Source organism: Macaca thibetana, chromosome 12 (genome assembly GCF_024542745.1).
Source record: "Macaca thibetana thibetana isolate TM-01 chromosome 12, ASM2454274v1, whole genome shotgun sequence".
Taxonomy (NCBI): Eukaryota; Metazoa; Chordata; class Mammalia; order Primates; family Cercopithecidae; genus Macaca; species Macaca thibetana.
This window is the reverse complement of record NC_065589.1, coordinates 56,378,645-56,522,823: the sequence shown is the minus strand read 5'-3', so window position 1 is coordinate 56,522,823 and position 144,179 is coordinate 56,378,645. Positions and strand designations below refer to the sequence as shown.

Below are 144,179 nucleotides of genomic sequence, written 5' to 3'. Positions count from 1 at the left end.
AGGGGACACAGCCCCATGCAAGTCTGAAACCCAGCAAGGCACTCATTAAATTTTAAAGCTCCAAAATAATCTCCTTTAACGCCATGTCTTACATCCAGGGCATGCTGATGCAAGATGTGGGCTCCCACAGCCTTGGACAGCTCTGTCCCTCTGATTTTACAGGGTATAGTCCCTGCGGCTGCTTTCACAGGCTGGCATTGAGTGCTTGCAGCTTTTCCAAGTGCACGGTGCAAGCCATCAGTGGATCTAAATTTCTGGGGTCTGGAGGATGGTGGCCCTTTTCTCACAACTCCACTAGGCAGTGCCACAGTGGGGACCCTGTGTGGAGGCTCCAACTCAACATTTCTCTTCTGCACTACCCTAGCAGAGGTTCTTCATGAGGGCTTTGCCTCTGCAGCAGACTTATGCATGGACATCCAGGGATTTCTACACATCCTCTGAAATTTAGGCAGATGTTCCCAAAGCTCAACTTTTGTCCTCTGCACACCTGCAGACCTGACACCACAGGGAAGGCACCAAGGCTTGGGGCTTGCACCCTCAGAATTCACGGCGCAAGCTGTACCTTGATGTCTTTTAGTCATGGCTGGAGCTGGAGTGCCTGAGAAGCAGTCTCAAGACTGCACAGAGAACCAAAGCCCTGGACCCAGCCCACAGAAACATTTTTTCCTCCTAGGCCTCTGGGACTGTGATGGGAAGGGCTGCTGTGAAGGTCTCTAACCTGCCCTGGGGACATTTTCCCCAATGTCTTGGATATCAATAGTCAGCTCATTACTTATGCAAATTTGTGTAACTAGCTTGACTTCCTCCCCAGAAAATAGGTTTTCCTTTTCTACCACATGGTCAGGTTGCAAATTTTCTGAACTTTTATGTTCTGCTTCCTTTTTATATATAAGTTCCAATATCAAACCACCTGTTTGTGAGCACATACACCTGAATGCTTTCAGAATTATCCAGGTCACCTCTTGAATGCTTTGCTGCTTAGACATTTCTTCCACCAGATACACTAAATCATCCTTTCAAGTTAAAAGTTGCACAAATCTCTAAGGCAGGAACAGAATCCTGCCAGTGTCTTTGCTAAAGCCTAGCAAGAGTCACCTTTGCTCCAGTTCCCAAAAAATTCCTCATCTCCATATGAGAACACCTCAGCCTGGACTTCATTGGCCACATAACTATCAGCATTTTGGTTAAATGATTCAACAAGTCTCTAGGAAGCTCCAAAGTTTTGCACATCTTTCTGTCTTCTTCTGAGCTCTCGAATTGTTCCAAACTCTGCCTGTTACCCAGTACCGAAGTTGCTTCTATGTTTTCAGTTTATCTTTATTACAGTGTCCCACTACATCAGTATTAATTCTCTTTTCACACTGCTATAAAGAAATACCTGAGACTGTGTAATTTATTTAAAAAGAGATTAACTGATTCACAGTTTCCCATGACTGGGGAGGCTTCAGGAAACTTAAAATCATGGAGGAAGGCAAAGGGGAATCAAGGCACATCTACCATGGCAGCAGGCGAGACAGTGAGCGTGAAGGCAAAACGGCTGCTTATGAAACCATCAGATCTCATGTGAACTCTCTCATTATCACAAGAATAGCATGGGGGAAACCACTCCCATGATCTAATCACCTCCCACCAAATCCCTCCCTCGACACATGGGGATTACAATTTGAGATGAGATTTGGATGGGGACACAGAGACAAACCATATCAAGATGCTTATTCAATATATTTTAATATTTTTTGATGTTTGAACCAAAACACTGTGTTATCAATTCAGATGCATGCTACAATATGGATTATCTTTGAAGATATTATGCTAAGTGAAGAAGCCAGTCACAAAAAGACAAACACTGCATGAATCCACTCGTATGAGATACCTAGAATAGTCAAATTCATAAGAGACTGAAAGTAGAATGATGGTCACCATGGGTTAAGGGGGAGCAACAAATTGGGTGTTGTTTAATGGCTTATAGAGTTTCATTTTCAAAAGATGAAAAAGTTCTAGATATCTGTTGCACACAGTGTAATATAGTTAACACTACTGTTAAATACTATAAAGATTAACAGCACACATATAGAGGAGGGGGTGCCAAGATGGTCGAATAGGAACAGCAGCCTCCAGCTCCCAACATGAGTGACACAGAAGACAGGTGATTTCTGCATTTCCAACTGAGGTACTGGGTTCATCTCACTGGGGCATGTCGCACAGTCGGTGTAGGACAGTGGGTGCAGCCCAACGAGCGAGAGGCAAAGCACAGTGAGGCATCGCCTTGCCCGGGAAGTGCAAGGGGGAAGGGAATTCCTTTTCCTAGCCAAGGGAAACCATGACACACAATACCTGGAAAATTGGGTCATGCCCACCCTAATACTGCGCTTTACCAAGGGTCACTGAAAATGGCACACCAGGAGATTATATCCCATGCCTTGCTCAGAGGGTCCTATGCACACAGAGCCTCCCTCATTGCTAGCACAGCAGTCTGAGATCTAACTGCAAGGAAGCAGCAAGGCTGGGGAAGGGGTGCCCGCCATTGCTGAGGCTTAAGTAGGTAAACAAAGTGGCCTGGAAGCTCCAACTGGGTGGAGCCCACCGCAGCTCAAGGAAGCCTGCTTGCCTCTGTAGATTCTACCTCTGGGGACAGGGCATAGCTAAACAAAAAGCAGCAGAAACCTCTGCAGATGTAAATGTCCCTGTCTGACAGCTTTGAAGAGAGTAAGGATTCTCCCAGCATGGAGGTTGAGATCTGAGAACGGACAGACTGCCTGCTCAAGTGGGTCCCTGACCCCCAAGTAACCTAACTGGGAGAGCCTAACTGGGAGTAGTCTAACTGGAGTGGATCAAGCAAACTCCAACAGACCAGCAACTGAGGGTCCAGACTGTTAGAAGGAAAACTAACAAACAGAAAGGACATCCACACCAAAATCCCATCTGTACGTCACCAGCATCAAAGACCAAAGGTAGATAAATAGACAAAGATGGGGAAAAAGCAGTGCAGAAAAGCTCAAAATTCAAAAAGTCAGAGCGCCTCTCCCCCTCCAAAGGAACACAGCTCCTTGCCAGCAACAGAACAAAGCTGGACAGAGAATGACTTTGACAAGTTGAGAGAAGAAGGCTTCCGTCAATCAAACTTCTCAGAGCTAAAGGAAGAACTATGAATCCAGTGCAAAGAAACTAAAAACCTTGAAAAATGATTTGACACATGGATAACTAGAATAACCAATGCAGAGAAGTCCATAAATGGCCTGAGAGAGATGAAAACCATGACACGAGAACTATGTGACAAATGCACAAGCTTCAGTAACCGACTCAATCAACTGGAAGAAAGACTATCAATGATTGAAGATCAATGGAACGAAATGAAGCAAGAAGAGAAGTTTAGAGAAAAAAGAGTAAAAAGAATGAAAAAAGTCTCCAAGAAATATGGGATTATGTGAAAAGACCAAATCTACATCAGATTGGTGTGACTAAAGGTAACGAGGAGAATGGAACCAAGTTGGAAAACATGCAGGATGTTATACAGGAGAACTTCCACAACCTAGCAAGACAGGCCAACATTCAAATTCAGGAAATACAGAGAAGGCCACAAAGATACTCCTCAAGAAGAGCAACTCCAAGACACATAATTGTTAGATTCACCAAAGTTGAAATGAAGGAAAACATGTTAAGGGCAGCCAGAGAGAAAGGTCGGATTACACACAATGGGAAGCCCATCAGAATAACAGCAGATCTCTTGGCAGAAACTCTACAAGCCAGAACAGAGTGGGGGCCAATATTCAACATTCTTAAAGAAAAGAATTGGCAAACCAGAATTTCACATCCAGCCAAACTAAGTTTCATAAGTGAAGGAGAAATGAAATCCTTTACAGACAAGCAAATGCTGAGAGATTTTGTTAACACCAGGCCTGCCCTACAAGAGCTCCTGAATGAAGCACTAAACATGAACAACCAGTACCAGCCCTTGCAAAAACATGCCAAAATGTAAAGACCATCGAGGCTAGGAAGAAACTGCATCAACCAATGAGCAAAATAACCAGTTAACATCATAATGACAGGATCAAGTCCACACATAACAATATTAACCTTAAATGTAAATGGGCTAAATGATCCACATAAAAGACAGAGACTGGCAAATTGCATAAAGAGTCAAGACCCATCAGTTTGCTATATTTAGAAGACCCATCTAACATGCAGAGACACACACAGGTTCAAAATAAAGGGGTGGAGGAAGATCTACCAAGCAAATAGAAAACAAAAAAAGGCAGGGGTTGCAATCCTAGTCTCTGATAAAACCGACTTTAAACCACCAAAGATCAAAAGAGACAAAGAAGGCCATTACATAGTGGTAAAACGATCAATTCAACAGGAAGAGCTAACTATCCTAAATATATATGCACCCAATAAAGGAGCACCCAGATATATAGTTGGAAGTAAAGCACTCCTCAGCAAATGTAAAAGAACAGAAATCATAACAAATTGTCTCTCAGACCACAGTGCAATCAAACTAGACCCAGGACTAAGAAACTCAATCAAAACCACTCAACTACATGGAAACTGAACAACCTGCTCCTGAATGACTACTGGGTACATAAGGAAACGAAGGCAGAAATAAAGATGTTCTTTGAAACCAATGGGAATAAAGATACAACATACTAGAATCTCTGGGACACATTTAAAGCAGTGTGTAGAGGGAAATTTATAGCACTAAATGCCCACAAGCAAAAGCAGGAAAGATCTAAAACTGACACCCTACCATCACAATTAAAAGAACTAGAGAAGCAAGAACAAACACATTCAAAAGCTAGCAGAAGGCAAGAAATAACTAAGATCATAGCAGAACTGAAGGAGACAGAGACACAAAAAACCCTTCAAAAAATCAGTGAATCCTGGAGCTGGTTTTTTGGAAAGATCAACAAAATTGATAGACCGCTAGCAAGACTAATAAAGAAGAAAAGAGAGAAGAATCAAATAGACGCAATCAAAAATGATAAAGGGGATATCACCACTGACCCCACAGAAGTACAAACTACCATCAGAGAATACTGTAAATGCCTCTATGCAAATAAACTAGAAAACCTAGAAGAAATGCATAAATTCCTGGACACATAACCTCCCCAAAGACTAAATCAGGAAGAAGTTGAATCCCTGAATAGACCAATAGCAGGCTCTGAAATTGAGGCAATAATTAATAGCCTACCAACCAAAAAAGGTACAAGACCAGAGGGATTCACAGCTGAATTCTACCAGAGGTACAAGGAGGAGCTGGTAGCATTCCTTCTGAAACTATTCCAATCAATAGAAAAAGAGGGAATCCTCCCTAACTCATTTTATGAGGCCAACATCATCCTGATACCAAAGCCTGGCAGAGACACAACAAAAAAAAGAGAATTATAGACCAATATCCCTGATGAACATTGATGCAAAAATCCTCAATAAAATACTAGCAAACCGAATCCATAAGCATATCAAAAAGCTTATCCACCATGATCAAGTTGGCTTCATCCTGGGGATGCAAGGCTGGTTCAACATACAGAAATCAATAAACGTAATCCAGCATATATACAGAACCAAAGACAAAAACAACATGATTATCTCAATAGATGCAGAAAAGGCCTTTGACAAAATTCAACAGCCCTTCCTGCTAAAAAAACTCTCAATAAATTCGGTATTGATGGAACGTATCTCTAAATAATAAGAGCTATTTATGACAAACCCACAGCCAATATCATACTGAATGGGCAAAAACTGGAAGCATTCCCTTTGAAAACTGGCACAAGATAGGGATGCCCTCTCTCACCACTCCTATTCAACAGAGTGTTGGAAGTTCTGGCCAGGGTAATTAGGCAAGAGAAAGAAATAAAGGGTATTCAATTAGGAAAAGAAGAAGTCAAAATGTCCCTGTTTGCAGATGACATGATTGTTTGTTTAGAAAACCCCATCATCTCAGCCCCAAATCTCCTCAAGCTGATAAGCAACTTCAGCAAAGTCTCAGGATACAAAATCAATGTGCAAAAATCACAAGCATTCTTATACACCAATAACAGACATACAGAGACTCAAATCATGAATGAACTTCCATTCACAATTGCTTCAAAGAAAATAAAATACCTAGGAACCCAACTTACAAGGGATGTGAAGGACCTCTTCAAGGAGAACTACAAACCACTGCTCAATGAAATAAAAGAGGACACAAACAAATGAAAGAATATTCCATGCTCATGGATAGGAAGAATCAATATCGTGAAAATGGCCATACTGCCCAAGGTAATTTGTAGATTCAAGGCCATCCCCATTAAGCTACCAGTGACTTTCTTCACAGAATTGGAAAAAACTACTTTCAAGTTCATCTGGAACCAAAAAAGAGCCCACATTGCCAAGACAATCCTAAGTCAAAAGAACAAAGCTGGAGGCATCACGCTACCTGACTTCAAACTATACTACAAGGCTACAGTAACCAAAACAGCATGGTACTGGTACCAAAACAGAGATGTAGACCAATGGAACAGAACAGAGCCCTCAGAAATAATACCAGACATCTACAACCATCTGATCTTTGACAAAGCTGAGAAAAACAAAAAATAGGGAAAGAATTCTCTATTTAATAAATGGTTCTGGGAAAACTGGCTAGCCATATGTAGAAAGCTGAAACTGGATCCCTTCCTTATACCGTATACAAAAATTAATTCAAGATGGATTAGAGACTTAAATGTTAGACCTAAAACCATAAAAACCCTAGAAGAAAACCTAGGCAATACCATTCAGGACATAGGCATGAGCAAGAACTTCATGTCTAAAACACCAAAAGCAATGGCAACAGAAGCCAAAATTGACAAATGGGATCTAATTAAACTAAAGAGCTTCTGCACAGCAAAAGAAACTACCATCAGAGTGAACAGGCAACCTACAGAATGGGAGAAAATTTTTGCAAGCTACTCATCTGACAAAGGGCTGATATCCAGAACCTACAAAGAACTCAAACAACTTTACAAGAAAAAAAACAAACAACCCCACCAAAAAGTGGGCAAAGGATATGAACAGACACTTCTCAAAAGAAGATATTTATGCAGCCAACAGACACATGAAAAAAAGCTCAGCATCACTTGCCATCAGAGAAATGCAAATCAAAACCACAATGAGATACCATCTCACACCAGTTAGAATGTCAATCATTAAAAAGTCCGCAAGAACAGAAAACCAAACATTGCATGTTCTCACTCATAGGTGGGAACTGAACAATGAGATCACTTGGACTCGGGAAGGGGAACATCATACACCGGGGCCTATCATGGAGGGGGGAAGTGGGGAGGGATTGCATCGGGAGTTATACCTGATGTAAATGACGAGTTGATGGGTGCTGACGAGTTGATGGGTGCAGCATGCCAACATGGCACAAGTATACATATGTAACAAACCTGCATGTTATCCACATGTACCCTAGAACTTAAAGTATAATAAAAATAAATAATAATAATAAAAAAAAAACAGGTGCTGGAGAGGATGTGGAGAAATAGGAACACTTTTACACTGTTGGTGGGATAGTAAACTAGTTCAACCATTGTGGAAGACAGTGTGGTGATTCCTCAAGGATCTAGAACTAGAAATACCATTTGACTCAGCCATCCCATTACTGGGTGTACACCCAAAGGATTATAAATCATGCTGCTATAAAGACACAGACACACATATGTTTATTGCGGCACTATTCACATTAGCAAAGACTTGGAACCAACCCAAATGTTCATCAATGACAGGCTGGATTAAGAAAATGTGGCACATATACACCATGGAATACTATGCAGCCATAAAAAAGGATGAGTTCGTGTCCTTTGTAGGGACATGGATGCAGCTGGAAACCATCATTCTCAGCAAACAATCGCAAGAACAGAAAACCAAACACGGCATGTTCTCACTTATAGGTGGGAATTGAACAATGAGATCACTTGGACAGAGGAAGGCGAACATCACACACTGGGGCCTTGTGTGTAGTGGGGGAAGGGAGAGGGATAGCATTAGGAGATATACCTAATGTAAATGACGAGTTAATTGGTGCAGCACACCAACATGGCACATGTATGCATATGTAACAAACCTGCACGTTGTGCACATGTACCCTAGAATATAAAGTGTAATAAAAAGATAAATGAAATAAAATTTTAAAAAAGATTAACCATACACTTAAAAACTTACATTTTAAGTGTACTGTTAACTAAAAACTATAAGTGCACACTTAAAAATGGTTAGTTATGACGGGAAATTTTATGTTATGCATATGTTACCACAATCTTTTAAAAAGACGTAATGACTGTATTATCTATTTTTAAAAAATAATTTTAAAAATCAATGCAGAATCACACTTTGCTACAACACTTCCAAATCACTAAATCTCATTCCCTGTATAGCATATTCTATGCATAGTTTTCATTTCCACGATTTCTAGCCAATTCTTTTTAATATTCACACTTTGTTTCACAATTTCTTTTTAATGGAGGATTTTCCTTCATTTATCACTTAAAGATTCCAAATCTACATAAACATAACAAACTTTTAAAATTAGTTTTATCTAAATGATTTCATGATTTCATTGTTAGTTTTGTTGGCTCTCCTAGCATTAGTTTTCTTTCTGTATTATAAAAGTTGTTTAATAGACTCATTTGTGTAGGAGAATTTTGTTTTGTTTTCTTTTATTTTTATATACCTTTTTCTTTCTTGCTCTACCTGTCTCCTCATTCTTCCCTGACTAGTGCTTTTGTAGTTTCCTCCACCTAACTTTAAGCTGTACAAATCAGGTCATATAAAATCTGGTTTAGAATGCTTGTCCCTCAGTGATATTGAGGATACTGAAGATTCTCAATAAACAAAATGAGATGTAATGCAATGATATATCTGAAATGAGTTCCTTCATCTTTCTACCTCCTTCAATCCAGAGCACCATATGAAACCTTTCCAGGACATTTTTTCAGCTTCCTTTTATAACTCTCTGAACTCCACCCCAAATACTGAGTCTTATCTGATCCCAGTAAATTCCAGGAATTATTTTAGACCCTATTACTCTTTAGGAACAAAATTTCCAGTCCGTGTTAATTATTTTATAGCCACAAATCCAATAGCTTCTAGCTCTAGTCCCACTCACTGCTTTATATTTCTGCTCAATTTCTGGTCTACTAAAAAAATTATACTGTTTATGAGGCAACAAGTGATTCTGAGTTTCTACTTTAATATTTTATCTATAAATGATTACATTGGTATATAGAGGTTACATCAAAACCAACTTTTTGAATAATATTTACCAGAATTCAGGTAAAAACATTAAGAAGTTCAGGGAAACCCAAAAAATATATTATATGAAAATAAAGTGAATTTAAAATAAGATACAGAGAACATGTAGATATAATAAAAGGATAAGAGCAAAAAGGAAATAATATGCAACTGTGTAGACAATAGTATTCTCAATAGTCTTCACATTGAGGCTACAATTTTGCTATGCATTTTCTTGCTGTCAAAGCAAAAAGGTAAATAAAATCAGTCAAATTAGCCAGACATGGTGGCTTGCACATGTACTCCCAGCTACTTGGGAGGCTGAGGCAGAAGGATCCCTTGAGCCCAGGATTTCAAGGTTGCAGTAAACTATGATTACGCCACTGTACCCCAATCTGGGTGACAGAGTAAGAGCCTGTCTCAAAAATAAACAAAAAGATAATAAAATCAGTCACAAATTTTACATTAACTATCCTAAATATGTATTCACCCATTATTAGAGCACCCATATTCATTAAACTAGTTCTGGAAATCAAGGAAGAGATGTACATGGCCACATAATATAATAAGAATGGGAGACTTCAACATCCCACTGACAGCATCAGATATCATCAAGGCAGAAAACAGCAAAGATGTCTGGGACCTAAACTCAACACTTGATAATATGGACCTAACATGCATCTACAAAGTACTCTACCCAACAACAGAATATACATTTTCTCATCTCTAAGTGTCCCATACTCTGAGATCAACCATACACTTGGCCATAAAGCAATTATCAACAAATTCAAAAACAACAAACTCATACCAACCACACTCTTGGACAATAGCACAATGAAAAATAGAAATCAATACAAATAAAGCTCTCAAAACTGCACACTTACATAGAAATTAAACAATCTGCTCCTGAATGACTTTTGGATAAGGAATGAAATCAAGGTAGAAATTTAAAAAAAAAAAAAAAAAATGAAACTAATGAAAATGAACACACAACATACCAGAATGTCTGGGACACAGCAAAAGAAGTGTTAAGAGGAAAGTTTATAGTGCTAAATTCCTACATTAAGAAGTTAGAAATATCTCAAATTAATAACCTAACATCACACCTAGAGGTACTAGACAAACAAGGGCAAACCAACCCCAAAGCTAGCAGAAGACAAGAAATAGCTAAAATCAGAGACTAACTGAATGAAATTGAGATGCAAGATTCCATACAAAAGATTGATGAAACAAAAAATTGGCTCTTTAAAAATATAAACAAGATAGACAGACTGCTAGCTAGATTAAGAAAGAAAAAAGAGAAAAGATTCAAACAAACACAATCAGAAATGACAAAGGTGACATTACCACCACCATCACAGAAATACAAAAAAAAAAAAAACAAAAAAATCTCTCAGAAACCATTATAAACACCTGTATGCACACAAACTAGAAAACCTAGAGGAAATGAGTAAATTCCTGGAAACATACAAACTCCTCAGACAGAGCCAAAAAGAAATTGAAATCCAGAAGAGACCAATAATGAGTTCTGAAACTGAATCAGTAATTTTAAAAATCCACCTGACCAGAAAAAGTACTGGTCAGGTGGATTTACAGTTGAATTCCACCAGACTTACAAAGAAGAGCTGGTACCAATCCTACTTTTTGGAAATTATTCCAAAAATCAAGGAGAAGGGACTTCTCCCTAACTCATTCTATGAGGCCAGCATCATCTTGATACCAAAATATATTGGAGACGCAATAAAAAAAGAAAATTTCAGGTTAATATCCCTGATGAAAAGAGACTAAAAATTCCTCAACAAAATACTAGCAAATCAAATCCAGCAGCACATCAAAAAGCTAGTCCACCATAATCAAGTAGGCTTTATTCTTGGGATGCAAGTTTGGTTCAATATACAGAAATCAATAAATGTGATTCATCACAAAAACAGAACTAAAAGCAAAATCCACATGATTATCTCAAAAGACACAGAAAAAGCTTTTGATAAAATTCAACATCTCCTCATGTTAAAACCCTCATGTCATCCTTCAATGTTAACAAACTTGTCATCAAAGAGGCATACCTCAAAATAATAAGAGCCATCTATGACATACCCACAACCAACATCATACCAAACGGGCCAAAGTCGAAAGCGTTCCTCCTTTTGATAACCAGAACAAGACAGGATGCCCACTCTCACCACTCCCATTTGACATAGTACTGAAAGTCCTAGCCACAGCAATCAAGCAAGATAAAGGAAAAAAAAAAAAAATTAAAAGAGAGGAAGTCAAACTATCTCTGTTTGCAGACAATATGATTTTATATCTAGAAAACCCCATAGTCTCTGCCCAAAGGCTCCTAGAACTGACAAACAACTTCAGTAAAGTTTCAGGATAAAAAATCAGTTTACAAACTCATCCTTTTTTATGGCTGCATAGTATTCCATGGTGTATACGTGCCACATTTTCTTAATCCAGTCTGCCACTGATGGACATTTGGGTTGATTCCAAGTCTTTGCTATTGTGAATAGTGCTGCAATAAACATACGTGTGCATGTGTCTTTATAGCAGCAAACCATCATTCTTAGCAAACTATCACAAGAACAGAAAACCAAACACCGCATGTTCTCACTCATAGGTGGGAACTGAACAATGAGATCATTTGGACTCGGGAAGGGGAACATCACACACCGGGGCCTATCATGGGGAGGGGGGAGGGGGAGGGATTGCATTGGGAGTTATACCTGATGTAAATGACGAGTTGAGGGGTGCTGACGAGTTGATGGGTGCAGCACACCAACATGGCACAAGTACACATATGTAACAAACCTGCATGTTATCCACATGTACCCTAGAACTTAAAGTATAATAATAATAATAAATAAATAAATTTTTAAAGAAATAAAAATCTAAAAAAAAAAAAGTGCTTAACATAAAAAAAAAATCAGTTTACAAAAATCAGTAGCATTTCTATACACCAGTAAAGTCCAAGCTACGAGCCAAATCAAGAAGTAATCCTATTCACAATAGCCACAAAAAGAATAAAATATCTAGGAGTATATCTAACCAAGGAGGTGAAATATCTCTGCAATTAGGATTACAAAACACTGCTCAAAGAAATCAGAGATGACACAAACAAATGGAAAACACATTCCATGCTCATAGATAGGAAGAATCAATAATGTTAATGTGGCCATACTGCCCAAATCAATTTAAGAGTAAATGTTATACTTATCAAACTACCAACATCATTTTTCACAGACTTAGAAAAAACTATCCTAAAATTCATATGGAACCAAAAAAGAGTCCAAATAAAGCCATCTTAAGTTAAATGAACAAGGCCAGATATATCATACTACCTGATTTTAAACTATACTACAAGGATACAGTAACCAAAGCAACATGCTACTCATACAAAAACAGACACATAGACTGATGGAACAAGTTAGAGAACACAGAAATAAAGCTGCACACCTAAAACCATCTGATCTTCAATGAAGTTTACAATAACAAGCAATAGGGAAAGAATTTCCTATTTAATAAATGGTGCTGGAATAACTGGCTAGCCATATGCAGAATATTGAAACTGGACTCCTTCCTTTCACTATATACAAAAATTAACTCAAATGAATTAAAGACTTAAATGTAAAACATAAAACTATAAAAACACTAGGAAGAAAACCTAGAAAATATCATTCTGTACAGAGGCTTTGGCAAAGATTCCATGATGAAGTCCCCAAAGGCAATGGCAACCAAAAGAAAAATAGAAGAGTGAGACTTAATTAAACTAGAGATCTTCTGCACAGAAAAACAAAACAAAACAAACAAAAAAAAACATTAACAGAGTAAACAGAGAACCTACAGAATGGTAGAAAATATTTGCAAACTATGCATCCAACAATCGTCAAATATTCAGAATCTACAAGGTACTTAAATCAACATGCAAAAAACAAATAATCCCATTAAAAAAGGTGCAACGTAGTGGAACAGACACTTCTCAAAAGAAGTCATTCATGTGGCCAATAAGCATATGAAAAAAATGCTCATCACTAATTATTAGACAAATGCAAAGCAAAACCAAAATGAGATACCAACTCATATCAGTCAAAACATCTATTACTAAAAAGTCAAAAAGAGACAGATATTGGCAAGATTGTGGAGAAAAGGAATGCTCATACACTGGTGGTGGGAATGTAAATTAGTTCAGCCACTGGGGAAAGCACCTTACAGATTTCTCAAAGAACTTAAAACAACTACCATTTGACTCAGCAATCCCATTACTAGGTATATACCCAAAGAAATATAAATCATTCTACCACAAAGGCACCTGCACTTGTGTGTTCATTACAACACTATTCAAAATAGCAAAGGCAAAAAACCAACCTAGGTGCCAGTCAACAGTGGACTGGACTTAAAAAAAACTTCAGTACATAAACACCATGGAATGCCATGCAGCCATAAAAAATGAAATCATGTTCTTTGCAGCAATATGTATACAGCTGGAGGCCCTTATCCTAAGCAAATTAACCCAGGAATGGAAAACCAAATACTACATGTTCTAACTTATAAGTGGGAGCCAAACATTGAGTATACATGGACACAAAGATGGGAACAATAGACACCAGGGCCTACTTGAGGGGAAAGGATGGAAGGAGGGGAGGGTCAAAAAACTACCTCTCAGGTACTAAACTCACTACCTGAGTGATGAAGTCATTGTACACCAAACCTCAGTAACAAGGGATTTACCCATGTAACAAACCTGCACATGTACCCCCGAGCATAAAATAAAAGTTGAAAAAATAAAACAAAATAACATTGTTTACAATTCTTTACCTTCAACAGTATTAAAGGGGAAATTCAGTAATTGTTGATGATAATTATAAAAAGTTTTTATGATAAATCACTCATTATTTTGGCTTATACCAGAAAAATTCAAAAACTTGATTGTCATTGCTATAATAAAATTCATTTAATTTACAAAAAACAATACAAATTTTAGGTCATGAAGAAAAAAAGAACATACCTATGCTTCCATAGAATAACTTTTCCTGACACTTAAACTGAGATGAAATTTTGTCTTCATATGGAGATCACTGAATATGGGAAAGGTTAATTTCTTCAAGAGCATTTCTAAGGAAAGGCTGTGATATATATACAGGAAGGGATTGTATGGCAGTTTTTAGTACATCTGAGAGTATGGCATCCAAGTATTAACTTGGTAAAGACAATTCTATTGAAGAGTGTTCTCCAAATACATAAATTTCTGATGATCTTGCTCCATAAGAGAGATAAGATCTGGAATATCTGGAAAAATTACTGAATTCAGGATGTTAAGACCATCTTTAGGTTTTGTACTTTTTTTCAACCATCCTTTTGGCATAAAAAACTCACAGGTAAAACGTTTAATGTGGCAGTCTGTATCTGAAATGCATACAACTTGTGTATAAATATGCCAAAAATTTTACACTAGAACAAAATAAGGCTGATATCCTTTTGTGAAAGGTAACTTAAAACAAAGACTATCTGCCATTATCAATACAGTCTAAGACAGCAGTCTTCTGACTTTTAGTCTCAAGATGCTTTAAGGCCTTAAAAATGGAGAACTCCAAAGAGCATTCTATGTCATTTAGATTATGGCATTTAGTATTTGCCACATTAGAAATTAAAACTAAGAGGCCGGGCGCGGTGGCTCAAGCCTGTAATCCCAGCACTTTGGGAGGCCGAGGCAGGCGGATCACAAGGTCAGGAGATCGAGACCACAGTGAAACCCCGTCTCTACTAAAAATACAAAAAATTAGCCGGGCGCGGTGGCGGGCGCCTGTAGTCCCAGCTACTCAGGAGGCTGAGGCAGGAGAATGGCGGGAACCCGGGAGGCGGAGCTTGCAGTGAGCCGAGATCGCGCCACTGCACTCCAGCCTGGGCAACAGCGTGAGACTCCGTCTCAAAAAAAAAAAAAAAAAAAAAAAAGAAATTAAAACTAAGAAATATTCAAAACATGTACTTATTTATTTTAAAGCAACAATAATAAAGCCATTAAATGTTAATGTGAATGACATGTTAAAAAAAAAAAACAAAGAAACAGAAAAGAAAAAACAAAACAACAAAGAAATTTAGTAAGAAGAGCAGCTTTTTTCTATTTTTCCAAACTTCTTTAATGTTTGGTTTAGTACAAAACAACTGCATCCCCACATCTGCTTCTACATTCAATCTTTTGCAATGTTATTTCAATTAAAAAGCACGAAAAAAATCTAGCCTACACAATCTAGTAATTGGAAACGAGAGGAATAATTTAACAGTGTTTTCCGATATTGGGGAAATTGTTTTTTTGATACTAAATCAAAACTCAACAAGTAGGTATCTTAAAAGTTAATTGCAATGTTGAATCTGAAACTCTAATAATTAACCTTTCATACTCTCTTTTATTATAATCCAATGATCCATCTTATATTTTGAATGAATCTTTTACCCATGTATGATTTGACATCACACATTCATCATTTAAAAACATTAGTTAAGTAAGTGTATTATAGAGACGTTCCAAAAGTTGACATATTTCACTATATAATGTCAAAAAAATCACATTTTTCAATGTCATCACCCATCACATCAATAAAGCCTTTAATTATTGAGAAGCTGTTAAGTTCACAATGGCAGATATAAATTTTCCAAATTTCTAATTTTAACTTTCACTTGAAAGTTCAGATTTTATCATTGACAATAAATACTATTGGCTGTGAAATGACAGGTTCACTTTATTAATTTTTGAGAAAATACCTCCAAAATCCTAAATTTGAATAACCAGTTTGTCTGCCAGTCATTCTTTGAAGAAAACTGGTGTTCCAGGTAAATCACAAATGTGCTTTTACTTGAGACAACCATCATGGTTTAGTAAGTAGCAGAAAAGCTTTATGTGTACTTCCTAAATCCTCATACAGAATAAATGAAGTGTACTCATGTGTCAGGTTCTAATAATTTTGCAGCTTTCTCAAAAACATTTTTAAGGAAAGCTGGCAATTTTTTGAATGGTAGTGCATGGCAGTGAATAATACAATGACTATTAGTACACTTTGGTACCACTGCCATTATTTGTGATGAGGTGCCAGTGATTTCATACAGCATAGCTTTGTCAAACTATGAAACAGGAGAAGAACATACGAGTATTATTAGAAAAATAATTTTGACCTCTTGGACCCCATGAAAGGATCTCCAGGGTACTCAGGGGTCCATAATCATGCTTGGAGAATGACAAGTCTAAAATTTTTCTTTATTTCATGCTTCTAGGGAGGATAAAATATAACCGGTATTTTTCTGTCACCCAATCTGGAGTGCAACAGCACAATCTCGGCTCACTGCAACATCTGCCTCCCAGGTTCAAGCGATTCTCCTGCCTCAACCTCCCGATTACAGGCACCCACCACCGTGCCTGGCTAATTTTTTTTTTTTTTTTTTTTTTTTTTTTTTTTTTTAAGTAGAGATGGGGTTTCACCATGTTGGCTAGACTGGTTTTGAACTCCTGACCTCAGATGATCCACCCGCTTTGGCCTCCCAAAGTTCTGGGATTACAGGCATAAGCCACTGTGCCCAGATGGCATTTTCTTTCAAAGCCACTTCAAGACAAAGGTCTTAGATTGAGATGCTTAAATAGATTTATTTGCCTATGAGGACCACTTTGGAACAAGTCCTACTGAAGTACCTTTTGTTACTGAGGCAAAATTCACATAACAGAAAATTTACCACTTTAACCATTTTAAATGAGTACAATTCAGTGACTTTTAGTACATGCACAATGTTTTGCAACTATCTCTGTATCTAATTCTATCACATTTTTGTCATTCCAAAAAGAAACCCCATACTTGTTACACAATCACTCCCTATTCCTCCTCCCGACAGACCCTTGCAACCATGAATATGCTTCTGTGGATTTGCCTATTCTGGATACTATATAAACGGAATCATACAATGTGTGGTCTTTCATGGCTTCTTTCACTACATAATGTTTCTAAGTTTTATCCATGTTGTAGTATAAGTCAGTACTTATTACCTTTTATGAGTAAACAGTATTCCATCATATGGATATACCATATTTCAGTTATCCATTCATTTGTTGATGGGCATTTTGGTTCTTTCCCCCTGTTGGTTGTGATGAATAATGTTGTTATGGACACTAGTGTACACGTTTTTGTTTGAACACCTGTTTTTAATTCTCTTGGGTATGTATCTAGGAGAAAACTTGCCAGATCACACCGTAATTCTATGTATAACTTTTTGAGCACCTGCCAAACAGTTCGCCATGACAGGTTCACCACTTTACATTCTCATCAGCAACACACAAGAGCTTTAATTTTTTCACATCCTTTCCAACATTTTTTTTTTCTTATTCTCTCTCTTTTTTTTTTTTTTTTTTTTTTTTTTTGGATTGTAGTTGTCCTAAAGGTGGGAAGTGGAATCTTATTGAAGTTTGGTTTGCATTTATTTAATGATTAATGATGCTGAGCATGTTTTCACATGCTTATTAGCCATTTGTATATCTTCTCTGGAGAAATGTCAGCTCTGATCTTTGGTCCATTTTTCAATTGGGTTATTTATTTTGTTATTGTTGAGTGGGAAGAATTCTTTATATATTCTGGATACTGGACTCTTATCAGACATATGCTTTGCAAATATTTCTCCCATCCTGTGAGGTATTTTTTTAAACTTTCTTGATAATGTCCTTTTTTGGAAGAAAAAATTAATTTTGGTAAAGTTCAATTTCTCTATTTTGAAATATTATATTTTGTTAAATAAAAGTAATAATAATTTTGTCCAACAGAATATAAAAAAGATATTTAACTGTTCAAAAAGATTGAAATTATCCATAGCAATGCATATTACTGAAAAGTTCCCATATGAGTTACGTCTAAGCATGTTTATTTATATCAAACCTTCTTTCAATGCTGGCTAATTTAAACTTGACACTTGGCTGCTATCATGCTTTAAATTAATTATTTGGATTAATAATAATTTACATAATGAAGACACTTCTATTATATGAGAAGTTTCCATTTCATTAAAAATAGTATTTTTTCTGTAAACACCCAATAAGCTTATTTTTTAAGCTAAATGCTTAGGTTTAAGACAAGATTTCTCTCTGAACCCCATTAACAATTTTTTTTCAAAAATGCATCACAAAGCTATTATTTTATGTTAAAGACAACCTATGCCAGTAAGTAGTTGTTCCTCACTACCTCATCATAAAACTAGTCATAAAATCTGAATTTTAGCTAGGCCCACAAACAGTCAGAAGAAAGAAGATTTTCACAAACTCCCTTGCAGTTAAAGGTAGCTATGTGAATAAGTGGCCAAATAATATAAAATGTTCTTAGCAAATCATTCTTACTAGAAATCAAGAATCATTCTCAACAGAAAGCTACACATGTTCTTTACCCCTTCTTTCTCACTTTACCCCTTCTTGTTGTCTAGAATGCAGATGAGATATCTGGAACTGGGGTAATATTATTCAATCATGAGGGGATATTGGAAATGCAGAAAGGACATGATATAGAAGGGAAATATAGAAAAAACACAATATCAACTCCAACACTATGAGAGGACTACACCAGTCCTATATCATCTACTTCCAGACATTTGTGTGAGACAGAAATACATAATGTCTTGTTTAAGCCACTATTATTTTGGATTTTTCTGCTGACTGCAAATGAATATAAAATACACTTCCATTTCTGGCTACCACTCAGCCCCATCCCACCATTAATAACAATTGGCTTATAAAGTCCTAAGCTAGTACAAATTTAAACTCTGAAACAATTCTACTTGGAAAGTAAACTTTCCAGAGGTACTTGTATTCCTGTGTACAATATTTTATTTCTGGTAATTAAATGTTAATAACTATAAGAATGTAAATAGTGATCATTTTTTATCCTTCGTTAACTAAAGTAATCAACATGCAGTTGTTAATAAGATACAATCTAACCTTAATTTTAGTTCTCCTAAGCTTCAATACCTATGAAACATTTTGTAATCAGAATATGTCTTCAAGAATTTCAGTGGGACAAGATTTTCTCATAATGCTGGCAGATGATTCACTGCAGCAAATATAACCTACTGGTTTGAAGGTTTACCAAGGGAGAAATGGTCTCATGGGAAGCTTTTTCATAAGTGAAATATAGTCTCTACGATGTGACAATTTAGGAGAATACAAAAACCTTTCTAACAAATTCAGTCCTGAAGAAAAATGAAGAAAAGATTAGTAGTTATTATTCATAGCCATAGCTCTAAAATATAACAAATGCAAGCATATTTATCAGTCCTGTAAATAATTTTTTATAGTTCCATCTGTTCGTTCATTTACTTACTTATCAAAAGTAACAAAAATCAGTTATATTCCTGAGTAATAAGGAAAAAGAAATATTCCTTTGAAATAAGGAAGTTCTAATATCAGATATGATGTAGAAAATAGGATAAAAGTTAATCAAGAAAATTTATAGACTTTTCTTTTTTATTATAAGGAAATATTATACTCCTTCATCTTTGAATATAGTATCACTAAGAGCCTTAAATATGAATTTTAGAAGCAATAATGCAACTTATGCTTTGATAATCCAGAACAGAAACGTAAACATTTTGGAAAAAGAATCTTACTTAAGTATGTTTATATAGTAATGCTATGTAGTAAATATTAGCACACTTAGAAGCTTGTGATCAGACTTTATTTAGAAATGCCACTGTTATAGATGTCAAAGCTTAGATTCGCCCAGACTCCAACTATTTTTCTTCAGTGCTGTGGTAACACAGCAGAACAGTTGTCTCAATTGAGTAAGCTCTTTAAAGGTAAAGAATCATTAACATTTCCAGTGTCAAGATGTTAACTTGCCAAATTTTATTTACAACTAATATTTGAATGGCAGTGATATACAGTAGATATGCATGAGAGTTTTACTTTCTAGTTGCAAACTTCCATTAGTAATATGACCTTGAATAAATTATATTCCTTCCACGGTCTTTAGTTTTCTTACTGATAAATGAGGTGATTTGAGTTGAATTCTAGGATCACTTCCAGGTAGAAAATGCTTTGAAATCATAAAGCTATAACCTAGAACATTCTCCAAACTAAAGATAAGACACTAATTGAAACAACATAAATGTGAGACAGTGACACTAATTGCAGAAGAAAAAGACAACAAGATGTGATGTGTTTATTACTTTTATCTGGGGTCAATTTAACATATTATTTTTTGCAGTTTTCAAATAATTTATTTCAAAATGTAGAGATGATAGAGATAGCTTTAATGCTTCATAGTTAATATTTGTATTTGTACTTCACTATTGTCTGTTTTAAAACACTATTGTGGTAAAAACACTTAACATGAGATCTACTCACTAAATTTGTATGTGCATAATAGTTTTGTTAATTGTAAGCATATGTTAACCATAAACACAGATATCTAGAACTTACTGATCTTTCACAAGGAAGAATCTTTGAATCTTTGTGCCTGTCAATTCGCAATTTCCTGTTTCCCTTCCTCTCCGGCCCCTGATAACCACCATTCTAGTCCTGATTCTATGAGTTTGATGATTTCAGAAACCTTACATAAGTGGAATCATACAGTATTTGCCTTCTGTGACTGGCTTATTTTGCTTAGCATAATGTCTTTATTCATGTTCATTCATGTTCTTGCATATGGTAGAATTTCATTAATTTTTAAGGTTAATTGAATAGCATTGACTTATATTTACATACCACATTCTCTTTATTTGTTCATCTGTGATGAATATTTAGGTTCTTTCCACAATTCCACAATTGTGAATAGTACTGCAATAAATGCTGCTATACTAACATCTTTTGAGATATTTGACTTTTATAGAAATAGAAAAAACAATTTTAAAAATCATATGGAAACACACAAGAAAACTTCAAATAGCCAAAATAATCTTGGTAAAGGATAAAGGTATAGGCATCATATTTTATTATTTAAAAACATATTACAAAACAACAGTAATGAAAACAGTACAATATTGGCATAACAACAAACATACATTACAGTTCAGATTACAATGTCTAATTCTAAAAATGAATGTTTATATTTTCATGTGTATGATTCACATAGTTTATAAGAAAAATCAGGTAAATTTGAAATATAACCATTTAGAATGGCAAACAAAAATAGTTTGTTAGAACTTCCCTCTAAAATAAGTATTAGACCTTTTCTACTTTTTTCATGAGAGAATTCTGAAATGTTTTGTGGTTTAAAAGATGATGGTTGATCATAAAGATGTGGGAACCATGAGGGGATGTGCATGCCAAACATTAATATCTACACCTAAGCAATTCGAAGATCTCTGTCATTCTTCAGTAAATGTAGCTTATAAGCAGCCATTTTAGGTTTATTTTTCCAGTGAAAACTATCCTATAAAATAAAGACACTGGTTCTTCTATCCTAATTTCTATGTACTTTGAATGTTCAATTAAAACACGATATGATCTTAGTGTAATTAAGATATAGTCATTATCATTTTCTCTAACACTATTGTTGTCATATTCTTGATGGTTTCAATATCCAAGTTCCTTGATCTCTATGCTTTCAATAATGTTGCTTTCACCCCACTTAAGCCACACATTTATACAGATCTGCTCTAAACTGCACCTCCTTCACAATCTTAATTTTAAACATTACTCTCTTACTACCACCCATCTTCCGCAAGTGTTTCTTCATTCCATCTAGTATAAAATTTTTAGTATTTCGTTTACCCACTAGGACTTACTGACTTTTGGTTTTTTCATAGTTTACTATTCCCATTGTGTTCTAATCTCCTTCATGCAGCTTAGATTCTATGGTCCATCTTTGTAATCACATCCTCAATTATCTTGCTCACCCTGATTAAACCCAGTCCCATACTTCCTCTGCAGCTGAATTCATGCAGATACAAGTGGCTGGGAAAAAGCACACAATCATGCTGGCTAGTCTTACATTAAACTCAAAATGATTAACCTTAAAAGGTTCTTCATGCTGCCAAGAAATGATAGTACATTTTTCTAGAATATTCTTTGGCTTTCCTTGTATTTCGTAGCTTCTCCACTTTCCTCAACCTTTAACACCTCCACCTCCAGACAATGATCTGGCTTCCATTTCACTGAGATAGCTGAAGCAATTAGAAAACAACTATCACAAGCTTCCATCACCATGCCTACACAGCAACATGCATCTGTACCAAAATAGTCACTTTCTCTCTGTTTATCTTTAAATGAGCTCCACTCATACCCTAGATCCCATAATCCTCCACCTTCTCAAGAGCATCATTCCAGGAATTCTCCTCTCTTTAAGGCATTGTCAGTTTTCCCCTTCTCTTCTGGGCCATGCCCCATTGGCACACAGACGTGTAGTAACATACTTCATCTTATAAATAACTTCATGTTACCATTCATCACTTTCACTCTGTTCATCTTTATGGCTAAACTCATCAAAAAGTGTATTGTGCTCTTTGATTCTTTTTTTTTTTTTTTCTGTTGAATGCAATCCAGTTAGACTTTAGTCACAATTACTTCACTTAAACAACCTTGTCAAGGTCCTCCTTCTCAGATCTCCTCTTTCTTAACATATCCATAGTATATAACCCAGTTCATCACCTACTCCTCTTCAAAATCTTTTCTTCAGTTAGCTTCCATACTCTTTTTGTTGATTCTACTTCTATATCACAAACCATAACTTCTAGTCTCCTTCATTGGTTTCTTTTCTATATGCCCTCTTTCTTAATATTGAAATGCTCAGCATTTTGCCCCTTATTAATATTTTCATAAGCTATACTCACCCGGGGTGTTAGCTTTAAATACAATCTATATACTGATTCGTTCCAAATTAACAATCAACCTAGAGTTATCACCTAAACTCGAGATCATATTTTCAACTACCTACTCAATATTCACCTGGATATTTAATAAGCATATGTTCAAAGCATAGCTCTGGATTATCTAACTTTAAAATTTTCTCCTGTGGGAGTATTTTCCAAGTCACCAAATGTCAACGCCACCATTCCAACTGCCAATCTGAAAGACTTGAAATCATTCTTGATTCCTCTCTTTCTCACACACTGTACATCTAATTCATCAATAAATCCTGTTGGCTCTGTCTTCAAAATAAATCCAGAAACTAACAACTTGTCAACATTACACCTATCATTACCTTAGTTCAAGCTATCACACATCTTACCCAGGTTGTCTCATTAACCTTCAAGTTGATCTCCCTTTTCCCATATTTGCCTTCTTAAAAACTATCCTCAACGCAACAGACAGGAAAATCCATTTTATAATGTATTACATTATAACCACCCCCTCAATGATCTCCCACCTCATTTGAAGTAAAATCTAAAACATTTACAATGACCTACAAGTTCTGCATGAGTCGTACCCTCTCTTTATTCTCCCACTGTTAGAGATCTCTGTAGTATTGTCTGCTAACACTCCTCTTTGCCCAGTCTATCTGAGTCACCTTGGCTTCTCTGCTGGTTTATGGACATACCAAGCAGGCCTTTACCACAGGGTCTCTATATTCCCTGTTTCCTCTTAAGTGATGACTTTCCTAGCTACCTTATATAAAATAACAATATATTCCCCAGAAGCCCCATACCCGTAACCATGTTTATTTTTCTTTTTTTTTTCTTTTTTTTTTTTTTTTTTGGAGACAGAGTTTTTGGAGATGGAGTCTCACTCTGTTGCTCAGGCTGGAGTGCAGCGGTGTGATCTTGGTTCACTGCAAGCTCCACCTCCCGGGTTCATGCCATTCTCCTGCCTCAGCCTCTCAAGTAACTGGGACTACAGGCACCCGCCACGAAGACTGGCTAAATTTGTGTATTTTTAGTAGAGACAGGGTTTCACAGTGTTAGCCAGGATGGTCTCGATCTCCTGACCTCATGATCCGCCTGCCTCAGCTTCCCAAAGTACTGGGATTACAGGCATGAGCCACCACGCCTGGCCTATTTTTCTTTGTAGTACTTTTATCATCTTTTAGCCCTTTTTTAATCACTTTTGCAAATGACACATTTATTTATTTTTTTGTCATTTTTAAATGTAAGTTCCATGATTGGAAGAATATTTGTTTGTTCAATTATCTGTCTCTAACACCTAAACAATGCCTGGTACAGAGCAGAAGCTCGATGAATATCAGTTGAGTAAATGAATAATTTTATGTAATTCAAAAAGGAAATCTGATCCAAAGAAAGCTTGTTATTATTTAAAAGCACAGAATCTCAAAGCATTAGATCTGGACAGAACCTTAGAGACTAACAAAAATAAAATATTTTTATCGTGTTTTGTGGTAATCACTTATGGGCCTTGGGAGCTTGAGCAAGGACTAGGGAAGTGTAACTGCCCATTACCATCCTGCCCAACCCCCATCCAAAGCAGGACTAATTTTATTTGCTTTATATTTTAATCTTGGACGTACTATTTTCATAAATATTTTGAAGAAAGTTCCAAAACCTAAAAACTATGGAACTGATGGAAATCTTCATTCACAGATGAGGAGATCGAGTCCCGGAAAATAAAGTAAGCAACCCAGGGCAAACCATCAGAAGATGAGAAAACCAGGGCTGGAACTCATGATTCCTCTTTCCTATGCATGTTCTCTCCACTCCAGACCAAGGTTTCTCCCTAGAAAGCTGTCTATTAATGGAATAATGCTTTAAGATTTGTGTTGCCCTTTCCAAAGATTCAATTATATTTCCGATTGAATAACTATCATATTCTCATTTTTTATAAAATGTTTTCAATTTTAAATTCAACAATATTCTGTCAAATTGCTGAAAATAATACACATAGAGTCAAAGTTTGCATAATTTTGCGTGAAGAAAACTAATCTATATTCACATGACTAGAACACTACAGAAGGCTTGATTACAATGTGCTACATTTAAGTATTTCTCTAAGTAGATTATATAATCTAAATTTTCTACACGCTATTTCTCAATTTCTCTTCACACATCCATGAGCAGACTCTTCAGTACACTGCCCAGAAAGAAGAATTGGTTTGTGATTGGAAGAAATGAGAAAGAAAATGTATGACCCATGTGCATTCTCGTAAGGTAACACAATTCCTGTGTTTCTCTGCCAGGTTGAGATTAACCATTGATTTGATGCACCAACTGGCCCATTTCTTGTAAATGGGTTTTCTTCTATTCAGTGTTTAGTAAGCCCCTTGTCAATAAGATAACTCCCTAGACTGAATAAAAGTCCCCTTAGGCCTTGACAGCCTTAAAGGATTATTTGTTCACCAGTGATTTTTAGAGCCCTCTGACAACACATTTTGATATCTTTTCAAAGACAGTATATTACCACAGACTCCAAACATTTAAGCACTTGCACTTTTAAAGTCTTAATGCTCAGAGAAAAATGAGAATCCTATCAAGATTTTTGATGGCTATTTAGAAGATGGGATACCTAATCCATTCCCTCATTTATTACAAAGAAAACAAATTCAAGGCAGAAGTAATTTGCTTGCTCAAAAGAAGTTTTCAGCCCCAATGGGCTGCCTGTGGTCCTCATAATTGGTCCTAAAAAAAACAAAAAGAGTTGTCCCAGCGTGGACTCCACGCACTAACTACATTTTCAGGATTCTATTTGTTGATAGTTAAATGTCGAAAACTAAAAAAGATTATGTCTACAGTTGACTATCATAGACCACAAAATATGAACAAAAACACAGATATATAATGGGTATTTACTTATAATAGAATTTGTCTTCTTCCTTTAGTCAGTGGTCATTCTGTACTTAAAATTATTTGATATATAAATTCAGTATAGTCAGACCTTGAAATCTATCTTTGTCACTAATTAGCAGTATGACTTTGATCTTGGCCTTATAGGTATACGAAGATTAAGTAGGATAATATATTAACAGTACCTAGTAGACTGCATAGAGCATAATGCTTGTTAACCATGTTAATTTTGTTGCTTCCTCCTTTCTCCCTTTTCAAGTTTATACAACCTTGCTACATACAACATCAAAATTTCATTTATTTTAAAAAATATTTATTGATTACACACTATATACCAGTTTCTCTGCAAGGCCTTTGGCATAGAGCTGTATACAAACCCAATGAAGTCCCTGTTTTCATGGCATTTACACTTTAGTGGGAGACAAGAGTCGTGTTTTACCTTCAGTGTATTGATCAGGAAAGGCTTCTGTAATGAGGTAAAGCTAAGAGTCGTGTGGAATTCTGGAAAGGAGCTTTCCAATGAGAATGGCTAATGCATAGGCCTGAAGAGCACATTGGAGCATCAGAACTTAATACTAAGTACAGTAGTGTATTAGTCAGGGCTCTCTAGAGGAACAAAACTAGTAAGATAGATAGGTTATATAAAGGAGAGTTTATTAAGTAGTATTAACTCACACAATCACAAGGTCCCACAATACACCATCTGCAAGCTGAGGGGCAAGGAAGCCAGCCCAAGTCCCAATGCTGAAGAACTTGGAGTCCAATGTTTGAGGGCAGGAATCATCCAGCATGGTAGAAAGATGTAAGCTAGGAGGCTAAGCCAGTCTAGGCTTTTTACATTTTTCTGCCTGCTTTACATCCTGGCCATGTTGGCATCTGATTAAATGGTGCCCAACCAGATTAAGGGTGGGTCTGCCTTTCCCAGCCTACTTACTCAAATGTTAATCTCCCTTGGCAACACTCTCACAGACACACCCAGGATCAATACTTTGAATCCTTCAATCCAATCAAGTTGACAGTCAGTATTAACTATCACAAGTCCACCCCTTGTCAGCTTGAACCCATACACATCTCCTGAGATCATACATGATCTTCAAATAAAGATAGTATATAATTATGCCTAATATAACTATCCTTTGTACAACCAGAAATGCACCAATCCCCAACCCAAATGCTATTACATAAAGTTCACCATACTTAAATACTGATGTGAAGTCAATAAATCTTACATCGCATGATAAAGGCAAAAGGAAATAAAATGAAGATATTTTCTTAGTACAAGTGTATACATGCACAAACATGTTTTTAACAAAAGAAAGGGGAAATACACATAACAATTACAGTCCTCATTTCTGCAACTGGCCACATGGTCATAGCTGGTATTGATGACTACCTCCTTCTACTACCAATTCTGTACTCCCTTTGCCTTCACCAAGCACCTCAGTAGTTGTGGGATTTTTCTTGGTGGAGTGACCCAAACCTTCATCCTGAAGGGTCTGGGCCATTTGTCATCCTGCCTGGATTGGGCTGTTGCAGTTTCCCGTTGACCTTAATCACAGGGCATGGTAATACTAAGAGATGCCCTAATGGATATTCTGTATTTCACACATACTCTTCCTTAACCTCCACTGTGGCATAGTAGATTGATTTCATCTTGATAGTCTGGGTCAATCTCCCCACCCAGCACTGTAAGTCTCTTCCTAGTCTGTTGACTTAAAGGTAGGAGAAGCCCAGTGTCTGGGTGGCAATCTTAACTTCCAGTTTAATGGAATCGTTGTTGTGTCTCCTGGTGGCAGTGTTCCTTCCTCTGAAACTAAGACCTCTAGGCCAGCAGAACATAATGTCAAGGGAACAACAGGACGCAAAAATTTTGCTGGTGGATCACTAGGGGCGATGGTGAGTGGTGCCACTTCCACTTCCACATTTTGATTCCTGGACCTGTGAATCCTGGTTGTGGGAGAAACAGTACCACATATTGGATGCTGATTCAGAGCATACATGGCCTTCTGGAGAACTCTGCCCCAGCCCTGCAAACTATTGCCTAGTTGGCAATGTAATCATGACTTCAAAAAGCCATTCTACCGTTCTATCAATCCAGCTGCTTCAGGATGATGGGGAACATGGTAAGACCTGAAAATTCCAAGAGCATGAGCCCACTGCTGCCCTTGTTGAGCAATAAAGTGAGTGCCTTGGTCAGAGGCAATGCTGTGTGGAATACCGTGATGGTAGATAAGGCATTCCATGAGTCCACAAACGGTAATCTTGGCAGAAGCACTGCATGCAGGATAAGCAACTCATATCTGGAGTAAGTGTCTATTTCAGTGAGGACAAACCTCTGCACATTCAATGATGGAAGAGGACCAATATAATCAACTTGCCACTAGGTAGTTTGCTGATCACCCCAAGGAACGGTGCCATATCAAAGGCTCACTGTTGATCTCTGCTGTTGACAAATTGGGTACTCAGCAGTGGCTGTAGCTAGGTCAGCCTTGGTGAGTGGAAGTCCATATTGCTGAGCCTATGCGTAACCTCCATCCCTGCCACCATGGCCAATTTGTTCATGCGCCCATTGGGCGATGACAGTGGTGGCTGGGGAAAGAGGCTGAACGGTATCCACAGAATGGGTCATCCTATCCACTTGATTATTAAAATCTTCCTCTGCTGAGGTCACTCATTGGTGAGCACACACATGGGATACAAATATCTTCGCAGTTTTTGACCAGAGAGGTCCACCCACATACCTCTTCCCCAAATTTCTTTGTCACCAATTTTCCAATCATGCTTCTGCCAAGTCCCTGATCACCCAGCCAAACCATTGGCTACAGCTCATGAATCAGTATATAATCACATATCTGGCCATTTCTCCTTCCATGCAAAGTGCACAACCAGGTGCAGTGCTCGAAGTTCTGCCCACTGCGAAGATTTCCCTTCACCACTGTCCTTCAGGGATGTCCAAGAAAGAGAATACAGTGCTGCAGCTATCCAATTTAGGGTGGTGCCTGAATATCGTGCAGAACCATCTGTGAACCAGGCCCTAGTCTCTCTTCCTCTATCAACTGAACATAGGGAACTCCCCATGAGGTCATTGGTGCAGGCTCAGGGAGAGAAGGCAGGGTGGCAGGCATGGAGACAATGGGCATTTGAGCCACTTCCTCATGTAACTCACTTGTGCCTATAGCACCTGCTCAAGCCCAATCACTTATATACCACTTGCAGTTGATGATGGAATGCTCCTATGCATGACCCATTTTATCGCTAGATGGGTCAGAAAGCACGCAGTTCATGATAGGCAATTCAGGTCACACAGTGACTTGATGAACCACAGTCAAACGTTCAGTTTCCACCAAAGCCCAGTAACAGGCCAAGAGCTGTCTCTCAAACCTCTGAGGTAGGACAGTAAAGGTATATTGCTGCCCTTGCCAGCTGAAGACAAATTGCTTCTGGTGGGCCTCATGGACAGGAATGCAGAAAAAGGCACTGGCCAAGTCAATGGCTGCATACCAGGTACCAGGAGATGTGTTAATTTACTTAAGCAATGAAACCACATCTGGTACAGCAGCTGCAATTGTAGTCACCACTTGGTTAAGCTTATGATAATCCACCATCATTCTCCAAGATCCATCTGCCATCTGCACAGGCTAAATAGGAGAGTTTAATGGGGATGTGGTGGGAATCACCACCCCTGTGTCTTTCAAGTCCTTGATGGTGGCACTAATCTCTGCAATCCCTCCAGGGATGCGATACTGATTTTGATTTATGATTTTGCTAGGTAGAAGCATCTCTAATGGTTTCCATTTGGCCTTTCCCACCACAGTAGCCTTCACCCTACCAGTCAAGGAGCCAATGTGGGGGTTCTGCCAGCTGCTAAGTATGTCTATGCCAACTATACATTCTGGCATTGGAGAAATGACCAGAGGATGAGTCTGGGGATCAACTGTAGGTCGGACCTGAGCTAAAACTCCATTAATTGCCTGACCTCCATAAGCCCCAACTTTAACTGGAGGACCACAATGATGTTTTGGGTCCTCTGGAATCAATGTCAGCTCAGAGCCCGTATCCAGTAGTCCCCCAAATATTGGATCATTTCCCTTTCTCCATTGCACGGTTACTCTGGTAAAAGGCCAGAGGTCTCCTTGGGGAAGACTGTAAAAGAGATTAATAGCATAAATTGTCAGTAGTAGAGTGTGATCCTTCCTTGAGGGGACCTGGCCTCCCCTTCTTTCAAGGGGTTCTGAGTCTATAAACTGTCTCAAGTCTGGAAATTGATGGAGGGGCTGTAATTCTCTGTTTTTATAATTCAAATTAGTCTTTTGTCTATTTGACTTGGAAGTTTTCTGCTTATATAAGTAGGAATGCAACATGCCTCCTATCAATTTCACTTCTAGGAACACTGTGATTAGCCAATGCCAGAGCTCTACATGAGTCAGACTATTTTGATTGCTGCTTTGCCTCTGGTGTCCATTACAGTAGTTATGCCCACCTTGCCTTTGACAGTTGAGTGCTGCCACTTGGCCGTTGCCACCTTGGGATCCAATTATTCCCATTGTATTTAAATTTTATAGTTGAGTGACTGTGGTTCCCACTGTTAGATCTGACATACAGTGAAGAACAATTACAGAGCTCTTCAAAAATGCAGGTGCTGCCCTTACAAATCTACTTCACAAAACACTGGTCAGAGTATATCTTCTTCACCCTCCCAGCTGGGATGAGTAGTTCTAAAGTGACTAAGCCACTCCACCATCCCAATCCCCCTAAGCCTTTGGGTTCCTTCCTCTATATTAAACCAAGGGAGAGCAGGTATTTCCAGCTAGCTCACAGTGGGCCATCTTTTAATCCATATTTCAGCTAACCAAACAAATTAGAAACTTTAACTCCTCAAGCTGCAACATTAAATGCAGAGTCCCTACTTCGTGAGCTCAAATCAATAAATTCAGCCTGATTCAACTTCAGGTTCCTTCCATCATTATCCCACACCTTTAATACCCATTTCTACGCCTGTTACCCAGATTTCTGCTTATATGAAATAGAAAAATCAAGCAGTTCTTTTCAAGTGTAGCGCATCTCCTCATGGGTCACACTGTGAACCTCACTTCTAAGGGCCTGCCAGGACTTTAGTCTAGTTATAGTTCTAGAAGCAAACAGCGGTACTGGTGGTGTCTCCTGAGGAGAACCAACATTAATTTGCCTGGCAACTGCCTCAGGGGAGGCCATCACTGTTGCCTCAGGCAGCGCAGGGACAAAGGTGGAAAGGCTGATGGCAACGTGGGTCACGGAGGGGATATTACCACTACTGGGGATGGGGAAACTGTTTCTTCTGGCAAAAAAAAAAAAAAAGTTCATCAGAATTTACAAACTCAGTGTCCCAGCTTCATCAGGGTTCTCCCACACATTCCCATTCCAAGTTGCAGGGTCCCATTCTTTTCCAATCAATACCACCACTTTAACAGTAGACACCTGGCGAGGCTGTGCATGCTTCTTTCGTTGCAGGTCAACCACTCACCTGATGAGAGCTTGTGCCTGTTTTTCCACAATTTCAGCTCTTTCTCTACAGGATATAAGACTCCTGCTTAGGGAAATCTTAGCAGATTCGAGGCTCAGGATCTGCTTCTGATGTCAGGAGTTACAATCCCTGAGTTCATCATTTTCTTTTATCACTTTGTCCAGTGAACTTAGGAACAACCAACCAACTTCATCATGTTTCTGGGTTCTCCAACTTGGCCAACGTTATTATGTATGGAGTCACTAAACTCCTTGCCTCTCATGAGCAGTGAATCCGGAGTGTCAAATGCATTTATTTTGCATAACTCTCTCAACAGTTCATGTCAAGGACTATCAGTGCTCTCCATAATATTAGACGTAGAATCCTTAAGATTTTGGGGTCAGTTATATTAAGCAGCCAACTCCAGAAACCCCAAAGCCAATGAAAGAACTCCATCCTAAATATTCTGTTCCTCTAGAACCACTTCTGGTACCAAAATCTGTATTAGGGTTCTCTAGAGGGACATAACTAATTGGAGGGACATAATACACACACACATATATATGAGTTTATATATGGGATATATATATATTATATATGGGAGTTTATTAAGTAGTATAACTCATGCAATCACAAGGTCTTACAATAGGCCATCTACAAGCTGAGGACAAGGAAGCCAGTCCTAAAGCTGAAAAACTTGGAGTCTGATGTTCAAGGGCAGGAAGCACCCAGCACAGGAGAAAGATGTAGGCTGGGAGGCTAAGCCAGTCTAGCGTTTTCACATTTTTCTGCCTGCTTTATATTCTAACCATGCTGGCAGTTGACTAAATGGTGCCCACCCAAATTAAGGGTGGGTCTGCCTTTCTCAGCTCACTGACTCAAATGTTAATCTCCTTTGGCAACACCTTCACAGACACACACAGGATCAATACTTTGCATCCTTCAATCCAATCAAGTTGACACTCAGTATTAACCATCATTGGTAGTATAACCAAAATCCCCAGTGGAAGACAGAGACTTAGATGAGAATTCCTTATTCATAAAACAAAACTTCAAAAAGTTGCTTTAAATTACTGACTGAACCTATGCCTTACAAGACACTGTTGGCTTAGGATGAGGATTGCCTAGTGACTACTGGTACATCAAGCCCCTCACCCGTTGTGTGACTGATTTGCAATCCCCAATGTTATAATAGAAAAGTAGCTAGAGCTACTGCTATTATCAGCCTGCTAATATCAGTCTCCTTCTTTCGGGCTTTAGGATGCAGGGAGAAGCATTTCCAAACCTCTCTGCAAAAAGTTGGTGAACACATAGGAAAAAATAGAGAAAGTCCAGGCACGGTGGCTCACGCCTGTAATCCCAGCACTTTGGGAGGCTGTTGGGGGTGGATCACAAGATCCAGGAGATCAAGACCATCCTGGCCTACATGGTGAAACCCCGTCTCTACTAAAAATACAAAAATTAGCCAGGCATGGCAGTGCATGCCTGTAGTCCTGGATACTTGGGAGGCTGAGGCAGGAGAATTGCTTGAACCTTGGAGGCAGAGGCTGCAGTGAGCCCAGATCGTGCATTCCAGCCTGGGCAACAGAACAAGACTCTGTTAAAAAAAAAAAAAAAAAAGAGAAAATATCTTTTAAAATTTCCCATCACCTCTTTCTCAGTTGCTTGTGCTACAGCAGTGAAGGCAGGTTGTGGGGAGCCTGCTGCCACGTTGTGAGAAGCCATGTGCAGAGGCTCACATGCTGAGGAGCTAAGATCTCCTGATAACAGGAATGTGAGGGAGCCTTTTTAGAAGCAGACAGGCCAACTTCAGCAAAGCTTTAAAGACTGCAGCCTTGCCACCAGATTCATGACCCTCAGAAACTGTGAACAAAACTCTAAAAGTCTTTCCAGCTGTGGTAGGACTTCTACTTCTGGTAAAAATATTTCCTCAGGGTTGTAAACACTCACAAGTGAAATATTTTGTCACTCAGTGAAAGGACCAGAGGAGGAACTGCCAGGGAACAAGCAGGAAAGTGAGGTCCTGAGAGAGATGGGTGTGAACTCTGGGACAAAAGATGCTACCACAATCTCCCCACTTCCAGAGTCAGATCATTCTCCCGGACACAGAATAATGGCTAAATTATAAACACCCACCTGTACTTAAAACCCTTCATTGGCCCAGATAAATGACCTTCACCTTCAGTATTCTGGGTGACCCACCTCAAGGCCCTCTTTGAGCCTCACCTCAGGTCACACTCTTTCCCTCATGCTTACTCTATCTAAATATTTATAAGTCTAGCAAAAAGGACTCTGGGCCCAAAACAAGGTCAAGAACCATAGTCACCTCAAACACAAATGTTTATGCAACCACCTTTAGAGGAATGGCCATGCACATCAGACATTTCTTCTCCACCACTGACTGAGTTTTTCTTCCTTGTCTGCCTTCCACAGGGGCTTCCACTTCAGAAAAACATACATCTTTCCACTACTCCTCATATCCATGTCTCAGTCGCAACCTCTGTGATACAACACACACACACCAAAAAAAAACTGAGTAAATTACTGAGTTGTAAATTTTCACCTGCAAAATGAGAACTTACTAAATTTAAATAGAATATTATTTTTCTCTCTTCTATCTGCTTGATAGTCACTAACATTTAAATAATGAAACTGTCTTTGCAAGCTGTAATTTATTGACAGCAGTGTGCCACACACCACTCTCCTTTTGTGTCCGGAATTGGTTGGTTTTTGGTCTCACTGTCTTCAGGAATGAAGCCACGGACCCTCACGGTGATTATTACAGTTCTTAAAGATGGTGTGTCTGGAGTCTGTTCCTTCTGATGTTCGGACGTGTTCAGAGTTTCTTCCTTCTGGTGGGTTCGTGGTCTCACTGGCTTCAGGAGTGAAGCTGCAGACTTTCACAGTGATGTTACAGCTCTCAAGAAGGCGCGTCTGGAGTTGTTCATTCCTCCTGGTCGTTTTGTGGTCTGGCTGGCCTCAGGAGTGAAGCTGCAGACCTTCCCAGTGAGTGTTACAGCTCATAAAGGCCACGTGGACCCAAGGAGCGAGCAGCAGAAAGATTTATTGCAAAGAGTCATACAACAACACTTCCACATTGCAGAAGGAGACCCCACACAGTTGCTGCTGGTTGGCTTGGGCAGTCTGCTTTTATTCCCTTATCTGACCCCACCCACATCCTGATGATTGGTCCATTTTACAGAGAGCTGATTGGTCTATTTTACAAAGAGCTGATTGGTCCATTTTACAGAGAGCTGATTGGTCCATTTTGACAGAGTGCTGACTGGTGCATTTACAATCCTTTAGCATAGACACAGTGCTAGACAGAAAAGTTCACCAAGTCACCACTAGGTTAGCTAGATACAGAGTACTGATTGGTGTAATTTACAAACCTTGAGCTAGACACAGGGTGCTGATTGGTGTATTTACAATCCCTTAGCTAGACATAAAGGTTCTCCAAGTCCCTGCTAGACTGAGAAGCCCAGCTGGCTTCACCTAGTGGATCCCACACAGGGGCTGCAGGCTGAGCTGCCCGCCAGTCCTGAGCCGCCACAGGCACTCCTCAGCCGTTGCGCGGTGGATGGGACCTGGCGCCACTGCACAGGGGGCGGGGCTCACCAGGGAGGCTCACCGTGCAGGAGCCCACGGCTGCGGGGAGGCTTGGGCATGGTGGGTTGCAGGTCCTGAGCCCTGCCCCGCGGGGAAGCAGCTGAGGCCTGGCAAGAATTCAAGCACAGTGCTGGCTGGCCGGCACTGCTGGGGGACCTGGCACACTCTGCAGCTGCTGGCCCAGGTGTTAAGCCCCACACTGTCCTGGGCCAGCGGCATTGGCCAGCTGTTCTGAGTAAGGGGCGCGCCAAGGCCGCGCCTCTGCCCATGGGAACTCGCGCTGGCCTGTGAGCACTACGTGCAGCCCCGGTCCCCGCCCATGCGTCTCCCTCCACACCTCCCTGAAAGCAAAAGGAGCCGGCTCTGGCCTTGGCCAGCCCAGAGAGGGACTCCCACAGTGCAGTGGCGAGCTGAAGAGCTCCTCAAGTGCTCCCAGAGTGGACACCAAGGTTGAGGAGGCACTGAGAGTGAGGGCTGCTAGCACATTGTCACCTCTCACTTTCACCTCATGACATCTCTCTGAGGTAGCTTCATTATCACCATTTTAAGGATGGAGAAACTGAACCTAAGAGAGGTTAAGTACTTAGCCCCAAATAATACAGCTACTAAATGATAAAGGTGGTATTTGAATTCACAACTCTCTAACCCCAAGCTTCTAAGCTGAGACTCTTTTCTACAAGTTTAGTAGCCAAGATCATTCCAGCCATGACTTCAGCCCACTTGCTCTCTACTGCACTTCCAATTACAAAACAAAGCACAGAGCAGAAACAAAAAGTTAAACTTTGGATAATGATGTAAATTGGTTCACTATGATGACCATAACAGCTACCATTTTTAAAGCTATGTGCTGGCCCTATGTTGAAAACTTTGCTAACTTTATCTTATTCCATCCCAGCCATAACATGTGGAGGAAGGTACCACTAGACTCTTCCCAGTAAAAAGAAAATTAGACTCTTTGAAATGAACTAGGAATACAGGTTTCTGTTGAATTAGAACTAAAGCTTGAAACAGCACCAAAGCAGGCAGGTAATCCAAGATCACCGTGTTCTACAAAATTCTTCATGGCATTAACAATTGTTACATACTTCACAATGGCCACCTTTTCTGCCAGTGCAGTTAGTTAGACAATCTGTTAAAAGCGCAAAGAAAGACAATGAGCCCAAAGGAGCCAACTGAAAGTGAAATCTCACTCTAGCTACTCTGGCTCTGCCAGTGAGAAACCAGCTTGATGTGAAGCCTGGCCAGGCAGCTGTCCAACACCTGGCACAGCTCTGTACAGCACTTCACGGCAAGGCAATGTCCAGCAGCCCCCCAAAGCAGGGCCCTGGCTTCGGGAGCCCAGATGGAGCATTGGCAGTAGTCAATTCATATGCAGTGAGAGACAGAAGAGACATGGATGATTGTTGGAATAAAAGGAAGATAAATAAAGACAGATAGCTACTTCTGGCCTTCTCTCCAAAAGAATTTAAAGTGGCTTAAATTTATAAAACACAGCAAGATAATATGAAATAGAAGAAAGTGAAAAGAAAAAAGAAGAACAACGCTACCAATAGACCAGAATCAGACATCAGAATAATGTAAAACTGCATCAATTTCTGAGCAGTTTTTGCAAGGCCACAGATGTGGCTCTAAGCTTTCTGGAACAAGGCAAAGAAGAAAATCTGATTCATGCCTTAATTAATCATTTCTCAGATAAAAACAGGTGCAGTGCATATGAATAATTTGAGCAACAGAATTAAGTAATATTGGATTATAGCCCAAACTCTAAAATAAATATCCTACTGACATGAGTGATTTAATATAAATGCTTGAATAAATAAACAAATAAATAAGAACAGAGAAAAGCTCCAAATTATTTATATAGATACTCCACAATCCAGGAGATGGAGCACAACTCTTCACTGTGTGGAATGCAGATAGTTACTTCCTTTAAAATTAAAAAACTATTTTAGAAACCTGGCAAAAACTACCACAGCCAGGTGATAAAGGTCAATACCAATGGTAATAATTATGTTGATAATATGCACCCTTGAGATGAATTGATTAAAATGGTGCTTTACCTCTATGATCTTCCTCCCAAAACAACCCCAGGGTAATTATGAACAAAAATCAAACAACTTCCAATTAAGCCAGATAGGGTGGCTCACACCTGTTATCCCAACACTTTGGGAGGCTGAGTCAGGAGTATCACGTGAGCCCAGGAGTTAAAGACTGGCCTGGACAACATAGCAAGACCCTGTCTCTACAAAACAATAAAAAAATTACCGGGGCACAGTGGCATGCTCTTGTAGTTCCAGCTATTTGAGAGGCTGAGGTGGAGAACTGCTTGAGCTCAGGAGTTTGAGGCTGCAGTGAGCTATGACCACACCACTGTATTCCAGCCTAGGCAAAGAGTGAAACCCTGTCTCGAAACAAAACAAAACAAAAATTCCAATTGAAAATCATTCTACAAAATACCTAAACAGTACTCCTCAAAACTGCAATAGACATCAAAAAAGAATCTGAACAACTGTCATAGCTAAAAAGTTAACAAGTACTTTCAAGGGCGTGGAGAAAAGGGAACCTTGGGCACTGTTGTTGGAAATGTAAAATACAGCCATTATGGAAAATAGTTTGGAATTTTCTCAGAAAACTAAAAATAGAATGATCATGTGATCCATAATCCCATTTCTGGGTACATATCCAAAGGAATTGAAATCAGTATGCTAAGGAGATATTTCCACTCCCATGTTCACTATACCAATATTCAAAATAGCTAAGATATAGAAGCAACTAGGTGTCAATCATCAGATAAATGGATTTTTAAAATGTGATATATATACACAATGGAATACTATTCAACCTTAAAAGGGGGGGAAATCTTGTTATTTGCAACAATGTGGATGAACCTGAAGGACATTATGCTACGTAAAATAAACCAGACACAGAAAGACAAACACCACATGATCTCCCTTATATGTGAAATCTAAAAAAGTTAAACTCACAGGGGTAGAAAGTAGAATGGTGGCTATGAGAGGCTGGGGGAAGAGGTGAATGGGGAAAGGAAAGATGTTGATCAAAGGGTAAAAAGTTTCAGTCGGACAGGAGGAAAAAGCTTTAGTGATCTAATGCACAGAATGGTGACTATAATAAATAATGATATATATTTGAAATTGCTGAAAGAGGAGGTTTTAAATGTTTTCACCACAAAACGTAAGTACATGAGGTGATGGATTTGTAAATTAGCCTGATTTAACTAGTTCACATTGTAAACATATATTAAAACATCTTTGTACTCAGTAAATATATGCAATTATTATTTGTCATTTAAAAATAAAATTAAAATGAGGAAATCAATTAATCTTTAAAAAAAAAACTGTCACAGCCAAGAGGAACCTAAAGGACAGGATGACAAACTATAATGTGGTATATACTGCATGGGATTCTGGAGCAAAGTAAAGGCATTAGGTAAAAACCTAATTAGGACATTTGAAGAAAGTATGGACTTCAGTTTATATGAATATATCAATGTTGTGTCATTAATTGTAACAAATGTACCATACTAATATAAGATGCTAGTAACCCTGGAAACTGAATATGGCATATATGGGATTCTATCAATCTTCATATATTTTATGTAAATCTAGAACTGTTCTTAAATAACAGTTTTATTGCAGGGAAAAACCCTATTATGCCCCACAATTCCACTCCAAGGTTTAAACTAGGTATTTACCCAAGAGAATTGAAAACAGGTACTCAAGTGCATGCACATGTTTATTCACAGAAGCACTATTTGCAGTAGCCAAAAGGTGGAAACAGCTCACATGTCCATCATCAGATGAATGAATAAACAAACTGTGGTCTGTACATACAACGGAATACTACCCAGATATAAATAGAAGTACTAGATACATACTATAGCAATGAACCTCAAAAACATAATGCTAAGTGAAAGAAGCCAGACACAAAAGGTCACATACTATAATGCCTTTGTTTACATGAAATATTCAGAATAGCTATATGTACAGAGACAGAATACAAATTGATGATTGTCGGGGACTCAGAGGAGAGGAAATGGGGATAAAATGCTTAATGGATATGAGATTATCTTTTGGAGAGGTAGAAATGTTATATAACTAGATGGAGGTGGTGATTATACAACACGGTGAATGTACTAAATACCATTGGATTGCTCACATTAAAATGGTTGATTTTGTTAGGTGAACTTCACTTCAATGAATTTTAAAAAGAGAGAGGGGAACAAATATTTTCTACATCAAAAAAAAAACCTCAAAATATTCTAAAACATATGAATAAATATTTAAGGAAAACAGAAAACAAAATCCACAATTGCAAAATAAATTATTGCAAGGAAAACAAATTATTAGAACCTTTATCTGTGAAACAATACATTCACAGGGATTAACACAGCAATAATCTCATACAAAAATAACAAATTATGAAACAAAATAAGATATAGCTGAAACAACCAAATAGATATGAAAAAGAATTAATTAAATGTCTTCAAAGTTCAAATATAGTCATTGAAATAAAAAATGCAATCAAACTTAAAAATAAACTTAGATAAAGAGACAATTAGTAGTGGGGAATTCACCCAGAACTTGGAAAGATAATGAAAATAAAGAGCAAATAAGGAACAAGAAAAATAGCTCAAAGGACCTCAGGTGTGTTTAGTGAGAGGTTCAGGAAAAAAAAAAAAAACAGAAGGAATGGTGAAGAGACAATGATTAAGAATATTCAAGAATGAAAAACTGAAACTCTCAGATCAAAAATTAAATTTGAATATTATGTTAAAAAATAGACGTATTATAGTGAAATTTCAGAACTTCTGATAGAGAAAAACCTAGAATAAGTCAAAGAAGAGACTATCTACAAAGGAATGACAGTTCAGCTAAGAGCTGACTTATCCACAGCAATTATAGCCCACAGAAGTTTGTAAAGTAATATCAGCAAAACATTTTAGAAAAATAACTGAATGCTATACATATCATTCAAAGGTAAAGGTGAAATAAAGACATTTTCATATGAAAAGAGTTTAATGGTGCTTATTATCTACAGACCTTCATATACACACATAATAAACACTGTTAAAAGAGTAGGCACCTCATCCAGATCAGCGATGAGCCCAGAGGGAAAAGTCTTTTAAATAAGGGGCTGGAATAAAACAACACTAAATACAGAAAATAATTTTTAACAATAAGCTAACAAATTGTACCAACTACTGACTATAATATCAAATGACAGCTAATGATGGTTGTTTGTTAAAAATTGGAACTAAAATCTTGATAATAATAAAATCATAGAAATAAGTCTAAGTAAATCTATTAGTAATTTCAAAAATGTAAGTGGATTAAAATACCTAAAAGAAGAGAAAAAAACTATTAGATTTGATTTTTAAAATACACCCAGCTATAGCCTAGTTACAAGTCTTAAATAAAACAAAGGGTTGAAAATAATGGGATGATCAAAAAATTATCAGGTAAAATGTGAGGCAAAGGGTTTAATAAGGATAAATTATTAAAGGAACACAATAACATCAGTATAAAATAACATGAACTTGTATTTTTCTACATCAGACAGAATAATGTAGGCTATGGTACAATAAGTTATACTGGCTTCACAAACAAAAGGTTTATTTTTTCACTCATACGAAGTTCTAGCCAAATTTTATACCTCTGCAGACCAGCAGTTTTCCGTGTGGTGACTCAGAAGTCCCTGTTGCGGGAAGTCAGGGACCTGGAACCGAGGGACCAGCTGAAGCCATGGCAGAAGAACATAAATTGTGACGATTTCATGGATATTTATTAGTTCCCCAAATTAATACTTTTATAATTTCTTGCACCTGTCTTTACTGCAATCTCTGAACAAAAATTGTGAAGATTTCATGGACACTTATCACTTCCCCAATCAATACCCTTATGATTTCCTATGCCTGTCTTTACTTTAATCTCTTAATCCCATCATTTTCATAAACTGAGGAGGATGTATGCTGCCTCAGGACCCTGTGATGATTGCATTAACTGCACAAATTGTTTGTAGAGCATGTGTGCTTGAACAATATGAAATCTGGGCACCCTGAAAAAAGGAACAGGATAACAGCAATGTTCAGGGAACAAGGGAAATGGCCTTGGACTCTGACTGCCAGTGAGCTGGACAGAACAGAGCCATATTTCTCTTCTTTCAAAAGCAAATAGAAGAAATATCGCTGAATTCTTTTCCTCAGAAAGGAACATTCCTGAGAAAGAGAATGTGCCCCTGAGGGTAGGCCTTTGAACGGCCCCTGTAGGGGCAGCCACCTTTTACGGTCGAAGCCAAAGGGATGAAATAAGCCCCGGTCTCCTGTAGCACTCCCAGGTTTATTAGAACAAGGAAATTCCTGCCTAATAAATTTTGGTCAGATAGGTTGTCTGCTCTCAAACTCTGTATCCTGATAAGATGTTATCAATGACAATGCATGCCCGAAACTTCATTAGTAATTTTAATTTTGCCCCGTCCTGTGGTCCTGTGATCTCGCCCTGCCTCCACTTGCTTTCTGATATTTTATTACCTTGTGAAGCATGTGATCTCTGTGACCCACACCCTATTCATGCACTCCCTCCCGTTTTGAAAATCACTAATAAAAACTTGCTCGTTTTACAGCTCAGAGAGCATCACGGAACCTGCTGACATGTGATGTCTCCCACAGATACCTAGCTTTAAAATTTCTCTCTTTTGTACTCTTTCCTTTTATTTCTCAGACCAGCTGAGATGCTTAGGGAAATAGAAAAGAACCCGTGTTAAATATCGGGGGTGGGGTTTCCCCCAATAAGCCCCAGCAGTTTCAAACTTGTGGTTCAAACATCTCAACATACAGCTTCCTTGGTTGCCAATTGCCAACCAGTTGGCCAGAACCTGTCACATGGCATGACTCAACTGTTTAGAGAGCTGGCAGATGTGATGAAGCACATGCTTATTCAGTAATATTAAATGTCTCTGTCACAGCAAGTAACAAAATGTTTTTAAAATTCATAATATAAAACTGGATGATGATACAAAGAAAAATTAACAGGAAGCAATCCTAATGAAAGCATTTTAATCTCTTTCTAGTAGAGGAAAAATCAAACAGAAATAAATGATATGTTGCTTTTAGACGTACACATATATAGCAAAATACTGTTCTAAAAAATGCACATAAATGCTAATCAACACCTTCATTACAGTGGGTTGCATCTCAGGAAGAATTAAGAAAAGCAGAATTAGAAAAGGCTACACAACAAGTTTCAACATTACTTGTAATACTCTATTTCTTCATATTGTATACATGATACTATTTATACTATTCTGTATTACTTTCTATATATTTGAAATAGTTCATATTAATTTTTAAAAGAATAACTACGCAGCTGCAATAGTTGTCTATGATGTAAGAAATTATCCCAAACATAATAGCTTAAAACAACATACATTTATTATCTCACAGTTTCCATGGGTCAGGAGTCAGGGCAAGGCTTAGTTGGATGGTCAGATTCTCACAAGGCTTCAAAGTGCTGGCCAGTCTGAGGCTCAGAAACCTCTTCCACAGTCACCTGATTGTTGACAGAATTCATTTCTTTGCACCTGTTGAATTCATGGTGACTTGCTTTTTCAAGGTCAGCAGGGGAATCTCTGACTTTAGTCAGCTATATTGTGTATAAAGTAACATAATCATTATCTTTGCCATATATTGTAGCCTAATCAAAAGAGTGACTATATCATTATATTCAAAAGTTCTTCTCACACTCAAGGGGAGATTATTTAGAGCATATATACCAGGAAGCAGGAATCCTGGGAGCCATCTAAATTTCTACCTACTACAGTTCCTTAAGAGTCTCATAATACAGTGGAAGACATAGACATAAGGACAAAGGTTTAAAGCAATGTGAGATAAGCTATATTAGATACGTGTCTTCTTTTGGGTCCCCCAAAAGTTGACCTAGATAGAAGACCTTAGGTGCAGTATATTTGACATGATTCCAGGATGTATATGTGAGACAGGGAATGGAGAAAGGCCAATATAAACAGTTCGTTAACGAGCAGGTTACCACTATGGGCACTGGGGCTAAATCCCACTGTGAACCCTCTAAGAACCATATGAAACATGCTTCATATTTATCTCACCGGTAGATGGAAAGCCTCAACCATTTTATCTACTGACTCCGGTCCCCTGTTGGCTGAGGCTCTCACTCACTCTTCTAGGTTGTCACTGTGCATGGTAAGTTTCTATGGTGCCAGATAAATCCTTCATAAAGTGAAGCACAGAGGAACAGATGCTTAAAATGGGAACTGGTCAGCATGTCAGAAACTCTACCCCACATGCAGGGATCTCAAAGCTGGACATGTAACAATATGGGGTGAGACATTAAGAACATCTGTCACAATGTGTATATTAGGTAAATTAAGACTTGCTGCTATAACAAATAAACATACAAATCTCAGTGGCTTAATATGATGACATTTTATTTCTCACATACAATTCAATCAATAGGACCGTGAAGCTTTGGCAGGGTGAAAGAGTGACTGAAGTGCTCCTTGCAAACATTCAGGAACACTGCTACCTGCATCTTCAATACATGGCCCCCAAAGACTCCTTGTCTGTATAAGCAAACAACTAACAGACAGGAGAAGAGAGAGAAGTAGATTGTGTGGAAGAAAAGTTTGAGATGGCATGGCTTCACTAAAGCACAAAGGAGCTTGGGTAACATAGTCTAGTTGTGTGCCCTTTCGAAAAAGAAATAGATCAGTTGAACAGGTAGCATTTGCTATCCTGTTCACGTATGTAAAAGCATATATGACTTTTAGGTTAAATCTTGAAGAAAGATGTGGTAATTAATTTTGTGTATCAACTTGGCTGAGTCATGGAGTGTCCATATATTTGGTTAAACATTATTCTGTATATGTCTGTGAGAGTAATTCTGAATGAGATTAACATTTTAATCGGTAAACTAAATAAAGCAGATTGCCCTTCCCAATATGGGAGGGCCTTATCCAGCCCACTGAAGGCCAGAGTACAACAAAGAGGTAGAGTAAGAAAGAATTTGCTCTTTACCCAACTATCTTTGAGTTGGGACATTAGTCTTCTCCCTTGGCACTTGACTTAGACTGAAACTTACACTCCATCAGCCCTCCTGGATCTCAAACCTTCAAACTCAGAATATAACTATCACCTGCAATTTGTTGACTGCAGATCCTAGAACTTCTCAGCCTCCAAAACCATGTGAGCCAATTCCTTATAGTAAATCTATATATCTATATCTATCGATATACATAAATCCTACTGATTTTGTTTCTCTGGAGAACCCAGATTAATACAGAAGGTTAAAAATGTGTCATAGAATTAACAAGGAATAAAAGCATTTCAGGCAGAGCAAAAAACAACATGGACAGAAGAACAGCTTAGAAGAACCCAAGCAGGTTCAGAGAACTGAAGTAGATTTGTTTTGACAGGACCCATAGCAGGTGTAGTTATATGAAAGAAGAATCTGGAAATGTGGGCAGGAACCTGACAGTAAGACTCCTGATTTTACACTGTGAAGGAAATGAAAGGCTAGAGAATTTAAAACAGAAGTATACAGCATTTTCTGATACTACTTTAGGAACCTCAAGAAAGATGCTGTGTAAGAGCAAGCAAAAGGATTTTCTGCTAAATATTGTTAAACATCACCTGTCTTGAGCTCTAGGACATTTAATAAGGAAAGATGATGCATTCAGTCAAAAGTGCATGAGCCTGAAGTCAAGCAGGTTTGAGTTTAATGGTACCTGGCAAGTTTGTTATGAGAATCAAAGGGTTTGTATGTAGAGCTTTTAGCACAATGTATGACAAAAAGCATGTGCTCAAGGAAAAAAAAAAAAAAAAAGTTCCTTTCTTCTCTGAGCAACAAAATAAATAGCATGAATTTATCTCAGAACCAGAGGGAAAAAAAAAACTGAATTAGTGGAAACTCTGACTTTTGGACACTGCTTGATATTGCTAACACTGTTTGTGAATAATTATGCCCTGTAAAAGGAATAACCAAAAAACTTTTAATGTGTAGCCAAGATATGCAGACTCAGTAACCCCAGCCCAAGTGCTTACTGGTGTATACCAATTGGGTGTCAAAAATGTGCAACAGACTATCTAAAGGAGGGTAATAATACTAAGCCCCAACATTAGTATTGAGAAACACTGACAATTCATAATAGTCATAGTAAAACATAGCAAGGAAATACTTTCACATTGAAATTATTTAACTCTACATTAACCGGCTGCCTAAATATATTTCTTATGTTCTATTCACTCTTTAATGAAATGTGTGTCTTTTAATAAGCTTGCATTTCATAATTAGATACATAATATTCATGCCTTGTGATTTCCCCCACAGAGAATTTCCAATGTATTAATTACAATTTTTTAAAAACCCAATTTATTCTGTGTGTTTAGTTTCTAAACATATTTTTAAAAATTTATTTAAGGCATGAACAAAATTCCATACAGTGAAAATCTGTAGGAGAAGATAAACTTTATTTGATAATTCATGACCCAAATGAATAAAGGGTGTTTAAAAAAAAAAAGAAAGAAATGCTAACTCAAACTTTTAAAATGAATAGCGTCTTTTTGTATAAATCACTTTTGTGTTACTATTATGCCACATTCTTATTTACTTTTACTCTGCTTACAAAATATTAGATAATATAGTTTCTTTAAAAACTTCCAATCCCAGGAGCAGTGGAGCCCTGGTTCTCAACCTTGGCTGCACATTTGGAATCATTAGGGGACCTTTTTAAAAATACTCATTACCTAGGTTTCACCTCAGATCCATTGTTAAAAAAAAAAAAAAAAAAATTGAGAGTGGAACCTAAGCACAAAAATTTAAAAATCTCCAGAGATTATAGGGAAATGTACAGCTTGCATCAATCCCTATTCACACTGCCACTATACCATTCAGGCCTTCAGTATCACATACCTGACTCTTTCAAGAGCCACCTAACAAGTCTTCTCACCATCCTACTTCACCATTGTCAGATTAAAAGTACCCTTAAAATGTACTTATCAAACCTAACATGCTTACTGAGGGTCTTGTTAAGATTTTAAGATGAAGGCTCTAATTAAGCTGATCTTGAGTGGAGGCTGACAGTCTACATTTCTTTCAAGTTCCCAGGTGATGTTTATGCTGCCAAGCCACAAACAACAAACCGTACTGATTTATGTTTTCCAGTCATAAAGAAAACTACTGGTACCACTTCCTAATTCTAGATACTTTTTCAGCTTTTTTTCTTTCTTTTTTTTATTTGACTTGGCATTTTACATTTAAAAAGTAGAATTTTTATCTTGCTTTTTAGTGAATATCCATGTTAGTTAATATGTTTAAGTAAAGACATATCATCCTTGAAGGCTTTAAGCCCTTTGACAGCTCATAGGACAAGTTAGATGTATAGTAAAGAAATCTGTTTCCATATGGACAGACACAGTAAGATTCAGTATTTTGACCCCTAGTAAGTTTATAGTCATATAACTAAATATATGCAAAGTGTTGGCAAATACCACTAAAATATTTATTTAAAACTACCATTTATGGTGGGTATGGAAAAAAAGGAGCTATTATAGAAATAGAATTGCAAGATTAGAAAAACACATTCTAGTTGACTTAATCTGAATTCTATAATTTTCTAAGCCATCTATAATTTAAATTTTTAAAAGAATTTCTCATAATAGTCTAGAAATTAGCCATGCTATCTAATAATACATTACCAGTATTGTGTACTTATTTTAAACATATAGACTATATTTAACATAGACTATGCTAACTATGGTTAACAATACCGTACAGTACCCTTAAAATGTATTAGGGGGATAGGTCTTCTGTTTTGTGATTTTTACTGCAATAACTAAGTAGTAAATAAATAATATGTGCCTGTAATCCCAGCACTTCGGGAGGCCGAGACAGGCGGATCACGAGGTCAGGAGATCGAGACCATCCTAGCTAACACGGTGAAACCCCGTCTCTACTAAAAAAATACAAAAAACTAGCCGGGCGAGGTGGCGGGCGCCTGTAGTCCCAGCTACTCGGGAGGCTGAGGCAGGAGAATGGCGTGAACCCAGGAGGCGGAGCTTGCAGTGAGCTGAGATCCGGCCACTGCACTCCAGCCTGGGCGACAGAGCGAGCTCCGTCTCAAAAAATAATAATAATAAATAAAAAATTAAAAAAAATAAATATGTGTGTGTATATATCTATATATATATACACACACACATGCTTGCATGACTGAAACTTTATACCCATTGAGCAACATATTAGGGTTCTCCAGAGAAACAGAATCAACAGTACACACACACACACACACACACACACACACACAGAGCTCAATGTATTAGTCAGTTTTGGAGAAATATAGATCATGTTGTGTTCCATTTAAAACCTATTTATTGATGTAGAACATGGAATGTGTCAAAAGTGTTTAATTGCTCCCACTCCCTCCTTTGTATTTTATGTATCATTATTGTGAAGAAGGGGTGGTAGAAAAAAGGAGGAGGAGGAGAAGAACTTTGGGTATATTACAAAGTCAATGTGTATGTGTATACGTGTGTACTATTGGTTCTGTTTGGAGAACCCTAATATGTTGCTCAATGGGTATAAAGTTCCAGTCACGCAAGATGAAACAGTTCTAGAGATCTGCTGTAAAAATTGTGCTTATGGTTAAGAATACTGTACAGTACCCTTAAAATGTATTCAGGGGATAGGTCTCGTGTTTTGTGATTTTTACCACAATAATTAAAAGTAGGAGTCTTTACCCATAGGCAAAGCCCATAGATGAGGCCAATATATTTGAACAATGGCAGAGTCACTGAAATAAGCATAAAAACCCCTAAAATAATATCCTTTTAAAAGACAACACTTACTTAAATATAGAAGTTCCAATGTTTCTAGATTATCCTATTACGGTCATGCATTGCTAAATGATAGGGATATGTTCTGAGAAATTAATTATTGGATGATTTCATCTTTGTGTGAACATCGTAGAGTGTACTTACACAAACATAGATGGTATAGCCTACTACACACCACACACCTAGGCTATATGGCATACACAATTTTTCCCAGGCTACAAACCTGTACAGCATGTTATTATGTGGCATATGACTATACTTTGCTGGTATTTAAGTTGTACTTTACTATTTGTAGGTTTCATCACTAGAAACTAAGGCGCCTACATGGACTCTAAAAAGTTTTAAGACTGGATTTTTAAAATGGGTATCAACTACTAAACTGCAGAAAGTGTTGTTGTAAGCAGGCAGCTGCCATTCTCTATTTTAGGTAACAGTGCCAGATCCAGTGTAAATATCATGAGAGTTGCAGTTGTAATATTTAGAATTATCACCAAAGTCACAAATACATCATAAGCTGTTACACCTGGGAAACTCTGAAAGTGTAACCTGAGAGTCTTTCCAGCTTGAAATGAATTACATGAAATGAAATAAATTACCAATATATCCCCAGTCTAAGGTTAGAAAACTCATGAATTACTACACCAGAAGAACCCTCAAGCCCTAGAGGGTTGTAAACATCATCTATTTTGATATTATGCATAGAACTATTTATAATATCAAAATAATATGATATTTGGAATTTCCCCTCGTAATTCCAGTATTCATAGTAGTTATAATTTGCTTCTCAAACTACCCTTGAGTAAAAACACACATTAACATGATCATAATGAAGTCACTGGAGGACTACAGTTGCTTAGGAACATTAAAAAATCTAGCATAGATTGAGAATGTATTATCATATGAGCCATTGAAATTAGCAATTGGGTGCTTTTCCTTTGATTAGATGTTATATATCAGTCTGGCACCTCTAATACTTCCCAGTTACACTGATAAATGAAATCAATTTTATATTACATTATTCAGTATCTGCTGCTTTGCTGCTTATTTTGGAAATACAATTGTGCCCTTATAAACCTGAAAATACAAACTATGGAAATGTAAAGACAACATACCAAGTGATTGGTTTTCTGTTGTAAATATTTTTACCATATTCTAAGCTTTGCTAATTTTTGTATTGTTTTTATTTCTGTATTTCAAATGTTTTCAATTTGAAATAATTACAGAATCACAAAGAGTTGCCAAAGTAGTACAGAGAGGTCTCTTGTACCTATCATCCAGATTTCTCTGATGGCAACATCTTACATTACCCCACTGCATTTTCAGAACCAGGAAATTGATGGTCCAATACAGTGAACTGGACTACAGATCTTACTCAAGTATCACTAGTTTTTGCATGCATTCATTTTTTTGTTTTTATCTACAATTCTAAGACATTTTATTAAATGTGTTTATTTGTCCAAATGGCCATGTGCTTCCAGTTCTCTTTGTCACATTTCCTCCTTATCAGGGAAAACAAGGAATTGATATATTTTTCAAAGGCTATTGATGCAAGAGCCCATACTCAAAGAAAAATAGCTTGGTGATTTCTGATCACTAACATGATATGTCTGAGCAATTTACATTTACAGTTGTAGAAATAAATGGCTTGCATTTCAGATTTTCATGAAAAAGATAAACCTGCTTACTCGGAATTTTATTATGTGTAGCATTAGTTTGAAATGCAACATCTTAATGTGAAAAATAAAAAAAAACTATTTCAACTATTTGTTTTGTCAGCTAACCTTCACAGTTGTGTACCACATCATTTTTCTCAGATTAGCTCAATGTATTAGTCAGTTTTAGAGAAATATAGATCATCTTGTGTTCCATTTAAAACCTATTTATTGATGTAGAACATGGAATGTGTCAAAAGTATCTAATTGTTCCCACTCCCTATTTTGTATTTTATGTATCATTATGATAAAGGGGTGGTAGAAAAAAGAAGGAGGAAAAGAAGAACTGTTGGGTATATTACAAATTCAAATTCAAAAAACAAAGAGAAAATAATGTTTCCTATTTGATTTCAAACACAAGATTAATTATTAGAATAAGATAAAGAATAATGTGACATATTGCTTGGAAATTTAAGAGGGCAAATCAAATATAACTCCAGATGTAAGCCTAAAAATGACTTTCTCATATTATACCTTAAAACTTTTATAATAATCCAGAGAATATATCATATTATTATGACATAAAGTGATTCATTCTTATCTCAGGAGGGTATAATGTCATAAACAATTTATTTGCTCAGTGTATTAGTTCGTTTTCATACTGCTAATAAAGACATATCCGAGACTGGGTAATTTAGAAAGGGAAGAGGCTTAATTGACTCACAGTTCAGCATGGCTGGGGACACCTCAGGAAACTTACAAATCATGGCAGAAGGAGAAGCAAATACCCTTCTTCAAATGGTGGCAGGAAGGAGAAGTGCTGAGCAAAAGGGGGAAAAGCCCCTTATAAAACCATCGTATTTCTTGAGAACTCACTCACTATCACAAGAAAAGCATGAGGGTAACTACCCCCATGATTAACTTACCTCCCACTAGGTCCCTCCCATGATATGTGGGGATTATAGGAACTACCAATTCAAGATGAGATTTGAGTGTGGACACAGCCAAACCAGATCAATGTCCTAAGACTGGATGAAATGACCTGGTGAATAAGTAACTAGAGAAAGAATGAGGGACAATAGAGATGTTAAAACGAAATAGCCAGGTGCGGTGGCTCACGCCTATAATCCCAACACTTTGGGAGGCCAAATCAGGCAGATCACTTGAGGCCAGGAGTTCAGGACCAGCCTGGCCAACATGGCAAAACTCCTTCTCTACTAAAATACAAAAATTAACTGGGTGTGATGTCACATGACTGTAATCCCAGCTACTCAGGAGGCTGAGGCATGAGAATCACTTGAACCTGGGAGGCAGAGTTTAAGGGAAATGGCTGTGCTTTAGTTAGGAGTAGGATGAGGCAGCCTTCTGGTGCAGCATGACTCAGCGGGTTTGGAGCACAGGCACACAACCCTGCACATTACGTAACCACACCACGTGAGGCACATAGACAATCACCTACGTGAGCTCATGCTTGGCTCAGAGCCACTATTGTCTGTAAAAGGTATAACTACCCTGCTGATGCTGTACATACACCTTGCTCACACCCAGAGAAAGAGTAAAGCCATGTTGAAACTATCTACAATTCCTCGAATGTTCTTCCAGCTACCCACCACTTGCCTACCAACTTCACTCAGACTTCAGTTAGAACCTGACAATTGGCATCACAAGCAGGATCCTGAGGTGAGTGAGCCTTCAGTCCCTGCTGCCTCTGGGTGGGTCAAGTGGCTGCAACATGAGCTGTGGTACCCAGTGGCAGCTGTGCTGCTCAGATGGGCTCTGATAGAAACCTGGGCAGTGGTAGATGGGTCCCTCATGAGCATGGAAAAGGCACTGAAGCAGCCAGAAGTGCACAGCACCAAGAAGGAGCGAGCTTTTGCCGGCAGAGTTAGATGGGCATTTTTTACTGTGCTACAAGAAGTATACACCAAGTCCCCGAGGGATGCAGCACAGGTAAGGGCCCTCCAGGTGCAGACATGGAGCCTGGAGGCCTGGCTACACAGCTCAGAAAAAGAGTTAAAAGCTTCCATGAATGGGGACTTCCAGATGCAGGCAGGGCACCTGGAGACCTGGCTACAGAGCTTGGAAAAGGAATTTGAGGCTGCTGTGAATGCAAGCCTGAGTCCCTGGTCTCAGCCAGAGATTCCCACTCCGATACGGAGGAGGAAGAACCCCCATTGCGAGTTCACCCAGTGGTCTGTCAGAAGGTAGATCATGAACAGCCATTAGGGCCCCAAGAGCAGGCTCAGGGACCCAACACTGTAATGAAACATACTTCATACACTGCCTTTACCCCAACTGAGTTGTGGGAATTAGGAAAGCAGTGCCTCCAGGGTCTAGGGGAACCTCTGCCTGCATGGATGCTTTGTTTATGGGCAAAGAGAGCAGATAGTATCTTCTGTTCCACCTCTGAGATGGAAAAGCTAACCTCGATTACGATTCACCCGTCCCTCCATCAGCAGTTGCAGGTGAGCAGGAGGTTGGCGCAAGGGCAAGATGACCACACCCTGATTGAGTGACTATGGGAAGCCATACAAACTGTGGAATGACACTGGTAAAATACCCAAAATCGTGACTGAATGGCAGTCATATGCCGATTTTGTGCAAGTCACTGGGGAGATGGGTATGTAGCAGGCTATGTTTGACCTGAATACCCATGGGCCAGATGATGAACATTTTGCCTCCCACATGAGGGATCTCGTGTTGGGTTCCATTCCCCCGAGTGCCTTTTGCTCCCTAGCTGCTGTCCTCACCCCATATGTAGGGTGTTGAATACATGAAGTGACCACTGCTATGGAAGCTCTCGGGGAAGCAGAAGGCCATCGGTGGGACCGAGGGATCTGTGCAGTAAAGAAGGGGAAGATGTCCCGCTGTGGGCCCCCCCATCCCATGGGAGAAAAGGGAGTCCCAATGAATGGCATGCTCACAGATGTGGATAGATGTGATTCTGGCCAGTCGACCAAGAGAAAATCAATAAGCAGCCCAATGAAGTACTCTTAACTTTGTGGAGACAATTGTCCCTGCAGCACCAATTGCAGAAAATGCCCAAGGGGAAGGACATTTCTGTGTGACCCAGTCCCGCCTGGGAGCTTCAGCTCAAAGACTACTTCCTGCAGCCAACCAGAAATGTAAAGCCTTTCCTGTTTGATTATGGAACTGGCCAAGGTGCCCGGCGTGGGAGGACACCAGATGACTAGAGGCCACATGTGGAATTAGCAATCCACTGGTTCCCCAGCAATGTACAGTGGGTGCTGTTGCTGGTGGATACTGGCGCAGATCGCAGGCTTGTTTATGAGAAACCAGATAAATTTCTGGGCAAACCTGCTTACATTGACGGTTATGGAGACTGGTTAGTAACAGTGAAACCTGTATCTCTGCACCTTGGTATCTGCCATTTGGCTCCCCATTTAAATACTGTGTATGTCTATCTCATACCAGAATACATTCTGGGGATGGACCATTTAGATGGCCTGGTGTTACAAACCATGACTGGGGAATTCAGACTCTGAGTGTGTGTGATGAAGTTGGTACTGTGTGGACATACACATCGCCAGCCTCAGGTCTTGCCACAAACCCAACGAGTTACATCCACCCAACAGTATCATTTGCCAGATGGGCATACAGAGATAACTGAGACAATTAAAAAGCTGGAGAAGGTGCAGATAGTGTGAGGAACCCACGGCCTCTATGATTCTCCAGTGTTGCCAGCTAGAAAGACTGACGGAACTTGGCAGATGACGGCAGACTATTGGGAACTGAATAAAATAACACCCCCTTTGCATGCAACTGTACCATCAATCATGGATTTGATGAACCATATGAGAATGGAACTGGGACCATACCACTATGTAGTGGACTTGTGGACTTGGCCAATGCATTTTTCTGCATTGACATTGCTTCAGAGAGCCAAGAACAGTTCACCGTCACATGGGACAGGCAACAATGGACTTTCACAATGTTGTTACGGGGCTCTGTGCATAGCCCCACCATATGTCATGGTCTCATTGTCACAGATTTAGCCACCTGGCAATGTCCAGAAGGGGCCTGCCTATTCTAATATATTGATGATATTATGTTAATCTCTGATTATCTTGCATCCCTTTTGCAGCAACATTTGGTAGCATGTGGTTGGACTGTTAATGAATCCAAGGTCCAAGGACCTGGATTATCTGCCAAATTTTTGGAAGTTATCCGGTCAGGTAAGACAAAGGCCATCTGAGAGGCTATCATTTATAAGGTTCAGACATATCTCCGGCCCTCTATGGTGAAGCAGCTGCAAACTTTTGTGGGCCTCCTGGGATACTGGTGGACATTTGTGCCCCATTTAGCTCATATGATAAAAACCATTGCATCTGTTAACAAAGAAGGGCTCTACCTGGGATTGGGATGATGTGGCTGAGACCACCTTCCTAGCAGCCCAGTGGGCTATTCAGCAGGCACAAATCCTATGGGTAGTTGACCAGGGGTGCCCGTTTGAGCCGGATGTGCATGTGACCACAGATGGTTTTGGTTGAGGCCTGTGGCAGCACACAGAGTGGCTGAGAATGCAAGTAGGCTTTTGGTCCCAACTATGGAAGGAAGCCGAGCTCTAGTTTTCCTTGACAGAGAAACAGCTAGCAGCTGTATATGCCGCCCTTCAGGCTTATGAGAGTGTGACAGGATGGGCTGCAGTTGTCATGTGGATGACTTACCTGGTAGCGGGATGGGTGCATTCATGGGTAACAACCCCCTGGACTGGGATGGCATAGACATCCACTTTGGTGAAGTGGGCGCCTACTTGGAGCAGTGGAGGACAAGTCCCTTAGCAGCAGAGTTGCAACAGATTTTGGGACCTGTAGTCCTAATGCAAGATAAGGCCATGGGACCTGAGCAGCACCTAGACTCTGAGCCTTCACCATTTAAGGAAGGGCGTCCCCCCTTCCTAATAGGGCATGGTACACTAATGGGTCTAGCCAAGGTGCTACTGTTGCTTGGAGTTGCAGTCCAACCAAGTATTGACATCATATGCTTTGAAACCAGGTATGGACAAAGTAGCCAATGAGCTGAACTTAGAGCAGTATGGATGGTGATCACCAAGGGGGTGACACCTATGGTAATCTGTACCAATAGCTGGGTGGTCTGTCAAGGCTTAACCTTGTTGTTAACTACCTGGAAAATACAGAAGTGACTAGTCGGCCACCAACACATCTAGGGCCAAGCCATGTGGCAAGACCCCTGGGAAATGGGTCATCAGAAAGATATAACTATTTATCATGTGTCAGGCCATATGCCTTTGGCCACCCCCAGCAATGATGAGGCAAATGCCTCAGCCAAGGTACGATGGTTAGAGTCAGTACCTACATGAGATGTGGCCTTGTGGCTACACCGGAAACTTGGACATGCCGAGGGTAAATTGATGCAACAGGTCAATAAACGTTGGGGTCTGTCCCTGCCCACACAATATATTTGGGAGGCTTGTCAGAAATGCCCAGCTCAGGCATACCCTAAATGGAGGCAGATGCTCAGTGTTACACAACAAGTGATGATAGGGAAAGTGCCCTTGACTAGATGGCAAGTATATTACATAGGGCCTCTGCCAAAGTCACAAGGGTATACTCATGACTAACAGCTATGGTCACAGCCACAGGCCTGTTGTTCACCTACCCTTGCAGGGCGGCTGACCAACAGAGCACCATCCAGGCCCTGCAACATTTATGTGCTATGTATGTTCGCCCTCTCGTCGTTGAGAGTGATAGGGGAACACATTTCACTGGACAACAGGTACAACAATGGGCACAACAAACAGACATAAAGTGAGGATTCCATGTGCCATACAACCTGCAAGCTGTGGGTATGACTGAGTGATATAACGAGCTCTTGAAGAATGAGTTGTGCTTGCAAGTCACAACCCTATCTTTGTGGGGCTGGAGTTCCAGACTGGACCCGGTGCTCCAAACCTTGAATGAATGGGCATGGAAAGGCGGCCTGGCCCTGCCCCCATTCAGTTGCAGGTAGGTACCAAGGATGACCTCCTCCGACCAGGTATAGGGACAAATGGTAACCTGTTGTTGACCGTCCCAGTGCCCTGAAGGCAGGAGAACAGAAAACCTGGCTGTGGCCATGGACCCTCCAACCACCCCCTACCCCCGCAGCCAATGCCGGTGGTTGGCCACTGTAGCTCCCTGGAGGAGGACTTACAATATGACTTGCATGTCACTCCTTGGGTGTTCAAAACAAGCCCCACACAGTTGACTTTTCATAGTGGAACGGCCAGGGAAGGAACCCTCCTCCAGGGAATATATGTACTGTCTGTGTGGCATATTATGAGCTCTCCTGTGACTTTGACCCAGATACAGGACTCAAAGGAACCATGGTGAGCTGAGAAGGTGTGGTACCATCGCCCAGGGCAAAAGCCCTGGGTGGTTGCATTGTTATTCAGGGATGAAAGATTAGCCTCTATTTTGCCTGAGAGATGTGATTCACCTCTGTTAGTATCTGTGCCTGCGCTGTGATCTTGACCATAAGTTAACATGCTCCAACTGCATTATGGACTGCGCCCACACCTACACTGAGGTGACCAATGTTTCCAACAGATGGATCTGCACTGCCCTTCCAGCAGCAGCTTCTGTGATGACTTACCTTGGCACATACAATCACAGTCTGCAGATAACACGGCTGGAGACTTGGGGTCCGATGGCCGACACCTGGAACACAACGCAGCAAGGTTTGAACAAAGGATGCCGCAAAACCCGTGGTGCACCTGCCCTCCCTTGCTGGCCCATAGTGTTTATGATGGGTGAGGCTGGCTAGTGGGGGAACATGTAGTACCCCTGGCCCAGGCACCATAGTGCATACAGCAACATTGGGTAATACCACCGTGGGATGGGTACCCATCACAGCCTGTGAAAACATAACACGTATCACCACACGGAAGGTGTGGTAGAACAAGCAGCCCCACTAAGGTCGGCTCCAATGGACTTTATGCCCCCTAGGGGTTTATGGGTCTGTGGGGACACAAGGTGGCCTTACCTATCAGCGGACTGGACTAGACGTTGTATCTGGGGGTGTCCTTATGTACCTGCCACTGTTCTCCCCATATTGTCCAGACACCCACATAACCAGGAAGCACTGCACTCTTGGTTTTTGCAAGTTCAACGAGCACCCTGGTGGTTCTACTCCTTGGCAATGACTATCTCTGGAGTGGGTGTCATAAGCAAAAGTTACTGCTCTTGCAGAGCACACCACTCAGGCTCTGAATTACACCCAAGTGGCCCTCCTCCTGTTAACACTTTACTGGCCACATCAGAAAGGTGGTGTTGCAAAACCAAATGGCCTTAGACATAATAACTACTGCCCAAGGAGGCCCCTGTTCCCTTTTAGGAACACAATGTTGTACCTTTATCGCTGACAATTGGCAAACATAATAGCAGTCCTGCAACAGTTCTCACAAGAGATTAATGGAGTCAAGAGCCTTACTGACGACCCTCTGCAGAGATGGTAGGCACCCTTAGGCTCTGGCCTACAATGGACCCTAATAGTCATAAGTAGCATATCTGGTTTCCTAGCAGTGAGCTGTTGCTCTCTGTATTGTTGTTGTGGGTTATGGATTCAGGGCTCTGCCTTATGGGCACGTGTCCCTGCCCAGAGGATGCCCTCAGCCTAGGGGGTGGAGTGTAAGGGAAATGGCTGCTTTTTAGTCAGGAGTAGACCGAGGCAGCCTTCTGGCGCAGCATGACTCAGCAGGTTTGGAGTACAGGTGCACAACCCCACACATTATGTAACCATGCCACGTGAGGTGCATTAGGTGATCACCCACATGAGCTCATGCTTGGCTCGGAACCACTATTGTCTGTAAAAGGTATAACTATGCTGCTGATGCTGTACATACAGCTTGCTCACACCCAGAGAAAGAGTAAAGCCATGTCAAAACTGTCTACTATTCCTCAAGTGGTTTTCCAGCTACCTGCCATTCACCCTGCCAACTCCCCTCAGACATCAGTTAGAACCTGACACAGAGGTTGCAGTGAGCCAAGATCATATCATTGTACTCCAGTCTGGGTGACAGAGTGGTGGTGTATTTACCAGTACTTGTCTATGGCTAATCAGTTAAATCAGCTCATTCATTCATGCAAATCAGCCTGAGGGTGTGAGCAATAACCTTCTATGAATAATTGATAGTCTCTTTTACATGGTTACAAACTATATCCCATGTAAGAGAGATGCCCTTTCCAAGTGCAAACCATAGTTCTCATTAGGTAATCCTATAAAAGAAGTAAATGGGTCAGTGAGAATCTATCACTATCAATCTCCATATGCCTCCATGTTTGAATAATGAGAGCCTATTCTCTATATGCTCAGCTGTGTCCACTCCCTGAATCACAGAAAGTCTTGTTTAATCAATTGTGTGTAGGAGTTTCTTCTCCAATAGCAAATTGGATTTAGAAATAGGTGTATGGTTCCTCTCCATACTCAGACTGATGTACAGGAGATGTGGGGGAAATGCAGAGTAGAGAGCATGAAGAGATATGGAAACATAGATTTCAATCCCGAGTATTAAAGTGAGCATTAAGTAGCAACCTCACTATCTACTCCTCAGCCCAGGTGAATCTCCATGCCTGAAAACTGAGCCCAGATCCCTCCAGCCAGGTAACAGAGGATATGCACCTTCTTATCTAGTTCCTTCTACCCTCTTTTCCAGCCCCCCAATCCACACCATGGAAGATTCAAAAAATGAAACATTCATTCTACACCTAGTTTCAATACTGAATATCAAACCTGACCTACCTCAATCAAAAATTGTCTTACCCCATTCCCCAACCCATCGCTCTGCCTCTGATCATTTCAGTTTCTGGCTCCTTCCAAAGGGTACTAGCCTATACACTCTGGTTTTACATTTCTTCCTCATAGCCACCCACTTCTACTGTTCCATTTCTATTTTTCTATTCCTTTCTCACTACACTAAACTCACTTCCTTTTTCCCATGCCCATCTTGTTGCTACAACAATCATTTATATTGGAAATAAATAGGTCGAGGTCCGTTAGTATTAGTTTTGTGCCTACCCTTCCCTCAAGCCTTATAACCTTCTATTCACTATCTTTTCTTTTGCCATACTGAATAACTTGTGAGTTGCTAAATTTGTCATGTTGTTTTTCAGTCTTTTGACTCTTTAAAAAGGTATGCTTTCTTCCTATTATGACATTCTCTGCTTCTTCATACTTCTAAAAAAGAAAACCTCAAGTCTCAACTCTCCTGGGAATTCATATTTAAATATCCAGACTGGTGGTTCTCAAACTCGGTCTCACATCTCAATCACTTAGAAAGTTTTAAAAATAATATTGGGTCCTGAGTCCCATCCTCTGAGATTCAGATTTAACTGGTGTTGGGTGGCGCCTGGAGACAGAGATTTTATCACCTCCCCAGTGATTATAATGTGCGAACAAGATTGAGAACCACCACTGCCCTAAGTGATATGAATGCCCATCTTCTGTAACCTGTATCACTTTACTTGTCATTACCAGTACTTTTTTCCTTGCACATTGAGTTGTCTTGTAGCAGGATGAGCTGCAGACAAAACCCCTCAGACAACGGGTTAAAGAAGGAAGAGGATTTATTTGGACGGGAACATCGGCAGACTTGCATTTCAAGAACCAAGCTCCCTGAAGAAAGAGTTCTTGGTCCTTTTAAGGGCATACAACTCTAAGGGGTCCACGTGACAGGGTCATGATAGATTGAGCAAAGCAAGCATGGGGTATGTGACTAGATGGGGGTGGTGAGCAAGGCAAGTATTTCTCCATACCATTGTCTGTGATCTATAGATAGCACAAGTGGTTAGGGTAGGGGTTAATCTTTAACCTGCAGTCCTGGCCAGTGGCACCAATCAGTCTGTTATTTTTCAGTTTTTACTTCCTCCTTTTCTTTGGAGACAAGGCACAGTAGGAGAAATCGTCACCCTCCCCAGTCTATGCACCATATTTTATTAGGTTTTATTCCCCAGTGCCTGCATTAGAAAATAAAGGAATCAGGTGGATCACGAGGTCAGGAGATCGAGACCATCCTGGCTCACACGGTGAAACCCCGTCTCTACTAAAAAAATACAAAAAACTAGCGGGGCGAGGTGGCGGGCGCCTGTAGCCCCAGCTGCTCGGGGGAGGCTGAGGCAGGAGAATGGAGTAAACCTGGGAGGCGGAGCTTGCAGTGAGCTGAGATCCGGCCACAGCACTTCAGCCTGGGTGACAGAGCAAGACTCCATCTCAAAAAATAAATAAATAAATAAATAAATAAAGGAATCTTCAACACATGGCTTTTGATGAAATGAAGGAACAAAATTATTTCCTGTTTATACATGAATGTTGTTGCTGCTAAATGAGATAAATACTGAAGTATCTTGAAAAAAGTCACATAAATTGAGAAGAAAGGAAATAGTACAGTTAGAGATAGGCACAAGATGCCAGGCTGATGACGTGATGCTTAGAGCAAGGAAAAACTTGAAATGATACCTGAGCTATACACAAGGAATCAGCAGATCTTTTACAAAAGTAGCAAAATAAGATAACTGACAGCCACACTTTCTCCCTTGTGTCCTAAAAATGTCAACATAAATGAATATCTAGAATGGCTCCAGTACCTGCTGTTTCACAATGCTGATGATTTGGTAACATGTCAGCACTTTTCAACTTTACCTTCCCCATTTGATCTCAAATCACAAACTTTTTTTTTTTAAAGTAGTGGAATGTCCTTTATATTAATGAAGCACCTGGACTCCTCTCATTTTATTATCCGCACTCCATTTTCTTAATCATTTGAAGGCAAACATGAGAAGATTAAAAAGGCAAAAAAAAAAAAAAAAAAACAAGTATAGTAAAATAAGCACGAGAATAAATCCTCATGAGCATTGAGAGACTGGATATAATACATAACATTATTTTATTGGGACACTGTCCAATTATGATATGTTTAACCTTGGGTAAAGAGTAAACATAAATTCAATGATCAGATTGTTAGGGAACTTACACCAGTTTTGCAAAAACAAACCAGGACAATCTGAATTTTAGGTTCATACTTAGGTGTTATTATAATAAAATTTAGTTGTCATTAACTGTATGATGGCAATTATAAGAAATCAAAGCATTTGTAGTACATATTATTTTCAAATTGAAGGAAAGGAAAAATTTGTAAGAAAAGCTGGCCCTACCATCAAAGGTACAATCCCCAAAGCTGTCAGCAAGAGTTCAGCAGAATTCTATGAGCTTTCAGAAGACCTGGAACTGAAACTGCTGATTTCTAAGATCCCTGTTTTATATGAGTATATGTATATTAGAAAATTGGCCATGTTGCAAATAATGCTATTTATGGTAAGGCTTTAGGAAGTATGCTATCATTCTGAAGCTAAAAAAGAGGGAGGATTATTTTTCTCTATTTAGGTCAAAGTTGATTTGTTTTGCTCTTTTCTGTTTTGGTATAATCAGGTATTATTTTTGTTGTTGTTGCTGTTTCTTTGGGCTTTTGAAAATAGCAGATGAAGACAGGTATATGAATTTGTGTTACTATTGCTGACTCTCTAGCAGGCAATTTCCATTTAGGAAAAGGAAATTATCTTGCCAAAAATAAATCCTGAGGATGGAAGCTTATTCTGATGCTTGAAATCACAGACAACAAATATTTACAGGAACCAATAAGGTAATATAAAGAAGAAAAGCTGGCCACTAAGACAACAGGAAATGCTGGGAGCTGAAGACAATTGCCAATCTCACGTCTCATATAAACGAATTCAGATTTATTATTAATATGATCATTATAATCTTGTTGGCCACCATGTGGATCCTACTTTAAATATTTTATATAAGATTCTTCCATAAAATAAATAATTCTTATAATAAAATTGTTCAAAATATCTCACACAATAAACTTTTCTTTAGTCCTAAGCAAACTACATCTATTGGCAAAATCAGTTCCACAGCTGAAATAACTGAGCACACAATTACACAAAATTTTTTTCTTGTTGCAACATGTTTTCTTAGATTTACCCATTATCTAATATACTTTTCAACTAGAAGGCAAGAATAAAGAAAATTTAGAAACAGAAATAAATATTTATCACATGCTAATATTCCTAGGCTGTATACTAAAATTATTTCATATATTAGCTCATTTAATCCTCACAATAAGATTATACAGTACATTTATTAATCCCAAGACACACAGAATTGAAAGTAAAGATATAAAGTGACTTACTTAAAAACCACACTAATAAATAACGAATTTAGGACTGAAAGTGTTTTTCTTATCGTTTTTGTGTCTTATCTCGTCTCTTTCTACAACATCATTTTAAAAAGCTATCCTTAATAAAGTGTTGCAATTTTCATGATGACTTTCACATTGTTTGAAAAAGGTACATACAAATATTCTAAACTTTATTGCCCAAAATAGTCTTCACTGACATTATATTTGATAATTTCTGTGTAGAAACACTAACCAGTGAAATACTTTTATAATATATCAAAAAACTTCATTTTTCAACGCATTGACAGAAAGCAAGCCAACTTTAATTAAAAATGTGAAATAATTTTACTGATGGAAAATCATAATGATGCTCTCTTGTGAAAAATAACTAAGAGCAACATTTGGCATCACAGATACTCTGTCATAAAAATTTTGCATTAAAACATTATTCTAGAAAAATGGGTATTTGTCAATCTCATCTAAATATCAAACATAGGAATAATCCTCAAATCAATTAAATGCTGCTGACTTAAAAAAATTATTGTAGCACATTGCCAACTCAGAATAAGATCCCAATGTCATTGCAATTATGCCTGAAAGCATCTGGACAATGTACATTTCAATGTGTTTAAAAGCCTATTAACATTTTTATTGCAGGATGGCATGACCTCAATCATTCAGTTAGGCTTTTGAGCAACCATTAAGAGATGTCTCTAGAACATGTGATATGGTTTGGCTTTGTGTCCCCACCCAAATCTTCTCTTGAATTATAATGCCATAATCCCTAAGTGTTGTGCGAGGGACCTGGTGGGAGGGACCTGGTGGGACGTAACTGATTAATGGGGGCAGGTTTCCCCCAGTGCCGTTCTCGTGACAGTGAGTGAATTCTCACGGGATCTGAAGGTTTTATAAGGGGCTGTCCCCTTCAGTGGGTACTCATTCTCTCTCCTGCTACCCTGTGAAGCGGTGCCTTCCACCATGATTCTAAGTTTCCTGAGGCCTCTCCAGCCATGCAGAACTGTTAGTCAGTTAAAACTCTTTTCTTTATAAATTACCCAGTCTCAGGTATTTCTTTATAGCAGTGTGAAAATTGACTAATACAACATAGGTTCTATTTCACACTTGAAAATAAGTATTTTTAAAAATCTGTTTCATTATTTTCTCTGTGAGAATGACTGAGTGTCCAAGAGGTATTCCTAAATGAGAATTTAAGGGCATGGAAAGAGAAAGTACATACACACACACACACACACACACACACACACATACATACAACTGTTAAATGCAGGAGTGAAAACGATCTCCAAATAGCTTTAAATAGATAAAATATGCATGTTAGGAGAGCAAGAGTAAAGAGTGAGCACTGTATCACTTGTTTCCTGGATTTTAAATACCTAAAACACATAAGAGGAGTGTTTAAAATACTTCAAGCACGTGCATAAACACATACACATTCTAAAAGCCTAGAATGGCACCTTCATCCTGTCCTTTGCCATAAGAAACTGACCTTTGCACCAATCTAGTTTCCTAGCCCAGAGATAGAAGGGAGAGATATCTCAGCAAAAGATCAAAGCAGCATGTATTTCCCCCCCATCTCGTTAATTGGATGTTACTTAAAATGAACCTCTCTTCCACTTCCTGTGTTCTCTAGGGTTAACAAGCTTTGTGACAATGACAGCAGCCAATCCCATTCTTCCTGCTGCCTGAAGTCCAGACAATAGCTAAATTCACTGCACCTTTCTCACTTGCTAGAAGTTACGGAGGCATTTATTATGCATTCATGAATAGACCAGTGCAATAAGAGCAGTTGCTATTGTGAGTAGCAATTCCTGCCTTTATGAAAGAACTATAGAACTGACTCACACAAAGAGACAGATTGGCATGTTCAGGATAAAGTTGTGAGAGCCAAGCCCCACGACTGCTCCCAATGAACCTCAGTCCTGGAATTCACACCCCTGTGTTTTTCCCTACCACACTGGGTAGAACTGAATTGTGATACCAATAGAATATTGCTGAAATCACAGAGTGTGATGTCTGAGGCCAGGTCACAAAAGCCTTCTTTCTCCTGCATTATTCACTTTAAGAGAAGCTGCTCCTCGTGCATTTGGGGGAAACTCCAATAGCCCTATGGAGAGGTCCTTGGAGCAAAGAACCTAAGCTTCCTGCCAATTTCCAGCACCAACTTTTCTGCTATATGATTGAGCCATCTTGAAAGAGAACCCTCTAGCTCCAGTCAAGCTGTTAAATGACTGCAGCTTGGCTGACATGTAACAGCAACCACATGAAGAAACTGAAGCCAGGACCAACCAGCTAAGCTGCTCCTGAATTCCTGCCTCATAGAAAGTGTGTGAGAACATAAAGATTTCTTGTCATTTTAAGCCACTAAATTTAGAGGTCATCATTTTTGCAGCAATAGGTAACTACTTTCAAATTGTATTTTAAATCTATCCTATGCCTTACCCATTTCCCCATCATTTCTTACTCCACTACCTTGCCTATACTATTAATCGTCCCTAATCTATCCTACCCCTAAAGTTATTAATGAAAGTATAAATCTGTTCCTGTTACTACTCTTTTAGAAATATCTCATGGTTGTCAGTAACTTTCAAGGTAAAATTCAAACATTTTTACATTATTGCAACCTGGGCACAATTTAGCTTTTCAGTTTCATCCTCCATGACTCCTTCAACATATTCTTTAAATTTGTTTATACCAAACGACTTCCCTTTTTCCAACCATGCCTTGCACTTCACATCTTTTACATTGCTCCCTCCATTCTTCACCTGAACCATCTTTGCCACATATCTCTCCTTAGAAAGATCATTTTTTAATATTAAGGGACAATTGTTACATCTTCTCTAGAATCTTCCCAGATACTTTCCCCAATATAATTAGTTGTTCACTCATTTGTCTTCCCTCAGTACACTAAATATAATGGTGGTAGAGTAAAAGCTTAATGCATTACATTGTGTTATGGTGATTGGATGTGTTTTTACCTCCTCTATCAGACTGTGACCTTCCTTAGGAAAAAGAATCCTGTTTTAGTCATCTTTCATTCCCAGAGTTTTGACATGCTAAATGAGACATAGTAGAAACTCAATCAATGTTTGTTAAGTAAATGAATAAACAAATAGGTGAAAGTTAGAATGTACTATCCTTCTCTTCTTTATTCATTTCCTCAACATTAAATTGAGGAAATTTAAAATTCATGAGGTCCTATTTAATTTGGCCACAAGGACCTATTTATTTCACTTTCAGATTGTCTCCTAAACCCATAATCTTCGCTCTCTCATATTTCCCATTCCCTTGCTGGAACCATTGGCTGTAAAGGAGCACAAAATTGTAAATGATCGCAATGAAAAAATGATTTTCAATATTGTTTAACTCTGTATGGGAGTTAGGTCAGAGAGGCAAAGGGTCAATGCCTTAACACTGACACATAGGTGGGTCCATAGTTAGCTGCCAAAACTAAAAAAAGAATAAAATAACCATTAGAATGTCAGAATAATATTTTTGTGGCCCATAGAAGTTCTGGACTATTCAGTAACTCAATAAGCAATTGTAGTTTATGTTTAGTTATTCTAACATATTTAAGTTTCTTTATTTCCCTATCTAAGTTGACAATATTATGATTTCTTTAGAAACTATCAAAAACCACCTTTTTGATCATACTTCAAGCCAAATCAATTGACTTGCCACACTTTAATAAACTTAACATTTGACAGTTCATCATAATTATTTGTGTGTTTTTGTAAATTTGTGTGTGTGTCTAAGACCTTTAAATACATTGTATATTGATAAAAATAAGGTCATAGGCTGGGCATGATGGCTCATAGGTATAATCCCAGCACTTCAGGAGGCTGAGGTAGGAGGATTGCTTGATGCCAGGAGTTCCAAACCTGCCTGGGCAACATAGCAAGACCTCATCTCTACAAAAATATTTTTAAATTAGCTGAGCATGGTGGCACACACTCGTAGTTCTAGCTACTTGGGAGGCTGGGAGGATCCCTTGTACCCAGGAGTTGGAGGCTGCAGTGAGCTGTGATCACGCCACTCCACTCCAGCCTGCGCAACAGAGCAAAACCCTGTCTCCATAAAAACTAAGAAAGAAACTAAAGTCATCAATACTTAAATAAAAGCAAATCCTTGCATACTCTACATACTTTTTTTTAGAAATTAGAAGATTTTAAATGATGCATAGGAAATATCTAATCTCATGGCTTTAAATAATGGAATTAAATTTCTGTCTCAAGTGAGAGATATTTTCCCCATAATTACACAGTTAGTGTACACGCTGAAATCCAGCTGGCCCATCCACTACATACTGAAACTGTTGGACTCATTGAATAATGGACTGTTGCAATTGGTACTAAAGACACACAAACACAAAAAAAGAGCATTTATGTAAAGCAGATTTAAAACAGACTTTTCATCAAAATGCCACACTTATTTCTAAAGTTTCCCAAAAGAGTTAATTGTCTACCTTTAATTAATTAAGAAAATTAAAGAGAAATTGTTCGACTGACTTAACCTATCTAAGTAGTCAATAAACAAAAAATAAAATCTTGATCATGCAAAACAATATCCATTTATTCAACCAAAAATTTGCTTGATATTTTTAAACTTGTTTTAAATAGCATTTTCTGTTTACATAGTATTATATTATCATAGTTCCAATCTACATTTCTGAACTGTTGAAGAAAAATATAAGAACAGTCATATTTCCTATGTAATATTCTCCTACATTTTGTATAGAATTCTAGGTGTTAAATTCTATGTATACTTTCTGCTTCCAACTATGACTGAACAACTGGCACTGGATTAACTATCCAGCTTGAAACAACTATAAAACTTTGCAAAATATATGAAGCATCAAAGTGAGATGTTTGACAACAGGTAGCAGAGAACTGTAACCTGTGACATTAGGGTAAGTCATGAGGTGAGTCCCACGATCACCTGTGGTTCAGTCTAGAGGCACCTTCCAAACCACTGCACAAAGATGTGAAGCCCCAGCAGAGCACAGCAGTTTCCTTTTTGTGCAAACTGACAAAGCACTTTGTAAAATCTATATGAAAATACAAAGAACTCAAAATAGCCAAAACTATCTTAAAAAATAAGAACAAAATTGGAGTATTCACATTACCTGATTTCAAAACTTATTCTAAAAGTTACAGTATCCAAGACACAATAATGTTGCATAAGGATAGGCTAATAGGTCAATGAAATAGAATTAAGAGTCCAGAAATAGACAACAATTATATAGTCACTTTTTACAAAGACACCAAAAGGAAAGTCATTTCAACAAAAGGTATTGGAACAACTGAACATCCAAATAAGGGGAGAAAACAACTTCAAATATGTCTCTCACAATAGTCAAAAATAATTTGAAAAAGACCATAGGTTTAAACACAAAAGCTATTATTGAGTTTTAGAAATTATTTAAATATTTTGATTAAATACTTTTTAAATCTATGTATGGTATATATTTTCTCAAGAGTGTAAATGCCTACTTATTTTCGTAATGGTGTTTCTTTGATGAGCATAAGTTTTCAACTTTTACGAAGTCTAACTTATCACTTTATCCTTTTATGGTTTGTGCTTTCTATGCCTTGTGTAAGAAATATTTGACCCCAGAATTGCAAAAATATTTTCCTATATTTTCATTACATTATAGAGGCTCAAAACAGATGGCTATGTATAATGACTTCTCTGGTATCTTCTTAAGAGGGTATTTTTGAAAATGAAGAGTTTATCAAAGGTTGCTGAGAATATTGACCTCCACGTCTAGACCAGACCACATACACAGGGGCACAAAAGATAGTTACAAGTATCAGTTTTCTGTTACTTTAAGTATTATGCTTTAAAGTTTAATCCGAAGGGGAAAATAAACTTTGTAGTATCTTGCTCAATTTCTTTATATACCATGAAATAGGCAATATAGAATATTCAAAATAAAAGTAAAAACAATCAAAAACAAAAAAATTTATTTGACTCACATGGCATTCTGTTGGCAAAGAAAATTGTGTTAAGGTTTATCAAATTTTCCCAACAATATCGTATTTTCAATCCAGTACCATGCTCAAGTTATGGTAGATCCTTATGTTCCTGATGTGTCCTTTATCTAATTATTTAAATTACATTAAAAATGCCCAAATCTATTCAGTCATACAAACTATATTTTCTATGAGTTTTAAGGAAAGTATAAACATATACAACTTTACGATCACATCAAATTTCAATCAACTAAGATGTAATCAAAAGTATAATTTCAGTTAAGCAAAATGACTTGTACTTAAAACCCAAAAAGCCAGGCAGGGTGGCTCAAGCCTGTAATCCCAGCACTTTGGGAGGCCAAGACAGGCAGATCACTTGAGGTCAGGAGTTTGAGACCAGTCTGGCCGACATGGCAAAACACCGTCTCTACTAAAAATACAGAAATTAGCCAGGCATGGTGGCATAAGCCTGTAGGCCCAGCTACTCGGGAGGCTGAGGCAGGAGAATCGCTCAAACCCAGGAGATGGAGGTTGCAGTGAGCCAGGGTTGCGCCACTGCACTCGAGCCTTGACAACAGAGCAAGATGCTGTCGCAAAACACACAGACACACACACACACACACAAACACAAACAATAAAGTATGTATTTTATTTCCCCAACGAAGAGTGTTTATTAATGACTAGTATCCATAAGAAAAGCTTTCTTTAAAATCATAAACACTAAACTGTTACATATACTATTAATTTACACATGCACACACTATTACAAGTACTCATTATACGTATAGTATTACATATGTTTACTAGTAAAAGTATGGAAAATTCATTCTGGTTATAGAACAAAGAACAAAAAGAGTTTGAATTCACTGAACATATACTGTGTGTCTCTTTCAAGTTATGATGTGTTATAGCCTGATTGACACAATAGTGATAGACTAAGGGCACAACTCCATAAGAAACTATGGAAATATGCAGGAGCTTATTCATTCATGTATATCCATCTAGTGGTATATAACCTTTGTATTCTTGATTGCTGACTCGGCAGAAAATTAGAGTGTTACTTAAGCCAAATTAGAGTCACCATGTGTACCAATCCATAAACTTGGACTGGCCTTTGAAATATGATCCAGCTAGTAAGCATCCAGACTTCTATTAGATCTGGGGAACCAAAGATGAATAAGACACAACTTAAACCCTCTAAATGAAGTGGCTCTCATATATTCTGACTGAAACCAATTAAACTGGGACAATGACCCACAGCTAATTTATCTGACATTTGATTTAAAAACAAATTTTGGGAGCATTATGTACTAACATTCTTCAGCAAGAGAGCCATAAATAATTCATTTTACACGGAATCCATTTGTGCTTTTAAGTCTAACTATTGCAATATTATGGATCAAAATTTTTGCTAATGCTCGTATGCATTGCTGCATTCTATAGGATTAAGTAAATCATTCAAAATTGGTAAATCATTGATAAAATGACATTAAAATATCAATGATTTATAATTTAAACCCCAAAATAGTATTAATTTAAAAACTACAACTAAGTGATGATAAAATGGTAAAAGTATCCTTTCTGGAATTACTGAGAATCACAACTAACAATCATGTCTTGGGAAAAACATAATTCTAAGACAATGTAATATGTAATAATAACATCATAAAGTTTATGATACAAATGTCAGTAACCCTTATAAACCTTTTCATAAAATACCCTTTCGTTTATCCATTTAACAAATTTATTGAGATTCTTACATGTACTAGACACTATACACTATACTCGGTGCTGGGGACATAACAGCAAAAACATAACAAATATAAATGATCATGCTATCGAGGTACATATGATGAGAGGAAAAATAATCAACCAATCAATCATAAAGAAGTAAGAAATGAAACATTATGAAATTATATATATATATATGTAGAGAGAGAGGCTTTATGTATATGTATGCATACATATATATGTATGTAAACACACACACTAAGGGACTTTGGCTTAATTACAGGGTCAGATGAACCCTCCTGAGGAAATGGTCCTTGTGATAAGATGTAAAAGTTAATTGAAGAAGAAGATGGGGCCGGGCACAATGTCTCAAGCCTGTAATCCCAGCACATTGAGAGGCTGAGGCAGGCAAATCACTTGAGGCCAGGAGTCTAAGACCAGCCTGACCAATACGGCAAAACCCTGTCTCTACTAAAAGTACAAAAATTAGCTTGGCATGGTGGCACACACCTGTAGTCCCAGATACTTGAGAGGCTGAAGCACGAGAATTCCTTGAACCCAGGAGGCACAGGTTGCAGTGAGCCGAGATTGCACTACTGCACTCCAGTCTGGGCGACAAAGCAAGACTCTGTCAAAAAGAAAAAAGAAAGAAAAAGAAAAGAAAGGAAAAGAAAAGAAAAAAGGTTACATTCACTTAGAACATCAGAAAGAGCATGTGCAATATCTGGGGTAGAGCCACCTTGGGGAACACAATAAAGTCAAGGAAAGCCTGCATGGCTGCAGAAGGCAGTGACAGGCAAAGCACAGTGTAGGATGAGAATGGAAAACTGGATTAGAAAGACAATATGCAAGGTTCGTAGGCTTTTAAAGGATTAACATCTAACAAAATGAAATGTTTCAATTTAGCATTTAGTTGACAGAATATCCTGGTGAGATTGTGAGTAAGCTAGAGGAGAAATTAGCACCTACAAGAAATGCTTTGTGTCTCCCTTTTGGGGAGATGGTAAGTATATTTTTATGTTTAAGATATAGTTGCATTATGCTGCATGACATAGTTATTATTCTCTAAATGTGTATAGTTCAAATTTGGATGATGTGGACTCTGCTAGATAATGTGTGTTGATATTCAATGGAATAATATATAATCCCAAGGGCCATATAAATATAATACATATTGCATGTTTTAAAATATACATTGATGGTGTCATGATGTGATCAAAGATATTCAAAGTCATCCTTGCCTTTCTAAGTAAATACTTCCCTGTAACACAAGAATTAAGAGCCTAAAAACTGTATTTGTCGGACATTCTTGCAAGAAATTTTCTGGCTTAAATTCTGCCAACAAGATGCACTCTCATAAAATGTGGAAGTTTGAAAAGAAAGAGAAGTATTGTCCACCTCCAAAAGTAATGCATAAATCATGTCTTAAATTATGAACAAGACTTGAGAGCAGGTAGCTTATTTCGGAGTTCATCCAGAAGCAGAAGAAAGTGGAAAAGTGACACAAGGAAGGGAAGAAAGCCAATAAAAGGACATTGACAAATGGATTACAGCTGTAGTCAACTGAGGCTCAATCTTGCTGGAAACCCTTGGAGGGATTATATAGAATATACTTCAGAATTGTTCCACTGAGGGTAAGGAGCTGCCATGTTCATCCACCAACTTCTGATCCTCAGTGGTTGAAGGTTGCTCCTGGGGCATTCACTTTCTGACACTCATGTTCTGACTTACATGCAGCATGTCTATACAGTCACATAAAGCCCTCAGACAGACAGACATAGCTTCTGAATGCATAGGAATTGATCCCACAAAGCTTCAAGGGGTATTTTAGAGGGACCAAGATCTATAATGAGTACAGAGCTCTTAGGACTCACTTCAGCCCTGCAGGAGGTTGAGATTATTGGCATTAACTTTGTGATTCCTGCATTTCTGGGTTTTCTAAATACCAGAGCACTTTCCTCTGATGTTTCCTGCCTCTGATTTCCAACCATGTTGTGTCTAATTTCCTGTATTAAATACCTTCTACCTAAAGTGGTTTCTGTTTTCCTGACCATGCTAGCTGACATGGGCAGGATAGGAATAAAGATGTGGAGATACTCAAGAAATATTTAATACCTAAAAAAATCACCTCGGCCGGGCGCGGTGGCTCAAGCCTGTAATCCCAGCACTTTGGGAGGCCGAGACGGGCGGATCACGAGGTCAGGAGATCGAGACCATCCTGGCTAAAACGGTGAAACCCCGTCTCTACTAAAAAATACAAAAAATTAGCCGGGCGAGGTGGCAGGCGCCTGTAGTCCCAGCAACTCGGGAGGCTGAGGCAGGAGAATGGCATAAAACCCGGGAGGTGGAGCTTGCAGTGAGCTGAGAGATCTGGCCACTGCACTCCAGCCTGGGTGACAGAGTGAGACTCCGTCTCAAAAAAAAAAAAAAAAAAAAAAAAAAAAAAAAAAAAAAAAAATCACCTCAGTCAATAATTACATGAGGGAAAGGTGAAAGAGGAAAAATCTATAATGATTAACTAAAGTAGAATAGAAGAAATACGTTTGTTCATATTAGAATGAGGGGCAAGGTGAGGGAAACAACTATTTTTCAGATATGTAGAGTTTGATGAAACTTCAATACACTTAAATGGGAATTATATTTAGGAGGCAGTTTGACAGATGTATGAATCTGCATTTCAGAAGAGATGTTGGGTTGGTGTCATAGATTTAGAAATCTGAGTTCCAACAATATTTGAAACTAGGTAAGGTTTCCTATGAAGACTATTTAAAACAAGAATAGATACAAAAAAATTGAAGATGCAAGTGAGGGAGTGCCTGGGGAGGAAATTGAGGAACTGTCAGTAAAACGTAAAAAAAAAAAAAAAAAAAAAAAAATAGAAAAGAAGCCAAGGAAGAAGAAAATTTCAAGACTGACCACAGTATCAAATAGAGCAGATCTGGGGGGAAAAAAAAAAAACACAGAGCGAGAGAGAGATTCTAAAGTATCCTTTGAAATGGACAACGGTTAGATCATTGGTAATTGAAGCAAAAGCATTCTTAGTGGTATAACTGGAACAATGCTTGACAGAAATAGGTTGAAATTTTTAAATTTAGCTGTAACAGCAAGAGAACAGGGAAGTTACTAGAAAAAATACACATATGTGTAAATGTATGTATTATGAGTTCTATAACAAATTTTTATGTTATTCACTTACCTATCTGTATATTCAACTTCATAAAAACACTATAAATACAAATACTTATTAACTTTTTAAATATTTATTCAATACTGTTTCAGGTTTTTTTGAAGACTTTGTTATTTATTTTACAAAAGAATCATTTTGTCTTCGTTTATATCTGGGTAGTCATTTTAAATGTATAAGTTTTCCTTACATTTAAGTAATATTAAATAAGTTTGTTCTTTCTTACATACTCTAATTATTTAGCTTCTATGCTACTTCCATGTTGAAAGTGATAAAGCTTTTAATACACGAGAGCTGCCTCCTAGAAGCTCAGAAATGCTTGTGTTAATTGAGAATTTGTCAGTATGTTACCCCTGGATGCACGTGGATAAATCATACTGGTATTAGTAGGATTACAATAATGCAATGCAATAAGCCTTTACAGCTCTTTATTTTTAACACAATTTATGGCATGTGGCACACAATACTACTTAAAATGTGAATTTAGAAAATCCTATGCCAAGCACACTGGAAGCAGCATTTTTTTTTCCTGTTTTAGAATTTACATCTGCAGTACTCAAAAAATTCCATGGGTCTGTCATCAATAAACAGTACTAGATTATATGCTAAACACCAGAAATACAAGGATAAGAGAGATATGCCTTAGGACTTTTTTTCCAAACCACAGCTTGACACCAATTAGAGATTTGTTAAATCAGTATTTTATGTTGCACTGATGTTTCTAATGGGATGGAAAGGATGGAATGACATGGAATAGCATGGAAAATATTTGCATACATTACCTATTACAAATATAAATATTATTTCATGAAATTGAATTTCAGTTTTATATATTACTCACATAAGGATGTGTATGGTGATAGACATGCAAATAGAGCATTTCAAAGTAATAATATAAGTGCCATGATAAAAGGATATTCTAGTCATATATAAACTAGAGAAAAGGGATTTAACCCAGCCTGCAGAGACACAGGAATCTTTAAGAAGGAAATAAATGCAGTATTTACCAGTTATACTAATCAACATCAGGTTATTCATTAAATAAAATCCTAAATGTATTGTGGAAGAACAATTTGAAGTGGTGCTATTGGAAATATTTTTATGCCTTATAAAATTCTGTAAAATACTGCTTAGATATTAAGACTTCACAAGCTACAATGGCATGTCCATTAACCCCACTGAAAAATAGTTATAGCCAGTTATGGTGGCTTGTGCCTATAAATCTTAACACTTTGGGAGGCTGAAGTGGGAGGATGGCTTAAGACCAGGAGTTCAAGACCACCCTGGGCAACATAGTGAGAGCCTATCTAATCAAAAATAAAATAAAATTAGCCAGGCATGGTGGCATGGTGGCATGACTCAAGCCTGTAGTCTCTACTACTCAAGAGGCTAAGGCAGAGGATCGCTTGAGCCCAGGAGTTTAAGGCTGCAATGAGCTATGATCACAGCCCAGATGACAGACCAAGACTTTTTCTCTAAAAAAGAAAAGAAAATTCAACAAAATACGAATATAATAATTTTTTCCACAATTTTTGTTTTACAGTTCACTTTTCTTTTTTTTTCTCTTTTTTTCTTTTTTTGAGAGTCTCTTTGTCGCCCAGGCTGGAGTACAGTGGCACGATCTCAGCTCAATGCAACCTCTACTTCCCGGGGTCAAGCGATTCTTCTGCCTCAGCCTCCCAAGTAGCTGGGATTGCACCTGGCTAATTTTTGTACTTTTAGTAGAGACGGCGTTTCACCATGTTGGCCAGGCTGGTCTCAAACTCCTGGACTCCGGTGATCATCCATCTCAGCCTCCCAAAGTGTTGGGATTACAGGCATGAGCCACCACACCCAGACTAGAGTATACTTTTCAATTTATAGTTACAAATATGTCTTGAAAGAAATAATATGTTACTCCTATTTGGATTTTTTTCAAATTAACTTTTTTACTATTTAAAGTTGGTAGCTCCATATTAGGAAGAGGAAGCATAAATACTGAATACAGCATACATATTTGAAACATTCACATTAGGCTTCAGAACATTTTCACCAATGTTCTGTGGAACAATGGACATATTCTATGTTTAATGGACACACTCACCTTGATTCTGTCTTTGATTTTTTTTTACAATTCTGCAAGGCCTCTAAGTAATGGAATGTTACAGGTTTCAATAACCAGTTACATGGTGATGATTCTCAAGTCTATATTCAGCTCCAGGTCTGTATTTTCCAGCATTGAACAGCTCCTTTTGTATATTTCACAAATACCTCAAAATCAGCCATCTTCTAAATAAATTTATTATTTTATAACAAAAATAAGATTCCCTATGTACAGTAGAGTACATAACCAGCTAAGCGGTTAGTAGCACCATCATCTAACTAGTCACTTGAGCAAGAAAGCTAGTAGTTATCTGAGATTCCCTCCTCTCCATTATATTACCATTTTCAATTAATTAATAAGACTAGAGGATTTTCCAAACTCAGTTTACCACTCCCTCTTCTTTATTCACCTTCCACTGCTTTAGTTCAACTCATCACTTACACAAATTTAGTATCCTCCCTACCTCCCATCTTCTTCTCTAACTCAACCTCTTCTCTGCTGTCAGAGTAATGTTTCTATAACAGAAATTAAACTACGTCATTCATCTACTTAAAATTCTGTAATGGCTCCTTATTTCTGACTAAGATCCCTAGTATATAAGGCCCTTCTACTACCTACTACCTTGTCCTCAAAGACAGTAATTCCATCTTAACATCATTAAACTGCAGCCCAACTGTTTAACAAGCTTACTGTTAGGTAAGCCCAACTCTTTAACAACCTTACTGTTGGTACCTGCTTTCTAGCCACAACTCCCATAACCCTTTCTGCCTCACATGATGCACATCATTTTCTAGCAGGACTAAATCATCTGCCAGTGCCAGAGGACATAAATCTATCTCAAGCTGTGAGATTTTCACAGGCTGGTCCTTTTCCTGCTGTTATAGGTGTCTTTTTGCAATCCATGCTCCAAGACTCAGTAAAATGTTCCTACATGGTTTCATGCTTTTTTTCCTATATTTTTTGGATTTTTTTCCAAAATTTCCAACTTTTCAAGAAAAAATTAACTGTCGCCTCTTCTGTATTCCTGTTGCCCTTTGTAGATTTATTATACTTATTAGAAGTATTTTATTAAAATATAGTTTTCATTTGATTATTAAACCACTTATAATATTGCTGTAACTGCTCAGGTTTTTAACACCACCCCTAGATATTGAATCTTCAAAGTTCAGGGTTCTATTCTTTTTATATTTCCAGCATCCATCACAGTCTGGCTCCCAGGAAGTGAACTTAATAAAGGTCTGTTGAATAAATATATCAACATGAGACAAAAATAATATCATTAAGTGATTGGTTGTTACTTTAAATGTTCTCCTCTGAAAAGACATTATGATTAGGGTGTGTGATCATTTGGCTACATCCAACTTAATCTTGGAGATGATCATTGTTGTCATATATTTATATGCAATGAAAACATTATGGTTATTAGGTTGCTTTTGTCTTTTCCATACCAGAGAGACAAATTTCAACGTTGTCAGGATTTTTTTGTACACCACACCATGCACTTTGCAGTATGGAATATTCTTTTTCAACCCCTAAGAGCAAGGGGTAAGGAGGTGGACATAAGAAAGGCTAATTTGGTATGAATGGATTTTGGGACAATTATGCCTCTCTCCATGGCTTGGTTAACAGGACCTTCGACATTTTGCTCATGATCCATTTATCAGACTGTAATTTCTAGTATTCACTTTCTTCCTTCATGAAAATCCAAACTGTTTATCTTTAGTTGCTTACCTTAAAAATAAAAGTTGCTCAGGCTGGGCATGGTGGCACACTCCTTTTTTGGAGGAGCATTTTGGGAGGCAAGGTGGGCAGATTGCTTGAGCCCAGGAGTTTGAGACCAGCCTGGGAAACATGGAGAAACCCCATCTCTACCAAAAAAACAAAAAAAAATACAAAAGTTAGTCGGCCTGGTGGCATGCATCTGTGATTCCAGCTACTCAGGAGCCTGATGTGGAAGAAACACCTGAGCCTGGGAAGTCGAGGCTGCAGTGAATTGTGACCGCTCCACTGCACCCCCAGCCTGGGTGATGGAGTAAGACCCTATCACTAAATAAATAAATAAACTAAAAATTTTTTAAGTTGCTAATCAAATAGGATTGGACCACAAACCCATGAGTGAGCCCAGCTAGCATTAAGTAGACCCAACCAGCCTACCCATACATTCGTAAGCAAAAAATCAGTACATGTTTTATGTCATTGCTATTTTGTGGTTGCTTATTTCATAGCATTATTGTGGCAATGGATAGCTGAAACAGAATCCTAGTTCAGAAAGTCTCCAGTTAAAATATACCAGTAACAGGTAGTTGTGAGAGTTTGCCAGTCCTTTAGTATCCATTTATAGCAATCTTTGGAGAGATGTAGATTTGCCTTATCTTCCACTGATGGGAGACCAGGCACAGTAGGCAGTATAAAAAGAATTAGACCTGAATGTCCGGAAAGCAAAGTTTTAGCTGTGGCTGTACTACTAGGTAATAGGGACCTTGGACAAGTTAAAATAAGATAATATTAAGATTACAGTTGTTCCCAAATCTGACTATAAAAGTACTGGAGAAGTTTTCCTGTGACATTATTTTTGACATAAATTCCCAGTAGTTCAAAAGTGGTACTAGAAAAAAACTTTTAAAAATTGGTTATCTGTAAGATTAGGGGTCTCAAATCCTCAGTTGTATTTGCAAGTTATTTTTATGGGTCATTCCAGATTATTTTTTATCACTCTTTTCTTTGGTGAGCTATTGGTATGAACAAACTTACTTAGAAAATAAGTGGTGCATTAACACCAAAAAATGAATAAAGCCCCTCTCTAATGATGAATTAACCACTCCAATGTGAAAAGGTCTATGTATTTTCTAAGTAAAATGGTATTTACAATCTACAGTCTGGTTGTGGTAAGCAGAATTCTAAGATTTCAGGTCCCTGGTATATACACACACCTCTCATTCAATCAAACACTAACCTAGGTGCTAGTGTGAAAGCATTATATAGATGTAATTAAGCTCCCAAATCAGTTGACCTTAAAGTAGAAAGATTACAATCACAGAGTCTGGCCTAATCACATGAGCCCTAAAAAGGAAACAGGTTCTTCCTGATAAAAGAGATTCAAAGCATCAGAGGACTCCATGTCAGGGAGATTATCTAATGCTGGCTTTGAATATAGAGGGGGCCACAGGGCAAAGAATGCAGGTGGCCTCTAGGAGTGGAGAGCAGCCCCTAGATGACTGTCAGCAAGGAAATGTGGACCTCAGTACTACAACCATAAGAAATTAAATCTTGCCACAACCACATGAGCTCCAGACAAGAAGACAGCCAAGACAACATCTTGATTTTAGCTTTCTGGGACCTTCAGCTAAGCGGTGGTCAGACTTCTGACCTATAGAAGTATGGGAAAATGGCTGTTTTTTCAAGCAGTAAACTTTGTGGAAATTTGTTGTACAACATTACAAACCTAACACACTAATATAAAGGATTCTGTATTTGAATTTTGGAATTTAGGAAAGCTGAGTTCCTGCATCCGTTACTATAATTGATTAGACAGCCTAAAACAAGACAGTGGCTTTCCTTAATGCCTTCCCTTAGCCTGAAGAATCCCATAACAAAGCAGCTTAATATTACACAATGTAATATATTCAGAATTTAAATACCTCCTTAAAACAAATGTAGAAATAAAATATTCACTTTATTTGCTTTTCTTTTCTTACATTGTGAAGAATCCCTCCAATATGTCATAAAAATGACTTGATTTTAATTAGGAGTCTAACAAAAAAAGTAACTATGATATTCCAGAAAAAAACTCAGTCATCAGTTCTGACAAATACTCTATTGATAAATGATGTTATTAATATTTTATGTATTTAATTTTAATGCTTCTGAAATAATTATTGATATTACAATTTATTCTTTAAGTCTATTATTCTATAAGTAAATCTAGGTTAATCTTCTGGCAGAAACCACGGCTCTGAACACAGTGGAAAAAAAGTAGAGAGAGAAATCTATTCAGTTTACCTTGTAAAATACTCTGAGCAATCCCTTTAAAGCACACATACAAAAATTCGAATTTAGAATTTAGCAATTTAGAATTTCAGTGATTTTCATTGAGAATTTCAGCAATTTTCATTCTTTTAATAATTGCTTCAGTGTTGATGTTATTAAAATAAAGTACCTGCATTTGCCATGATGAAGTATCAACACAAGTCATTTGTTTTACAAAAGGTATTGGCTGCCATCTCTTGGACTATGTGAGCATTGTGCTTCAAAAAGAATAAACAAATTAAACCCTCAGCCTTTGCAAAAATTTCTTCACAAAAGAAATCCAAAAAACGTGTAAATAGTTGAGCAGCAAACAAATATTAATTGCATGTATTTGATTATTTCACTTTGAAATATGACTTACGTACGTGGTTAATTTTTCTTGGATGTGTTTTTAAAAGGTTTATTCAAACAGAAGGCAAATAAATATATACATTATCCTAATTTTAGATTTTATGTTTTTATTTAAAATATTATTTGCACACTTTCACTTAACGATTTTTCCATCTTCTATAGTTATGGCTACAACACTAGTCACTTCTCTCTTTAATATATGAGTTAAGATGCCAAGTCTGATTCCTTTCTTCTGAACCTAATTGACAGCACAAATCCTTCAGAGATAAATAATTATGGTTTCTCACTAGAATCAAGTTTATTATCATCTTACATACCATGTGGTTGAAACTAATAGGACAAAGAGAAAGCTTAATTATTGATATAATTATTGATATAAAACTAAACTATACTCATTTTAGAGAAGTTAGTGATAAAAACTCACATTTCAATCTTCTCTCCATTCATGATTCATTCTGTATGGCATCTATACATACTTTCTTAAATTTTATAAATTAATGATTTTCTAAAAGAAGAAAGTATTTGAGAAGACTCAGTCCCTAAATTATACTTAATTTTACCTAGAAGATACCTAACGTGAAAGACTGTAAAAGTTAAAACCAAAAAATATTAAAAACAAAGGCAGCGTTTCTGTCATATAAAAGGAAATTGTACCACAACCTACAAATAAGCAAATGTAAATTAATAACTGTGATTAAATGCAAACATTATACTCCCATCAGAGCTCACTGTGTATGTAAGAAGTAGAAACCTCCTTTGGCAATTAGTAGATTGCAATAATAGTGTGCAGTTTTGTAACAGAACATTTTGTTACTTTTTAAACCTTTGGGTTTCTATTTTAGTATATTCTATTAAACAATTTGAGATGGTAAAAAGAAAACCATTTAACTGCTTCTGAGGTTATGAAAACTCCTTGGGTATCTGAAATGATCTAACTTTAAAATAATTATTATTACTTTGTTAAGTATTGAGTGCTCATGTAATTCACAATTATTTGCCTTCTCACCAGGCAGATCATCTAGGATGAAATTACAGAAAAATTAAGGAATGGTGTATCAGATATACAAGTAGTTTTGAATTCAAATTTGATTATTTAAGTAGTAAACTTCACATTGCTTAATTTCTTAATTATCCAGGAAAAAATTTCAAGTGAAATACCAAATATGTGGAAAGTAGAAAATACGTGAATACAAAGAGAATCCTAACTCTTGTCACCAAGAGAAGAACGGGGTTGATGTGCTGCTTTAGAGCTGTAAACTTGTTGTGACACCTGGTGGATATTGTTGAAAAGGCACGTAATACAGCAAAAGAAACTACTGACAGAGCAAACAGACAGCCTACAGAATGGGAGAAAATATTTGCAAACTAAGCATCTTACAAATCTATAAGTAACTTATAAATAACTTAAAACAAATTTAGAAGAGAAAAATAACCCCTAAAAGAGTGGGCAAAGGACATGAAAAGACACTTCTCAAAAGAAGACATACATGCAGCCAACAAGCATATGAAGAAAAGCTCAACATCACTGGTCATTAGAGAAATACAAATCAAAACCACAATGAAATATCATCTCACACCAGTCAGATGGCTATTATTCAAAAGTCAAAAAATAACAGATGCTGGCAAAGTTGTGGAGAAAAGGGAACACTCACACACTGTTGGAGGAAGTGTGAATTAATTCAAACATTGTGGAAAACAGTATGGCAATTCCTTAAAAGCTAAAAGAAGAACTATCATTCCACCTAGCAATCCCGTTACTGGGTATATACCAGAGGAATATAAATCATTCTATCATAAAGACACATGCTCATTAATGTTCACTACAGCACCATTCACAATAGCAAAGACGTGCAATCAACCTAAATGCCCATCAATAACAGATTGGATAAAGAAAATATGATACATATACACCTTGGAATACTATGCAGCCATAAAAAAGAATGAGATAATGTCTTTTGGGAAAAATAGATGGAGCTGGAGGCTATTATCCTTGGCAAACTAACGCAGAAACAGAAAACCAAATGCTGCATGTTCTCACTTATAAGTGGAAGCTAAACAATAAGGACTTATGAACACAAAAAAGGAAACAACAGACACTGGAGTCTACTTGATGGGACAGGGTGGGAGAAGGGGGAGAAGCAGAAAAGATAACTACTGGGGACTGGCTTAATACCTGAGTGATGAAGTAATATGCACAACAAACCCCTGTGACACGTTTACCTATGTAACCAACCTTCACTTGTACCCTAAAACCCAAAATAAAAGTTTAAAAAAAAAAAAAGAGAAAAGGCATGTGATAGATAGCCATGTGCAGTTAAACTCAGCAGCCAAGAGCCCCCTTGGGCTATTGAGTACTTGAGGTGCAGCCAGCCAAAAATGAAGATGTGGTGTTCAAAGACCTTGTATTAAAAAAAAAATACATAATATCTAATAATGTTTTATATTGGTTACATGTTGAGATGATAATATTCTGGCTATATTTATTAAATAAAATATATTAAAACTGATTTCACCTGTTGCTCTCTTTTTTTCCTATTTGGCTACTAAAAATTTTAAAGTTATATATATGGTTCACATTTGTGGTTTATATTTCTATTGGATAGTGCTGTGATAGAATCTAAGGCTTAAATATTATTAAGGTAAAAAAATTTCTCAGTGTCTTTGTGAGAATAGGAAAAAAATGTATGTAATATATGATTAACATATGGTAGACAAAATTTTAACATGGCTTCCACTGGTCCACATCCTTTCATACCTCCCCACTGGGGTAGGCGGTTTCTGTGAATAGAATGGAATATCATTCCCTTCAATGAGGGTATATTGTATGGCAAAGGTAAAGGGATTTTTGCAGATGTAATTAAGGTTTCTAATTAGCTGACTTTGAGTTAATCAAAAGGGAGATTATGCTGGATGGGGCCTGGCCTAATCAGATGAATTCTTAAAAGACACTCAAAGCAGCAGCAGACACTCACCTATTGGCCTATAAGAAGCAAACTGCCATGTTGTAGGGAGAGCTACATGGCAAGGAATGTCAGACAGCCTCCAGGATTTGAGGAATCTGTCCTTCAGCTATAAGAAATCAAATTCTGCCAACAACCAGTGAGCTTGGAAGAGGAGGCAGGCCTCAGATGAGGCTGCAGCTCTGTCTGACAGGTTCACTGCAGCCTTGTAAGACCCGGAGCAGGGGCCCAGCTAAGCTGTGCCTGGATTCCTTACCCACAGAAACTGAGAGATAATAAGTGCATGACATTTTAAACTGCTAAGTTTGTGGTAATGTTTTGCAACAGTAGAAAACTTAAGATTTGAACTTTTTGTAACTTTATTTTTTGTGTTAGAATATCATTGGTTTTTCTTTTTTTATCTAAGACATATTCATCATAAGAAATCAAAATCAGCAATGAAAACCACAACTTTATTATAGTATATAGTTTACTATGGCATGCATTTTATCATAGCATACATAATGGAAACAGAAATAAAAACAAGGAAATCATATCAAATTTAATATAAACTTCTCGATTGAGCTGTGCTATGTAAATTATAATAGCTTCAACCCAGAGCTCTTTTGAATTTAAAGCAGTGATGCATCTTCTTATTTCTTCTTATTTAGTGCTATTTTGGCACTTAAAGTCAAGAGGCTTCTAATAGTGAAGAGACAAATGGGTACCAGTAAAAGAAAACCAGGACAAGTGAAGAGATAAAGCCAATCCCTGTGAGCTCATATACCTACTTTGGGACCTCTAAACAGATCTTCGAATGATCTAAAAATTAATCTAGTATCAGAGACTTCACTCTGCTCCCTTGAATTCCCAAAATTCATACACAGTCTTGACCCAATTTATCAAGTTGAAGATTAGTTCAAAGAGTAGTGATGTATAAAACGTCATGCCCTGTAGCTTTGCCAATGACTCTGGAGATGATGGCTGCAACTCTAGCTCCTTCAGTCAACTTCCTGTTCATCAGATTCACCATAATCTTCCTAGGCTCCTGAGCCTTTGCACTTACAGTTTGCTTTTCCTGGAATACACTTTTCATTGCTTGCACACCTGGAAAAGGCTACTTCTATTATGAACTTTTCTCACTTCCTTCTGTTGTCTCCTTGTATAGCTTTTGCTTTTTCCCTCCAATTAAGTGTTTCTTCTATTCATTGACACTGACTAGGAGAATAAATGTGGCAACATGGCTTGGTATTCTTGTGATTACCTATACTGACTTCATCAGAGTCAGTGAGAGTGCCATAGGTTTGTAGTAACCAAAAAATTCTCAAATGTGCAGGCTTAAATATATGTATCCATACAAAAAGAAACAAAATCAAAAACTGCTCCTCTCTTTGCTGCTCCTGCTCCTGCTCCTCCTGCTGCTGCTCATCCTCCTCCTCCTCCTTCTTCTTTTGAGACAGTCTCACTCCTTCACCCAGGCTGGAGTACAGTGACATGATCTCAACTCACTGCAACCTCTGCCTCCCAAGCTCAAGTGATTCTCCTGCCTCAGTATCCTGAGTAGCTGGGATTACAGGCACATGCCACAACACCCGGCTAATTTTTGTATTTTTGGTAGAGACACGTTTTCGCCATGTTGGCCAGGCTGGCCTCAAACGCCTCACCCCAGATGACCCACCTGCCTCGGCCTCCCAAAATGCTGGTGGTATCACAGGCATGAGCCACCTCACCCAGCTATGTTTCTTCTCTTGACCAGGGATTGCAAAGATGCACACCTAGGCTTTCCTCATTTGCATGTTGTAATTATAGGGTGTTACACATCTCATTTTTGTTATACCTACCTGTATCTGCTGATATTAGATCAATTGATCTATTTTCTCATATCCTTGCATTTTGGCTTCTTATTTTTGGAAGAGGCCTTTTTTCCCTTAAATTAGTTTTTACTATGTCAACACATTTCCAAAATACTGTAAGACCTACTTTTATATTCAATTAATATCTTGTTACCCTAAGGCAGAGTTAGTGGTTCTTGGCACTATAGTTTCAGAACACTTTGCAGAGTTCTGTTACAGAATTTAACATGTTGTATAGTAACTACTTCACGTCTAGATCTACTATTAAATTAAGAATAGGGGCCACACCTTATTCAACATTGCATCCCTAACCTCTAGCAGGCAATAAAATAAAACAAAATAGAATATACTAACAACTTGAATTAAAACCTCAGGGAGCTTCATCAAAACATTTAAAACAAACCTGCATTATTTCCAGTAGTAAACTTCCTTCCCTCTGCAATAAGCTGATTATTTCGTTGGCTGAACTAGATCTACAATGAGGTGGTGTGACAAATGGGGAATTGGGGAAGGGGAGGGAGGCCTGGGTGTGAGGTTACAATGTTTTGTGTAGTCTTCCCCCTGCCCTCCACACCCCTATGCCTAATCAACTAACCACTGTCATTGTCTAAGGTTTCAGGGTCAGAACCTCTTAAACAAGGTATTTAAGAAGTTAAGAAGTTGCCAAAACCATGACTTTCTTGGAGGTGAATTTGATGTTTTAGATTATATTTGATGTTTTAGATTATAGAAATTGAAAGTGAGAGTAGGTAAAAAGAAGAATATAGTTCTTAAGGGAAAGAAAAAACTAAGACTATGCTCCTATTTTCCACAGTGAAGGTCATAAGTGTCCTTGAGGTATTTTGGTTAGCTTCACTTCTCATTAACTGGTGATATTTATTTTGATAATTACAGTGTAGAAAGGTTTTTTTAAAGGGAACATTTTCTGACTCCTATATTTATCTGAGTTATTATCTTTCTATGAGCTTAGCTATTGTTTGAGCCCATCTCAGCCAAGTTTATTGGCAATTCCAGTCTATTTGCCAACAACTTAAGGAGCATTCATTTTAAACTAAAGTACACCCCAATCCTTAGATGAAATCCTGCCTCAGGTTCATAACGCCAAATCAATAGAATCATTCAAATCCAAGGTTAACTCTTATCTTGGAACCAAGCTCATTCCTATTGATTAAACTTTTATTTTTGTCTTATTATGAAGAACAAAAGGACCTTGGCAGTGGCCGCAGAAAGAAAGGTGCAATAAACAATCCATTTATGTCCCTTTGTAACATCAATTAATTCATATAATTTTGCTTTCAATTTTATTCCAAATATAATAGCATGTCTCCTTGTCTATAAGAATTATTTTTTCCCGATTGACGGAAAGTTTTTCAAATACCAACTATTCAGTGTTTTTAAAAAAAAATGCTGGGGGAATAAGAGGAATGAGAAAAAGACAGACAGCACATGAAACAGTTATAGCAGATTTCTATAAAATTAGAGAAAAAAAGTTTGTGAATGTTTAAGAATTAATCTGTTTTTCTGTATGGAGAGTCCTTAAATGGCTAAAAGCAGATCAGTCATTCAATCTGGCAATCCCACTATTGGGTATCTACCCAAAGGAAAAGTCATTATATGAAAAACACACTTGCACACATATGTTTATAGCAGCACAATTCACAATTGCAAAGATGTGGAACCAACCTAAATGCCTATCCACTAATGAGTGGATAAAGAAAATGTGGTATATATGCACGATGAAATACTACTCAGCCATTAAAAGGAACGAAATAATGTCTTTTGCAACAACTTAGATGGAGCTGTAGGCCATTATTCTAAGTGAAGTCACACAGGACTGGAAACAAAAACCACATGCCCTCACTTATAAGTGGGATCTAAGCTATGAGTAAATAAAGGCATACAGAGTGACACAATGGACTTCAGAGACTCAAAAGTATGAGGGTGGGAAGGGGGCTAGGGATAAAAAGCCACACTTTAGGTATAATGTGCACTACTCTGGTGATGGGTACACTAAAATCTCAGAATTCACCACCATATAGTTCACCCATGTAACAAAAAGCCATTTTGTACCCCAAAAGCTATTGAAAAAAAAAAAAAGCTGTATACCTTAAGTAAATACAATTTTGTTTTTTAAAAAATCTGTTTTTAAAAGAATTTTAGTTTACAAAACTTGGCACTAGCAAATGCTTGATGTTTTTATTCTTCCTATTTTTTCCTTGTGGACATTTTGATATCCTTTTTATTTTGTCTATGGTGACAAAAGCAAATATACAGGTAACCATAATAATAAAAGATTTATAAGAGCAAAACCAAAGTTTTTCAGAGAAGAAGAAATTCTGACTCAAGACTGCATTATCAACTCTTGCCTGAATTTCCAGCCTTCTGGTCTGCCCTACACATTTTCAGACTCATCAGCCCCCAAAAACACATGAAGCAATCCAAAACTAAAGAAACTAATTAATTAATTTTATTTCCCTGGAGAACTCTCATGGATAAAATAGGTATGAATGGTATTTTCAACTATAAACAGGTATGCAAGAAATATCAAATTTCTTTTATTTTACTTAAATCAAATTAATTCCAACTCCAAGTGCCCATCACACAGGCCAGCAGGAAATTCAACCTAGGTCCTAAGAGGTCACAAGCATCCTTTCATCTTGCATTATCATGTTCTCCTTTGATATCTCATTTTCCAAGGTCACTTAGTCCCTGCTATAATTTCAATAGTTGTACCCTCCAAAATTCATGTTGAAATTGAATCCGCAAAGTGGCAGTGTTGACAGGTGAGTCCTTTAAGAGGTGAATGTGTCATGAGGGCTCTGCCTTCATAAATACATTAATATATTCATGAATCAATGGGTTAAAAGGTAAATGGATTAATAGGTTATCATGGGATTGGAACTAGTGGCCTTATAAGAAAAGGAAAAAAGACCTGAGCTACCATGTTAGCACATTCAACACCCTCACCCTGTGTCACTTTGAGACTCTGCAGAGAGCCCCCACCAGTAAGAAAGCCCTCACTAGATGCAGCCCCTCAACCTTGGACTTTTCAGCCTCCACAACCATAAGAAATAAATTCCTTTTCTTTACAAATTATCCAGTTTCAAGTATTTTGTTTAAGCAATATAAAACAGACTAATACAGTCAGTCCCTAAAGGAAGACAGCTCCGCTTATCCCATGTCAAACTGCAGTGCAGGAATATTTGTCAAAGCAGGGAGTCCCGTTGCCCTGGGCCCAGGAGAAACACAAAGTTAAACCACTCAACTGTCTTGCCAGTTCCTGCGGGTACTGTCAGAGAATATAGCGTGGATCACCACTATTCTTGGTAGTCATAAAGCTCTAGTCTCAGTTTTGGGGAATTTATCTTCCCTCACTCATTTCCATCAAAGGAATTCATCTTTCTCCTCTATCCTGAATATTTTTCAGAAGCTCTCTCCATTAAACAAAATCCAAGAAGGCAAGCTATTAGCAAGCAACATCTCCTTTCTATCAAGTAATAAAAATTTGTCTTGAGAAAGAAGACAAAATTTTCTACCAGTAATGAAGGGGAGTATAAACATCAGAGGAACAAAATTCAATGTATCAAAAAATGATCATATTCAGTGGTATGTTAACCAACGAGTTCTGTGGGAAAGAGGAGGGAAAAATAACTCTAATTTGTAGGATTTGCCTGTTTCCATGTTGTAAATGTTCCCATTGCAGTTGATTTCAAGCTAACCATTTGACATCACTGAGCACAGAGTTGGAAAGAGATGTGCAGTAGCACATAATTATGTAATATTTCTACTACACAGATACAATAGACATAACCTCAAGAGCATGGATAATGCTGATATGCATTACCTTTGTTAACAATACAAATTATTTTCTTGTACATTTGAATAATTTAGTTTTTTAATAATGGCTTTTTCATGGCTGGGGCACACAATTTCTGAAAATTTATCAATCCACTTTTATGAACCAATACTAGCTACAAAAAATGTCAAAAGTCAAATAGTAAGCTGCAGTACAACACTGATCTTAACCACACAATGAAAGACCACAAGCATGACTTTGATAAGAACACTTGCTATGCTCTGAATGTCTGTATTCCTCCAAAATACAGACATTTAAACCCCAAGCTGATGGTATTTAGAGGTTGGGCCTTTGGGCAGTAATTAAGTCATGAGGTCTCTGCCATCATGAATGGGATTAATGCCCTTATAAAAGAGACTTCACAGAGTTGTCTGGCCCTTCCATCTCTTTTGCAATGTAAGGACACAGCATTGTGTCTTCTGCCATGTGAGGACACAACAACAAGGCACCATCTTGGAAGCAAAGAGCAAATTCTTACCAGAGGCTGGTGCCTTGACCTTGGACTTCCCAGCCTCCAGAACTGTGAGAAATAAATTTATGTTATAGTCTATTATTTATAAATTACCTGTCTATGGTGTTTTGTTACAGCAGCAGCAATAGACTAAGACTACCTATGTAATGAAAATTGGCTCTGCCTCTGCAAACAAGGGAAGTAGACCTAAAGTTTTTTTTTTACCTCTTCAGGACAGACAGACAAACCTGGCCTGCTCAAATGAGAACAGTCACCCAGGCTATGAGATCAACTCGTTGCTTACCATTTATAACAGCTGCACTTAAACTTGTTCTCATGACCATTTTTTCTGAACTCTTAAAAATATTGGGAAACCAAAGAGCTTCTGTTTATGAGAGTTAATCTCTCAATCCTTGCCATATTAGAAATTAATTCTGAAAAGTTTCATTAATATCCATTTTAAAGTAACAATAGTAAACCTATTAAATAGGTTGACATGTTTAGTATACTTCTATTTACATAATAGCATATCTTATGAAAAATAACTATATTTTCCAGAAAAGTAAAGTAATAAGAAAGGTAACATTGTTTCACAACTTTTCAAATCTCTTTAATGTCTCTCTTAATAGAAAACAGCTGGAAAATGGATTAAGATAGTCTAATAGTCCATGAGGATCTGAATATTGTCCACAACCACTCAAGTGAAATTAGAAGTGGATCTTCCCCTATTCAAGCCTTCAGATAAGATCACAGCCCTGGCAACCCCTTGATTGCAGCCAGAAGTCACAGTAAGCCAAGACCAGATTTCTTTTTTCTTTTTTTCTTCTTTTGAGATGCAGTCTTTCTCTGTCACCCAAGCTGGAGTGCAGTGGCGCAATCTCAGCTCACTGCAAGCTCCACCTCCCGGATTCACACCATTCTCCTGCCTCAGACTCACGAGTAGCTGGGACTACAGGTATGCGCCACCACACCCGGCTAATATATGTGTGTGTGTGTGTGTGTGTGTGTGTGTGTGTGTGTGTGTGTGTGTGTGTGTGTTTTAGTAGAGACGAGGTTTCATCATGTTAGCCAGGATTGTCTCGATCTCCTGACCTCGTGATCCGCCTGCCTCTGCCTCCCAAAGTGCTGGGATTACAGGCATGAGCCACCGCACCCAGCCAGACCAGATTTCTAACAGACAAAAAGTATGAGATGATAGATGTTTGTTGTTTTAAACCAATGAGTTTCCGGGAATTCATTACATTGCCATTGAGAACTAATACAAAAGGAATAGTTGCTCAACACTCATTTATTCAATGAATGTATGGATTGAATGTGTGTGTACCAGTTACTATAAGAGGAGAGGAGAAGCAGATGTGACTCTGACATGGGCCCTCGACCCTTGAGGAACCAGTCTGATGAGGGAGATAAATAGGAAAATAGATGGCATACAATACCTATAATGCAAATATAGGAACAAATTATGTGAGACTATAAAAAGCAAAATAACTAACGCTATTTGAGAAGGCTTCACTACCATTTGGAATAGCTCATAAAGGTTGAGCACATTTAAGACTCTGGCAAGTGGCACTGATTCAATAGGAGCTGCTACTTCAGGAATCAAACCAAGGAGTCTACATGTAATCATTTCTGAACCACCTACATGCAGTTATTAAATAAAGCCATGAGAGGAAATAAGATTTCTTCAGGAAAAAAAAATATGGATAAAACCCAAAACTTAAGACTCAGGCAGGTAAAATATGAGAAGACAATACTTGATTGATTTGATAATAAATATGATGTCATGCAGTGTTTGCCAGAGACGACTTTGAGGGGAAAAAAAAAAGGCAATTGAAAAATCTTGCTGAAGGAGATCATTTTAAGAATTGTTTAAATTATGTATAGAAAATGTTTGGCCATACAAATAAGAAAGAAAATTACTCCCCACTCCCTTTGGTAAAAACGATGAATCACAGTTCCTACATAGTAAAAATGATGTTTTTAATATTAAGAAATTTAACATCTGAAATAAGCAAAATTGACTGTTATGTCTTACTAATATCTCAAGTTAATATCGTATGCAAAAACTGGAGTTTTTTTTTAATAAATTAACTTTATGGACAGAAAAATACATACTTTTGTAAGTTAATTTAAAACTACAAAACAAAAATTTTTGCAGTTATAAGTTAATCACTTTTTTAAAAAAACAATTTCCCTAAGGTATATCAAGCAGAGTATCAAGAAGAAAGTTGATAAATACTGGTCAAACTGAAAACCAAACACTAGTAAAGTCTGTGCTACCTAATGATTTAAAAACCTGGACTTTGAAGTAGGAAGAGGGTCCTGGCTCTTCTACTTAAAAAGTGAGTCTAGACAATTAATGTAAGCCTCAGTTTTCTAACAAAAACAGAGATTATCATAACTACACCATCAAAACCAGGTTTTCGGAACTCATATTAGGTAAGACGTGTGAATACACCTTGAAACATTTAACTCATTATATGATTCTTGTAGTTATCCAGGAAAAGATATCACAAATAGACATTAAAACTATTTTTCATATTACAGCAATTTAAAAACTTCCTTCTATTTAACCGACAAAAAGTGTATCTTGATTTTTAGCCTTGACATATGGCAGTAAAACACGAATTACAAATTGGATTTGCACATAAATGTCAGAAAAACTTCCCTGATTTTTCATCGGAAATGTATTCCATTTGGAGGATCTGTTACATTTCCATAGGAAGTTAATAACTTGATCAAAGCCATGAAATAAAGTTTGCTGCATTTATTTAGTCTCCTTTTACACAATGGCTTTTCCAAATCTGTATGTGCTACTTTTGCCCCACAATGTGAAAAGGAGACCATTAACTGCAGGATACCATTTGCTATGTAGATTTTCGGGTCTTGTTTGCACTTGATATTTGAATTAATATATCCCAGTTCTCCCTCCAATTTACTTGTACGTTTATTGTAGCTGGTTAAAAGAAAAAAAAAACTGCAGGTAAGTCAGGTAATAAACTGTGAGTCAGCAGGCCATTTATCTTCTGTAATAAATAGGAGTCAGAAAGTCGCACAGAAAATTGGGCTATATTATTCAATAAGGCATTCGGTCATGAATCAACGTGTTACTTCCTCCACACCATTCTGCAGGCCTCAATGAAGTAACAAAAATGTTTTTCCTCTAATAAAAGTAGTATATTCCTTTTTTAAAAAGTCCTTTTCTCACAAGAACACATAGAAAAGGATATATTTAAATACATCAAAAACACCAATTAGGATGATTTTCTCTAGCAGTACTCAATAGGAGATGAAAGGAAAGGAGAGAAAAGGTACTGTGGAAAGATAGATCAAAAGGAGGGAAAGATGATTTTACATGGGCTCAGAATGCATCCCAGTAAGTTCATAAGTTACTACAATCCCTGCCCCCTTACTTTTAGTCAATGACCACTTCAAAAAATAAAAACAGTCAACTGTTGACAGAAACTCACCTCTGCTTATATCTACCTACAAATATCTATATTTTTGTCAATTCATACTCTATTTCCTCTTATCTCACAGAGACTGGTACTTTCTCCACTTTCCAAAGGAGAACACCTCTCTCTATGTTCTCTATCTTTTCTTTCACCTCCCTGATTGTGCTTTGTCAATAATTCAGTTACAATTTCTGCATCTAGGATGCCTTCAACCTCTCAATCTATAAACACATTCAAGCTTCCCCACCATCTTAAATGTATCTTTTCCTACTTTTTGTCATTCCCACAATCTACTTTGTTTAACTGCCAATATCCTTAAGTCATTTATATTTACTGTTCCCACATTCTATTTGATTTATCTAGCCATTATAATACGGCTTCCATCACCACCAACTCCAATCAAGTTGATCTCATTTAAGCCACCAGTGTCCTTCTAACCACACCCAAAGGGCTTCTTCAGTTGTATCAAGATCATTTTCCTGCAGCATTCGACACCATTTCTCTTCTGAAAACTCTTTCTTCTTCGTTTTCTCAACACAACTCTCTTTCCTTATCTCCCTTCTACTCCTTGTCTTTTCTTCTTCAGTGTCTTCGTGTTAATTATTTATTACTGTGTAACAAATTATCCTAAGACTTAGTGGCTTGACACAAAAAGAATCAAATACCTAGGAATACAGCTAACCAGAGAGGTAAAGGGTCTGTACAATAAAAATTATAAAACACTGCTCAAAGAAATCAGATGTGATACAAATATATGAGAAAACATTCCACACTCATGGATAGGAAGAATCACTATCATCAAAATGTCCATACTGCACAAGCCAATATATAGATGCAATGCTATTCCTATTAAACTACCAATGACATTCGTCATGGAACTAGAAAAAAACTATTTTAAAATTCATATGAAATCAAAAAAGGGCCAAAATAGCCAAGGCAATCCTAAGCAAAAAGAACAAAGCTGGAAGCATCATGTTATCCAATTTCAAACTATACTACAAGGCTACAGTAACCAAAACAGCATGGTACTTGTACAAAAACAGACACACAGACCAATGGAATAGAATGAAGAGCCCAGAAATAAGCGTGCATGCCTACAACCATCTGATCTTCAACAAAGCTGACAAAAACAAGCAATGGGGAAAGGATTTCCTATTCAATAAATGGTGCTGGGATAGCTGGCTAGCTATATGCAGAAGATTAAAACTGGACCACCTCCTTACACCATATATAAAAATTAACTCATGATGAATTAAAGACTTAAATGTAAAACCCAAAACTATAAAAACCCAAGGAGACAACAGCATTAGTCTGTTCTCATGCTGCTAATAAAGACAGTTTATAAAGGAAGTTTATAAAGGAAAGAGGTTTAATTGACCCACAGTTCCACATGGCTGGGGAGGACTCACAATCATGGTAGAAGATGAATGAAGAGCAAAGTCACATTTTATATGGCAGCAGGCAAGACAGCTTGTGCAGGGGAACTCCCCTTTGTAAAACCATCACGTGAGACTTATTCACTACCATGAGAACAGTATGGGCTAAACCATCCCCATGATTCAATTATCTCCATTTGGCCCCGCCCTTGACATGTGGCTATTATTATAATTCAAGGTGAGATTTGGGTGGGGACACAGCCAAACCATATCAACAACCTAGGCAATACTGCTTTGGACATAGGACCTGCAAAGATTTCATGACAAAGACATCAAAAGCAATTGCAACAAAAGCAAAAATTGACAAATGGGATCCAATTAAACTTAAGAGCTTCTTCACAGCAAAATAAACTATACACAGAGTAAACAGAGAACCTACAGAATGGGTGAAAATATTTATAAACTATGCATTTGACATAAGTCTAATAGTCAGCATCTATAAGGAACTTAAACAAATTTACAAGCAAAAACAACCACATTAAAAAATGGACAAAGGACATGAGCAGACACTTTTGAAAATAAGACATACATGTGGCAAACAAGCACATGAACAAAGCTCAACATCACTGATCATTAGGGAAGTGCAAATCAAACCCACAATGAGGTACCATCTCACACCAGTCAGAAGGGCTTTTATTAAAAAGTCAGAAAAAAATGCTGGTGAAGTTGCAGAGAAAAGGAAATGTGTATACACTGTTGGTGGGAGTGTAAATTAGTTCCATTGTGGAAAGCAGTGTGATGACTCCTCAAAGAGCTAAAAGCAGAACTATCATTCAACCCAGCAATCCCATTACTAGGTATATACCCAAAGGAATATAAATTGTTCCACCACAAAGACACACGCACGTGAATGTTCACTGAAGCACTGTTCACACTAGCAAAGACGAGGAATCAACCTAAAAGCCCATCAGCAGCAGACAGTATAAAGAACTTGTGGTACATACACACCATAGAATACTATGCAGACATAAAAAAGAACAAGATCATGTCCTTTACAGGAACATGGATGGAGCTGGAGGCCATTATGTTTAGCAAACTAATGTAGGAACAGTAAACCAGATACCACATGTTTTCACTTGTAAGTGGGAGCTAAATAATGAGAACCAATAGAAATAGAGGGTAACAACAGACACTGGGCCTACTTGAGATTGGAGGGTAGCAGGAGGGAGATAATCCGGAAAAGTAACTATCAGATACTATGCTTAGTACCTGGATGACAAAAAATCTATACATCAAACCCTCATGACACGAGTTTACCTGTATAACAAACCTGCCCATGTACCCCTAAACCTAAATAAAAGTTAAAATAATTTAACAGGGCTAGGTGCCATGGCTCATGCCTGCAATCTCAGCACTTTGGGAAGCCGAGGTGGGTGGATTACCTGAGGTCAAAAGTTCAAGAACAGCTTGGCCAACATGGCGAAACCCCGTCTCTACTAAAAATATAAAAATTAGCTGGGCTTGGTGGCTCAAGCCTTTAATCCCAGCTACTCTGGAGGCTGAGGCAAGAGAACCACTTGAACACGGGAGGTAGAGGTTGCAGTGAATGGAGATTGCACCACTGCACTCCAGCCTGGGCAACAAGCACAAAACTCCATCTCAAAAAATAATAGTAATAACAATTAAATAGACAATAACTTAGTAGCTTGAAACAGCAAACATTAATTATCTCAAAGTTTCTGTTGGTCAGGAATTTAGAAATGTCTTGGGGGAAAGGGAAAACACCCTTCTGGCTTAGAGTCTGTCTTGAGGTTACAGTCAGATAATGTCTGGGGCCATAATAATCTAAAGCCTTCAGTGGGGCTAGAGGATTCATTTTCACAATGGTTCACCCATGTGGCTGTTGGTAAAGGTCTTAGTCTGTCACTAGCTTTTTACAGATGTCTCAGTTCCTCACTGGCTCTTAGCAAGAAGCCCTGGCTCCTCACCACATGGATCTCTTCACAGGCTGCTTGAGTATTTTCACAACATGACAAATAGATTTCACCAGATTGAACAATGAGGGAGAGGGAGACAGAGAGAGCGAGAGAGAGACAGAGAAAGCAAGCAAGCGAGTGAGAGACAGAGAAAGCTACAGTACTTTTTATGCCATAGAAATTATACACTGTTACTTCTGCTTTAATTGTATTTATTGGGAGTAAGCCATTAAATCCAGCCCAACACTAAAAAGGAGAATTAAGCTCCACCTCTTAAGAGTATCAATTAATTTATGAACGTATTTTATACTACCACAAACTTCTACATTTTATTTCCTGAATGTTGCTGTTACTTAAGGGTCTTACCTCTGTCCTCTTATCATCTTATACACCTTTCCTGGGTGTTCTCAACTATTCCCATTGTTTCAATTGTCATCTATATTATAGATGAATCTAAAATCAGTTTCTAGCCTCGATCCCTTTCCCAAACCCGTATTTGTATTTTCAACTGCTTATCCTACATCTTCACCTAGAAAGCCAGTACAACCTGTCCAAAACTAAACTTCTGTTTTTCTTCTCCTTTGCTCCAATTTGGCTCTTTATATCTTCAACCCAATTACCCATGTTAGAAAACATGAATCATCTTCAATTCCTACTTCTCCTTCTTACCTCTCATATCCCTTGATATGGATTTATCCCTACTGTTTATGTCTTCTAAATAACTCTCAATTTATTTTCTTCTCATCATCATTACCATCTTCGTACACGCTGTCATCATTCCTCTCCAACTCTACTGCAGTAGCCTAATAATTGATTTTCCTGTCTCGTCTCTCCCCATTCTAATTTATTTTGTCAGATTTCTCTTGGCTAAAATATAGATCTGAGATCATATATCTCTATAAAAACCTTGAATAGCCCACCAATAACCAGTTTAAAGAGTCCAAGCTCTTTAAAATGATATATAAGGCCCTTTAAAATCTGATCCTAATATGTTTTAGCTTCATCTCGTCAAATGTCTCGACAAATTTTCACCAAATCATTGTCATTCCCTGAAAATGCCATGTACTTTCACACATTCACATATTTGCACATGCTATTTCCTCTGCCTGCAATACCCACTACTCTCTGCTCTGCTAGGGAAACTCCTATTTCCAGAGTTCAAACAGCACCTCTTTCACGAAGCTCTCTCTGACTTCCCTAGGTGGGAAGTCATTTCATCCACTATGGTTCCACATTATCTTGCATATACTGATGGCATATCGTTGTTAACCTATACTTCGTGAATGATTTTAGGACTGATTCAGTTTCAAACATTTTGTCCTTTTGTCTTTGTATGAACATGAATAAATATTTCAGACTGTTTTCCACTATTTAATTCAGAAAATATAATTGCTAGTGACAACTGCTGGCCCCCTCTAGGACTTACAGAATAATCTGTTGCCGGAGAAGACCTGTCTCACAGAATTTTTGAAATCTATTCTCATTTTGTGTTGTTAATCTGCATCACTGAAGAAGACAAAGTGCTATTTCAAGTCCACAGCACACATAAATATATTAGGAACGTTTTCCTTTCCACATTGCGCACTTCGTATTCCCCACTATTACAAACCCACATTCCATGATAAGCAGCTGAGGTATCATCAGGTGAACTCAAAGAAAAGGTGCCTACAAACGTATGCATACACCTAGTTAAAGACATTTATCCTTATAAGCGCCATCTATTAATTTTGTTCCTTTATTGTATAATCTTAGACTTAGGGACAAATAGCACATCACTATTATTATCGGAAAAATCCCCAGAAGTATCAGAGTGATCATAACCTCTTGGCACAGAAGCTTTTGTTAAATTCATATTCAAAATATAAGATAAATACCAAAACTATATATACTCTTATAGCACAAATGGGGCAAGAACTCTCAGTCAGCTCTAGTTCTCAGCTATCTTCTTTATTTTTTCTTTTCCGAGACCGAGTCTCTCTCCTTGCGCAGGCTGGAGTGCAGTGGTGCAATCTCCGATCACTGCAACCTCCCGCTCCTAGCTAGCTCAAGCTATTCTCGTGCCTCAGTCTTCCAAGTAGCTGGGATTACAGGCATGTGCTGCCAGGCCTGGCTAATTTTTGTGGTTTTAGTAGAGACGGGGTATCGCCATGTTGCCCAAACTAGTCTCGAACTCCTGGCCTCAAGTGATTCACATTCGGCCCCGCAAAGTGCTGAGATTACAGGTGCGAGCCATTGCGCCCAGCAGCCATCACTCATTTTTAAAAGCACATTTATTGAGCTCTAAGACACAGGTTGCATTAGGCACCTGATGAGGGCCAAGGTTCCTGCTCCCATGAAGCTTATATTCTGGGACAAGAGACACCCAAGTAAGAAATGAAGACATAAAAACACAAAGTAATTACAAATTAAGATAAATCTACAATTAAAGGAGTGAAATATGTGATGGCATAGATATTAACTAGGGTCAGAGGGTAGAAGTTGTTTAGATGTAGTGGTCAGGGATAACTGTTTAGAAGAATTGCCACCTGAGCTGGTATCTGTAGGATGAAAATGAGCCAGCCACGTGGAGACCTGTAGGAAGAATATACCCAAAAAAGGAACAACAGCAACAATACCTTAAATACAATGTCATAATTACAAAAAAGACCCTTCAAAAATGCCAGTTATCAGCAGATGACAGTATCCACATATGTAAGAAAAGAAATATAGGTCAATAGAATTTGAAATATACACTCGTTTCAGATAGCCATGTCTTAAATTGGATGTCCAGTATGATTCATCCTAATTTGGAATAAGTAAGTAGCCGTATTTTTTAAGCCAACTCAAAGCAAAATTACCAGGCCCTGTTGATACTCTATTACCCGAAAGTTTCTTCTCCCTAGGGTCCCTGCCACAGTTGCCTCTTTTCACTTTCCTCCCTAAACTTATTTTTCTGTATTTACCTTTTAAACATTGTTCCTCACATTTTTATTCTTTTTTGACTCTCTACAATCTTTCTCAAAGTAATCCATTCCCATTGGCCCCCATGTTCTAAACTCTTCTGAGTTTACAAGTCAAATATATACCGTTGGATTTTGCCACATAAATGACCCACTAGGACCATAAATTCAGCAGAGCCAAAACTAGGTATGTTATTTCTTGCCCTGGCCACACATTCCAATCATGGCCTACGTAACCTCCCTAGCACCCACATTGATCGCTTGCCCATGCTTGCCACCTGGATCCTCTTCTACTTTCTGACTTCTTCCCCTCAGCTCCCACATTCAGTCACCCAATCTCTTGATTTTATATTCTCCATATTTACTGGAGTAAGCTCATTTAGAAATTAATGTATCAATGCTGAATTATTTGCTTCTTTACACTATGACCTGAATTATATAGTAGTATCCACTAATTATGTGTTTACATGTCCCAAGTACTCTAATAAGTGACTTACATGCATTGTATCATTTCATCCTTCCAATAGCCCTATGAGCTAGGAACAGTATTATTCCTCATATATAAGAAGAGTAAAGCTTACAGGTGTCCAACAATTTGCCTAAAGTCACTTATATAAGTGGAAGGGAAGAAATTTAACCCACATATTTTGACTCTAAAACATGACCTTTTATACAGTGTGCTATAAAAAAGAAATAGAAAATTAGCTTTCATAAGAAAAAATAAGAAACTAATTTGATAGTTCTTTTAGGAACAACTTTCCTACTTCAAAGGTTTTAAGATTCAAGGATAAATGACACTAAATCCAGCTATAAGGTAAGATGGTATTCAATCCATTAAAACAGTAGTTCTGAAATGTTTTCAGGTAGCAAATACCTGGAACTTGCAGTGTCATATGGGAAAATTTAAAATATATTAATAAACTTAATTTCACCAAAAAGACTGTAACATAAGACCATATTTTACATAAATGTCCCCACATTATTTTGAATACACAGGTTTTTCAGTCACATGAAATATATGATCCATTACTGTTTCTTTTTTTTTAAGTTGCTAGCTGAAAAACGCTAGCAATCTACTAATTTTTTAAGAATGACTATGAGGGAAAAAAGCTTAAAATTGAAAAAAATGCATATTTTTCTGTTAACTAGAAATACATCATCATTCAATTTAGTCGATCATCTTAGTCCAACCTACTGAACTCTTTCATATGAGCATAATTTGAGAACCACTGAAATAAACATTTATTAAGCACCTATATTTAAGAAAATATGCAATGTGTTATGGGAAAACAGAATAAAATATCGTCTCAGTTTACAAAGTTACTGAGAAGAAAAAAAATTCCTTACAGGGTTTTGATTTTGTCTTCTAAGACTATATAAATGTATGAAAAATGTTTATGCTTATTACAGGAAAATTAACTATTGTAGCTATAGAATAATCATCAATGCAAATTAAAACCTATATATATGTCTATGGGAGGTCTTCAAAGAAGTTACAAAATAGGGGGACACTATCAAATTCATATATTAGAAAATTTACTTTTGGAGTAATGTGTTGTGAAGAAATTATAATTGCTAGTGACAACTGCTGGCCCCCTCCAGGACTTCCAGAATAATCTGTTGCTGGAAAGACCTGTCTCACAGAATTTTGTATGTATTACCATACATACTGGTATGTAATACTGGTAATACCATACATTGAAGAAATTAGATCAAGAGAAACAAGAGGCACTTGCAATAGTCCAAGTAAAAATGGGGCCCTGAAATAGGATAGTGAAGTAGGAAGGAAATAATTTTCATACATAAGACTATGAAAAGTTCTAAGGCATATAAAATTAGCGAGGGAATATGAAGGTGGGGAATAGGAAAAGCTGGCCTAAAATGAGGAGTAAGAACTGAAATAACAGAAGATAAAAAGCAGATGTTATACGCTAAGGAAGATGTGGAATCCCTTATACTGCATTTAGAAAGACATAAAAAGCCATTAGAAAACTATTACTAGGGAAATGACATGGTTGATTTAAATCATTGTTAATAATTTCAGTGTCAATGAGGCAAAAAATATTTGGAAATCGTACATCTTGGTTTCTTGACAAATGCCATAATAACTATTATCATAATGGCACCAAGAAATATTTCAAATAGAAACAGAGAATTCACGCACTTAAGTCACCCACTTAAGAAAATTTTGTGTCAGTGTAGGCTGGAGTGAAAGTTTACAGTATTGAAATTCAAACTGACAAGGTAAAAGACATTTTATAAGCTTTACTGAAACATTGGCAAATCTTTTGTAATATCTTAATTCAGAGGGAAAAAAAGTATTAAAGGAGACTGACTACCTGTCAGAATTTTGAAGCATTCACTATTTAAATCAAAATACTTCCTAATATGTACTGCCTCAACCCATAAAACAGATCAACAATTTATATGGCAAAATTAGGCCTGTCCTTATGACAAAAATGTACTTAGACAAACTAGTAGTCTTGTCTCTGCCTACCACCCATAGCATAGTTTGGTCTGTTATTAATGAGGCTGTCTTAGTTTACTGGGGCTGCAATAACAAAGTACCACAGACTGGGTGGCTTAAAAAACAGAAATTTATTTTCTCATAGTTTTGGGGGCTACTACTCTGAGATCAAGGTGTCAGCAGGTTTGGTTTCTTCTGAGGCTTCTCTCTTGGCTTGCAGACATACCTTCTAGCTATGTCTTCAAATGTGTTTATGGAAATATTCCTCACAGAATCTATAGGAAGCTTGGAAAATCAGGCTTGGAAAACAAAAGAAGCAAGAAATAATAGCAAAGAATGAAGTAAGGACATGTATGGATCTTGCCACACTGGCCTGCCACCACTGGACTGGTAATACCATACATGCATTCTAATGCCCTGAAAAATTCCTACACTTTGAAAGGTAGTCTTTCTCATTTTCTTGAGATTAAAAGCCCTAGGCATAGGGCTTCCTTCTGTAAGAAGGGCTTCCTTCCTATACAGAAGGACATTAGAATGCTGGATAGCAAACAATAATTTCTATTCAGTACAAAATCTACTGCCTTAATCTATTACATCTGATACATTCCAATAGATGTAAAGATATCCAAATGGCTATATCCAAGGCAGTAAATTCACAGCCTGTCCACCAAATGAAAGCAGTCAGGTTTGGCAGTTTTTCTTTTAGGTCTTTTATGGTGGGTATTTACCTCAGGTTTAACACTGTTCCCACAACTTCCTAATGTATTTCACTCATCCTGACGCTCAAGTTTATAGCCCTGCTTTCTTGGGTATTTGAATTGTAACCCTTGGACTATGCCTTCTAAGCACTGTTTTGTGAAAGTTTCGTTTGAATTGTAAGGTCAATAAAAATATCAGTAGAAAACATAAAATTCCCAGCCCTGCTTCCATTTGCTATTTGAGATCAGGAAAAACCATTTACCTTATTTCAAAAACTAGTGAACTCAATGAGTTGGACTTCGTTATTTCTAAAATGTATGAAGAAATAATGTATGAGGGAGAGTGCTATGAGAGCATGTACTATATTCAGAAATGTGTATTTTCCATTTGAGGCAAGAAAGGATCTTTGTTCTCTACCAGGGCCACACTTCAGAGGAAAAAAACGAAAGCAAAGGTCACAAGGAGGCAGAGGAAGCTATGAATCATGAAAACTGGAGCCATTATCATAACATTATGAGATTCTAGATTTTTTGTAACTTCCCCGTATTTGTTACTTATAATTCATTTGCCTCATAATAATCAGTACAATTACTCAAAATCAAAGACCCAAAGGGTATCTTTGAGGCACTAAAAGTAGGAAGTTAAGACAACTACATTCCATATGCAAACAAAGTCTCAAAGGAGACGATCTCCAAATAATCAAATGTATTATAATACTAAGTAAAGAGGGAGCTGGCTGCATCCCTTCATCCTCTGACAAGAACCATGACAATAACAAAAAATAAAGATGAAAATATGTAAAAGAGGGGGGAACCCATTAACCTGTAATAGGAGCCCAAATGAAAAACATTGTGTCTACACACACCTATCATTCTCGACACAATTCTTTTTAGTAGCTATCACATTTCTTCTACACACACACGCACACACAACATACTTGGGGTTCCTTGACATTATCTTCCGTAGAAAATTACTAAGTAAATAATCAATTTGACTAAGTAGGGGGGCTTATCATTTTCTCCCTATTCGAATTAATGAAAAAGATAAAAAACTTTTATCTATAAAGATGATTCTTGGTTCCACAATGCTTCTTAACAGAAATAAAAAATAATCATTTTTAAAAATAACAGCTAAGCATTGTACATTTAAAAAAAAAACAGTATTTTGGTTTGTACAAGTATCAATGGGTCCCATTCATCATTTAAGTACCTTTTCAAACAGGATCTAAGTTTGTAATGTTAGGTAATAGGCATATAGGCTGAAGCTAGACTGCCAAGATTACAATTTCTGGCTCTGTACTTAGTATAACTTTGGGTATCTTTCTTCCTTTCTCTGCTTCATCTATAAAATGAAAACAGTAACAATTCCCACCTAAGTGTCGTTGTGATAACTAAATGAAATAGTGTGTGTAATGTGCCAAGCAATTTCTGGAGCTACCAAGTACTTTAAGTTCAAACTAAGTTTGGTTACTTTCACATTATAAAGGAATATTTAGGAATCACCTAGGCACTCTCCTAAAGTCTCAAAATAACTTTTTTTTTTTTTTTTTTTTTTTTCTTTAAACTTTAGTACTCAATTCCTGGTTTACCATCTTCAAAAAAAAACCAAAAAAAAACTGTATTAAAGCCCTACCCTTTCATCTATAAATTATAACTTTTTAAAAACATATTTCTTTTTTTTATTTTAAAATAAAAAATAAATAAATAAAATAAATAAATAAAACATAAGTCTCAAAATAACTTAATACAGTACTTCTAAGGGGTTCAAGTGCCTCCTTATCTGGGACGCCATCTCAGATGCTCTTCAAATGAAAGTTAACTTTTTCCATTTTTTTCATAATCCTTCACAGGAATCTGAAGTACACTGCACTCACGGGCCATTCAGCTCCGCCTCTCCAAGGAACAAGAAGGTAACTGAGTAACGTGGTCACGGAGCAACCCCGAGTCCCTGCGGCTGCTCAGTAGTCACTCAGGATGGGGATGGTACAGGGGACCATTAACTGAGCCGGCAGGAAAAGTTTCCAGTTGAGGCGACGATAGACAAGAGTTGCCCCATGGTAAGCGAAAGTTGACTGAGAGGAAGCACAAACGCATGGACTCAACCAGCTCGCCCAGATTCATCCTCAGGCCTGTTGCCATCTGGAAAGGGCCTATCGGATGCGCGACCTCACGTGTGACGCGTAGTCATTTTCCCACGTCCCGTCCCTGCCCCCTCCTTGTCGGACTCAGTGGATGCGCACGCGCAGCTCCGCTTCCGGGAGCCGCTCCTCGCTACCCACTATGCTCTGCGACATCGACCTGTCGCAAAGGCCGCGTTTGCGGGGCGAATGAGCGACTCGCTTTCCGTGCGGTGCGGCGAGTGAGGTCCCCGTCCTCCTCCTCCTGCCGCAGGGCCAGAACCCCTGACAGTATTCAGCTGCGCTTAAGTCTGGCCGGTGTCATCTGTCTCCGCAATGCCCCCGAAGAAACAGGCTCAGGCCGGGGGCAGCAAAAAGGCGGAGCAAAAAAAGAAGGAGAAGATTATCGAAGTGAGTACCCACCCCTCCCCCACTCGTGCCGCGAGCCCTCCGGAAAGCCACTTCCCCGCTCCGGGCTTCCCTGGGAGCCGGCTCTCTTCCTCGGGCCACGTGTTCCTCCCTTAAGGTTTGTGTGGCCCACTGTCCCTTCTCCAGCCCCTGATGACGCTAGCTGTCTCTCATTACTATAGTGACGCTGCTGGCGCCCCCGCACCTGGACTTTGCCTCTCCGCCCACACGCCCGTGTTCACCCACCCATGCACCCGGGTGCTAAATGACCCCTCGGGACTGCCACAGGGTTTTATCCTTCGCTAGTCCTCTCAGAATTGAGGAGATTTTCCAGGGTTGTGTGTGAAGAAATTCGCTGAACGGTCTTGGGCCAGCGTCTTTCTGGAAGACCGACTCATGACTAGTCTTTGTGTTCCTTATTTCTTTACCCGTCACCCGGGGGTGGTACTGTGCTTTCGAACCAACAAATTACTACTTGATGGCTTTTTCGATCCACCTCTGAACTGTTTGAAGTCCCATAAAGAATAGAAGGACTTTCCATCACAACCCAGTGTCTTGAACGCAGCGCTTGATACTTGTATTCTGAAGTGGATTAAATAGAATAACGCCTTGAAAGAGATTAGGTTTCAGTGTCACTAATTGTGTGACACTGTTTGAGATATATGTATGTGTGTGTGTATATATACGTATATACGTATACGTGTGTGTGTGTATATATATATTCGTTTAACATATTGAGCCTGTAGCCCTTTGGTGGCCAAGGAACCCTATTGACGTTCTTACATGTTCTGTACTTGTTTTCCAACAACTGGATTGTGAGTTTCCTTAAAAGATGAACCATATTTGACATTACATAAACATACCATACAGACCCCAACGAGGTATTTCTTCCCTCTATTTCTGCTATTAACCCTCCTCATAATTAAATAGGACCTCTTGTACTTTGAATATAATTAGAAAAAGCTATGACCATTTCACCGCATAAAGTGTAAAGTCAGCTCATTGGATTTAAGAAAATGCTTAAGAATTTTGGTATCCTTGGCCAAGTTCAACTTTGAAGCAGAACTGGTATTCTTATTGCTAATTTGTACAGTTTAAAACTGTCATGAAGTACTATAGCCAGACCCTTACAAACAAAATATTACCTTCACATCTGTGTTTTCTATTACCTTATTTGAACAACCTGGATTTGTGGCACTTAGGTAAATTTCAGGGGTTTCTGATCGGATGGCATTCACTTTTATGAAAACCAAGTACCCTTTAGGGATGTTATTTTCCTTGAGTTTGGACCATGGTACAAAGTAAGACTTCCATTGAAATTAAATGTTATGTAACAATTTAGACAATTTAAATTATACTTTATGCATTGTAGGGCTTTCTCTATATCTAGTTGTTTTATTTTTAATTAGTAGAACTAGTATTTTTATTTTAAGGAATTACGTGTGAAAGTTGTTTATAGTATCCATCAACTTTTAAAATGATGCTTTTGTTATGATTCTAGTCATCTTGTGACAGTTATTTTTTAGGTAAAGAGAAAGCAATTTTAGTTTCAATAATGAAGATATTGCCAAAGAGAAATGCAAAATAAGACAACTGCACTTTTTAACTAAAAATATCCTAACAAAGTGGTGAAATTAAGCCTGATTCTGTGTTTTCCACATTTAATATAATGTTTTTTTAATTTATTTTTTGTTGAGGTATAACTTATGTAAAATAAAATGTATAGGTTCTAGATGTGTAGTTCTATGTGTTTGAGGAATTTATTCACCCAGGTAACTGCCACCCTAATTAAGACTTGAGACATTTCCATCACCCCACTAAATTTGTTTTGTGCTTCTATTTAATTCTTTCCACTCGTGCAGCCACTAATTTTTTTGACAGGATAGGTTAGTTTTTACCACTCTAGGAATTCATATGAATTACACAGTAGGTAGCCTTTGTGTCCTTCTTTTTGCTTTCACACCACGCAGCGTTTCTGAGATCTATCCATGTTGTGTATACTTCTAGTATGTTCCTTATTGCTGGAAAGTATTCTCTTGTATGAGAATCATTACAATATTTCACCTTTTGTGTTTAGTGTCTCTCTCTACTTGGAAGAGCCAAAAGATACTATAATTGACGCTTGAAGAACAAACTTAGGATTTCAAATTGGGTTAGAGGCAGTGTTGGTTAAAATCTTGGCAGCCAGAATGAATTATTTTGTGGCTAATGGAGTCATCTGTAGGGACCTCAACCTTGGGGCATATGCTGAGTTGGCATGAGAGTGTCCAATCATCTGTATACATTAGAGCTACAGGATAGGCATCATTAGGAGATTCGGGTGCTGTGCCTGTATTTCTCTTGGAAGGACTGGTCTTGACTACACCCTCAGGTAATTGCAATTGTTGAGCTTCTTGCTTTTGCTGAATATGCTTGCATTTTGCTTTCTTGTGTTTTGTACTATCATTCTTTAACCTAACCTGCAGTACCGTTGGACGTATGTCTTTGAGGCGATTTCTTTCTGAAGACTGAGATTTGGGTGTGGGTTCTTAGTGAACAAGATGTTCAGATCTTCTGTTTGTTTCTCAGTGATCATAGTTTGTTTCCTTTGAAATGTGTCTGCTTGCCTTTAAGAAGGTCCTCCTAGCCTGACATCTTGTAATCTAGATGTTCTTTTATGTCCCGGTCCAGGGACCTGATGAGCTTTTTCAAAAAATATTGCAATAAAGTTTTTCAGACTCATGTGCAACATTAATATTTGCTACTACTGGAGAGGTACAACAATATTTTGAATTGTAGTGTTAAGTTACAGCATTTGTGAAATTAGATTTATAGAGACTATTCTGTTAATCCAGCCTGGTTAGGAAATGTTGTAGTCTGCTTCATTAGACAGGCAACTTTTTTTTTTAAACTTCCCTAAAAGCCTAGCACGTCTCAGTGACTATTCCAAGAAGATAATTGATCTCTGTGGCTGTTATAATTTTGGAGGGGGAAATACTACTTTTTTATAGTCTGTTTTGACATATAAAGACTGATACTTATTTCAGAATCTGGTTAACTTTGGGAGGTTTTATAGCTGTATGACCTGAAATTCTAAATTGCTCAAAATTAATAGTTAACTAAAACATGTATTTTTAAACAGCATTTTTCAATAGACTTGAAAATAATGGTTGCCCTACCTACCTCTTTCCTCTTCTGTACCTGTTCTGCTGCCACCTCTATGGACCCTCACTGTGGAAAAATCAACATGCAGGTTTTGGGAACACTAAGGAAGTAAAAAAGACATCAGATAGCACTAGCTTTGGAGTCAGAGACCTGGGTTTGAGTCCCATGTTTCAAATTACTAGCTCTATATTTTTCGACAAGTTACAAAATCTAACTGGACTGTAATTCTCATCTGCAAAATGCAGCTAGTTCCCGTGAGTTAAATGAGATAATACATGTAAAGTGCCTGCCATATGGTGTGTATATTCAGTAAATGGCAGCTATTCTTATTGCCTATTTTGATAGTGTATTCTAAATAAAAACTGGGGGAAATAATCAGACCGATCTGCACTGTTTATACAGTGCTTAGTTCTTGCCCATTTTTAAATACTGCCTCCATTTTTTTATTTGCCTCTTCAAATGCCCCAAAACTTTATGAATTCATTTGTATTATTAATGCTTTCCGAAATGAATATGTCAAACAAGATTATGGTTCTGTTAGAAATTAACACATTAGTCCAAAATGGCATATGCCATTTTCTTTCTTACAACTAAAATTTAGTGACAAATGGAGTCAGCATTGAGCAATAGAAAGTTTGAATATGGAAAGAGGGAAATAATCTTGGGCTTAGGGCAAGCAAATAAATGATACCCAGCTAAGAACTTGTATCAGCAAGGAAATAGTAATAGGGTCCTATAGAGACAGGATCCAAGTGTTGTGAAGGATGGAGCAAGAGAAATTGGTTGCCAGTGTAGAACAGCTGCCAACAGCCAAAATCAAATGTTGATTACTTGAAGGTGGATTAACCAGTTGTGTAATACGTATTGCATGGATGGACAACAAAAATACATTAGTGCATGTGGGAGAAAACTAACGAGATAAAACAGTGACAGCCTCTGCCTACCCGAATGTCCCAAGAGGTGGACTCCCATTATCTTGGAGCACTATTCAGTGTGGACCTGCCCTTCCGCTGCTTCCCTTTTCCAAACATCTTATTTAGGGAGTGGACGCTGGCCTGTAAAAGGAATGGGATTACTTAGAGATGGGAGGGGAGTTTTAAGAGAAGCCTGGAATTCACTGAGTGTTAAGGCTCTTGGAGCCTCAGGAAGTCGTCCTTTTCTTACTACCCACTTTCTAGACTCCTCTGTATTCATTTCCCAAGTTGTCTTCTGAAACACACATAAAACACAAAGTTCCTTTACTATCACGTTAACTTTTGAGACCTTATTAATCTAATGAGGACCATTGTTCCCCTAGTTTTATTTTAACTGTGGTTTGGGTTGACTGTAACCTTCTTTTTTTCTACCTTATAGTTCAGATTAATCTTTAGGTAAGGCTGTGTCCTAAACTCAGGAAGAAGCCTTTGAACTTCTCCAAATTGCAAATCATTCTGTTTTCAAGAGGTGCTATTGGTATCTCACATCTGCAGTGTGATATTTAGAAAGCTTATTGAGCACCAGCCAGCTCAATAACTTAACAAGGTGTCTCTGGGAAGTAGTTTATTAAAAACCGTAGAAAGAACAAGGAATTTGCTTGGAGTGAAATATACCTAGGTTCAAATATCATTTGTGACTTAATAGTTAACATTTACTGGGCCAGACAAGGTTCTCAGTGTTTGGGGAGAAGGAGAGAAGAGAAACAAGCCAACTACAAGTGATAAATATACTAGCTCCTTTGATTCTCTCAGTGGGATATGTATTATTACCCTTTTTACAGTTTTAAAAACATGCATAGAGATTAAATAACTTGCTCAAGTTTACTAACCTGGCGAGTAACTATGCCAGGGATTCTAACACAGGAAGTCTGCCTTTAGAGTCCGTGCTGTCCACCACTGTCTCTCTGAGGTAAATCTTTTAACTTGCACAACAACCCTAAGTGAGACTCACTTTACAAATAAGAAACTGTGGCAAAGAGGGTAATTTACCCAGCTCCGTTTGGGATTAAAATTTGGGCAGTCTGGTTCCAGAGTTTATACTTCTAAATCTTTGCACTATACAGCCAGCCCCTTATTAATGACTTAACTTCAAATGAATTTATGATTTCTGAGTTTCTGTGTATCATAGAATTGTTGAGAGGATTCAATAAAGTATATATTCAGGGGTTATGTTTAGTGAATGCTAGATGAATAAGTAGTCCCCTTTCTCTGTGGAAAAATGTTAATTTCTGAGCTCTAACTTAAAGGTGAACACAACTCACTTATTATCTCTTTAAACTGGTCATTTATGTGCCAGAGCAGTGTAATGAAACCTGAATTTTTTTTTCTTCTGGGATCTGGAGTTTATACACCTTTACCAGTAACTGCCATTGTGAGTACTTTCTTTTCTTACTGGCCAGGTCCCCTTAGGGGACTTTTTTCTTTCCTAAGTCTATCTGGCAGTATCTACTTTGCTATTTGGCCTTATTTATTCATTGTTTCTTCTCTGTTATTACAGGTGGAGCATGGGTTGAACCCGTTTATTTTCTCTGGCAGAGCACCTGTAGATGCTGTTTAATCCTGATCATATTTTTTTCTAGAGCCTCCTCTGCCTCCCGTGAGAGCTCACTTTTTGTAAAGGAAAAGTATGGCATTTTATACTTAGTTGCTGCACTGTGTTCATCTGTATATATCACATTATCTTGACCATCTTTCTTCAAATTGAATTGAGTGTTAAACTTTATAGAAACAAGGGAAGCCATCCGTAAAAGGCTCAGTGCAGAGACATCCAACTTGTTTGTGTGCATCCTACCTTTTTTCATACACATAGGCTGTAGAAAATTCATGTAGAATTTTGTATAATACCATGTTGGGATGTTAAATCATGAAACAAGCATTTAAGTAGAGGAAAGCAAAGTTTTGGTATATGGAGATAGATGTCATTAATAAAGCGATATTTCCCAATGAGAGAGAACCATTTAGAAGCAAAACCCTCTGTACTTTTTTGTTTTAAGACTATTGAAAGGTCTTTTACTGATTTTGAGGTTGCTATAAACATTATGTCATGTTGGATGTTTTTAAATACTAATTGTTTCAGTACTGTGGTTTTCTATTTCTAGCTTGTCCACGTGGTGGTATTTTGTTTCTATAATACTTTCTACTCATTATTACTTTTTCCTTTGCCTTAGAATTAATAGCAAAATAAAGGCTATAAAATGGCCACTTAATTTGTTTCATACTAAAAGGTCTCAGATTACTTTGAGAAGACCTTTTTGCCTCTTCTTCCTCTCTAAAACCACCCATAAACAAGAGAATGAGAAAGAAGTACACATTCTATTTTGAAATTAGAAGACATCTATAATCTTGAACCTCAACATATGAAGATTGGCAGTGGATGGATGAGTTGGTAACTGACTTAGAGCAGAGCGGTTATGTCTGAGTGCCTGTCTAGGAGTGTGCCAGTAAAAATCAAGTGCATTTCCTCTACAAAATTATGAAAAAAACCTCAGCAATGGGAAGCACTAGGTAATACAGAAGGCAAGAGGCTGAAAACTAGAAGTTAAAAGTGTTAGGAGTAATTAATAATTCTTACCTACTACAACTCAGCCAGGTGACCACCTCTGCAAGAAACAGGAGGTGTCTTCTTGGAGGTAGGGGGTGGCGGGGAACAGGCCTCTCTGCTTCCAAAACACTAAGCACAGAGGAGGTGGGATGTGAGCCTGAAAATGGAAGCTAGTAAATCTGTATGGTAAACTGAGACCCCTTCTACCTACTCTCTTCTCCTGTTTACAGTTAACTTACTACCCTCCCAGCTAGAGGATCTTTCTCCAGAGAATCAGAAAAGACCCAGAAAAAAAATATTTCACATATTAGCATTTGGTTATTTCTTGTCAGGCTTGTCACGCATTCACCTTAGGGAGAAGCTCACTAGTCAAGCCTGCTTTATGGGTTTCTTAGGGCTGCTGTAACATGACTGTAAACTGGGTCACTTAAAACAACAGAAATTTATTCTCTCGGAGATCTGGAGGCTAAAAGTCTGAAATTAGTGTCAGCAGGGCCATGCTCCCTCCCTCTGAAGACTCTAGGGAATAATTCTTCCTTGCCTTTTCCTAGTTTCTGGTGGCATCTGGCAATCCTTGGCCTTCTTTGGGTTATATAGCAGTGTCACTCCAGTCTGTCTGCCTCTGTCTTCACATTTCCTTCTCTTTGTGTCTGTGTGGTCCTTATTAAGGCACCAGTTACTGGATCTAGGTCCTACCTTAATCTAGTATGATGTCATCTTAATTCATCACGTCTGTGAAGACCTACGTCCAAATAAAGTCAAATTTAAGGTCAGGTGGACTTGAATTTTGGGGGACATTCCAAAATTCAGCCCACTACAGACCACTGCCCCCTTCCACACACACACTTACTCATACTTGTGCAATGGCTACTAAATGTTTTTGTACTGCATACTTATTTTTTTTTATATTTTTCTCCCCCCAACCCCATACTGCATACTAACTAAATATGAGTAGATAGCCAAGGATCACCATTAGTGCTTAGCACATAATGAGCATTCCATAAGTGATAGCTGCTGTTATATTGCATATTACCAAGTTATTGTATTAATACTCCAGATTTAAAGAAAATGTTGCTTTTAGTTTACATACTTTCAATATTTCTATCTTAGCAATAACTAGAAATGTATACATTTCCGTAGTTTGATTCAATTTATTAAATTTATTTTTGAGAGGATAACATTTATTAACTAAAAAACCAGTCCAGAACTGAGTGTATCTTCCTTTTCTTATGTAGTAGTCCCAAACATGTGTTCAGTATTGTATAGCCTCTCAAGATACTCTGAGTAAAAATGGATTCTGCTGCAAAGGAAGATTTGGAGGTGCTGCATATTATATTCCCTCTGATAAGGGCTGTAAGATACCTTGTGCTTAAGAATTAAGAATCCTTTTAATCAAGCGTTTTCCTAAATGTATTTAACTGTAGGACTTCTTATCCCGGTATAAGAACTTTGCACATCCCATAGAACTGATAATCCAAAACAGGCTTTAGAAAAAGCTTCATAGAATAACAGGTTTAGTGATGATAATAGTAAGTACATATTGAATTGTAAAGAATCTGGGTGATGATTAAACGTCATATATTGCCTTGACTTGATGTTCAGTGTTTTGCATGTTTTTATATTAGTAAAGAATAATTATCAATAAATAAAAGAATAATTTTTAGGTATCATTGGAGGAAATATATGGTAACATAAATTGCTAAGATATTTCTGTGCTCTTTCTCATGTAGGACAAAACTTTTGGTTTGAAGAATAAGAAAGGAGCAAAGCAACAGAAGTTTATTAAGGCTGTCACACATCAAGTTAAATTTGGTCAACAAAATCCACGTCAGGTAAGTAATTTAAATTTCCATATCTTTTTATGAATGTAATATTAATACAGCCTCTGTTTCAGATAAAATGTCTGGTATTATTATGTAATTGTATTTCAAAACAGAATCCTACTCGAAACGTTTTTGCATCTTGGCCTTCCTTACCAGCAGTACCTCTTGGATGTTGTCCAAGCCATTGTGATATAGCTCTCATTTATTCTAATAATGACTGCATGCCATTCTACAGTACAGGTGTGTTATATTCATCCATTTCACTATTCATAAGTGATCACTTTGTTTCCAGCTTTCTTTTTTTCTTTTTTTTTGAGACGGAGTCTCGCTCTGTCCCCCAGGCTGGAGTGCAGTGGCGAGATCTCGGCTCACTGCAAGCTCCGCCTCCCGGGTTCACGCCATTCTCCTGCCTCAGCCTCCCGAGTAGCTGGGACTACAGGCGCCCGCCACCGCGCCCGGCTAATTTTTTGTATTTTTAGTAGAGACGGGGTTTCACCGTGGTCTCGATCTCCTGACCTTGTGATCCGCCCGCCTCGGCCTCCCAAAGTGCTGGGATTACAGGCGTGAGCCACCGCGCCCGGCGTTTCCAGCTTTCTGATGCTAAGACCACCTCTAGAAGAAATACAGGAGTTCTTACGTGTGTTTGTGCTTTTATTTCTGTGGCATAAATTGTCTGGTAACAGACTCCAGATCAAGGGAAATGGATTTCTAATTTTAATATTATAAATTTGCCAGATCACTTTCCGTAGAGGCTGTAGTACTTCACATTTTCATTTGTAGTACATGAGCAATAGATACTAACGTTCTTTTTAATGTGTTCCAATCTGATAAGTATAAAGTGATACTTAGTGTTACATTGTTTCTCTCACTACTAGAGAGTGTCTTTTGTATACATGTTAGCTGTTTGAGTTTGCACTTCTGTGACTTGCCTATTGAAATTATTTGCTTTATTGGTTGTCTTTTTCTTGTCAATTTATGAGATACCTTTTGTCTGCATTGCAGATATTTGGTGATATTTCAGTTATGTTTTGCCATGCACCAATTTTTAACTTATATGTATTTATAGAGTTTAATATTGCCAGTTACATTGCTAGCTTTTTAAAAATATGGTTAAAAGGTCTCCCCTGCCACTGGATTCTGTGTGTTTTTCCTAGATCATTTCTAATTATTTTATTTTTATAGTCTATATTTTATCATATAAATTTATTTTATATATCTTAAAGTTCTCACTCTGTTGTCCAGGCAGGAATACAATGGTGTGATCTTGGCTCACTGTGGCCTCCGCCTCCTGGGTTCAAGCCATCCGCCCACCTCATCCTCCTAAGTAGCTGGGAACTACAGGCGCATGACACCACACCTAGCTAATTTTTGTGTTTTTTGTAGAGACGGGATTTCGCCGTGTCACCCAGGCTGGCCTCGCAACCTGCCTGCCTTGGCCTCCCAAAGTGCTGGGATTACAGATGTGAACCACCATGCCCAGACTAAGTTTGTTTTCTTTTAAATGAATAGCTGCTTACACCAGCATTATTTATCCCACTGAAATACCACTATTGACCTATAGTCATAGTCATACATTGTTTAGTGATGTGAATACAATCTGAGAAATGTGTTGTTAGGTGATTTAGTCATTGTGCAAATAATATATAGTGTACTTACACAAACCTAGATATTACAGCCTACTACACACCTAGGCTATATGATATAGCCTGTTGCTCCAGGGCTTCTAACTTATAAAACATGTCACCGTACTGAATACTGTAGGCAGTTGTAACACATTAGTAATGATTCGTGTATCTGAACATAGAAAGATAGAGTAAAAATATGGTATTATAACCTTACAGGATTACTGTCATATGTGGTCCATCATTGACCTAAACGTCATAATGCTGTACTTGACTGTACATTAAAGTCTCAAGGCAAGTCTTTTCCCCAAAATGGTATACCTTTTCTATTTTTCCTGTTTGTTCTTAGGCATTTGTTCTTTCATATGAATTTTAAAATGAGTTTATCCATTGGCAACTCGTTTGAAAAAAATGTAGCCCCTTTTTCTTCAGGTTCTTTAGACCTCTCACTTCTAAAGATTTCATAGACATGGATCTGTATTTTTTAAAGTACATTTTTTCCACCATTTCTATATCCTTTTCATTAACTTCTGGAAACACATTTTTGTAATGTAGGAGAGAAAAAAGAATTTCTCATGTGTTTACAGATTTTTTAAAAATCTGCTAATATGTATTTGTGAGATAAATAAATTTCTCTTGCTCATGCTGTCCACAAATCAGTGACCCAACACTTTCCTTTCACATCCATTTTCCCAGCTTGATTCTAGAATCTAAAACTATTGTTCTTCCAAACTGCTAACTTAATAGCCTGGTTTAATAAAAATTAACGCTTAGACCGTGGCTGTGTACAGTGGCTCCCGCCTGTAATCCCAGCACTTTGGGAGACCACGGCGGGCAGATCAGCTGAGAATTTGCAGTCAGATAGACTTGGGTGTGAATCTTCCTATCTTTTTTGTTACATGATCCTTAAATAGCAACCCTGGTCTTTATATGCATTGTGGAAGTGCAGTTATTCCTTTTTGGATTCTTCTGGTGGTTAAATAAGAAAATAATGTAAATTTTCTGGTGAATATAGATATCGATATGTAAGAAGAACTCACTTTCTTTACTTAGCCCCTTTTTCAATCCTGTTTCCTCTTCCCCAACTTTTTCTTCTAGTGGGAAGTGTTTTGAGTGGTAATACTAGAATTCATAAACCTGGGAAAGTTATTAAATTTGTGTGCTGGTAGTTAACTTTGATAGTATATTTAATATTATCGTTTTGATACTTGCGTGGATAACTGGACTTTTATCTGTGAACGCGGGGTACCTACCCATCATATATAACATCGGAAATGAGCAGTAGTGCCGCTCTTAGAGCTGGACAGGAGCTATCCTGGTCTAGGCCCTATGATATATGTGTCTTCTCCAGACCGCTGTCTCCCCTCAAGTAAGGAGTCACTGAAGCCAAGGAGGTGTACCTACCCAGATTTTGCAACACCTCTTCCTACAACAGTCTGACCCTGGTTTATCTGCCTACAAAGGCCTCTCCCCCATGCCCATCGCTGTCTAGGTACATTGTGCTACCAATATGTCTGAGGTAGCCAAAACAACAGCATATGCTAAGGGTTTGAACAGAGCCTGCATCCATACCCTTTCCTTCCTTCCTGCACCTTTACCTCTCCCTACACCCAAAGTGGAATGAACTGGGGTAGGAAGAGGAGAAAAAAGAGCCCCGGGCTGACTCTTGTGTTACTGCCGTGCTTCAGTGTGGAACTCCATGGAGTCTGAGCATTTTAAATTTCAACCTGTCCTTCCAGGTCATAAGGTATATTTGTGAAGTAGGATTACAGACCACATTTTATTCATCATGAACGTGATTTCTAATTTTAAATATTTAGATAAATGGCTTGTAGGCCTCCATTGTATTCTTGCTCTGGGCCCCACAAATGTTTGAGATGGGCCTGATGAGCAAAGGATACTTCTATTAAAAATAAAGCGACTTAAATTTTTTCCTTCAAAACATTTTTTCTGTTTAAACACATCCACCATATAGGGTCACATTCAGCATTTGGGATGCCTTTGACCTAATTATAGCATTTGGCCATTCCTTTCCTTAAATTTCCTCTTTCTTGAACATATTTTGTCCTGGTTTTCTATCTGCTTCTTTGATGTTTCTAGGTCTTTTTATTGGGCTTTTTAGGTTCTTTTGTCCCATTTCATGTTGATTTTCTTCAAGGAAGTGTCCTTTGCTCTTGCCACATTTTTATGCTGTCCTTGAGTAATATACCCAAAGTTTTAATTGTTATCTGTAAGCTGCTATTTCTAAAGTCTTTATCTCAAAGCAGACCCTCTGATTTCAGTGGAATCAATATGTGTGTCCCTCTGCCTTCAAAAGATCTCCGCCCAGATGCTCTGTAAGCATCTTGCATTCTGTATGTCTGCAACTAAGCTCATCTTCACCTCTTACCCTGAAACCTGTTCCTCCTGTATTCCCTGTCTTGTTTAACAGCACTAACCATATACATGATAATCCTAGATTCCTCCCCCTTTCTACTTCATGTTCAGTCACAGTCCTATCAGCTCTGTCTCCTTTTCTCCATCCTCACCAGTAATGCTCATTTTAAGCTCTTGTGTTTTCTTGTGTGCAGCAGTTGCAATAGGCTCTTGCGTTTATTCTTGGATTCCCAGTCTATCCTCCACAAAACTTGCTCTCTTGATATTTTATAAAATGTGACCTGATCTTGTTACTGGCTTACTTTAAACAGTTGAGTGGAACTCTGTTCAATCTACTGATACAATCTAAGCATCTCATTGATGTTTTTCATACTTTGCCCCTCTAGTCCCTGTAACTTTGCATTGGCTGGCCCTTTCTGTATTTCTTTCCTTGCCCATCAAGAAGAATTCATTTATAAGGTTATTGGCTCAATTTTATTTTCTCAGGTATATGGGCATTCTTTGTTCCCAGAGCACTATATATTATGTTACAGTTGTTGACATGTCTGTCATCCTGCTAGTTTCTGAGCTTCTTTAAATAAGCATCTTTGTCTTTTCATTGTATTCTCTGTCATCTAACATAGGACCTGACATATAAATGTTTGGATGAATCCTCTAATCATATTAGGTATGTAAATCGTGTGCCTGGAACTATATTATATGTCATGTTTTGTTTTGAGTTGTTTTGTTTAATATCCTACATTGACCTAACCCAGTGTTTTTCCATGAGGGCACTATATAAGTTTTTGGGGTGGTATAATTCATTATCATGTGGGACTGTACATTTCAGGATGTTTGTTTCTCTGATCTTCAAAATGAACCTGTACATTTCTGGGGAGTGGGCTGTTTTCACAGAAGAATATTGCAGGTGAAAAGTATTTGCTAAAAATGCTGGGCATGTAGTAAATGCTTAATAAATGCTTGTTGCTGTAAGCTTTTGCTTTTAACTAGGCATGGTACCATCATTACAATTTTGTTTAATAGTTTAACCACAACATTGAATAGACACTGTAAGGCCATTATAACACTGTTATTAAAAGGTAAGGACTATAAATATGCAAGTGTCTTGTTATATTAATGCTAACTGTGCAGTAAAAACAATTTTGTAAACAATCAAATTTACATTTTAAACCTGGGAATATTATAGGTAGCACAGAGTGAAGCTGAAAAGAAATTGAAGAAGGATGACAAGAAGAAAGAATTGCAGGAGCTAAATGAGCTGTTCAAACCTGTAGTTGCTGCTCAAAAAATAAGTAAAGGTAAAATTTAAATTTCAGAAGTGTGTTTTTTATCAAATGTGGTTTATGCTAAAAACTGTTTATTTTGATGTTATTTTCTTTAGATAATAAGACAGTTGTGTCTGCAATGAAAATGTTAGTCCCTTCATCAAAATTACCTATGTCAGTGGGTTGCTTATGGTTCCTCTGTATATGTTCACATCAGTGTCATTGTACAGCTGAACTGCAGCCATGCGCCCCACACTTAAGGCAAAATTAGTAATTTAACAGACTGCTAATTGATTTATAACATTCAGTCTTTGGTAGTAGCCAAGGCAAAGCCATAGTTGAATAAACTGTATTTCTCAAGTTTTTGGCACTGTTCTGCCATGTATGTTCATTCCTTTTTTGCCTCTTTTTTTTGAAATGGAGTCTTGCTCTGTCATCAGGCTGGAGTGCGATGGCACCATCTCGGTTCACTGCAACCTCCGACTCTCTGGTTCAAGCTATTCTCCTGCCTCAGCCTCCCGAGTAGCTGGGATTACAGGCACACACTAACATGCCCAGCTAGTTTTTGTATTTTTAGTAGAGAAGGGGTTTCATCATGTTGGCCAGGATGGTCTCGATTTCCTGACCTCATGATCTATCTGCCTCGGCCTCCCAAAGTGCTGGAATTACAGGCGCGAGCCACCATGCCTGGCCTCCTGTTTTGCCTCTTGCCCTATTGACATCAACTAGACAAAGCCTGTGGAATATTCTATGTTCTTGTTTGGTTTCCCACTCTCTGCCACCTTTTATAGTCAGAATAAAAGAAACAAAAGTAGACATAAAATGCTACAAAAAGAACTTTAAAGAAATGTCTTGCTAATCACCCATAAGTGCCATTTTCCTTTCACATCAGTGAATGGAAAATAAGCTAACCAAAATTAATCATATTTCAGGTAGAATCCATATTTTACAGTCTGGCAGGTTATAATACAAATACCATATACCATTTGACATAGGTGCAGATCCCAAGTCTGTGGTATGTGCATTCTTCAAGCAAGGACAGTGTACTAAAGGAGATAAGTGTAAGTTCTCTCATGACTTGACTCTGGAGAGAAAATGTGAAAAGCGAAGTGTTTACATTGATGCAAGAGATGAAGAACTTGAAAAAGGTAATTTTTTTAAAACATTATCTTAGAAATAAATGTTTAATACTTTTGGTTTGTTACTAAGATATTTATTAAATGAAGAACATTTCAATCTTAATAGACTGTGTTTATAAAGAATAATTAATTGGGTTTATTATGTTTTATAAAATCTGAAAATTACCATAATATACCCTTTAAGTAAATGAAGATACTTTAAAAAACAGTGATTTATTTTGGATTTGTCTGTCACTCTTTCCTTCAGTACTACCTTCTCAGTTTGTCCAAAGTACTTAGGAAGCTTTGGTGAATAATTTTTTTTTTTTTTTTTTTTTGGTGGTTGTTGTTGAGATGGAGTCTTGGCTCTGTCGCCCAAACTGGAGTGCAGTGGCATGATCTCAGCTCACTGCAGCCTCCATCTCCCAGGTTCAAGCAATTCTTCTGCCTCAGCCTCCCGAGTAGCTGGGTCTACAGGTCCACGCCTCCACACCCAACTAATTTTTATATTTCTAGTAGAGATGGGGTTTCATCATGTTGGCCAGGATGGTCTTGATCTCCTGACCTCATGATCCACCCACCCTGGCCTCTCAAAGTGCTGGGATTATAGGTGTGAGCCACTGTTCTGGCCTTGGTGAATAATCTTAAACTATTCATTTCTGCCTTTGGTGTTTTAAGAAAACCATGAGGCCAGGAGCAGCAACTCATACCTATAATCCCTGCACTTTGGGAGGCCAAGGCAGCAAGAATCACTTGAGCCCAAGTGTTCAAGACCAGCATAGGCAACATAATGAGACCCCATCTCTACAAAAAAAAATAGAAAAATTAGCCAGGCATTGTGGTGCATACCTCTAGTCCCAGCTACTTGGGAGGCTGAGGCAGGAGGACTTGATCGAGCTCAATCAATCGAGGCTGATTGAGGGAGGTCAAGGCTTCAGTAGACTATCATCATGCCATCACACTCCTTCCTAAGCAACAGTGAGAACCTGTCTCAACAAAAATAAAAGAAAAAGAAAAATGTTAAGCCATGAGTCTTATAACACATCATTCATGTCTAAGGAGATACGTGTTGTGGGAGTAGTAGATAAAATTACAGTATTTAATCTTCATTTCTTTATTTAGATACTATGGATAATTGGGATGAGAAAAAGCTGGAAGAAGTAGTGAACAAGAAGCACGGTGAGGCGGAAAAGAAAAAACCAAAAACTCAAATAGTATGTCCTTTTCTTGAATTGAGTTGCTGTGATATTTATCATTAGGGAGAATTATGTGGCAAGGTATTTGCTGCTATTTTCTATTAGATTATTCTGTAAGTTATTGGAAATTTTGATTTCATCAAGATAAGGTACATGAAGCTTTATTTTTGGAGTTTACAAGTTAGATTTTGTAGATTCTTGTTCAGAAATAGCTGAACAAGAATAAAAACTATGTTACTGAAGTCCTTTAAATGCCTTTTTTATTTTTATTTATTTTTTTTTTTTGAGACAAGAGTCTTGCTTTGTCGCCCAGGCTGGAGTGCAGTGGTGCTATCTCAGCTCACTGCAAGCTCCGCCTCCCAGGTTCACGCCATTCTCCTGCCTTAGCCTCCGAAGTAGCTGGGACTGCAGGCGCCTGCCACCACGCCTGGCTAATTTTTTCTATTTTTTTAGTAGAGACGGGGTTTCACAGTGTTAACCAGGATGGTCTCGATCTCCTGACCTCGTGATCCACCCACCTCGGCCTCCCAGAGTGCTGGGATTACAGGCGTGAGCCACTGCGCCCGGCCTTAAATGCCATTTTCTGAGGTGAACTTTCTCAAATATGGATAAACAAAATTACATACCCAGACAAAAATCCCTATTTTTTTTGCATAGAGTGGAAGGAGGCCTGTTAAACTAACCCACTTAATAATTTATTTAGTTTCAATAGACATAAATTTTTTAATTTTAAGGTTTAAAATATTACTACATATCAATTCCAGAATGAATTTTTGGTAGGTAGTGGCTCTAATTCCAGGAAATATACCATTAAAAATTGGTTCTTTATATCTCAAACTTTGCATTTATGTCTATATTTATAGTGTAGTTACAGTGAAAAGTCTTGCTGTGCTAGAAAAATTCTAAATACTACATTAATACACATCTGTTATGTTTGTTTTAGGGGGCGGATACTGTTTGTTAATTTTCTCTTACTTGCAAAGCTTATTACTTGAGGCTTAAATACAATTGTATCTTCCATCCATGTTGTGAAGGGTGACTCTCTCGTGTTCCTTTCGTACCTTGCTCCTGTATACTGCTTGTGATTCGTTTTTATTTAGGAAAGATCAAACCAAAGAAAATTATTTATTCGATTTATTTGTTTTTTATTTTATTTTTGAGACAGAGTTTGGCTCTTGTTGCCCAAGCTGGAGTGCAATGGCACGATCTTAGCTCACTGCAACCTCTGCTTCCTGGGTTCAAGAGATTCTCCTGCGTCAGCCTCCCAAGTAGCTGGGATTACAGGCATGTGCCACTATGCCCAGCTAATTTTTTGTATTTTTAGTAGGAGTTTCACCATGTTAGCCAGGCTGGTCTTGAACTCCTGACCTCAGTAGGTGATCCACCTGCCTCAGCCTGCCAAAGTGCTAGGATTATAGGTGTGAGCCGCCATGCCCAGCCTGATTTTATTTTTTTATAGCCAATTGTATATTCTGATTTGGGGGTGTATATTTGCAAAGGGTAACTGAAACAAGTCATTTTTGTATGATTTAGAATTTAGAACAAATGAAAATTTTTTATAGATTCCCCTTTAAGGGAACTTGTCATTGTTTTAGGTATTTTAAGATAAACATATGTTGCATTTCTGCAGAGAATAGAAGCTAGACAGAGCACCCTTATGTACAGAAATGAATAGAATGTACTTGTGTAATAGAACATACTTGTGTCTATACTTGTTCCATATACTTAGGCATTTACCTTGGAAATGGCTTACACTGAGCCACCGCTTGTGAATAATATTGTCTCTATAGGTGTGCAAGCATTTCCTTGAAGCTATTGAAAACAACAAGTATGGCTGGTTTTGGGTATGCCCTGGAGGGGGTGATATTTGCATGTATCGTCATGCACTTCCTCCTGGATTTGTGTTGAAAAAAGATAAAAAGAAAGAAGAGAAAGAAGATGAAATTTCATTAGAAGATCTAATTGAGAGAGAGGTAACTAGTATCCTTTTCCTACCATAAAAACTGAAAGCAGTATCTATTGTGAAATTCTAATACTTACCACTTGGGGGCAATAGCCTTTTATGAAAGGAAAAAATAAATATATATTGAGATCTATTTCCAAAATTGCCCTACTTTAATTATTCTTGTATATGTAAAGTGTTAACCTAGCCATAAACATGAGCCAATCATGACATTAATTTTAGGGTTGTGAAACAATTTTTTAAGTACTAGCTACTGGCTTATCAAATTGTTTCTCTGAGATTGAGTTACTAAAAATGCTTAGTTCTCAGATTGATTGAATTTTTGTAGTTTTAGATTTTTTGCCCTGTTGTCTTTTGTTTTTCACTGGTATTTCAGTTATTAGCATATGTATGGAAGAAGACAACACTCTAGTTTTTAAATTACATGTTTTATCAGCTCTGGACTCAAAACACTCACTCTGCTTATAGAAGGGAATAAGTCTGAAGAGGATATTCAGCACTTGTCTTTGGCTCAGTACAAAACACAGTTTTCATTCTATGAAAATTTTGAGATTATTAGAAACATTAGATTTAGGGTTGCATATTAAAAACTGTATCCATTTTGCCTTATTATTTAGTGTCTCAGTCACGATATAACGTACTATAATAGAAAATATAGACTTCAGAGTGAGGTATATTTGAGATGGTTTGTGTACTGGTTCTCACACTTGTTAGCTATTCATCTTTTGTAAATTCCCCATTACCCTTTGTTCACTTATTTTTGGGAATCCGTGCATTAGCATGTATAAAGCATTTAATACCTGGCAGGTGTTCAGCAAATTATTTGTTCTATATATTTATTATTTGATTATTGGCCCTGAGAAGCAGGTGTTTTTTTGTTTGTTTAGTTTTATTTCTCATCTCCTCAGAAACACAAGTGAAACTTGGATATTGTTATAGTGCTTTTTATATTTATTATTTTCAGCAATTGATTCATGTTAAAACAATTTCTTATGACAAGTAAGTTTTACTCATCTTCAATGTTGAGAAGAAAGCTAGCTCAGAATAGTATATTTTTAGTGTTTGTATCTCTGGATACTCATTTTGCTCATTGCCATGTAAAGTAAAAATATACATATATCAGCTTATTCAAATGTAATATATTCAGGATAGTCATAGGCAAGGAATTAATCACATTAAGAGAAACTGCACTAAGCACTATTTGAGGTGAATTCTGTGGGAAAAAAAATTAACTCTTTATTGTTGCAGCGTTCTGCCCTAGGTCCAAATGTTACCAAAATCACTCTAGAATCTTTTCTTGCCTGGAAGAAAAGGAAAAGACAAGAAAAGATTGATAAACTTGAACAAGATATGGAAAGAAGGAAAGCTGACTTCAAAGCAGGGAAAGCACTAGTGGTATGTCTCTGACTCACCCAAACTGATTCTTTATTCTTCCATTTTTAATTTTCTGTGTCATGCAAGATTTTGTCCCTATTTCATCAATGACAAGGAATGTTTAGATTTTTGACCTGAGTTGATATATTTGTGTGTCTGAATAGATCAGTGGTCGTGAAGTGTTTGAATTTCGTCCTGAACTTGTCAATGATGATGATGAGGAAGCAGATGATACCCGCTACACCCAGGGAACAGGTGGTGATGAGGTAAGAGGAAGTTTTGTGCCTCATCTCCTTATGTTAATTGAAAGAAACAATAAATAATATCGCAACATGGTTAAGAGCCACCAACATCAGAGCCACGGTACCTGGGTTCAAATCCTTACTCCAACCATGGGAAATTACTCTAGGCCTCCACCCTCATCTGTAATATGGACATAGTGATTATCTCTACATCATAGGGAGTTTGTGAGAATTAAATGAGTTCATGAATTAGTTGTTCTTTATACAGCTTAGAATAGTGCCTAGTAGGTGGTTGAGTGCTATATGTATTACCTGTAAAAAGTATGTTTTGTCCTCCCTCTAAAAGAAAAAGAGTAATTTTTGTTTAATATTTTATGTTTAAAGTTATGGGACAAGTGCACTAATTTAAAACTACAGTGTAGGGAGCATGAGACAATAGCACAGTCATTTGGTTGTTGACAGATTTAGTAATAACAGATAAGTTACTATTCATTTTTTGTGTACTTACAAAATTCTGGCCTCTGGGTTGAAAGAAAAAAATCGTACTCTATATATAAAAATGTGATGGCAGAGGAAGAAGGTTCATATACCACCTTGCTATTCTTTTTAAAAGAAACTTAGGAAAAATAATTTTGACAATGGATCTTTTGTTTTTGTTTTTTATAGAGACGAGGTCTGGCTTTGTTGCCCAGGCTGGTCTCAAACTCCTAAGCCCAGGTGATCCTCCAGCTTGACCTCCCAAAGTGTTGGGATTACGGTTGTGAGCGTCCACACCTGGCCAGTAATTGGTCTTTTTTTTTCCACTTGGATCAGTGATAATTTTGGCTAATTAAGATAAATGTCAGGAGTAAAAGAAAACTGTTCTTATTTGTAACAACTTTCTTTTCTATATGTTGTTAAAGGTTGATGATTCAGTGAGTGTAAATGACATAGATTTAAGCCTGTACATCCCAAGAGATGTAGATGAAACAGGTATTACTGTAGCCAGTCTTGAAAGATTCAGCACATATACTTCAGATAAAGATGGTAAGTATGCTAACTTTTGCCTAATTTTAAGAACTAGGAAATTATCTATAGGGGGTTATACCAGACTTGGCAAACTTAGATGTGTGCAGGTACCAGACTGGTAACATAAATGTGTGGTTTGACCATATATAAAAAGAGTAATAAATAGTAAAAGGCCAGACATGAGCAGCTGGGTATATATTAAAATCATTAATGGAAACTAGAAGGAGACATAAATGAGCTTGGAGTTAAAGTCAGTAAGTTCACTTTGAGACCTCATGAGTTTGAGATTTTTTGATTATCAAAAGTGTACTGTCTGGGATATTGTATAGACATGAACACCCTGCAAAACATCAGTGTTTTGGGGTAGGTAAAAGAAGAAATACTAAGGAAAGACATTGAGAAGGTCAGAGAAAAATTAAGAAACAAGTTTCCAAAGAAGCAAGTAGGATGAAAAAGAATATAAATAAGTTATAGTTGTAATTGGTTATAGGAATAAGGTGCCAGTTTCATTGAGACTGCAGTGATAACAGTGAGAAGAAAAATGAATGCAGTCCTCTCTATCTTAATGTTTAGAGGGAAGACATGGTCATGGAAGGGCTTTTTAGGATATGGAAAACCTAAATGTATCTGTAGGTCAGAGGGAGAGGATCTGGTAAGGAGGAAAAGTTGCTAATAAAAGATCAGTTATAGAAGTAAGACATGAAAGTATAAATAATGAGTTAGGTATGAGAATGGAGGGAAGGCTATCTAGGATTGTTGGTATAATTTATGTCTAATTGTGCCTTGAGTTAGGTACTTAAAGAAAGGGGTAAAAGTTTGGGAGAAAATGGCAGAAGAAATGCCCATTAAGGCAAAAGCCGAGACAGAAAAGTCTGAACTTTATTTTTACAATAAAAGCACACAAACTATAACTTGAAAAACCAGCTTGCCCTCCCAAGATCTGAGAGTGTTAGCAAACCACTGTCTTGCCTGTATTCAGATTGACTTGCTCTTTGTAGAAGTAGGGGCTTTGGTGACAGTAGACACAACTGTAAATAATTCAGAGATTATAAAATTCCCAAGACTTTGTCTTCAGAGATGTTTGAAATAGCTAAAATCTAAATTAGGCTGTTAAAAAATGTCTGTGTAAATGTTGATGGCATTGAATAAGAAAAGGCAGCATTTTTTTCCTCTCAGTTATTTATAATCTATAAGGAAAAGTAGCTGTGTATAGCACTATGTTTTTTCTTAACAATTTGATTACATGATGAAGATTTTCTGGTGTCACAATCACAGCATTACAACAGCGTGATTTAAATACTATTGCAAAACCAAAAGCCAAGTAACTGCTTATATTACAAACACTTTTTTTGTTTCTATAACCATTTATTCAAATAAAATATTGTATGGAAATTGACTATTTAAAATCGAATTGCTAGGTTATGTCGGGAACACAGAGGTGTAGAAGATTGACCCTGTCTTTAAATGTATAAACCATTAAGTAGTCAAATGTCTACAGTGAAAAACAGTATTTTATACTAGGTATAGATAATTGGCACAAATAAGCTCAGAAAAGAATGATCAGTTCTTGCTGGAGTAATTCTAGGGAAATGGGTTTCATGGAGAAAAGGAAAAGAGGAAGTGTAGTATGAGTCTGTGTTGTCTATTGCTAATGTAGAATGTTATTTTCTGCTTCTATGCCTTACTGATTCCAGTTTTTATTTTTAGAAAACAAATTAAGTGAAGCTTCTGGAGGTAGGGCTGAAAATGGTGAAAGAAGTGACTTGGAAGAGGACAACGAAAGGGAGGGACCGGAAAATGGAGCCATTGATGCTGTTCCTGTTGATGAAAATCTTTTCACTGGAGAGGATTTGGATGAACTAGAAGAAGAATTAAATACACTTGATTTAGAAGAATGACATCAAACACGTCACTGAAAAAATTAAGTCAGCTCAGCATGAGTTGAAATTGACTACATTAATTTCTTTCCACCTAGAATCAACAGGATGTTTATTTCCTATGCTGATTCTGAAGGAGTTAACCTCCTGCGAAAAAGGAATATTGTCCCTACGTCTTCTCTTCTGACTTTGGCTACATCTCATAGTAAGTTCAGAGTAGTTCATGATAAATTGAAAATATAATGGTCATTGCAGAAAATGATTGATTGTTGTAACTGTCCACCCAAGTAAGAAGTGTATCTGCTTTTCCATCTTTGGTTTTCATTTCGGCATGTGCTATTACCAGAAACAACAAACTTACATTTAAAATACCCTTCATTTGACACAGTTTTTAATGAGTGATTTCATTTCCTTTGTATTTGTATGTTTAGAAGACTGCGTAAAATATCAACACTGTACTTCATAAAGGAAACTGCATATGCAGATTCAGTATTGTATATCTTTGGACAATTAGATGGACATTTAAAATGGAACTTCTTATATCTGACAGGATCAGCTACAATGCCCTGTGTTAAATTGTTTAAAAGTTTTCCCTTTTCTTTTTTGCCAATAAAATTGTAAATAAAGACCATCATACATTAAAATCCAAATATGGGCCTTTTCTTAAGTTTTTCTATGAAAAATTTAACATTTCTAGCTTGAGGATTTAAAATACCTGTTAATAGTATCACATAAGGCATTGTTTCTTAATATTTACTACAGAAGCATCTAGAGTACTTGACAGTACTACGATGAGTTTAATAACACAAATACTAAGCTTCCAAAAAGACTATAGGTGATGTTACATGAAAGAGTAACTTCGGAATTGATACAACATCAACCTAATTAAATATCACCTGCAGTTGAATCAAGTACTGCTTAAGAATCGTTGTTGAGATCCATGGTGTTAAAATAGTACATACTAATGTAAGTATAAACAAATTCACCAGAAAACTTTGGGCTGAGGGTCTTTGGCACTAAGATCCCCTGAAAAATTAGGGTGATAATACATTTAAAATAGACACAATTTGCTCATGACATATTTAATACTAGCTACACCTTTTTTATTGTTGTGTATTTTCAAATAATATGCTGCTTTTGTTATTTGCGAATATAAATGGATTTTAAGACAACTAAGATAACAGCACTAAAATGTCAGATGAGCTGGGCCCTAATCTCATTTCTGCCTTAGATAAATTATATGATTTTTAAATCTCTGAATCTTTGTTTCTTTATTTGCATATTAAAGTTAAGACTCAATGATCTGGCCAGGCATAGTGGCTCACTCCTGTAATCCCAGCACTTTGGGAGGCTAAGGCAGGTGGATCACTTGAGGTCAGGAGTTCAAGACCAGCCTGGCCAACATGGCGAAACCCCATCTCTACTAAAAATACAAAAATTATCCGGGCATGGTAGTGCATGCCTGTAATCCCAGCTACTCAAGAGGCTGAGGCAAGGGAATCACCTGAACCCGGGAGGCAGAGGTTGCAGTGAGCCAAGATCATACCACTGCACTCCAGCCTGGGCAACAGAGCAAGACTCCATCTCAAACAAACCAAAAAAAAAGACTCAACGATCACTAACGTACTTCTAAGTTGTGAAGCCTAAGAAATTCATGATTGAAAATCTTGTCAAGTGATAAATTCAAAGTTGATAAAGAAATTGACTTCCTAGTTGTTTAGTACTAGTACTATATAACTGACAGTTTTTAAATACAGAACATCAGGAGCCAAGTTTATTTCCCAGCTACAATGAAAGTGTACTTAAATACTTCATATATATATTTTATATATTTTTTTAAAAGCTTGAGTTTTAAAGTTTATGTTCATGAAAGATTTGTTCCATTGTTTTGTAAAAGTTTAAATGGTACTTACTGCATTATTTAATAATGAAACATTTTCAGAATAGTCTAAAGAGCTTAAACCTTTTTTCTATTTTGAAGTCATCTAAAACGTTTTCTTAGAATTTATCTTATAAATAAAAGTTAAAATCCATTTACTTTAGACCAAGCTTTTCCAACCTGAAGCCATGTGCCACATACCGCCCAGAATGGCTTTGAATGTGGCCCAACACAAATTCGTAAACTTAATTAAAACATGAGTTTTTTTTTTTTTAATCTCAGCTATCGCTAGTGTTAGTGTGTTTTATGTGTGGCCCAAGACCGTTCTTCCAATGTGGCCCAGGGAGGTCAAAAGATTGGACACCCTTGCTTTCGACCTTAAGTTTGGGGGCTTTTTATTTTTAAACTGTATATAAAGTAGGGCCATATAAACAAAAGGATGCTGAAAGATTTTAGGTGTGTTTAAAACATTACTATCTTACAGCAAATAATGTGATCTCAAAAGTCAAGGTGTTTTTTAGTAAGTATCGATATAAATTAGCAAAATGGTTCAATGTGGAGGTAATTTTTTATACCTACAAGTCTTTAATTACTGGGTGGCCTTCCTCTATCTTGCCTTGAAATTTCTTCCATTATTGAGACAATACATGCACAGAGAATGTCAAAAGTATTTTAATCTGAGAGAATCAGAGTGCAAAATTTAATCTGCTTCTAAAATTATAGTACATTTCAGAGGTTTATAGAAATAATTTTTGTATTTTCAATGTAGTTACTCAATATTGGTACAGTTAATTTGAAATTGGCTCTACTTTTCAAACCCATTTATATGTAAATAACCATTACAGCCTATAGTGATCGCATGTTTGCCAGTCTTTCTAATTCAAAATACAGTCATGTGTCACATAACAAAGTTTCAGTTGCCACTGCACTACATGTACAAAGGTGTCCCATAAGATTATAGTAACTGTATTTTTTTTTTTTTTTTTTTTTTTTTGTGAAACGGAGTCTCGCTCTGTCACCCAGGCCGGAGTGCAGTGGCCGGATCTCAGCTCACTGCAAGCTGCGCCTCCCGGGTTTACGCCATTCTCCTGCCTCAGCATCCCGAGTAGCTGGGACTACAGGCGCCCGCCACGTCGCCCGGCTAGTTTTTTGTATTTTTTTAGTAAAGACGGGGTTTCACCGTGTTAACCAGGATCTCGATCTCCTGACCTCGTGATCCGCCCGTCTCGGCCTCCCAAAGTGCTGGGATTACAGGCTTGAGCCACCGTGCCCGGCCAGTAACTGTATTTTTACCTTAACCTTTTCTATGTTTAGATACACAGATACTTACAATTGTGTTATAATTGCCTGCAGTATTCAGTACAGTAATATGCTGTACAGGTTTGCGGCCTAGGAAAATAGGTTATTTCATATAGCCTATTGGCAGGTGTGGTAGATGGTAGGCTGTACCCTCTAGGTTTGTATAACTATGATGTTCACACAACTGAAATCACCTAACGATGGGTTTCTCAGAACATATCCCTTAGTTAAGCGGTGCATGACTGAAGTTACATTGTGAATTTTACCTTATCTTTGCACAGATGGTTTATCAGATGCTGTAAGCCCATCATACATGGACCAATATAAATGGTATAATTGTACAGTATATTTTTAATGTGTATTATTCAGCGCTGACCATTAAATGATTCAGAATGTGATAGCAGTGAGATTACAGGATCAGATCATTAAGAAAACATTGCATCTATCAGGTTTTAACACATAAAGTGGACAAAGGGAACTTACGGCAGACATTCATACAGATAATTAGTAGTAGTATTATATGAGTTATCTTGTTCTGGGTAGTTAACTTTGTATAAAGAACTTTCAGAATCACAGATGAGATTTCTCCCTATGTTAAGTATAAGACTGTGATACTGATACAGATATATATCCACATACACTATTATGTTAATGCTTCTAGGTACTTAGCACACCATTCATACCATATGAACTCAGATATATATATGTTGTAATAAATTCGTTTCAAGGAATACCAGATGAGAGGATAAACTACCAAAATCTTGTGTTTTGGGGTTTTGTCTCTTTTTTTTAAGCATATGTCTTACTGATGATAGGTAGGTTCTCTGAGAACAAAGATAACACTTTACTTTTCAATTGTAGAAATTACTGGAAGCTGAACTCTAACTAGAATTTGACAACATCTGCGAAATTTTATAATATTTCTAGAAACAAACCCAAATGAAATAATAGTGCAAAATGTATTTTCACATTTTCTCCTTTTAATGTTGTATTTTTTAATTGTTACTCTTTGTTAATATCGAAAGAAGAGAAAAGGAGATTCGTTTTCATTAATTTCATTAATATTGTGTGCTTTGCCACACATACAGCACTTGTATTGGGCACTACAGATAGCATGAACTGTATGACAGTTTAAGACATGGTCTCAGCCTGATTTGAGTATACATTTTAGAATGAGAAAATCACAACTATACAAGGCAGAACTAGTAAGTTCCTGACCATTAACAAAGATGCCTTTTCAATTAGACTTTCCAGTATTTTACATTCAGTTTCATTGAGTTTTTTGTGTTTTTTTTTTAAATAAAGATTTTCTTTGTGAAGATAGTGTGATGGACATTTTTCAGACAAAGGTGGTTATTTTGTACTCAGTCCCGAGAGGCATACATTTCTGTTACAGCTGATCTGGTTTTCAAACGTAAAATTAACTTGTCTTTATGGGACTTAAGTATCAAGACTTAGTTTCCTTACTCCTATGTAGTTAGCCTTATAAACCAAAAGAAAATGAAATACTACTTTTTTTTGCCAGTTAATCTCCAGGGTATTTTCAAAGGACCATATATCAGCTTCATTCCAAATGTGTTTCATTCCACCTGTGACTCCTTTAAACTATATTTTTATCTAAGTCTTAGGAAACTGTATATTTTAGTGACAAAGGTCATCAATATGACTTAAGAATTTTTTATGTTACCATATATGATGATTATGTATTTTGAATTATCTTTTTACAGCATGTATGGAAATATATCAGAGAATGTATAATTAAAAGAATTTAAAATCTCTCAAGTTAGAAGTATAGTATATAATATAGTAATTATGTGGATCACTTCATGATTGTGCATTATTGTATATGTTGGACATATTTCACTTAAAAGAGAAATTTAATGCATGAGAAGTGGAATCCAATGTGTTAGGAATCTTCATCTGTGAATTTTTACACTGTGCTGAATAGGTACTGAAAGTAAAAATTTTAGTAACTAAATCTGCCAGGTACAATCACATGTGCCTGTAGTTCCAGGTATTCTGGATTCAAAGGCGGAAGGATCACTTGCTCCCAGGAGTTTGAGCCTGCAGTGCACTGTGATTGCATCTGTGATCAGCCACTGCACTCCAACTTTAGTGAGACCTTATCTCTTTGAAAAAAGCAGGGAAGGGGATGATTAAATCTTCTTTGATAATTAATTTTGAGAATATTCGATTGAAAAACTAGATAATTTGTGGAGATACGTTGTCTGTCAGTTGTATACAGACTAACTACATTGGTGATTCACTCCATGGATCATTTTCTTCAGATACGTTGGGAATTATTATCTACTCCTACACTTAGGGCACTAATGACTCACCATAGAAGGAAAAGAAAAATTTTAATTTACGTATAAAAAATTTTTTTGATTGAATAGATAATTGTGTATATTTGTGGTTAATTATTTTACACTCTGGACCTATTTCTACCCATGTAGGGAAGAAACTTAATCACTGATATCTTCAGCCTGTCAGATACCTACCACTGATATCTTCAGTCTAGTTTTAAGAAAACCTAGGACTAAGAAGAATTATATAATCAAGTTCAAGCTAATCATGGCCATTTTTTAATTACCTGACCTTTTTTAATACTTTTTCCCAGAGCAGCCTTCTAAATGGAAGGGCAAAGCCTCAACTATCTACAATGCAGCTTTTAAGGACTCCTAGATGTATGAAATGCCTTATGTACAGGAGATTCCATCTATGCCTTGACACCCACACCACTCCCACCCCTGTTCCTCTTTCAAGAAGGTTTTTGGCAGCAAATAATTCTCTTTATTTAATTATTATATTTAAATATTTTTATATATTCACATTAGGGATAACAACTAAGAAAATTATTTAATTGGCAGATTGATTAGGTACTTGTCGATTGATGACATGTATAACAGTCCAAATGGTATGATAGGTGAAGCCAGTGCAGTAGCACATGCCTGTCATCCCAGCACTTTGGGATTGCTTGAGCCCAAGAGTTCGAGGTTGCAGTGAGCCATGATTGCGTCACTGCACTCCAGTGCACTCCAGCCTGGGTGACAGTGTGAGACTCCATCTCAAGAAAAAAAAAAATTGTATAAAGGGTGAAGGTTTACCCTTTATTAAAAAAACGAAAGCAGAATCAATATTAGAAGAGACAGAAGTATTAACACAGATGAGTTGTCTATAAGAAGATGAGAAAAAGTGAGCTACCACCTCATAATGTTTAAAAGGCTGCAGGGGTATTCACAGGAACAGTTCTATAGTATGCTAATGATTATATACCTCTGTGTACATATACAGCATGCTACTGTACAAAAATAATACTATCTAAAAATACAGGAATGCAAGGAACAAGTGAGTATCATTTAAAGAATCAGTTCTCTTGATAATCCATTTGCACAAAATCAAAGGTTTCTTCTGGGAAGTACATAAATGCACTTTTCACTCTATACATGCGAGTGTCATGTGCATGGAAAAGAAAGGGAGAATCTCAAAGACTTCTATAGCTAGAGATGACAAAATATTCTTGATATTGAATAATCATGTTGAATGCCTTTTAAATCTCTCGAATGCATTAGTGTAAAATATAACAGTTTTAAAAGGTAGCACAGTTCCCTTCCACACAGAGTTAGCTGACCTCCCTCTTTCAGAATTGCAGAATATGACTCACCAGAGAGGCATGTGGCAATTAATTTCAATCAACTATTGCTAATAAGGGATAAACTACAATAAAATCCTCAAAATTAAGAGCCAAATATTCTTTGTTCAGATGTTGTTCTCCCTCCCCCAGTTTGATTATGTAATCTGTACAATTATAGGAAGAAATACAAGATTAAATAAGGTGAACTTCTGTTGAAGAGAGAATACCAGATAGTACACTTCTTTTGCTGATTTTTTAGAAATACTGAGTTTGAATTTTCAAAGGAATGAATTTTAGCATAAGATGGCCATACCAAAAAAGTGCTTGCACCTGAAATTTTTCATGTTAAACTAGAAGTGCCATGAAAGTACAGTATAGAATATAAGTTTTATTATGTTTAGAAAAGTATATTATACTTATTAAAAAGTCATTTTTAATCTTTTTACTGAATACTTAAATGTTCCAAAAATGATTTTCAGAGCATTACTGGACATTTTAATTAAAAAGAACTAGTTAGTATGAGGAGATAGAGACAATGGTAAATATCTACTACTACTCCCTGCCCCCAGCAAAAAAAGTGCCATTCAGGGAGTAGAAAACAGCAAAAGTGGAATTTAAGTTTTCCTGAATGGATTTAACCTGTTAGCATTTAAAAATAGTATTTTGTGGTCAGTCATCTTAAGCTTGTCTTTATTTTATCTATATGTACATAGTTTTTATTAGAAATAACACGCATTAAAATTTAACAGAAACTTTGTATGCTGCCTAGAACTGTACTGGTTTATTAGAAGTCAAATACAAATAGAATTTTTTTTAAGGTTTCAATAAGATTCTTAAATGTATAATGTAATGTATTACTGCTCATTCTTCTTAAACAGAATTGCCTGCTGCTAACAGTTTTGAAAAGATTGTCCATCTTTTTCATCTCTTCCCTTTGATAGTTGAAGATCAGAAGACCAAATGCAAAATTCACTGTCAGAACTTGTCCAGAGGCAAACAGTAAAAGCATAGGAAAAATATTAAAGTGAGCCAATAGGATTTCAGAGGCCTAGACAACAAACAAGGGCGGCTAACAGGTTTATACTTGCACTGACATTTTTATATCTGACTTAATTGCATAAGTAAATGAGAATCAACATACTTGACTGTAGAAATGAGAATGAGCCCTCTATGAGAAACAGAACAATATTTTGGATTTGTTTGGCAATGGTTTTTACATGGAAATTTTGGCCACAGTTTTAAGTGAAATATATTTTTCTTTTTTAAAATGGGAGCTTATATGGTGACTTATTAACATCTAAAAATGTAAAACCAAATTTCAAAGAGGTAAATTGAGAGATATGTTTGATTAATTCCTCTGGTAAAACAAAATAGCTTTTGATAGATCTTTACTAAACTTTTTAAACAGCTTTAAGGTATATTTGACACAATAAACTATACATATTCATAGTGTACAATTTGGTGTTTGACAAATGTATTTACCTGTGAAATTGTAACAAGATATAATCTACATACTCATCCCTCCCAAAAGATTTCTTATGTTCCTTTGTAATCCTTTCCTCCCCAAACACCAACCACCCACCAACTCCAGACAAGCACTGGTCACCATAGATTAGTTTACAGTTTTTTAATGATTTTATATAAATGGAATCATATAATATATACTTTTCATTTTACTTTTACTCAGCATAATTATTTGGAGATTTATCTATGTTATTGTAGATATCAGTACATTCCTGTAAATTGCTTAGTAATAGTATTTTGTATGGATCTGACACTATCCATTCACTTGTTGATGGACTTGTGTTGTTTCCAATTTGGAATTATTACAAATAAAGTCAATATGAATATTCACATACAAATCTTTGTATGAACATATGGTTTCATTTCTTTTGGATAAATTGTAGGAGTGGAATATCTGATTCATATGTTTTCTACAAAGTGGTTGTGCTATTTTATATTCCCAACGGCAGTTTTTAAGAGTTCCAGGCTGGTGCAGTGGCTCATGCCTGTAATCTCAGCACTTTGGGAGGCCGAGGTGAGTGGATCACATGAAACCAGGAGTTCGAGACCCACCTGGCCAACATGACAAAACCCCATGTCTACCAAAAATACAAAAAATTAGCCAAGTGTGGTGGTGCAACTGTAATCCCAGCTACTCCAGGTGGGGCTGAGGCACGACAATCACTTGAATTAGGAGGTGGAGTTTGCAGTGAGACAAGATTGCACCACTACACTCCAGCCTGAGCAACAGAGAGACCCTGTGTCAAAAAAAGTTCCAATTGTTCCACATCCTCAGTAACACTTGATCTGGTCAGTTTTAATTTAGATCTGTAATCCATTGGGGTTAAATTTTGTATATAATCACAGTTTGGATCAAAGTTCACTTTTTTCCTTGTGTTAATCCAATTGTTCTATAACCATTTGTTGAAAGGACTATCCTACATTATCTTTGCACCTTTGTCAAAAACCAACTGATTATCAGTCAATAGTGCTTTGTTTTTTTTTTAATTCTGTTTTGATTCATTTTTGTATTTGTCCATCTTTACACTAACATAAGTCTTGAAATCTGATAGAATGAATCCAACTTTCTTAATCTTTTTCAGAGTGACTTTGGCTATTCTAGATTCTTTGCATTTCAGTGTACATTTTAGAATCAGCTATTGATTTCTACCAAAAGAAACTACCAGAATTTTTATTGAGTTTGCATTAAATCTGTAGATCAGATTTATGGAGTTGACATCTGATATAGTTTGGCTGTGTTGCCACCCAAAATCTCATCTTGAATTGTAATCTCCATAATCCCCACGTGTCAAGGGAGAGAACAGATGGAGGTAATTGAATTATGGGGCAGTTTCCTCCATGCTGTTCTTGTGATAGTGAGTGAGTTCTCATGCGCTCTGATGGTTTTATAAGGGGCTCTTCCCTCATCGCTGGGCACTTCTTCCTGCCGCCCTGTGAAGAAGGTAACTTGTTTCCCCTTTGCCGTCTGCCAGAATTGTAAGTTTCCTAAGGCTCCCAAGCCATGCTGAACTGTGAGTCAATTAAATCTCTTTCCTTTATAAATTACCTAGTCTGAGGCAGTTCTTTATAGCAGTATGAAAACGGACTAATACAATGTCTCAATGTTAATATTGAGCCTTGTGACCCATATGTATATTCAAGTATTTAGGTCTTTTAAAATCACTCCAGCAATAAATGTTTTTTTAAATTTCAGTTCACAATTATTTGTTGTTAGTATATGGAAATACAGTTGACTTTTGCATTTTAATTTTATCATGCTACCTTGCTAAACTCACTTACTCTAGTAACTTTTTTGTTGATTTCACAAGATTGTCTTCTACATAGACAATCATGTCCTCTGTAAATAAAGATGGTTTTCTTTCTTTCCAATCTGAATACATTTTATTTCTTTTTCTTATGTTATTGCATGAGTCAGCGAACTTATAGACAGTTTTATTCTTTATGCACTGTCTATACCTGCTTTCATGCTACAATGGCAGAGTTGAGTAGTTGCACAGAGACTGACAGAAAAAGTTGGTCAAACTCTGCCTTACTGTGCTGGTGATGAGAGCAAACATTCTTGCCTTGTTTGTGATCTTAAGTGGAAAGCACTCAGTCTTGCATGATTAAGTAATGACAGCTGTATATCGTAAATGCAGAGGAAGTTTTTTTTCTGTTCCTAGTTTACTGAGACTTAGTGGGGGGTTGCTTTGTATTTTGTTTTAATCAAGAATGGATTTTGGATTTTGTCAAATCTTTTTCTAACTCTATTGAGGTGGTCAAATGGCTTTTTAAAAAAACTTACTAATATGGTGAAAACAGCCCGAATTCCTAGGATAAACCCCACTTGAGCCTGATACATTTTCTTTTTATATATTGTTGGATTTGATTTGAAAAAATTTAGCGTACCTGTTTCTATGTTCATAATTGATGAATTAATCTGTAGTTTTTGTATCAGGATAATGCTGTTGAAACCAGCTCTGTAGTCCCATAGACAGTTATTTTTGGTTAAACATAGAAATTGACCCTTCTGCTGTTAAAGCTTGAAACTTATATAGGTTGGTGCAAAAGTAATTGTCGACTTTTGATCAACCCAAAGAACCAGCTTTTGGTTTCACTGATTTTTCTGTATAAATTTGCTGTTTCACTGATTTCCCCTCTGATCTTTGTTTCTTCTCCTTACTTGGGGTTTAATTTGCTTTTTGTTCCTTAACCTAGAAGTTGAGGTTATTGATTTGATCCTTTTTCTAAAATAGGCATTGAGAACTACAGAACCCCCAGCTAATTCCTCACAGCTAGATCCTCATGTTTACCCAGGTAGCTTCTGTTTTTAGTCAACACTAATTTTGACAGAAATGGCTTTACTAATATTGAGAAAGTTAAGGTTTAAGACAACCTGAAAAGAATAATCTGATTTTTTTCTAACAAGATTCTTTTTTAATGGCCAAGATGAATGATATTTTAAGCATTTGAGTAGAAATTCTTTATATGTGAATGGCTGTTGTAATATAAATGTCAAGAACTGTAGGAGAAATTAATAAAAAGGTCTGTTGAATTGCATAGTGTTTTTGTTGTAATACATGTTTCCTTTGACTTCACTGTTAAAAAGATGTATGTGTATTTAAAGTGATTCCATTAAACAAGAAAGATTCCCCCAAATATATTGCTCTTATGTTGAAGCCACAGTAACTACTAACAAATCATTTAAAACCCTGTAGAACTTTATAGGGGCTGAAATATTCAGTGGATGACCTTCTCAGAAAAGATACAGATATATCATTGTGTCTCATTTTTATTTTCATGTGTTCAGATTAAAACTATTGCTTTAAATTGGATATTAGAACTCAAGAAATATTGAGACATGTTTGACCACTTTTGTTTCCTTGGTTCATTTGCTTGTCCATACCCTGAAGATTACCGTAAAAACAGGAAAAACATTTTGAAATGACAACTTGTTCAAAATCTAAACTTTAAAAACTAAGCTCTAGAAATTCAAGGAATATAATAAGATGACATTTTGTTTTGCCTCAAGCCCTGAACAAATCATTGGTATAATCATTTAGCTAATGTCAAACAACAAGTGTCTGGCAAGAGTTTCGCTAGAGTCAACTGTCAACTCTCCACAGCTTATCACTGAACTAACAAGCTTCTCATGGTGACCATATTAAAACTTACCAGTTTTACATTTGAAAGACCCAGTGTCAACCTGGAAAAAATTGCTTGCATTGATGAGTAATAAATTCTGCATTTTGCACATTCTCACAACTGCCTGAATTCATTTCACAATGTTGGCAAAGAATCTGAATTCTTAACTGTAGTATACATACATATTTCTCTTCCAAGCAGGTATTAAAAACACATTGCTTCTCAGAGAGTTATAGTTGAGTTACTGCACTATGTCTTTTTGACAGTAGTTTTAAGGTTTGGAATATATTGGAGTTGCTTGAAAAGATTCATTATTCTGCTCTATTAATGTAACCCCAGTGGGCTGAACCATTTGTATTCAGATACATGGGGAAATATGTAGTCTACTTTAAAACTTCTTCCACTGAAAAAAAAAGAATTTTGTTAAATTAGGGGAAAAAAATAGGTAAATAATTGCAAAGTTAGTGTTTTCTGTTGAACTGTAGTTAATTATGGATGTTATTGGTACTTACTGAAGCATCAAAGTTATTTTAAAAAGAGAGAGAAGCACAGTAAGCATGCCAGTACTCCTACTGCTTAATTTCAACTTCCCAGACAGTTAAGTGAAGTTTTGTTTTGGATGTGCTTCCATACGACTTTGTTTTCTGGGCAAAAGAATATCAATTTGCCTTATACAATTTTAATTTTTTTTTTTTTTTAGATGGAGTCTTGCTCTGTCACCCAGGCTGGAGTGCAGTGGCGCAGTCTTGGCTCACTGCAACCTCTGCCTCCTGGGTTCAAGCAATTCTCGTTCCTTAGCCTCCCGAGTAGCTGGGACTACAGGCATGCAGCACCGTGCCTGGCTAATTTTTGTATTTTTAAAGATGGGGTTTCGCCGTGTTGGCCAGGCTAGTCTCGAACTCCTGGCCTCAAGTGACCCACCTACCTCAGCTTCCCCAAAGTGCTGTTGTGAGCCACCGAGCCTGGCCTAAAATTTTTAAATGCACTTTTTTTTTCATTCACAGCAGCCATTAAATTCAAAATGCTTTTTTACATAGATAAATTCCATATAGTAATTTTAAGGTGTACTTTGCCTTTCCTGGGTGAGAATTATATCTCTATATAAATGAAACTGTAAGTCATGGGCTTTCACATGTGAACACTAAGTGACTTGGCAGTGTACTATGTGGTTGTGAATACACTGATAAAACCAAGATAAATTCTGTTTTTCAGTCTTCATGTCATCACTGATGAGGGAGAACCCTCAGCATGACAGTCTAAGGCAAGTTATGTGGGAAACAGTAGCGTTATTACAGATGTGCTGATGTACAGGAAAGTGACAGAAAATGGAGACAGCTGAGTGGCCCACATCACTTACTGCTGTATTTACTTTCTTGTATCAATCCATCTAGTCTTGAACTCAGATTACATTTATAACATGACCCTCAGGAGTTCACATTCACAGGAAAAATGGTGATAAAAATGCCATGAAATGATAAGCAGGAAGCACATTGTGAAGTTTCCCTTTCGTATCCTGGCCAGCTCCTGTCAAACACAGCATTCCATGTGAACCATTGGTAATTTTCATTGGCTCAAGATGATCAAGTAATTATAGAACTGTCTTTAACCTCATTTGGTATTTACACGTTGAGGGTTTTTCTAAAGAAGTGTTCCTTTTCCTCCGGACCTCTTTGCCATCTTTGATTATTCTCTATCCCTTGGCAGTCTCATTCACTTTCATGATTTAAATAACTGCTTCCATATGAACAACTATATCTTTAGCCTCACATGTCCAGTAAGCTACTGCACAGCTCAACATGAATATCCACCAGTTCTTCAGATTCCAAACTAAAGTCGTTATTTTCTTTCCTAAATCTTTTCCTCCTTTTTCCCCTTTCTTTTTTACCTATTATTGAGATTTTATTGTCCAGCCAAGTGGACTAAAAAATATCTATTGGTTATTTTGCCAGACCAAGATTTCTCCCACATCCGTCCTCTTTTCTATTCATATGGCCACTATCCTATATTACTCAGGCTATCATCTCCTTTTTGTAATTAGTCACATGTAATTTATCTTAAAAACTGAAACATTTTTTGAGTGTGGAAGGGACACTGGAGAGTGAAGAAAACTCTTTTAGTACTTATATTAACTGGTATACATTGGAACTGTCCTTTGCAAACTTGGGCATATGGTCACTGTACTTGTAATTAATTTAACCTGTTTCCTTTCCTTCCTGTAACTGATCCATCCAAGGCATTGCCAGATTTATCTTCTTAAGCATAGTTTTAATCATGAGGTCTCCCACTCCATAATTCTTTAATGGCTCTAAATTGCCTACCAAATACAATCTAAATATTTAGGCCTGATCTTCAAACTCTTCTTTGGTGGCCCCATTTTCCCTCTCCTACGTTCTTACTTCTTTTCAAGTAACTCACAATGTAATGCTTAACTTTTTTGATCCTGAGTTACCTCATTAGTAAGGTAGGGATTAAAATGTCTCTTCCTCAGTTGTGAAGCTGTAATTATATCTAGAGAAAGTAGGTTGGTATATAAGTACTTAGCAGCAAGTACTTAGTACATAGGCACTGAGGTATTAGTAGCTATTATCACATACACTGTAGGGTTGTTTGTTTGTTTGTTTTGCTTTGTTTTTTTTTCTGAGACAGACTTATTCCGTCACCTGGAGTGCAGTGGCACAATTACACCTCAGTGCAACCTCCAAGTCCCGGATTCAAGCGATTCTTGTGCCTCATCCTCCCGAGTAGCTGGGATTACAGGCACTTGCCACCACACCCAGCTAGTTTTTGTATTTTTAGTAGAGATGTGCTTTCACTATGTTGGTCAGGCTGGTCTCAAACTCCTGGCCTCAAGTCATCCGCCCTCCTTGGCCTCCCAAAATGCTGAGATTACAGGCATGAACCACCACACCAAGCCCATACACTGTAGTTTTCTATGCCTTTTCTATGGGTTCCTACTTCATGAAATATCCCTTTTGATAGTGTTCACATTCCTAAATCCTTCCTATCCTTGAATGTTTTGAAGATGTATTCCCATGAAGACTTTGATTCCCCAAAACTGGGGATTCAAAATTCACATGGCAATTAAGAATCTGTTTCTCTACCTTCTTTATGTATCTTGGCTCTTATAATAAGAATGTTGTTTTCTTGAGAGTAGGAACTCTGTCATTCTTTGATGGTGCCCTCTTCCTTAGTGCTGTACATTTAGGCACAGAATATTTGTTAACTTTTTTTAGTTTTTTAATTAATATTTTTAATATTTGTTAAATTTTTTTCATTAAAGGGACCATTCCTTTGGAAATATTAAGACTCTGAGACTTATGGTACTGCCTTTGCCAAATATAGTATATCCATACAGTAAAATACTACACAGCTGTTTACAAGAATGAGAAAAGATTTTTCCATGTACTGACAAAGATGACCATGATGTTCTGTTTAGTGGTTTTTGGGGTTTTTTTGTTTGTTTGTTTGTTTGTTTGTTTTGCTGGTGACGGAGTCTCGCTCTGTCGCCTAGGGTTGAGTGCAGTGGCACCATCTCGGTTCACTACAACCTCCGCCTCTGGGTTCAAATAATTCTCCTGCCTCAGCCTCCCGAGTAGCTGGGACTACAGGCATACACCGCCATACCCAGCTAATTTTTTGTATTTTAGTAGAGATAGGGTTTCACCGTGTTACCCAGGCTGTTCTCAAACTCCTGAACTCAGGCAATCCGCCTGCCTCGGCCTCCCAAAGTGCTAGGATTACAGGCGCCACTGCGCCCGCCCTTTTTCCCTTTTTTTAAAGATAAGTATGGCTGGGTGTAGTGGCTCACACCCATAATCCCAGCATTTTGGGAGGCCAAGGCAAGAGGATCACTTGAGGCCAGAAGTTTGAGACCAGCCTGGGTAATGTACTGAGAACTTGTCTCTACAAAAAAAAAAAAAAAAAAAAAGCCAGACGTGGTGATTCATGCCTGTGGTACCAGCTACTTGGGAGCCTGAGGCAGGAGGATCACTTGAGTCCAGGAATTTAAGGTTATAATGTGTTGATTGCACCTCTGCACTCCAGCCTTGGCAACAGAGCAAGATCCCTATCCCACCTGCCCCCAAAATAAATAAATAAATAAATAAGCAAGCAAGCCTATATGAGAATCTCATGCATGTGTGACTGGGTGCAGTGGCTCACACCTGTTATCCCAGCACTTCGGAGGCTGAAGCAGGAGGTTCGCTAGAGCTCAGGAGTTCAAGACCTGCCTGGGCAACATAGAGCCCATCTCTACAAAAAATAAACAAAATAAGCCAGGACTTATTTTGGTCCCAGCTATTCAGGAAGCTGAGGTTGGAGGATCGCTTGAGCCTGGGAGGTCCAAGCTACACTGAGCCAAGATTGCACCACTGCACTCAAGCTAGGTGAGTGTATAGTGTGTATGTGTGTATGTAATGAAAAAAGATCTAGAAGTTATAGGCCTGTTAACCGTAGTCGTCTTTGGTGTTTGTAGGGCGGAAGAGGTATAACTACAGAGAATTTGATTTTCATGTTTTTATTGTTTTTAAATTGTAAAAGACACCTAACAAATTTACCACCTTAACCATTTCTAAATGTACTGTTCAGTAGTGTTACGTATATTCACGTTGTTGTGCAACAGATCTCTAGAACTTTTTCATCTTGCAAAATTGAAACTCAAAACTCATAAAACCCTAATTTTTCTCCTCCCCCCAATCCTTTGGCAACTACCTTTCTACTTTTCATTTCTATGATTTTGACTACATTAGATACTTCACATAAGTGGAATAATACAGTATTTGTCCTTTTGTGACTGGCTTGTTTTTCCAGTATGATGTCCTTGAGGTTCATCCACATTGTTGTATGTGACCGTATTTCCCTCTTTTTAAAGGCTGCATGGTATTTCATTGCTTGTATATACCATGTTTTCTCTATTTACTCATCTCTCCAACATTTGGATTGCTTCCACCTCTTGGCTATTTCTGCAGTGAACATGGCTGTGCAAATTTCTCTTTAAGAGCCCGCTTTGAATTCTTTTTGATATATACCCAGAAGCGGAGTTGCTGGATCACATTCTATTTTTAATTTTTTGAGGATTCTATTTTTAATGTTTTATTGTTTTTTATAATGGCTGTACCACTTTACACTCCCTACAACAGTGCACAAGGCCTCCAGTGTCTCTACATCCTCCCCAGCACTTACTTTCTGTTATTTTGATAGTGACCATCCTAAGGGGTGTGAGGTTATATCTCAGTGTGGTTTTGATTTGCATTTCTCTCAATTAGTGATGTCAAGCATATTTTCATATGCTTGTTGGTCATTTATAATAGAGAATTGCCTATTCAAGCCTTTTGCCCATGTTTTAATTGAGTTATTTGGTTTTTGTTGTTGAGTTGTAAACGTTCCTTTTATTTTCTGTATATCAGTACATTATCCAATATATGATTTTCAATATTTTCTCCCATTCCATACCTTGCCTTTTTACTCTCAGTTATTTCCTTTGATGCACATTTTTTTTTTTACATTTGATATAGTCACATTTGTCTGGTTTTGGTTTTGTTACGTATGCTTTGGATGTCATATCCAAGAAATCTTTGCCAAGTCCGGTGTCCTCGAAGCTTCTCACCTATGTTTTCTTCTAGGAGTTGTATAGTTTTAGGTCTTATCTAGGTCTTTAATTTCTTTTGAATTAATTTTTGCATATAGTGTAAGGTAAGAGTCTAACTTCATTCTTTGCATATGGTTATCCAGTCCTCCCAATACCATTTGTTGAAGAGACTGTCCTTTCCCCATTAGGTAGTCTTGGCATCCTTGTCAAAAATCATTTGGCCATATACACAAGGGTTTGTTTCTGGGCTGTTATGTTCCATTGGTCTATATATCTATTTATGCCAGTACCACATCATCTTGATTACTGTTGCTTTGAAGTAGGTTTTAAAATCAGGAAGAGGAGTTCTCCAAATTTGTTCTTTTTCAATATTATTTTGGCTATTCATGGTCCCTTGAGATTCCATATGAATTTTAAGATTTTTTTTCTGTTTCTGCAAAAATATTCCCTTGGTATTTTT

General features: G+C 37.5%; 1 protein-coding gene and 1 long non-coding RNA gene across 3 annotated transcripts; one reads left to right on the top strand and one right to left on the bottom strand.

Annotated features, from left to right (window-relative positions):
* Nucleotides 1–40,425: 40,425 nt before the first annotated feature.
* On the bottom strand, nt 40,426–103,249 carry LOC126932674 (uncharacterized). 2 transcript variants are annotated; one of them, XR_007718275.1, is made up of 4 exons: nt 102,877–103,249; nt 76,468–76,604; nt 56,165–56,229; nt 40,426–42,675 (listed from the first exon to the last, which is right to left on the bottom strand). It is a non-coding gene; the product is annotated as an uncharacterized LOC126932674 (long non-coding RNA). The 2 variants fall into 2 exon arrangements; XR_007718276.1 differs by having other exon boundaries at nt 40,426–42,613.
* A 96-nt stretch (nt 103,250–103,345) lies between these two features.
* Nucleotides 103,346–126,822, top strand: ZC3H15 (zinc finger CCCH-type containing 15). The gene is made up of 10 exons (XM_050751767.1): nt 103,346–103,651; nt 112,039–112,140; nt 117,316–117,427; nt 118,390–118,542; nt 119,635–119,726; nt 121,499–121,681; nt 122,920–123,066; nt 123,210–123,311; nt 124,190–124,313; nt 126,003–126,822. Exons 1-10 carry the CDS (start codon nt 103,577–103,579, stop codon nt 126,191–126,193), a joined length of 1,281 nt encoding a protein of 426 aa, XP_050607724.1. The 5' UTR covers nt 103,346–103,576; the 3' UTR covers nt 126,194–126,822.
* The last annotated feature ends 17,357 nt before the right edge of the window (nt 126,823–144,179 follow it).

Excerpts from the sequence above, each read along its gene's own strand:
- ZC3H15 (XM_050751767.1), top strand. The coding sequence starts at position 103,577 with ATGCCCCCGAAGAAACAGGCTCAGGCCGGGGGCAGCAAAAAGGCGGAG. Across the intron at positions 117,428-118,389 it reads TGCTCAAAAAATAAGTAAAG|GTGCAGATCCCAAGTCTGTG; the intron begins GTAAAATTTAAA and ends CATTTGACATAG. Across the intron at positions 124,314-126,002 it reads ATATACTTCAGATAAAGATG|AAAACAAATTAAGTGAAGCT; the intron begins GTAAGTATGCTA and ends TTTTATTTTTAG.